The 144179-nt window shown below is 40.9% G+C and overlaps 3 protein-coding genes and 1 long non-coding RNA gene across 12 annotated transcripts; 1 reads left to right on the top strand and 3 right to left on the bottom strand.

Moving 5' to 3' along the window:
• Positions 1–30037: 30037 nt before the first annotated feature.
• LOC127351939 (retinoblastoma-like protein 2) lies at positions 30038–42566 on the bottom strand. 2 transcript variants are annotated; one of them, XM_051379954.1, is made up of 15 exons: positions 42365–42566; positions 37823–37944; positions 37279–37385; positions 36792–36895; positions 36438–36575; positions 35929–36093; positions 35629–35698; positions 35395–35519; positions 34814–34990; positions 34314–34385; positions 34020–34080; positions 33284–33444; positions 32945–33109; positions 30504–32741; positions 30038–30221 (listed from the first exon to the last, which is right to left on the bottom strand). In XM_051379954.1, the coding sequence occupies exons 2-14, from the start codon at positions 37897–37899 to the stop codon at positions 32526–32528; spliced, it is 1638 nt and encodes a 545-aa protein (XP_051235914.1). In that variant the 5' UTR covers positions 37900–37944; positions 42365–42566; the 3' UTR covers positions 30038–30221; positions 30504–32525. The 2 variants fall into 2 exon arrangements, with proteins under 2 accessions (XP_051235914.1, XP_051235915.1); XM_051379955.1 differs by having other exon boundaries at positions 35395–35504; positions 42365–42565.
• Positions 42567–43309: 743 nt separating this feature from the next.
• On the bottom strand, positions 43310–113085 carry chd9 (chromodomain helicase DNA binding protein 9). Of its 5 annotated transcripts, none has more exons than XM_051380601.1 (39): positions 112935–113085; positions 106774–108461; positions 88187–88596; positions 76655–76760; positions 74262–74408; positions 73350–73418; positions 73089–73144; positions 72257–72374; positions 71816–71902; positions 71406–71543; positions 70469–70590; positions 68688–68931; positions 66426–66602; positions 65998–66141; positions 64742–64997; positions 64029–64239; positions 61813–62008; positions 61349–61531; positions 60075–60260; positions 59798–59908; positions 59435–59634; positions 59001–59200; positions 58700–58859; positions 55642–55731; positions 54587–54690; positions 54073–54190; positions 53887–53944; positions 53746–53794; positions 53330–53576; positions 53027–53232; positions 51681–52556; positions 51308–51474; positions 50766–50996; positions 49655–49829; positions 49191–49339; positions 48773–49003; positions 48346–48495; positions 47954–48058; positions 43310–47387 (listed from the first exon to the last, which is right to left on the bottom strand). In XM_051380601.1, the coding sequence occupies exons 2-39, from the start codon at positions 108352–108354 to the stop codon at positions 46401–46403; spliced, it is 9045 nt and encodes a 3014-aa protein (XP_051236561.1). In that variant the 5' UTR covers positions 108355–108461; positions 112935–113085; the 3' UTR covers positions 43310–46400. The 5 variants fall into 5 exon arrangements, with proteins under 5 accessions (XP_051236561.1, XP_051236563.1, XP_051236562.1 ...); XM_051380603.1 differs by having other exon boundaries at positions 50817–50996; XM_051380602.1 differs by lacking the exon at positions 112935–113085 and adding an exon at positions 112151–112337.
• On the top strand, positions 91676–92812 carry LOC127352313 (uncharacterized). The gene is made up of 2 exons (XR_007881069.1): positions 91676–91793; positions 91917–92812. It is a non-coding gene; the product is annotated as an uncharacterized LOC127352313 (long non-coding RNA).
• Positions 113086–113955: 870 nt separating the features above from the next.
• aktip (akt interacting protein) lies at positions 113956–121023 on the bottom strand. 4 transcript variants are annotated; one of them, XM_051380607.1, is made up of 10 exons: positions 120856–121023; positions 119977–120103; positions 118616–118827; positions 118328–118392; positions 117994–118094; positions 117565–117653; positions 116717–116815; positions 115841–115948; positions 115689–115749; positions 113956–115493 (listed from the first exon to the last, which is right to left on the bottom strand). In XM_051380607.1, the coding sequence occupies exons 2-10, from the start codon at positions 120022–120024 to the stop codon at positions 115386–115388; spliced, it is 891 nt and encodes a 296-aa protein (XP_051236567.1). In that variant the 5' UTR covers positions 120025–120103; positions 120856–121023; the 3' UTR covers positions 113956–115385. The 4 variants fall into 4 exon arrangements, with proteins under 4 accessions (XP_051236567.1, XP_051236569.1, XP_051236568.1 ...); XM_051380609.1 differs by having other exon boundaries at positions 118616–118824; XM_051380608.1 differs by having other exon boundaries at positions 119977–120100; positions 120856–121006.
• Between the last annotated feature and the right edge of the window lie 23156 nt (positions 121024–144179).

Below are 144179 nucleotides of genomic sequence, written 5' to 3'. Positions count from 1 at the left end.
AATATATGTCATTACACTATGTGTAGTCCTTCAGTGTCTCATCCTCTGAACCCCACTTGATGGAGACTGTAACACACAAGTCCCTTTACTGCCAAATAATTGAATTATTAAAATTATAATCATAATTTTTTTTCTTTAGCTAGTGACCGTGGTATAAGTAGGATAATGCCCATCGAGGTGTCCATAATCAGGATTTAATGTACTTGGCACACATCAGACGGTTCTGGCCTCCACGTCATCCATTAATTCCTGATAATGGACACCTTGTCGGGCATTATCCCTTTCTTAAATAATCTGTGTCGTAAGCACAGTCACCAAAATATATCCAGATTTTCTAAAAGTAGCATATCAGTTTAAAGTGACTTGCACTTAGATTTGATGTCCCCCAAGCATCCAAACATTGTTGTATTTCCAGCTGCAAGAGGACACTGATCGCCACAGTTTCTCTAGTGATGAGCAGAGCTCAATACTTGCCCGACTTAGTTATTTTACGGCACCACGCAATACTACAGCCCTGTCAGCCTGTTGTACTTCAAGGCATTAAAGACAATGTCTAGTTTATATACAGTAGTTGTATTTAGAAATGTTTCCACAGGTGACCTAGAAATTACAGGCTGTGGAACAAAGCAAACAAAAAGGAAGGTAAAGAAACATCAGTTAAGTCTTGATGAGAGATTGATAAGATTTCAAGACCACCAACAGTTACTCCTATATACCTGCAAATTTGAACATTTTGGCTTCCTGCAGCTTTAAAACAGCATGCATGGAAGCTTAACAAAGCAGTTTGCACTAGCTAAATGACGTAATGTTTTAAATATACAGAGCCATAAAGCCAATTAAGCGAGTCAAATTAATTACAAGTAGTGTAGCTGCTTGTTAAAGCAGGCGTTGGGGTGTGAGGGAAAGGGGGTGCAGGGGGACTTAAAATGTGAAGGGCTAAAAGATGAACCCCCAACCATGGATCAAGTACTAGAGCCCCACACAGATATGACAGTGTGCTGATAAATGAATTACATGGATATGTGTGTATGGGCATTTGTTTATATCTATATATAAGTGGTCACACAAGATATGTGATATATGCAATTCTGTGACTGAAGGTGACGAACACTACAGCTGCATGTTACAAGACCCAGTGGTGTCATCTAGCGCCCATTTGCTACAGTTTCTATTTGCCATAAAAATGTTTGCAACGTATGCCATATTTGTTCATATTTTGTCACTTTGAAATACAAACTTTACGGTTTAAAACCATAGCTGGAAATGAAGTGCTCTCTCACTTTTACAAAAACAGTCTAAATAAGAAAACATGAATGTGACAAGTTTGCAAGGTGACATGCTGAAAGTATTATTATTGTTATTGTTTGAGGTATTATTTTCTGGCAGAGACTTCCGTTTCTTCCCAAGGGTGTCAGGTGATTGACAGTAAGCATAGCATAAAATAATGTGCCCACTGAGATGAAAACACAAACTCAGCCACAAAGAAAAGACAGCAAAATAGACATTTAAGCAAATTAAGGCATCATATTTACCATGATAAATGATCTTGCCCGGGCTAAGGTGTCCACGTCAGTGGAAGTATCTTTTCATACTGTACAAAAAAAATGAATGGCATTAAATAAGAAAATAAAAGAGACAAAGCTTGACATAATTTGAAGGGCAGGAGAGCAGTCCAGACAATCTGCATTAAATTACAAAAACACTAGTATTACCTTTTAAAGGGGTATTTTTCACATTCTCAGAGTGAATCACTGTTTGGCTATGGAGAGAGGACTTTAACAGTAATGACTAGTATGCAGGCAAGAAGACAGACATGGTTTCCACAGGGATCATCTGAATCCGAAAAAGAAGAAGAGGCAGGAACATTACTTGTCAGTCATGTGACAGAAGCTCATTACACTCACACATCACCAAACCAGAGACTCTCTCAAGTGTTTATTACACGGGGGCTTCAGGGAGAAATCGATCTAAAATGACAGCTGTTAGGTCCATTCCTGTGGAGAGGGAAGTTGACCTGTACATCGTGACGCCTTAGTGACAGGTCTACCTGAAGTCACTGTGTTCAGCTATCCAAGGGTGTGATCCTATCATAGACTATTTTATCTGGTGACATTATGGCTTCTGTTGGTTGCAATTTAAAAAGATAAAGGGCAGGCCGAGGAGAAAAGGAAGGTTTAAAACATGAACATTCACAGAGTTACAGAAAAAAAGGTAAAAAGACATATTGTGCATATATCAAGTTTATTTATGTATAGTTGTGTCTTTCTCACTTCTTCTGTGTGCATACCTGACAGAGAGAGCGAGAGGAAATAGATGTACCTCTAAGAGAACGCTAAAAGGTAAAGAGACAGTAACAGAGACTGAGACGGAATGATTCTAGTTACTGACAGGAAATGAAGAACTCAATTCAAAAAATACTATACAACCACTAGAAAAAAACAATCACAGGGATTATTGTGACTACTCTATGAGAAAATATCTTTAAAAGTGGGTAATAATTTCAGTAGCTACTTGATAGTCTTGACACAAAAGATACAGCGATACACCTTGAAACTGCAATTGCCGTCCCTCCTTTTCATTCAGAATAGTGAATACTACATTTTCAAAGTCTTTAAATACACTGTAGCTCCCAAATGAACAACTGCACAAAGCAACACTTCCTAGTATGTTGTACTGTTGTGGGTCTGTGGGGAACCCAGGGCATAGCACAGCTGTTAAGTACTTTTAGCAGAGCTATTGTTCAGTGAAACAAAACAGCCCATTCAGCTTGGCTGGTTTCCAGAGCACTCCTATAGCGGCCAAATGTTTATCATTGTTTTGACACTGCATAGGATAGGACAGCATGGGGTATGCCTATAGATAGCAGTGTCGAGTTTGTGTGCCTGCGTGTGGAGAGAGAGAGGTTGTACAATGTATTAATGCTCTAGAAACAAATTAGTGCTCAATTCTAACAGACTATTTACCACCCTCTCTTTGACACTTCCTTGTAACATGCGTCCTTATTTTTTTCTGTGTAATTCCGCTTGAGGGGTGGAGTACAAATGCAGTGGTAACTGAGTGAGCATGTTGTAAGTATGACAAAAACACATGTTTTTATTTCTACAAAGCGATCTCTCTGCTGTCTCTAATGACTGGCGTTCCCTCTGCCCTTCTTCCAGAATTGAGTCAGTCTTTGGCGTAACAGTATAGGACAGAAATGAAAGGTGCTACATTATCTGTTCTGACTGCAGTCCGATAGCTGCTGCTACACTGATTGTGCTTCCCCTCTCTCCTTACCCATTTAATCTCTTCATTCTGGCAGTGTGCACAGCTAGGACAGTTCTGCTTTATTCTAATTGCATACTTTCGATTAAAAAAGCTTGTTTTCCTTGATTACTTTGATGTTGAAATGGGAGCAGGGGAGCAATTCACATTCATTCGGCGGTATGTTTTTCTCCCCCCGCTCTTTTGTGCTAACAGCAGAATTCCTATTTATATATTGGCAGTGGAACTAAATTACTGCAAACATCTCTGTGGGCCAGCCAGGCATAACAGATTGGCAGGGTCCTGTATTATGTCAGTGCCCCCTACTGGCCACCAGCAGAAATACACTATTGTTCATTCCAGGCACGTATGGCATCAGGGGCTGTTAGAAACACAGTGGAATGGGCTCGTAGATTCTTTGCTGGGCTGCTGGAATATTTGCTAAATGAATCCCTCATGACTGGGATTCCTCTGTCAGTGTACTGCTATGTGCACATACCAGGAAAGAATCCAATTTACCTCCACATCATCAGCATTTAGCTTACACAGTTTTCTAGAGAATTTACAGCGAGTCAGCAGGCTTCATCTCCAAAATCACTACCGTTACATGCATTTGCAAGCATGAAGTGCTTTTTTTTTTTTGCTAATCCAAAGGTCTTTTATAGTATTGCTTTGACAATGCAAAGATTATAAGGAAAGGCCTAAAAAAATCAAACCAATAGAATAGAATAGAAATTGCAGAAATGGGAGGGGTTGCTGATGTCCTTAAAGAGCTTAGTATTTAAAAGATAGATTCCCATAGGAATTATAATCCTGGGAAGGTGGAATGGGGATGAAGATAAAGAGGTGAGGATTCTTTATTTGTGTCTTGTTGCTGAATGCTACATGCTACATTGTACACTTTAGTACAGCAGGGTTTAGGGCTCAACTGTCCATACTGCAGAAAGCCTGATCAGCCATGTGTCATTCATGCCATTCATTGATGTTAACCCACCAGAGTACAGGGGCAGGTTTGCGACTAAAGGCGTGGGTTTACTTCCCCGCTGGGATGTGAGCGTCTCTCCCCAGAGTCCCATCACACACTGCTACAACACTAGCAAACATCAAGAGGCTTTTGCTCTTTTTGTATTTGATTCCCTCTCCGTTTCTTCTCTCACAACAGTTAAAAAGTGAGTTGCAGAAGGATGCAAAAAAATGCAACAAACACCTGCCTTATTGGTCTATTAGCACTCAACTACAGGTCAATTAGGAGTGTTTAACTGCTGAGAGCTCAGCTGGAGCAAAAGCTGGGAGATTAAAGGCAAAGATTTAGAGAAAAATATTAATTTTTTTCTACATACCTCTGCAAAGACAAATAGATACTGACAGAGACAAACCCCATACAGGAGAAAGCTCAGCAAGCACAGAGATGTGTTTGCTGAAGACATAAATAGGATCAGATGCAGCCAACATAACAGTGTGACAAACAGGTTATGCCCTGAAATAAAATATGGCTCTCGTATTGACTATGAATTAGCATTTTTTATTATAAGCGGTTTCATTTTAACACTTATGAATACATAGAAATACTATAAAAAAAACTTCTGAAGAAATTGCATCGTTATCAGTAAAAGTACACGATAATTTAAAGCTTTTCTGTGGAAAGTAAATGCCAACCACTGAAATGTCACAAAAAGTTCATGATAGCCTGAGAGCTGAATAATGTTTTCAAGTGCTGCCCTCCCATCACATTCATAATACAAAAAGGCATCTTTGAGACTGCTTGTTCACTTCAAACTCTGTTATTGCCTGAGTATATGACAGGATTTGGAATAAGTTTGGAGCATTTGCCATTATTATTATTAGTGTATCGTTTTTTTTGGCATAAACAACATAACTTGTTTTAATATAATAGGTCTATTGACAAGCACCTTCCGTCTCCCATCATGTCAAATCCTGTGCCAGCTGCACCTTGGAATGAGGTTGTTTGTCTTCATTAGCATCCAGTGTTTCTTCAGTGTTTTCATTAGCAAGGTCCCCTCCTGTATTTGTCAGCTGCAGTGAAAGGCCAGAGACACAACAGAATCTGGGTCACGCTTTAATCGTTTTCATGCTATCTCTACCGCTCTCCGAGGTGTTTGTCTTCCATTAGCCGAGGAGACACTTTCCCACACTGGGGGTTTCTCGAAGCAGCTGGTACAGCCCGACCCTGCCAGTCTTGAGAACGGAGGGGAATGAATCTGCAGGTTTTTGTTCCCAAGCATTCCTCATTTCCCACCTGCATATGCCCACAGCATGATGGCTTTTTTGAAAACTGGCAACAACGAGGTCCAGATGAGGTGAGGTGCAGTTTGCTCAGCCTAGAGAAAGTCAGGTGTCTTTGCACAAACACGCACTCAGTGTCAGTAGACACACATATACAAGCAGCATTCAATAATGATAATAAATATGTCAACGTTATATATTCTAAGGACCAATTTTATGAATACCATTAAACCACTTGGACCAGTGGAGATACTTTGTTTTAATCTCTTATGACTTGCTTTCATTGTAGCTACAAAGGTCATTTTGTCTTACTGTAAACATGTCATATCAAATCCAAATTAGTTTTTGCCTCGAAACCAGAGGTCAGGGGAATACAAAAGCACACGTGGGTATTCATGGCCAGCAGAGAAATGATTTCCTGTATATGAACTTCTATAATAGCTAAATACATTATATTCTGATAGGAGATCTGCCTAATCGTGCTAATGTACCATCGTCTATCTCCAATGCACTCACCCTGCTCAACACTACAGTGCTGATGCATAATCATAGCACATCCTGACCTCTAATTAAACTATGAAGAGTAACTTTGAGGGGGAACCGTCTCCCTCACTTCATTTGCGTGTGTCACCAGTTATAGAGAGAGAATTAAGGTACTGTCAGCAGTTTAATGAGCCTCTCACCTATTGTTTCCAGCACTTTTCTGTGGAACCGCAATTCCTCGCTCTCAACAAAAATGACTGTAGATACTGCTTTCAGTGTGTAAGTTGCTGTGATTAGCAGCTGTGATTTAAGCTCTTTCTTAATTAACCTTGTTCTTTAATTCCCTCCCTCACTAATTTCCAGGAGAGACAATAGAGACACTGCACTAACTGCTCACAGGACTGAGCCTATTCTGACAACAGGGTGATAGAGATATGGTGTATCTCACTGTGTGCACATTAACCAAGTCAATATAAAATAGATGGAATCTTAAATCATTAATCTCTTTGAATGTTAGTGCATCTTTTGGTTCTTTGAAGCCCTGACGGTCAGATGTCGGCCAATATTGGGCTGTTGGTGAGCAACTGTAGCGCTAGTTTTTGCGGTGTTTTCTGGACCGTTGGCAGAAAAAATCCTCTGCTATTGGCCCTCGTCTGTGGCTTTTCCAGCCAACTGAACATGTTGAATCGGTGGCTATCATGGAGAAAAATCACTCTGAGCTCAAGTGAATCAGTGGATGACAAGAAACGTATTGACTTTGTCAAGGGCATGCACGAAAGGGTTGTCTCATTTTTCAACCTCACCATTCATCATTCAAATAAACTGATATTTCTTGAAAAAAGCAGCTTTTTTACGAAACCATCTGAGCAAGAATGGGCAAACCTTCATTTGTAGGGCTGCTTTTGTTTATATGCGCAGTCCTAGGTCCGGTGTTATTTTTTGAATGATGAATGCTGACTACTGCCACCTGCTGGTATAGAATTATTACCTTTTGCGCAGGCGCAGAACGTACATCCTAGTTGGCTGTTCGCTGTAGTCACTGCAATGTGTTCTAGTGTCACTTTTTGACCAAGACACAGGTGACATGAGGTGACGCAACAGTCGGCTTTTGTCGGCACTAGTTCTTTGATGTTGGTTTGGTGTGTCAGAGTCTTTAAAGTTCAATGGGTAGACCCTGGTACTGGGTTCCTTTTTATGGGGGCTTCTTTCCTCTATGTAGGACATTAAGCACCATATACCATTGTCAATAGCTACGTTTATGTTCGCTACTTCTATTTCAATATATTGGGACTAACTGAAAATCACAGCATTTGTTGTTTTTCAAAAATGTCACATGATTGTTAGAGCTCACTTTTCACAAAAAAGGACAATGTTGCATTCAAGCAATGTCTGCAGAATGGGAAGAACAGGAAACAGGAGACACTTGGGAGTTTTCCCGCATTACCCATGGTTCACACCGCCTGTTCCCTCATCCAAGGGTTCCTAGTTGTCGAAACCTAGTCATGCCACAATAGAGGTGGCAGACTAAGAAAACACTGGTTTGGTAAATATAACATATGGTTTGGTTTGGTTTGGTAGACACTGACAGATGACCTATTTTGTAGTTTAGGTGTGAGTACCTAGAGCGTATGTTTAAATATATTATATTACTCCATAAAGTGAAAGTGGCTGTGGATTGTTTCAACTGTCCATTTAAACCTACAGCTACATATAGAGTGCTTATATTTACAGTCTGGAGCACAGAAAGAGTTTGGTGATGACTGGGGGTCGTGGCTTACTTTTCTTACTGCCTTAGCATTTTGTGTGTTTGTCTGCCAGAGTTACACTTTCAGTAGTTCATTGAATTGGACAGGAAGTATTAATAAAACTTCAGCAGTTGGAATCCAGCTCATATCTTTGTTGGAGGTCATCTTCTCTCTTTTCACTGTCACTCTCCAATCTTCAACTGAATAAAACATTGTGTGCAATTGAAATAATATTCAAAAGAAAATGTTCACATCAGGGTAGCAGTCACCTTAGGTTAGTCGGAGCAATACCATGGAGCCTAAGGGATATCACCATATGGGTCTATTTGTTTTAGAGGCTGACTCACCATTCTTTTTCTCTTAGGCAAAGTCAATTGGGGCTATTGATTTTTACTGAAGTGGTATAGTAATCTCTGCTTGCTTAATATACACCAACTTGCAGTCTCTCATTCCAAAAACATTTATCTTTGCTGCGGCAGTTGGTTGAATGGAAGAAAAATGGAGGGGGTTGGCCAGCTAAATACCAAGACCATGTAGTGGCTGTCGGTTCATGAGAGGAGCTCTGTGCTCAACGATTCTGGACTGAATAGCTGGAGGCAGGGCATCAGAATCAGGTCAGTCTGTTTACTGATCAGCCCTGAGACTCCAGAGAGCCACTGGGCTAACAGTGCTGTGCAGCAGTGTGGGGAGTGTTTTCAGAACCCATGTAGGTACCCACTGCCCTGGGCCAAACTCAGCAGCATAATTTCTAAATGCAATCACCATAAGTCAGGAAAGTTGAAATTCATGGATAAAACCGTAAATGTTGTAAGTATTCATGATGTGCATTAGTATGAGTAGTGCTCAAAGCTTTAGTGTGTCCATGCTTTAGGCTATTACCCATCCATCTATCCATCCATTTTCTAAACCTCTTGTCCACTAGCAAATAAATTAGTAGTACATTAATCTGTACAAAATGGGGAAAAAGTTATGTGCTGTGGCTGCACAGCCTGTTTAGCATCATGATTGACTGTAGATATAGATAAGTATAATCGAGTGCAGCATTTGAAACATTCTTGTGCTTAGTCCCCCTGGGCCCTCTTGTGACACACTGCACGTTAGAGTTCTACTAAGTCTCTTTTCTAATTAACTTAAATCATTACTTCCTGTATTGTGAAAAATGATATGAAAGACACTTATAGTATATGAGATCAAGCCAATTGTACTCTACAAAGTGCCAGGTAATGAAAGTGAAGCATCTGGAAATCAGCAGGAATTGAATATTGGGTTGGATAGTAAGTGAAGAGGATTTGAATGGGCTGCCCATGCTGCTTTGTTTCTGCCTGAGGTGTAGGTAGCTCAGTTTGATAATACGTTTTGGTAATCAAAGGGCTGTAACTTTGGAAGATACCCACTAACTCTGATTGTCCACCATCTCATCACTGAAATTCCATTAGAAAGAACACTTTCAAAGCCGCTATGCAAAAGGAAAAACTATTACAACAACCAATAACTTTTTCTGTGTATATTTAGTTGTCATGGTTTGGGGTTTTCTTTGGTTATTTCCTGTTTGATTTTGTAATTCTCCTCTCTTTTCATTCTGTCCTGTTTAAATTCGCTTCACGTCTTTGTCTGTTTTCCCTCCAGTTTTGACTATCTGTGTCTCGTTATTCTTCCTCTCACCTGTGTATTTAGACTTTCTGTTTTCTTGGTTCCATGTCAGTTCATCTTGGTTTTGTCCCTGGCTGCTCCCGGTTGTTTTGTCCTTATGTTTCCTCGTTGGTTTTTCCTTTTCCTTGTCTTATACCTGTTTATCTGGCTGCCTACCTGTTCCTGCCACTGCCTATAAATATAAATCATCCACAATAAATCATTGAAGCCATCCTGAGTTTTTCCAAAGTCCTAACAATGGTATCTAACTAGCATTCTAAGACAAGAAAATTGTGGAGTCAATGGGTTTTTGGTTTTCGGGTGCCTGAAATAAGGTCTGTGGTTAACACATGCTTAAGAGATTTTTCTACGACATAAAATACATCTACTACATATCTACTGTTGTCCACCTTTACAGCCTTGTTGTGTTAATACTTGCACTCTTGCAAACTATTCTAACTCAAGCTTCCCAACTTGGAGAATTTAATTAAAATATTTACGTTGAAGTCATGTGACTGTTGTGTAGTTGGTTTATGGCTTAATGTTAGCTATTTACTTCTGGTGATCACATTTATGTTTTAAAAATCATGCTGTTAAGTGGTGTTCATTTTCAGTTTTTGTTCTTGAACATGTAAGTACCATATGCTTTTGTTTGTCGTAGAGGTTATTAATAATGCAAAATCCAATGGAAAAATCCCTTTTTGACAAAGGAAACAGGGCAATACTAACTTCCGGGTTGGCTTACAAAAATATCCCTGCAGTACTCTATTGTGAGTGTTTTGTAACTCAAATAAAAAACACTAATATTGCAGTACATTTGCTTACTTATAGGCGTGTGGGTTTACTATGAAATATCTGTGACCACAATTATTACATAAAAGCAGAAAAACAGCTATCTTAAAACACCTGCTGTGTCATATCAAGAATATGTTACTAATTACTCTTTTAGGTAAGAAGAGCTGTGACTCATTTTCAGGATAAAGATTTAACATCATACATTTTTCTTTAAGCTTCAGGGATTAATTCATACTATAACAACCCTACCAGGTTAAACAGTTTGCATCAGCTAATCGTCTAAAGGTATGGATGTGTGTGTGTGTGTGTGTGTGTGTGTGTGTGTGTGTGTGTGTGTGTGTGTGTGTGTGTGTGTGTCTGCTCTGCAAGAAGGTGCTGATTATTCCTATTAGAATCGTGTTGTGTTTCAGGCACAGTAACAGCAGTGTCATCTGCCAATGTTATTTCATGCTCGGTTGGGTGTGAATCAATTTCATTCCGGGGAACAATTACTGAAGATTGCAGATTTTTTTTTCCCATCCTTCCAATCATAACATTTGAATCAAATCATTGTGTGCTGCTCAACATACAGTGCCAGAATCAAAACACATCAGCTGCTCAGTGCTTTGATCATGTGATGTCTATGACAGGCCGTTTCAAGAGAAAAGCAAACCACTATGTTTGTTTCAGTTTCCTTCCATTTAAAACATACAGCAAAAAATATTCCTCATAGTTTTTCTCCTCTTTTCTCTGGGTCATTAAATACCACACATGACCTCGGTGAACTCTGACTCTGAGCGTTTACATTGTTGGGGCAGGGTAGTCAAACAATGCATGGATGGGAGATAAAGTCTCACACATTTCTCCCATTACTCACATGGAGAATGTCGCCCCCCTCTGCGATGGACAGAGTCTGGATTCCAGGAGCCTATTTGGGCCAACACTGACCGTTATTTCTGGCATCAGAATTGGAATGAGGCAGGCTGGAAGCGGTGGAAGGCTGCAAGAGGAGCCATGCTTCAACAGTTAAAGAGGCTGATCAGCTTGAGGTTGTGCACCTTTCACTAACGTGGAGGTGTCATTCAAGCCCAGCTACCTCTAACTGGAGGAAAGGGTCCATCCATGGATCACTAAACAACACAGACAGACAGGCTCCTTCCAATTAGAACTGACTGCAATGTATCCAAGCCATCTTCCACTGGCTTTTAGTTAGACACGGATGGCTATACTGTTAAGGTTTAAGATCAAGGTGAATATAATTAAACTAGTAAAGCTTTAAGGACACAGAAGCATTTAAAGTTAATATGTTCTAAAATAAGATCCACCTGCCCTGCCTCATTCCAGGCTGAAATTCCAGTAACAATGGTCCTTTTTAGGGAACACTGGGTAACTTACTTTGAGTTAAATGCTTGGTAAGACTTTTACAGAATGGATTATTACAACTGAAAGATAAAGATATTTTCTGAAATCAAGCGAGGAGCCAATAATTGTCACACTCCCTGTTTTAGCATCATGTCTGTCCTTTGTCACAGAGGAACACCTCTGAGAGGGTGTGTGCACATGGCATACACAGATTTCCTTCTTTCATGCCTAGTGAACTACTCATCCCTTTCCTGTCCATATCACGCAGATACCCGACGGCTTTCAACAAGGCTGCAATCATCAAGCCCTCATTTTTGACTCAGGGCTCCACAATATCAAATTGACAAAAGAAGAAGAAGCTATTTCGGAAAGAGGCACAAGAGCATAAAAAGCACACAAATAGTAGAACAAGAATCGATAGAGATTCTCTTTTTGCAACATTGGGGATGTGCGATGTGGTGTATTGTACGGTACATCAACCTTCCGCCCACACTTTGCAGATCTAAACAGACACTGTGCTTGTTGTTCGTCGTGTTGCCACAGCAATATTTCTATTTATCCTGTGAGACAGCTATACAAATAGATGAAGTGCAACAACATGACATTTTCTGTACTTCAATTACTTTGCGGGGCTGGGCCACGTGGGTTAAAAGCCAACAAACCATAACTTTCCCTGACATTTCCTCCCCCCACAGTGACCGTTGATGGATTCTCCCTGACAAAGCATTCATTATCGCGGAGAACAGAGAGTGCACTAAAATCTCTTCTCTTTTCTTCTCCTCTCCATCCTCTGCCTCCCTGTCCAAATCGAGATGAACTCAGCTGCAGGAGCAGAATGGGCTCCACGCTCACCGTCAGAAGGGAAAAGCGTTGAATCGCTGCAGGATATTCACTGGCAATCAAAAAGTATATCCTTATTGCAGGGCTGCCATTATGGTGCAGTGGGCAGAGGGGCATATCAAATGGAAACAACTGTTCTGTGCCAGCTCAGATTTGATCCTGCTACAATGAGAGAGGCTGCTATGGAAATGAGCTATGATGGCATGCCATTGAAGATTAGCTCCCTTTTATCATTTATCTCGGAGTTCAATGCACTGAGGCTCAGTGGTCCAAGATGCATCAAGTCACCTTATGTGGCAGGCAGTGCCCCTACCCCAACCCCAACCACCCAAGCCCCCTCTGGAAGGATGTAGCTAAAATGTAATATTCAGACAGCTCAATCAGTGAAACATTTTGAACAGATAAGATGGAATATCAGCTGTGGGTCAAAAATTCAACCTTTTTTTGTATCTGTTATACAAGTATTTAACAGGTAAAAACACATAAGGGAACAATCTACATGCCTGAGTTGGTGTCTTAATCACATCTCTGTTACATGGATGCAAACACACACACACACATACATAGACAAACACACACAAGTCTTATCCACCCACAGGCAGGGGACTGATTGTCTGGTAGCATTAGCATTCCTGTCCAACCCTGATAGAAGCAACACAGGAATCAGGCTCACTTCAAGGGGTTCACATCACAGACAGAAACACATCCATTCACTGTGGACAGTCTAATAAATAAAAGAGTAACCCTGTGGCAGTAACAAGCCTATAAAGTATAGCTATGTTTTACAAGTGAATGAGACGGACGGCCAAGAAAGATGGTTACCTTGCTAGAGCCGGGCACTCTGTACTTTACAAGGCTGAGAGGAGTGTGTGACTCTATCCAATACTGCACTCTGCTGCAGATTGACTCTCTTCATCATGATATGAAAATCTCAGAGTGTCACAGCATGAGTTATCATGTTTACACTGTAGAGATGATATACGTCTCTTAAGGTGATGTGCATTTTCCCAAAATATGAATAGTAGAGTATGAGCAGAAAAAAATGTGGTTTGAAAAATACATTCAAACACGTTAATAAATCACGTGACCACACATTTACATTTTATATGAAGGGTGCATAAATTGGTTAAAAGATAAAGATTGGATTTCAGTTCAGGCCTCAATCAGGACATAAAACCACTAATACAATGAAAGATGACTTGATGAACTTATCTGTGGCTACGGAAGAGAAAGTACTGATGATATGCTGATTATTGTCTCAGTGGTTTTATTCTATTCATTTAAAATGTGAAAAATCTCCATCAGAATTTCCAAGATTCCAAGTTGACATTTAAATTGCTTGTTTATCGGACCACCAGTCCACAGATTTTTTAGCTTACTATCATAGAAGACTAAAGCCACACAGGCAGATGTACAGATTTCTGCCCTATCAGTTAAACAATCATTGTTCGGGCTCTCAGAAAATCGGATAGATTTCAGGCAGGTCGGAAGTTTTGGTCAGTTTCTCGGTCAGTTTGAGGAGATTTCCCACATGACTTCTGTCAAAAGATACGTTACAAACTGTAGTAAGCTTTTTTTAATTTTACTGGAGTAGCATTTTACATGGCACTGTAGTCTTGAAACTGCTTTGATATAAAACTAAACTGCAGTATGTAACATATTTTCTTCATTTTCCAGCCATCTGGAGCTTCATATTATTGTTTTGGGTTCTTACTTTCCTTTCTAAATGAATTACACAAAGTGACACTGCCTTTCTCTCTTTTTAGTCAACATTGTTCAGGACGCAGCCATCTTGTTTGAATAAACTTAAATGGGACAAAACAGACCGGGGGCTCAGATCTGTACAGCATTAAAGCATCAGGTTCTGGCCGTGCAGAAAAGCCAAATAAAACACATAGTGAGAGTTAACACAACATAAAAGATCAATAAAAATGCACAGTGTCTGCCCAGCTCAAGAAAACCAACACATTTTGACATTTAAGAAGCTGGAAGCAATAATTTTTTAGCATCTTTGCTTTGAAAATGACTTAAATGATTAATGAGTTATTAGTTAGGAATTCATTTTCTGTCAAATGACTTATTAATTAAACCTAGGTTAAGTAATGTTGGAGAAACTAACAAGAGACAGCTACATGTTGAAAGTATCCAACCAAAAAAATCTCGCCCCTCCCTTCAGCTCTCCCTCCAAAGCCCAACACACATGAACATGCAGTGCCTGAGAGGAACACAGCGAATCGTTGTCATCGCTAATCGTATCAGACTACCTTATGTCTCATTTATACATACTACATAGTTCAGGAAAATAACAAATTACCCCTAAAACAAAACACATTAAAACCAATTACCCATACCTCAGTTCTCACCGTCGTTGCAAAGCCAAGCTAATGTTGATTCAATTTGACCTGTTGCTTTATCCAAACTTTTTGTTCATAGCCTTTTCCATTTCTCTGTTTCTTTTCTTGCTTTTTTTAGCAGTGCAAACTGTGGCAGGTTAAGGTGGAATTATGAATTTTCAGTCATGTGCACGGTCTGAATGAAATAATTGGCTAAGCTCTGTCTGCTACAGATAGCCGATTTAAAAAAACAAACATTTGATTTGATTTATTGATCGCTGTCAGGATTTAAAGAGAATTTCAACCAATAATATGCTTCTGAAATACGCTACCTATCCTAGCTTTAATCAGCTAATTGTTTCAGCTCTACTGATAATAAATTAGACTATAGATCAATCTATCGCAGAGAAACTAATAATTATCTCCTATATCAAACTGAAATTTGGGTGTAATTCAGTAATCATTAATATTCCAATTTTCTATTTTGTTATTAAATACTACTGTACATAGTGTAGCACAAATACAAACACTTTATTGCTGCACTAGACACAAGCATACCCAGAACATAACCAAACCAGAAGTGAATAAAGGATAGCAGAGATTGCCGCAAGGCTCCAGTCTGGCTGTCATGCCACATCCACGCATGGTGGACACAGCACTGCTGAATATAATGACTCCATGGCGGCTGCGACATATGCACATCAAGTACTGGATCAAAAGCGCGCCTGGTGGACACAGGCCTTTATATTTACACAGCATCTGTTTTACAAGAAGAACCAAATGCCAACCAATCAGAGCAAGCTAATTCAGCGGCCTCAATTACAGGGAACGTCTGAGCAGCCAAAACACTGGCCTCACCATGTCAGCGTTAGCCCTACTCCAGTCCACAGAGACTGCAATCAGCAGCACACAACACAAATATAAACACATTAGCTTTAATTAGATTGAGGCCAGCGCTTTGACTCCATCAAATCTAATACATATTATGCTGGATGCAATCCAGCTTGTTGCTATGGTATTGTTACCTCTGCAGTGGAGGGGGCTGGGAGAATATGTGCTGCTGGGAGAACTGTGATTTGTTTAACTGGAAATCTGGTCTATGTGAGTGTGAATGTGTGTGCATGTTGGTAACAGTGCATTTAATGTTGGTGTTTTTTCCAGGTGGTTTAGAGAGTATGTGTATGTTTGTGCATGCAGTTAGGGAGGTAGGGGGTTGCTGTTTGTATAAATGGCCACGTACATGTGTGTCGGTGCAACCATGTGTCACATCCAACATATGCTCCCCAGCAGCTCTCCCTTTAGAGAGAGGCGGAACTGTGGCACACAGCAGGACTGTTCCTGACATGATCCAGGGGGACAACATGGAGCATGGTCTCGGGGGCCCCAGGGCTCAGCCTGGGGCCTTAAGAGGGCTACAGATCTGTTTGTGTCCTCACTGTCACCGTCTGTGTGCCTGTGTGAGCAGAGAGGTGGACTGGGCCACACATATGGACACATGCAATCATAAAACATTCCTACATATTGAATTGTAGATACACATGCACATGTTAATATGGCCACATATTAATGATCTTAGCTTTCATAATGTTACTTATATAATGGAGGTTTTTAAGGGCTGCTCTGTGTACAGTATGAAATATTTGGTAGTCAACTTTAGGAGTGCATTTGATCATACAAAGTGTGTATCCTCAGCAGGTACATCACTAAAAATCCATGGAAACATAACTGTTTATAAATGCATATTAATACATGCTTAAAGCCACATATACACAAACATGCACATGCATGTGTATTGCACATACACATATATAGACATATATTCACCCTTATACATTGATGAATTGCTAGTCATTAGTACTAGGGCTGCAACTAATGACAATTTTCATTATTGATTAAGCTCAAAATTATTTTCTTGATGAATCCAAGTATTATTTTGACTCTAAACAGAAGAAAAGAGCCCAACTGACGTATTAAGATATTTATTTTGTTTGTCCGACCTATAGCTCGAAACCCAAAGACATTCTGTATCCAATCATAGGTGACAACATCAAATCCTCACACTTGAGAAGGTGAAACCAACGGATGTCATTTTAATGATGACTAAAATGAATGTTTGTTTTGTTTCCTAAAAAAAATACGTTGCATCTGATTTTCTAAATTATTCATTGGGTTTGGGTTGGCTCTGAAAGTATTATATGTGAATCATCCTCTTCATAGCTCCATGCATTTAAAAAAAATCCCTCATAGCACTGGATAAATAACTAGGTAGAGACATTAAACAGTAACAATTAAGCTCATTGGTGACAGCACTCATACCTTGCATCTGCCATTGTTAACTTTCCATGACACTGGGCAGTCACACAGTCACACAGGTCCAGAGCTACCACTGCTGACACAGACCAGCCTCTCTCCAGTCCCCATTAGAACAGAAGAGCCCTACAGACATCTCAGTCCCCTCAGTCTACAATTTATTAAGACACCTCAGGCTGACGTCCACAGCTCCAGCCATCCTTCTTATCCATTAGGACCTCAGGGAAAAACTTGTGTCAGGTTTAAAGCTCCCAGCCTGCATTTTGATGCCCTCAGTGTTGCCACAGCTCTGATTTTGCTTACTTGGTGATTTAATGGGATGAAGATTTAGTTATTTTTCCACTTTGACATTTTCTATGATTTCTGTCTCTGTTACATATGGAGTTGAGTCTTTCTGCTAGTGTCAAAGAACTGATAGTATGACAAATAAACACAAATCTGACGCCTACTGTAAAGATTCTGAATGTTGCATTTTTACCCATTTGGTGCCCAGCAAAATAGTTAGAGTGAGCAAAATAAAGGAGGTAATATAGAGAGAATGGGTTGAACAGAGAAACAAGTCAAACATGAGCAGTGATGCCCAGACATATTGAGTGTGAGTGGTTATGTTCAGATTGAAGGTAGGGTATCGAATCTGGAGAAATCCAACATCATGACAGATACCATATGTAGAGCAAACAATGACACAGCAAGTAATGTCACTAATCTTAGCTATGTTGTGAGTTAAGAAACTCACGCAGAGAGGATAAGACGGTTTCCCAGAACCAGCACACCAGCTCCAGACAGCGATACTCACAACTCTCCTGCTACTATAGCTAACATCAACAACAACAGCATATCTCGGAAAAACTAGAAACTAAGCTGAATGTCCATGGGAAAATCTTTAAATGATATCTGACACACAAATCATGGCTGGAATGGCTGGGATATTGTTGTGTGCCGTGCTCCGAGTTGATTTGTTTGTTTCCCTTTTACAGAGCCAGGCCTGTGTACAAACACCACGTTTTTTTAGTGCACTGTGAGGAAATATTCTGAATTTGACAAATGCTGTCGAATTAGAATCGCCTACGCCAACTTTAAGTTGAAGTGTGTGTGTGTTTGTGTTTGAGAAGTATTTTGAGAAATATGAAACTACTGTTTCTTGTCTGTCCTCAGATGTATTGTTATGATTTACATAATCCTTGATTAAAAATGAAATCGAATTGATTACATTTGTACCACGATGCAGGTTTCTTTGTTTCTACTTACGATCATTTAACTTGACAAAATTCTTGGAAACAATGAAGTTGCACTGAAAGCAGTTTTAAGGTTTTAAAGACTTAAAGATGATCTTTTCACAGCGTGGAATGAACCCACACAGAGACAACCCTCAAATGTCACAGCCGCAGCCTCAGCAGATCTCTGGCCAATGGACACAATGAGTGACGTACAGGGCTTTTGCTGCTGTGATGTGCAAACATCACTGTTTGAGCTGTTCTGGCTTCAGCCTCCACTAGTCTCTCTGCCTCTCCAAACTTGGAGAGCAGCACCCAAAGCTGTGTGCAGTTACACGTCTCTAATCCTGTAATTACTGGCCCATCAGCGCCTAGTAAAACCATAATTGGAACCAGCTGTCTATTTGTTTTGTCTCTCCTCTCCCAATCTGCACCATGACCAATTTGACATTTGCAAACGCATCTCTGGACCTCCAATAGAGCCTATTTTTTAACAAGTGGGGACAATTTGGTCCAGATTACATTTGTCCAGAACCACGAGCCAGAGAAGTATGGCAAACTTGTCTCAAATATCCCATGATTCCGCAGGGCACCATGTTTGGCTGAGTATGAGTCATGAGGTCCAGCTGTACAACCAGCAAAACAACAGACCTGGCTGAAAAAAACATGAAATTAATGATCAGGCAAGCAGACAAACTCATGGACATGCTCAAAGGGAGATGTAAAGGTTACTAAAAAACAAACTGTAAGTAAAAGAGAGGTCTGGCAGAGAAAGATTGGAGTTTTATTCATGTAAACATTTCCCAGAGGCAGCTGCTCTCTAGGCAAAAAGAAGCACATTGGTAATTTACTTTGTATTTGTTTTATCAATGAGTGCATGCCTGCGTACTGTCAACTATTTAATTCCTTTCTTCTTTAGTAACCCAATTTGTCATATTTTTCACAAAAAACTGACCTTTCCGTACTTGTACTCACTGGTTCTAAGCAGGAGTTGGCTCTCGTCTCTGGTGTGTCTTTGGCACGGCTTCTGTATGTGTTTTTTATACTTCAACCATTGCCTTATACATATATACAAATGCATTATTGCCATAATTAAACTGCTTCAGAGGAAGCAATATCGTTTTTAATTATTATTTAACGTCACTTAAACCTGCAATTGCATTTTTTAGCCACTTGGGAGTAGCCTAAACAAGCTGTGAACACAAGACTGACTTTATTATTTACTTTTAATGTTTAAATTCACATTGTGAACTACTCAGCATATCCAACAGGTACACAGTAAAATTAGAATTAATATAGAGAGTTACACATCCAAATTTAAAGAAAACATTGATTGGGACTCATGCCAGTCAAAATATACTGATATTTTGGAGCCATGGCATATGCCTATTTGGCTGAAAATGTAATAGCCATGTGCAAAGTGGGGCCGTGTCGTCACCATTTTCACAGTAATTGCGTATTGCCAGTTTACACAGTGATGGTAAGGGTGGCATCCAAAAGATTGCATTCTGGAACTGTGTCTGAAAAGTTGGCATTTTCAGGCCCCTAAAACATGTTGTTGTTTTGATGAAAGGCCAAACCACAACAAAAGTTTACCATTTTATGCTAAAACTATTGTAAACAGGGACTAAGGGATCAGAATTGCCTCAAATACTGCACCGTGGTCAGTGGCCCTTAAAAATATATGACACTGTACATGCTCCACTATCAAGTTAACAAGAATAAATATGCAAAAACAAAGAAGAACAGTTCTTCATTTTATTTAGACAACACTAGTCACTGGGCTAGCATGTGTTCTAGATGGAGATAAGAGGGGACAAACAATAATAATAATTTCATGGCGCAGTATAGTAGTAGAAAAAGTACGACCACTTGATATTTTAGTACTCATTCCCTGTTCAAATATAAGTGTTTACTACTCGGGAGAAGATGTTCCACATTGCCATGCTGACCTTCATTTTCAGTCTGTTTTTCTTGTGAAGGTCATTGTTTGCTTTCCTCTCTCTGTATACATTACATTTCACAGTCTGTTGCTTCATTCTCATCTAATGACTTGCAGGCTCCTCTGTCTGATTTGCCAGAAATGAAAACAGACATGACAGACTAAATGACTTCAATTCTACTCGGAGTAGAACTACATACCCTCAGTGAAAAACACACAGCAGATAAATAACAAATAGAGAAGCAGGCAGAACTATCAGGAAATACAATCATGATGCAATAAGGCTGCACCAGAACAGAAAAGACATGATTAAAGTTGTTTATGGAATCAAAATGGAAGCAGTTATTATCTTATTTTTGCTTTTATAAAATTGGCTCCTAGACTGCATTTTGTCAAGGACTGCACATGATTATGAAAAACTGTCTCCCCTACAAATTATGTTCAAATGCAAGTGTTTTGCATTGGCAAATTACATTTAGGAGGGAACATAATGCCACACAGATTATGTTTGTTATTCTTTTCTTCACCGTATCAGACAGAACCTTCATATTGAACACATAGAGTGACCTTTAATATCTGCAAGGGTCAACTAACTAACTCAGTAATTAAAGCCGTTTTATTAACTTTTTGAGATATATCATGATTAAATTAAAACAAATGTGAAGCAGACAGAATGAGGAACTGTGTCTAATAAAGTTTGCCTTTCTCAAAGTGTAATTATGTGTGTTGGAAATATAAAATATATCATAGCTTTTCCAGAATCAATGTATTAGTATTTAAGAAACAACCATCTTATATCACTGAAACAGGGCTCTCAAGATAAATGCCTTTCCTTTCTCTTTGCAAATACAATTATTGTGATTCCTATTTATCTTTAACAAGGGTAAATTTAGCAACCAATTGTTATATAATATTTAAAAATGTTGAAGCTCCCACAAAGATGGATTGCTGCTTTAATGCTCTATAAAACATTAATGTGAGATTAAAGTATTATAGTACTTTATCTCAAATTCAATAATAACATCATGCCATAGAGTTTGCAGGCTTTCTTTATGGTGTTTGATACCTTTAGCCAGCGTTGCCTCTGGGCTCATATTTGAAATGCTACAAATGCTGTAGCAACACAGGACACTTTAATAGGTTTCTGACTACCAATCCCCAGGAGCCAACATGAGACAGGGAAAAAAGGCAGCTATTCTAATGTGTGCTTGGCTCTCTTCCTTGACTCGGCTGCAACTAGCACTGATAGGAATGATGGTTTTTATATGTATTGCTTTCTGAGTGGCGGCAGATGTTCCGCATTTTCCAGCAGCGCTCCGTTCCGGGGGGAAATCAGGGAAAACTACACACTATAAAATTAAACCACTGACACTTCACCGGCCCTGAAACCAAATAGGGCCCGCAGCATCAGCAAGCTGGAGCGAATCCATCATTTCTCATTTTTAGAGGGTTCCATCTGTGCTAACTTTTATTAACACTAGCTGTATCTGCAGTGAACTGCCATATAATAGATAAACACTGCACTACTTATTCACCAGGGCCCATTGTGTTTGATATCACATGAAAACACACAGTGTAATGTAGGAAACCCCCATATGGGTAAAAAACCAACATTGTCTGATTTCATTATGTACAAAACAGCAATAATTATTTACATTAGTGTTTCCACAGTTGGTTAGACTCTGTGCTGCCAAATAAATAATTGTGTTCAGAATGTGTGTTTCACTTTAAATTAGATAGTTCTGGCTCTAAATGATACACATGGTTAAAATGATTTACTGGATGAGTCATTTAAGTTTTATAATAAGCCCACATTCCAAAAATGATTTGTTGCTCTTTATAACAGGATACACACAAAAAGCTCTTGTTCTGTTGTTTGGTCTTTGTTTTGCAGGATTTGTTTAGTTTATAGAAATGTGGTATAATTTCAGTCTGAAATAGGTTGTGATGTCAGTTAACATATTGTATGAACAAAGGACTCGCAGTTACAGACTCAAAGAGAATAGATTAAAACAGGATGCTTGTGATAGATTTGATTGATTGATTTTATTTCAGTATCTGTATTCAGATTTTTTATTTTTTATTTTTTGGGGTATTTTGAGTCATTGCAATCTCCACCTCTACCAGTGGCCAGTCACACCCAGTTGAACCTGGATAAGGGGATTAGACCTCGGGCATTATGAAAATAGTGAAGATCAAAAGAGGACCAGCAACGGTCAGACTGTTCAGGCAGGTAGACTGGTGGAACAAAGCCTTTTTAATTACCCTTTTAATTGCCCCTTTAACAGTATGAATTAGCATTTTAATGATGGGTATGTAATTAGGGTGGAAAAGGCTATGAGAGCTGCAGGCTGCTAATAATGCCTCTCAGCTCAGAGATCACAGCAACAGGAGACAAGAGCAGCTGCACCTGAGCGCCGACACACACTGCACCACTCAACCAACAATGAACAGATGCTACATATACACACGCATTCAGAGAAGGACTTTGTGCGCACAGGCACACACACAGACACATCTAGGGGTGCATACAAACAAAGATTCAGCAGTCACCGGGATGAACAATTGGTGGACATCCAGAAAGGGAGAAAACACAGTGACAAAAATAATTTGCATGCACAAATCCACACACATGGCCAAGTCTGTCCAAACGCCTGATTAAATCATTAAGCTGGTCATTAAAAACATTAAAAGTGATTACATCCTCAGACACCAGCGTGTATTGGAACACAAACCTATCTTTGTTAACAGCAACATGCAAGCGCTATACGTACAGATATGCACATGGACACAGATGCACATGCAAACGGACAGCTTCACACACACACACACACACACACACACACACACACTGTTCCAAGCACACAGCCTATCAGTGTAGCAGCCTTACAGAGAAAAGCTTTGAGGACCTTGGCAATTACACCATTTACAACAGGCTCCCCTAACAACTCAAATGTAGAGATTGAAGGATGGTAAAGGATGAGAGCAGTTTGGCTAAAGGCTTTCCAGCTAATTAAAAGACTAACGTAGCCTCCAAATGACCATTAGTATTCATTTGGCTTGGATGCAAAAAAGGCAGAGATGTATATCTCATCATGAAATGGCAACGAGATGAAAGCAGGCGACATCAAATGTGCCATTCATGTGTTCCAATCATTTGTCGTCACAGAAACCTTTACCTATGTTTGCATGCTAAGCAAATTGTTAAACTGCACACAAGCAACATCAAAGATCAAAAACTGCCTGTTGTCAGTTCATTTTTTCATATGAATATGTTATAATTTAAATAGGCCTAAAGGAGACACAATGCAGGCAGTAATCGTGTGACATAATGGCACCATATTAAAAGCATCAGCGGCACGTATCCTCATTATTATCCGGTAATGATATTAGCAGTGTAATAATGGAAATCTTTTCTAATGTAACCATCTAAAAGCTCATATATTGTGAATTCAAAGCATTCTTTTGTTGTGCACATGATCAAACACAAATGTTCTCCCTCTGTGTGACCCTGGTTTTATGCTTTATAACAGTCGTTCAGCAGCTTGTAGTATTTATTTATGACTGGACACTAATAGCATGCAGCAACAATGAGACACATTTTTATGAGCTGAAAACAGATCAAACCTGACATGTAGCCTTTATTTCTGTGAAACCTGTAATCAGCCTATGCATTCAGTCTTAAAACTGCCCTTCTGGCTAATCTTACTCTAATTGCAGCTGCTCTTTTTCAAGCCACAAACTTGGTTCTGTTTAGCACCCGCATTAAGATTATTTAGCCAGCCTAGACAAAGATATCAAGGCGGGGGTAGAATCAAGAACAGAGGACTGTCTTTGTGCAGTGTTGCTTCTGGGAGAGACAAGGGGGTTTCTCAGTATGCTCCGGACGGCCGTCCTAATTATTTTTCCCAGAGATGAGGTCACATTCCTCATGGCCCAATCATGGAGAGAGGAGAGCTTGTTATTAACAATCTGCAGACAAACAAACATGCTGGCTAAAAGGCATCCATTCAGCATAAGCCCTTAGAGTTTTTTTTGCTCTAGTCATAATGATCAAATTCAAACAAACAAATGCAGAGACACGGTAAAGGTAAACAAATAAAAAATAATCCTAATATTTTGCCCATGAGAGTTTTAACTTGGAACAATAGAACAGATTTTTCTCTTTTCCCTCGAGGCATGCAGGACTATGGCATGATGACACAGCGGGCAATAACGCCATTAGCAGAATATTACTGTTATTTGATGTGCGTTAAGCAACCCTTCTACAGATGGTTTAGTAATGTTCAGGGGTATTAGGCCTGTTGTCATGGTGAAGGCTCCAGCAAACTGTCCTGGAAAATTATTGTGATAATTAGCCTTTTTTATTCTAATGGATTTGTTTCTAGTGATGCAAAATGTTGAACACACCAAGACAAAAAACATGTGACAAACCAATCAGACAATGCATTTAGATACACATTTTCTTCACGTTCCCTTTGATATCTGACTTATGTATCCTTCTTTATGTATTATAATAGAACAACAGTTGGTGGGTTGCCCGGGTAGCTTACCTGGTTAACCATTTACCAAGGCTGACTCCTTGCTGCATCGGCCAATGGTTCAACTCCGACCTATGGGCCTTTGCGCGCCATCCCCCTCTCCTCTCTTTCCTGTCACTACTCAGCTGTAACTATCAATTACAGGCAATAAAATAAGTTTAAAAGAGAACAGTTGGTAGGATTCATGTCCTGCTATAGCTAATTAAGGCTACTTTCATGACTTGGCTCGAAATTCTATCTCCAGTTTAATGTTGATGGGTACATACATGATGTAATACTACAAGACTGAGGTTATGGTTACGTGTCCCAAACAAAAAGTCAACATCCTCACCAGTTGATTCATGTAAAAGACATAGACAAAGGAGCAGTATTGTTCTTGTATCGCAGGTGTTGGTTAGCTCTGTATTATGAATGACAGTGTAAATAAAATGCTAATCGTTTTAACATTACCCTGTTTGAAAGCTTACTGTAGGAAAACATACTTGGTCCTGCAACACAGATGTGAGATCTATGCTTTATTATTTATTATATTATTTCCAAACAGAATATTTCACTTTTACAAGAGGAATGGATTTAATGATCAGGACTGAATGATGACATTGGGAATCGTAATGCTATCTCAAGTAATGGGTTCAGCCAAGGTTGCTCGGTAAACATCCGAACACCAAACATCCTTATTGTTACCCATCGCTCCCACGGTGCATGTATAACCCCACAAACTAATGTAATTCACGAAAAAAAAATTTGCAACTTGGCTTTGGAAGTAACATTAGGCTTCTACTGTAAGTAGACATGATATTGACATGACGTATTGCTCTTACTACACATGCACTTGACAGGCCCACAGTGCTGTGATACAGTTGGTCAGCTATGATTGGACAATTACCTTACCCTGTAATTTGCTTGTGATCTCTATTGTAGTTTAAACATGCCATCCCATCAAAATAAAAATAAAAATATATTGTATGTAGTGATTATCACTGTATTCGCAAAGATTATCTAATGAACAAAACCAAAGCAACAACACGTAATACACAATGGTATCCCTTCCATGCATGTAGATAACACAGTCACATCTGAACCCATACTGACCATACATTGGCTACCAATCACACGTTTGCTTTCACACTGACTTTTTTTCTTATCAAATTTGATATTTTACAGAGCCCACTCGTCCACGTTCACAATAGGAAGAGCTGATTCTGCTGAAGGTCACCCCGACATCCGAGCTGAATGAATGACATTTAGAGTACAATTTCCTATTTTTCACCATTTCCTTTGAAAGGCGTTACTCTACATGTACACACCATGCACGCAAGGCACACACATCCACACACGTCCACATTTGTGCACGCGACCATACATCAGGCTTTCAGCAGCCACTAAGCTCTTGTACTTTATTTCAGGGAGTTATACAAACAGTAATGACTCTGCGGGTCCCACAGTCACTCTCCTCTCACTTTGGAACACGTTAGATAAACATTGCAAACTGGACTGACTCCTCAAACATTTATCTATAATTTAAAGATGATTATCCAGCTAATCACACTTAGACCCTAACATAATGAATAGTTTCAGTTGATGTTATTTTAAAAATAATATTGAACAAGTACAAATCATAATTTCTGGTGTAATTATAAATTACAGAAACATTTGTTTTAAGTTGGTTAATGCGTGTGGAATACAGCATCATGATTCTTACATCATTTAGTAATTTTTTTTTTAAGTAATTCAACATTTATAGCTGGCACTTTTGCTCCTGTTATTAGAAGATGGTACTTCTTCTAACCCTGTTGCAAAAGGACATGTCTCTTTGTGCTCCCATCCAGGATAATCAAGTCATCCTTGTCCACATGCCTCCCTGTATCTCTCCTCCAGCGCCCTGACCTTTATCTTCAGCTAAATCTTATTTGCCTTCAGGACTTTATAGGGTTTTCCACTCGTTCATAATCTATTTGCAGTGTCCTACAGACTTTTCATTGCTATGACATTTGACAAAAAACTTAATGGTAAGATATTTCAGTCCCTGTATTCATTTGCGGCCGACTTTGAGTGAATCCTTTTGGAAGCACTGGGTAGACGGATTGTGAGCAGCTTTGCTCCAGGGACGTTTTCCCCATAGTTCAAGGAGATTACCTTTTTGGATCTGTGCTCCATTAAGCAGCTCCTCAAATCATAAAAATACTTCCACGAAAAAAACTTTGTGGAGTTGCTATTGTTTACTGTCCACTTAAAGGGGAAGTCTAATGGAACACACAACAGACGATGAATCACCAGTGTTTCCTTTTTCTCTTCAAATGATATGATGACTTTTTCTTCCTCAGCTGAGAGGCACCAACATAGACACAAACACAAACACAAAGTACAAACAAATGGTTTGAGTTGAACATATACAAAGGGAAACCTGCCATCAGCAGTTCATATGTTATCACACTGGATATGAGGTCCTTGTACGGTACATTATGCGCCCCAGACATTTGTTTTCCAGTTTTGTCTTTTAACTTCCGGTTGCTATCACAGGCTTTAGTAAATGCAAATCAAGTGTGTTGTAGTTTGATGTTTCTATGGTGTCAGTATTAACTTTTAACCAGGTTATTAAGTTATTAGTGTTATATCTAAACTGGTTTATAAACATAACTTTTCAAATTTTGAAAGTGAATCTTTTCTTCAAATATAATTTGCTCTCAATAATGTAGACAGTGCAGCACCGCCTTTTAACAGTGACCTCAGTAATAAGCATATAATTGAATTCACACATTTGTAACAATGTCACCAAAACTGAAAAATATGAAAACGCTAAAAATGTTATGGCAGGGTGCTGTGCTGGTTTACATTAGATTGTACAGGTGTACCTAATAAGTTGGCCACATTAGAAAACCACAAATACCAAAACATTCTGTCCAGCATCATTATTGTACTCAGTAACTGCATTGATTATTGACTCTATGTCTTAAAGTATTACTTACATATTTTTTCTGTTTCATGGCTGAAGTGGTTAATGAATCCTGCAGAGAAACTAAAGATCAAACAAGTGAACACGTAACTCCTGAAAGAATTGTTCTGTTCCAGACATAAAGAAAACCAAAACTATATCTAAAGTGACCAGTCTGCAATAGGGAGAAGATGTCTGTGCACAAATTGCCCTGACATTGAAACACTTTGTCTTCCAGAGAGGTCAAAAAAACAAATTTAAAAGGGGAGTAGTTCAGTGAGAGCGCCGTTGCTATTTGTGTTCAATAAACTGTTTATGAACCAACACTCCAAAAGCCTTAGTGACACTTTTTGTGAATACCTTTTTCTATAAAACCCAAAAATAAAGAAACCCATCATACCACTCTAAACAGTTGCATTGCTGCGCCGCAGTGTGAGGATGGCCTGTAGCCTGCAGTGGGGGTGGGGGGTGGGGGTGGGGGGTGGGGAGGAGGAGGGGTGGTTGGAATCAGTGACATTCTTCAAGGCCAGTGTAAGATTAAAGACCGGGCTGTCGTGCCTCTGATCATATATTCACAAAAGATACCCTGTGAAGAACACATCTTTAAAGAGAGGCTGGCTGAAAATAAGACCACTACTTGTGAATATTTGTGGCAACCCATTATACATATCATATAAATGGTCCATTACTGAATAAGGAGATTACACCCCAGAGAGTTTTTTTTAGTTACCCTTCTCATTTTCTGTTTGCCCTCATATTTTTTTTGGCACAGGCCTGTGAGCAGCTGCCTCCAGTGGCACGAGTTTGTCCTCTATGATGTTTTATGTGTGGAAACGTCCTGGATCCAAGGTTTGGATTTAGCCGGAAGACGTTTTTTTTTTTCTTGATCATACAGAATCACTCCAACATTATAGCATTGTGGCATTGAGCTCAAAGAGCACTGATAAAAAAAAAAACTAACAGCCTTGGGCATAATGTGCAACCAGGAGCATTTATGCAGAAATGAAAAATGTCAATAGTGCTTCCTTCCATAATATTGCCTATTTTACTGGCACATAACACTGGCCTGTGACTCATGAACATAAATTCAGTCCATACAGTACAGTAAACCGAATAATGATTAATATAAATTTCATCTTGGGTTTGCTTCACTTGGTGTGGCCTTGGGTCCTTTAATAGTCGTGGCGCAGTGGAAACATTTAATAGCTTGCTATTCTGCATGTCCTTCAAATAAAATGTTTCCATAATGGATTCTCATTGGTAGATATATGTGTGTATATATAGTTCATCACCACTTTCCAGGGGGCTAGATCACAGGATTACAGACCCTGGAAAGGGACAGCAAACGACTAAGCTACTGAGAAGTATTAATATAATAATCAAGTGTTTCAGGTTGCTCTTAATTCAATTGTCTCTCTTAACATTTCCCAGCTATGTCAATCAATGTGCCTGCCTTGTCTTTAAAGCAACAGAGAGTTATCCATTCTGGCACCATTAAAACATCAATGTCTCATTTCTGCTAAATGGCAGAGGAAAGATAATTGGCATGTGTGCATGCATATTAATTAACTGATAATGAGACGATAAGGTCCCCTCACTATCTGCAGATGTGGAACCACTAATCAATTGGCAGTGAAATGGGGTAAAAATGCGCTTCTTTTATCCCACTACTGAAATTAAAAACCTATTTAGTACCACGTTTTCCAACAAAGTGCTTTTCATTTATCTTCTCCAGCACATTATTCAATCACACTTTCCATTTGTATAATGGTAATATTTTCATGTAATTTCCCACTGCCTCTGAGATGGGTATTTTTGATATGGCTTTGTGAAATGGCTATTCCATTCCAGCTCCATTCACTAGCTGGTAATAAACTTACAACCTATATTTCAGATTAAATGTCTTCAGCAAATGGAGCCAGCCTCAGATGTCTCACAGCAATGTGGAAAGATCACTTGTGCTCCCTGGTGGCGGCAGAGAGAACTACTTCAGTGTTTGTCTATGCCCCCTGGTGGCAAAGACTGGGAACAGCTTGAACATTTTTGTAACCCAACTCCTGGCAACATTTCATTATTGCTGTATAAAGCACTGACTGTCTCTGACTGTTCAGATGAACAGCAGTAACAGTCTTCTGACATGCAGAGCATGCTATCTAGTTGGAAAGCTTAAAGGTATCCACAGCTGAAACATAAGCTGACTGTCTTAAAGGGTTGCTGCTTTAGCCTGCAGCAGAATTGGAAGCGTTTGAAAGAGTCTGTTGTAACTATCAGCCCTGACCAGAGGTGTGTGAGCGCTACAAAGGAGGAGGAGAGGAAAATGAACATATAGGGGCTGTGAAAACAGACAAAGGCGATGTAAAGTACCCCGCAGGGGACTGTACAAAGATCTAAATGAAGGCTGAAAAGGAATATATAAGGGCAACACAGGTACACAACAACACAACGCAGTGTTTGAATCAGTATTTATCACAAAATAGTTTCTGAAATATGAATACACGAGCTGGATTTTTTTTCTGAAGTGTGTGCATTTCTGTGTGTGGCTGGCCCAGAAGACACAGAGGTTGATGGACAGTAGTGCAGCGTCGCCTCCTCCTGCTGACAGGCCCTCCTTCACCCCGGACAGGCCAATCTGTACACACAGCGACACAGACACACAGAGCCCATCTCAGTCACCACACAGCCCATTTGTCATGTCAAATAGCCTCAGAGAGACATGGCGGTCAAGTTATAAAGGTGATTGTATCAAAGTGACCCCAATGTGATGGTCATAAATTGCTTGCTTTATCGCGAGGCACTGTTCCATTGATAGAATTGAAAACAATAAAAAGGACAAATTCAATTGATAAGTAAAAATGGGCAAACATTTTTCATGTAGATTGTGAATATTTGTAATATATATCATATTTCTTACTTTGAGAAGAGTTTAGGACGAGGTGTAAAGATGGCACTCAGCTGGAACTGGAACTAGTTTTTTCTTCCTTGTTTTTCTCTGTTGTTCCATTGCTTTCCTCTGTAGACGCCTCCTTGGTGGAAGTGGCTGTCTTCGGCCTCTCCTCAGGCTTTTCAGAAGGGTCCACCACTGTGGCGCCCCGGCTTGTGTTGCAACCCATGATTTGGCGAGAGTCTATAGTGCACTGTTGAGCTGATGGGAGTCCAGAGGCTTATTGAGTGTTAAAACACCGGTCATAACCTTAAAACCTGTATAAGTGTTGTGGGCTCAGGTGCCTTTGTTCTCTATGGCAACCTTGAGACTTCCTGTTGAGTTTGGGCACCTGACTGTGTGTTGGTTTCTTTTTATGAGCCTTTGTCTGCTGGCCGTGCTGCCTTTTGGTAATTACCTCCTAAGCAACATTGGTTGAGAATTAACTCGGTCGCGTGCCAAAACATGGTAACTAATAAACACTGAGGGGGATTGTGTGTCAATCACAGGGCAGCCATGGTTACCAACTGGATGGGAGTGTCTGCTTTCGTTTAGTCAGAGGAATGTATAAATTGTATATATCACCATTCAGCTAATGTCAGAGCACATTCTTATTTATAGGCCCACTGACTCTTATGGTACAGTAAAAGGGGAACAAAACTGTTGATGATTAGTTTGGTAGGTACATAGTTTTATATGAAGGTGGAGAGTGAAACTGAAAAATGAAAAGAACAGTATATACCATAGATGATGTCAGTGAGTCCCTTGCTGCTTGGTCACTTGGTACAATAGTGCTGCTCTGCCAAGTAAAAACAGGTTTCCTTGTTGCTTCTCATTAGCTTTCTATAAAAGGGAGCAAATTAGAGTGAGGCCAGAATGCTGAGTGTAAACCAGCTCCCTTTGAACAGAGAACTACAAACAGTATAAAGTGGAAATTCAGTCCAGAGTCCAAACTGTCTTTGGGGGTAAAGTCTGTGATAATTTCACCACAGAACAAAGAGAATGATTTAATCAGAATGTTTTTAGGACACCAATACGAGATCATTGTTATATACAGTATGCTTGTATGTATCAGAGTTTATTGTTTACTTGAACAAATACATGATTTTGATTTAACAACATTTTTGTTTTTAATTAAAGATTATCCATACATGTTTTAAGATTTTTTTAAAATTCTTTAATTTTTTTTTTACAAAAATGTAAAATTATCTATTTAGGAAGTGAGTTGGGAAAACCCCGGAATCAGTCAATAAAACTATGCAGCCCCCCATGTGAAACTATTATTATTCAGACAGCTTAGTTTCTACATACTTCAAGTACCATTGAATAAACTTTAATAATGCTATGGTAACTTCTTCACTTTCCCTTCATTCCTGCGAAGAAGTAAAGAATCAAGTTTCACTGTTTTCAACTGTTTCAACTTGAATATTGGAACATTTTAAAAGATAGGAAAGCATCATTAGAGGATAAAAACAGGAAAACACATTAAAAATTGCTTTAGAGTGGCTTGCAATGAACACTTAGTATCACCCCTCACTTAATCAGAATCTAGTCAATTACAATCAAGTATTCATGAAGGCCATAGACATGGTGAAGCTCGTCCCCATGAACCCTGTGAGGGGCAGACAAGCTTGTCCCTCTGTTTTAACTGCAGTTCAGCTGGTACTGTATTATCCTCTCTCAGTCTATCCTTTATTTATCCAAGGAAAGTCAACTGAGCACTTTCCAGCTATGCCCTACATCAAATTCATACATTTCCACCAGAAAGCTGCCCAGGACAATGACAATCTCCTACCACTGGCCACTGAGCTTAGGGCTAAGTGCCTTATTCAAGGACAGTAAGTGTCAGACATAATGCAGAACAAAAAAGGAATAATTTTAGCTTAGACTGGAAGGCAAAGACAATACTGCTCTGTGCTGCTCTTTTAACACTGTTGTTACAGTCTCAGAAACAGGAGCAGAGTGAGACTCCTCTCTGCTCTAGTGCAGGTTCGGCTTTGTAACTGGAGAGGGTTATTCCTGGTCCCTTCTTGCCCCTCGATCATTCACCACATTCCTTAGTCGCCTCTGCCAGGCTGACTCATCCAAACGAAGCCTCTTTACTGAAGGACCACCTTCTTCCTCCATCCCTACTTCTTCCTCCTCCTCTTCTCTATCCAAAGATACCCCATAGCTTCGCCTGTTGGGTGACCTGCCCGTCCTGACCATGTTATTGATCTCACGCAGACGCTGTTGGAAACAGAAGGGATATTTGTAGCAAAACTAACTGTGACTTAATCACCTAAAAATAATGAAATCAATAATTCAGCTCTACTAAAAGTGTACATACTAAACATGCATATCCAGTATCTTCAAGCTACACAAATTAAATAATATAATTTCAAGATGACAGTTTGATCACTAAGAAGGTTTTCAATGTTCTGTCCACAGACCTCTGGGGGGCTTGAGTTGAAGTAGTAACAGAGTCCGGATGTACGGGGTAAAGTGGTTTCTGGGTTGTATGGTGAAATGAAGATGGGGTAGCTGGGGGACAGCCTGCGCCTGCGAGGAGATACTTTCCACTGTCTGGGGTATGGAGACAAAGGAGGGGTGTCTCCCTACACAAGAGTGACACAGGATATGTTAGAAAACCCCATTCTGAAGTTATGAAGATTTTACACATCCTTGAATTTGTGTTTTGTGTTGTGTGTCCGAGATTTGTGTGATCTCGGTTTGTTACTGTCTCCTATTGTTCATACAGCAAAATTTGAGACGTGAAAGGGTTCACTTACTCCAGGGGTCGGGGCAAACTGCTTGGCAAAGTGCTCCATGTTTGTTGTGTAGACCTGGTTGTAAAAGTAAATAAGGTTGCCCCTCTCCTCCTGACAAAGTCCCGGATAATGTGTTGATGGTGTGTTGGGGGTCAGGATACCGTCGCTTTGGTCACCATTATCTGTAATCAAAAGTGTAATAAATGGCCACTTCTCATGGTGGAAGTACAGTAAATTGTCTCCACTTACATTACTGATATAATGCAGGTAATAGATTGTGAGTTATTGTGGTACCTTGATATAGGTTTCTATAATGCCTCTTTCCAGCTACACAGAGTGATACTTGACTTATGGCTGACCCTAGATATGCTGCCTGAAGGGCTTCAGTTAAATTGGTGCTGGAGCCAGATGGTAACTAAAGAAAAAAAATCTGGCCTGCATGCCAAGAAATTTTCTAACATGCTGGTGATACTCTCATGTTGGTGAGTCCAGCTGGAGATGTATAGAATTTGTGCTTTAAAAATTTTGTTTATTTAATCACCTAATTTTCCTGTGAATGAGTTTTATTTGAGCTAACAGGATGTATCTATGTCACTGCAACAGCAAAGCCAAAGGCAGTTTATATTCTGTATATAAAATATGTTCAGATGTATCTTTGTAAATCAGCTATTATTAGACCATACTGTGTCATAATGTCCCATATCAACTGTACACACTGATTCATGTCTGGGTAATCAGAGGATGTGCATGCTCTTACTGTTGTTTCCAGTGAGATCATTTTCTGTGTCTCTTCCGGAAATCAGCACATTTTTGCAGACCTGAGAACAGAAAATGTCCGTGTTTGTAACTTTTTAACTAATATAGCCACAACACACACACAGACAAACCTATGTATCAATATCAATATGTGAATCACACTTCATCTGTCAATTAAATGGCACAGTGTTAATGTTCAGTCATCTTAAATCACATCTTCTATTTGATTTATCCAAAATTGGAAGCAAATCAGCTCAAATGATGGCCGGAATAATCTTTGAAAAAACAAACTTACACTTTTGTTGGCAAGTGGCTTAGACTTGTAGCACTTCATTATGTGTTTGAAGGGTATCTCCACCTTGGTAATCTGTAAAAGCAATGCAAGTTCCATAAGCGATGATTTCCAAGCAAAAGTCATATTTGGATCATTTATTTTTTTAGCAGGGCTCCTGTCAGTGAGTGCTGAGAGTCTCTAAGATGCTTTTGCTGTTTAATACTTACTAATATAAATCTAAAGTTGGCTGTCCCCTTTGTAAGGGGTAATAGTGTAATAGTAGAATGAATAAAAATGAATGTATTGCATCATCAATTAAAAACATATGCAGTGGGTATGTGAGAGTGTTAATTTACTGAATTACAAAAGAAGTGTGTTTTAGTGACATGCTTCAAACTAATTAAAGCCCTTAGTAATCACACACAGACAAAGGACATCCTTGCAAACATGCAGCATGTCTACCAAATAAACCAATGACCATTAAAAGTGCTGAGACTCTCGAAGATATATCAAAAGCACACCTTTGCAATGATGTAGATGGCACACATGAGCAGTTGGTCCAGGTGACGATCTACCATGAGGTCAGTGCAGTAGACCAAAGAGTACTCAAAACAGGTCCAGATCTTCAACCGCAGATCATCAGAAATGTCCAGTGTGGAACACAGCTCCCTGAGACGCCGGCCCATCAGGCTGTAAACCTGAGACAAAGAGAAAACATGACCACACTAAACATCTCCAAATATTCCCAAATAATTTCCGTAAGAAATGGTTACATTCCCAGACTTGTGCCAATAAATACCTAACAATACCATGAATTACTTGACCAAGGGGGGAAGTGAGACAAAATCCAATTCAATACATGTTCAAGACACAACAACAGAGCTATAATACAGACAGTACATTTGTATTTATCATTTGAGCCAGGATCACTTCATGTCAACAACATAAACACACAATACAACAGTGTTTGGTGACTTGACTGTTTTGGAGTCTCCGTCTAAGTAAAATGGTGATTGCGATGATAACTGTTATTTGGAGCCACAGAATAGAATATCATTCCACACACACTAGGTAAATGTTATGGTGCGGAAAATTGACTAACCTTACGAGCAAACATGTGGAGAGAGTTGCATCTCCGAGGCCTGTTCACAGCTGACGGGGAATGCTGTTGGTCGGTGCCGGCAGACAGGTCAGCTCCCGAACCGAGACCGGCTGACAACAAGATAACTGACCAGTCAGTCCATGGTAAGAATACTGTAGTCAGTTTGTAATTGAGGAGTATATGAAGTGCAACAGAATTAAATCAAAAAGGAGTTTTAATACACTGCATTTATACCTGCTGGCAGGTTTTCGTCAGGTTGCAAGTCTGTAGTTTTTGGATCTTCAACCTGTGTAGGAGGCATCACCTGTATATGACACAAAGCCCTCGTTAAAGCCCCATATGTGTGAAGAAACGCTGAAGTGATGTTTTGATAAAGATCCATCATTCAGTCAGTGGAAGAAATGTTTTAATCACATTTCTAATTTCCTCTTACTCAGACATTGTCGCCAGCATTAACCTTGGAAGAAACTGAATATTAACTCTTAGATAACTCCTGGCGCTAGATGAAGTGTTTTTGTGTGTGTTATTGCCAACCTGTTGGCAGGTCGGCAGATGGCCCTCGTTGGGTCTGATTTCTTCCCACAGCGGTGAGTCGCAGGTCCAGGCCAAGCTTTCAAGCACTTTCTCTTCCACTTGGGCGAGGTGTGTGAACACAGCACGAGGCAGGCCCACTTCAGCCCGCAACACCAGCTCAATCACCTGCCAGACCACAGGAAAACAAAACAGAGGGGTGAGAAATGTTGCCCCTCTCCACTCTCTCAGGAACCACTGTTAGGGTTCCCTTAAGGAAGGAATGTAAACATACTTTCTGCTCTGGAGCTCGTCCCATATAATTGTTCTTACAAGTGTCTGTTCTACCCTTCTCTGTCCTGTGTACTCTCCATAAAGACAATAAAAACTGACTGCCCCAGGGGACTTCAGAGTGTTGAAACATGATGTATTTTTGTGGCAATTATTATTTGGAGTTGAGAACTGTTGATTGACTTCTAAAAACTTCTAAAAGGTTGACACCAATTTTATTGCTAACACACTTGGGAACACACCTTCCAGAGGTGGTATGGAGCCAGTTTCAGGATCTGAAGAAGCAGAGGGAAGTCACAAGGCAGACGGTTTGAGGATATGGTCATCTCCAGACAACAGGCCACCAGACAGCAGTGGAAAAGATCATTCTCCAAGATGGCCTGCGACAGACACATCAAAAGCACAAGTGCTTTATTTTGAAAGACAAATTTAGAAAAAATGAAAAGAGATCAAAGCTTTAATTTTTAAAAAGGCTCAGGATGAACATAAACATGTAGTGTAGCAAATTCATACAGTGCCCCTAGTGTGTGGAAAAGGTGTTAGGGGTTAGTCAGACAGTAGTTCCAGTTGTGGCCACAGGAGGGCAGTGCACTCACTGAGATGTCACTGATGCCCAGTCTTTTCCTCTCTTGGCTGGCGTGGTTCTCCAGGATCCTGTAATACCAGATCCCCGCTTCCCAGCAGCACTTTGCTGCCAACTCTGTGAACAGTATCACATGAATAAAGTGAAATGTATCAATAACAAGGGATTTGATACCTGTCATTAAAAACCAGCCAGCTCTCTAATAGTGTTGGGATTTAAAACACTGTAGGTGAGCAGACAGGGGTTCCCTGCTGTGCTCAAACAGGCATTGTTACTTCTGATAGAACCAGTTAGTATTAAAAATGGTGTGTCTCTAAAGACTGATAAAATTCTGGGCTATTAAAAGTAACACGGTGAAGGCCATAATCATCCTCAAGAAATATTGAACATAAGGTAACAGTGTTTAAATTCAGCTTTGGCCATGCATCCATCCCCAACATTTAAGTAACTGTTAGACACCTCGTCCCATTGTCTGATGATCATTGACTGAGTTAGCATACCGTTGGTCGTCTCATTTCCTGCATTGTCCCGGTGGTGTTGCAGAAATGTGTGCAGCATACGTCTCAGTCTGGCTTTAATGGCCTCGGTTGGATCTCTGGAGCAGGCCCTGAATCAGAGGAATCATAGTAAAGCAGTTAAATGAGCGGGAAAACCTTCAAGAAATAAATAAAAGGCCACACAAGGTTTTTAAAAGCCCTCACTGCAGCTGTAAAAGCTCTCTTAAAAAATTTAAAGAGTATACAGAAACCTCCCCAGCTGCACATAATGTTTACTCATAGTGAAACAGTATTTTGTCTCAATGCTAACCTTTTTCCGTTTGCCTTTTACCACTACATCCGACGTTAACTGTCAAAAACACGCATGTCAGACTGTGTAGTGATATTGCAGTAACACTGTGGCTTATTGCAACTATCAGTGTCAGTAGCTTTGTTAAAACTACCTGCTGTACACTAAAATAACCTACACAGATAATGTTGTAATTCTTCGATCTCATACAACAACATGGCTACCGCATGAGTAACACTGCAAGACTGTAGCACCGACCTGAACATAGCGATCAGGCTGTCACTGGGGCCAAACCTCAGCTTTCCCAGGTTACCCTGAGGCTCGGTGGTTGCCATGGTGACCACCACACTCCCACCGGATGAGAGCCTCAGAATGGGCACCTAAACAAGGGAAAGAACATTAGAAACACAGAGAGACAACTGAGACACAATACAACCTTGCAGTGCAGTACAATCAGTGACCAGTCATATTTTCATAGTTTGATATCAGTAAAGAGACACGTTCACTCTACAAACTGTTTCTTGCACCACAACAACAGACATGGATGTGATGTCTGTGATGTCACCCATTACGTTTCTAAAGGGATTTACAGGAAGAGTTTGACATTAACAGAAAATACACTCATTTTTCTTTCTTTCTGAGAATTTTATGAGAACATTGATATCAGTCTTGTGACAGACCTTCCTAGAAAGTGAATGGATGGCAGTTTGGCTTTCAATTATACAGGAAGCCTAAAATGTAACTGATGGTGTTAGCTGTGTTGGTAGCCTGTCATCCACAACTCCTTAGTGTCTCTATGCTGCTCATTTAGTTTACATTATTTAGTCTCTATTTCCTGGTCTAAGCAGGAGTCACATGTGTTACTGTACATCTCAGATAAGTCAGCTTTGCAAATATTGGCAACACCCTGGCAGGATGGTGACTGCTGACTGTCATGTTGAGTTTAACAAGAGTTTAGACACCTTAGATGCCCAGAAGACTTGTGTCTGTCAGTAGAAACTGTAATAATTAAACCTTAATCAAAGCACACCATGACAGTGCAATTTTCAATAATAAGAGGGCTTCACAAACAAGATAATACTAGGCGTAACAGACAGTATCTTCTTTGTCAGCTTCTATTTCAGGAGTTTTAGTCCCAGCCTGTACAATGTGAAAATATTATTTCAGCTGATCTGGCCATGGAGGCCATGCATCATCTCCAACAGTACCTATTGGTACTTTTACATTGAATACCCTTCCTCCATTCTACCTCACTCAAACATTTCAATTGGGCCATTCTGCCAAATCAGGGCCTTTTCTGTAACTTGGACATTATATGCATACATTTGCATAAAAAGGTATTGGTATAATACATTATATCCACGATCAGCCATGACCTCACAACATACAGGATTTAAAGGATCTGCTGCTAACGTGTTGGTGCCAGATACCACAGCACACCTTCAGAGGTCTAGTGGAGTCCATGCCTCGACGGGTCAGGGCTGTTTTGGCGGCAAAAGGGGGACCTACACAATATTTAAGTTTCCTGCTCTCTGTTTTCTGTATTTTTGATCATATTCTTAGTATGACCAAGAATCTCAATCTCAACGTACAGTTTTTTTTAAAGATAGTTTTGGCAAACCACTTGAAGGTAAGTGTTCTTATGCTACTCATATTGTTCCCATGTGGCTACATTTCATGCATTTGCTTAAAACTGAGAAAATGCTAGTTTTCCAATTAGAAACTTGTAAAAAAAATTGACACCTACACATGTTAAATAGTGAAGCATGAGTTGAATCAGTTACAGTGCTTATAAAAGATAAAGAATTAAGTTTCTTTTTAAAAAGTTACAACATGCAGATGGCACCGATTTGGTAGAATGCCCGTTTATCTGTGAATGTTAGTTCCCTTCCTCTGAATGAAGGCTCTGTTTCTCTAATCATTCCCACATATGCTGTTTATCTGGGTTACTGTCCTCAGTGAGTCAGGCAGACCTCAGTCTATAGTGATACGTGTGTGTGTGTGTGGGAGAGAGAGCGAGTGAGATACACAGAAGAACCACAAGCTGACTGTAAGGAAGCTGAGAGAGGTTGCACGATACAGAATGCGAATAAGGACTGAACTGTGATTTTGTTCCTTCATCAGCTGAGTAAGTCTCGTATAGTAAGTCTATACGGACTGAGCACCATTATGTGAAAAAAATCTAATATAGCTTCAACAACTTTTAATGGGGCCATTTCCCTCCTATGTCCTCTTCATGTAGCCATTTTGAGCACCACATGACCACATTTTGTTCAAAAAGATGTTTCCAAATGTAATCATCTGCCTGCCAGTTATTTTCTGTCAGTCTAGCTTTCTTTTGCTCCCTAAACAACAACACACTTTCTGAATTATCCCGTTTTGTCTGTTCCACTGTTGACACACAGCTACGCTCCTTTGCATTCAAAGCTCTCTGTAGCATAAATTCAGGGATCGATACTATTCGACTCTGACCTTTGTTAAGATAAACAAACGAGGCTTGAGTGAACAGCTGTCTTGAACATTAATACACCTTTCCAAGATAAGGCTCCTTTTATCTAGTGATGATCTAAATGAAGTTGTTAATGGCAGTAGTTCTTGATCATTATTGCAGCTCATTTATCTGCCTCGGGCAGAGTTCAAGTTTGCGCAGAATGAATTATAAGAGTGGCGTAAGATCCACACATGCAGTCTTATTTGTTGTGTAGATGTCTTTCTATTACATTTTATTTTAGCATTTGAATCATTTGAGGTCAAATAAGGTGAATGTTTTTTTGCTGTTGGTCCAATGCCAGGTGCCAACTGAGACACTACAGTAAGAATCAGTACAGGGCACAGAGAGAAGAAACACTGGCACATCTACACCGAGCAGCCATAACATTATGAGCACTGACTGGTCAAGTGAATAACAATGGTTATCTGGTTATCATGGCACCTGTCAGTGGGTGGGATTTATTAGGCAGCAAGTGAACATTTTGTCCTCAAAGTTGATGTGTCAGAAGCATGGAAAATGGGCAGCGTGAGGATGTGACCGACTTTGATAAGAGCCACATTGTGATGACTAGACGACTGGGTCAAAGCATCTCCAGAACTGCTGCTCTTCTGGAGTGTTCCCTGTCTGCAGTGGTCAGTACCCATCAAAAGTGCTCCAAGGAGAGCAGCGAACTGATGCAAGATGGGAGCGAAGGCTGGCCCGTGTGGTCCAATCCAACAGACGAGCTCCTGTAGCCCAAATTGCTAAAAAAGGTCATGCTGGTTCTGATAGAAAGGTGTAAGAACACACAGTGCATCATAGTCTGTGCATATGGGGCTGCGTAGCCGCAGACCAATCAAAAGCGCCTATGATGGGCACGTGAGCATCAGAAATGGACCATGGAGCAATAGAAGAAGGTGGCCTGGCCGGATTAATCACGTTTTCTTTAACATCATGTGGATGGCCGGATGTGTGTGCATTGCCTACCTGGAAAACACATGGCACCAGCATGCACTATGGGAAGAAGGCAAGCCAGAGGAGGCAGTGTGATGCTTTGAATAATGTTCTACTGGGAAACCCTGGGTCTTGCCATTCATGCGGATGCTACTTTGACATGTACCACCTACCTAAGCATTGTTACAGACCATCTACACTCATTCATGGATACGGTATTCCCTGATGGCAGTGGCCTCTTTTAGCAGGATAATGCGCCGTGCCACAAAGCAAGAATGGTTTGAGGAACACAACAACGAGTTTTAGGTGTTTACTTGGCCTCCATATTCCCTAGATCTCAATCTAATCAAGCATCTGTGGGATGAGCTGGACAAACAAGTCCAACCCATGGAGGCCCCATCTCACAACATACAGGACTTAAAAGATCTGCTGCTAACGTGTTGGTGCCAGATACCACAGCACACCTTTAGAGGTCTAGTGGAGTCCATGCCTCGACGGGTCAGGGCCAAGTTATCGCTTTTCTGACTCACTTCCACAGCTGCAGTAGTTACATTTCACTGCAAAACATCACCTATGACTAATACAGATCAACTTGGAAGCAACAGCATGCATATAGCTCAGACAATTCATACAATCCCAGCCTGGGCCAAAAATGCCCTGATTTGTCACACAAACTTTAACCCATCTCCCAAGGAAGATAATGTGTCATTTTACTGCCATGAGCGCCAGAAAAAACAAAAGAAGGTCAGTCCACAGCATTCTGCTGAAAGAAAAGTGATAAACTAGATTGAAACAAACACAAAAATAACTTAAGGTTACGTCATTAACCCAGATGGGAGTCAAAGCTGTTGTCATGCTTCATTATCTCCCACTTCTGTCTTTTGTCTTTAACATAATACGTAAAACCACACGTCTATGAATTACACTGGAAGAAACCACTTCCCATTTAATGTCATCCAACACTACATGTTTGTTTGGTGTCAGTAATACTCAGTAATAAACCGAAAAACAATTTACATTCTGAGTATTGCATAATCTGGTACCAATTCATATGGGTTACACCCATTTCCTGTTTCTTCCACACTGACCTTCACTGACAGAAGCTGCTTGAAAGCTTACTTTCAATTTGAGACACGTGCTTAACATTTAAATGGCACTTCAGTTAACTATGGATTCAAGTTTTTGACCATTAATCAAATATAATAATAGAGCTATGTAAAATAACAGCATGTACTAATGCAGATGTGGATGATGGCAGTGGTACATTTAGTTCAAACTGTCAGCTTTTTGTGCAATTTGTTAGTCATGTCATCTAAGTTGAGCCTTGGACTTGTCACGAGAAAACTGAAGCAATAAACAGTTTCAAAGCCACTTACCAGTCACTCTTGTGAGTGGTTTCGTTGAGCTCAAGAGCCAGATGCAGGCTCTTCTGATCTAAGATTCCTCCTGAGTGTCTCTTATGTCGGCTGGTAGCAGTGGAGAGTTGCAGCATGGGTTCAGAGCAGCCAACCTGCTGCTCTGCAGACTGAGGAAGTTTAGATCATTGGCCTCTCTCAGCTGTAGACAAGCCCCAACTTGTCATCTGTGTGGTTGCTATGATAAGCACTGAGCAGAACTGTACAAGTGACTACACAGGCCCCTGAGCGCCGCCAAGAGGAGGAATGAAGGACTTAGAGTAGAGAGGAAAACTTTTTTAACCCTTCGCTTTGACAAAATGTTCAACAATGGGACTGTTTATTTCTACTGATGTCTGGCTGGAAAACTTTAAAGGGCCTTTCTTCAAACAGCGGTATATTATGAATTATATTTCCACATAAATTACATTTAGTGGATCACCAACACATGGTTTACTAAACTATTATACAGTACTTATCTTCTGAGTGTTGCATAATGATAGCTATAATTAGACAGAGTAGCACATAGAGCTCATTTTTGCTACCTGTACTCTGAATACTGATGTTGATAACCACTGTTTGATATTTATTATTTATAACTCTAGCACTTGGATAAGAAAATGAACTATTTCAACTTTAAAAAGTAGGGAGGAAGGGACAAAAATGCTACAATTTAAGGAGCAGTTACCAATGTTTAAGCAAATACAGTATATTTTCTGCCACTGTTGAGTTTTAAGCTAAGAGAAGCTTAAGAAATGCTTTCATCCAAGCTCACAAGAAAAGACTTTTTCCACTGTATCTGCTTTCTAGAGTGTCAGTTCCTGAAAGGAACTGTGGTGGAGCAGTAAGAAAGTGCATACATGTGAGGAAGTTGATGAATTCTTGAATAAGGCCTCCAGACAAAGCAACAGGCAAAGGCACACTTAATTGATAGTCAGAAGAATATGTTTAATAAAAATAATTAAACCTCAATTTCCTCTATAGAACTTCATAGAAAGTAATCCAATAAATTACAAATGACTTTTAAGACGCATTTTCCTGCACTACATAAAGAATTATTTTGATTACACAGACCACAACTTGCAAATATTACAACTGTCCAAAAAAAAAAGACAAAAACTGACCAGGGTGACATTTAGGATATTATCAAGCTTGAAATAAAAATACAAAACCAGTGATGCTAGTTTTGCTATCTCAGTGATAACATGTATGAAAACTGAAAGAAAACCTCCCTGTACAGCAGTAGTGTGTTTTGTCATTCCTCTTGCATATTGGTCATGGTTTACTTGTGTCTGTGTTAAATGCAGATTCAACACTGCTTCCCTAACACTAGCAGTGCTTTGGGAGTCCTTGTACAGTACAACCTAGAGAACAAAAAAATACATTTGAAAGAAAAGCAAAATGAAAGCAGAAAGGTCAATCTTATGTCTACCATTTTTTTTCCCATTTGTGTCCTAAAGAGGCTCAGCACAGTCATCAATCCATCAACCCATCGCTGTGGGGCAACAAAACGTAGCAAAAAGTCATTAGATCAATCACCTACAGCAGAAGTAGCAATGGCTGGGTGTTTGCATAAGGGCACTACAAGTTTAAAGAAAGCAGAGGTGCAGATATACAAAATGACAGTGGCATGTTTAAGTTCATTGCTCAGACATAGAAAAATACTGTACTGTTAGTAATAATATAAAAAAAAATGCAATTGCATTGCAAGCAAAACCCATGACAAGGTCTATATATGTATATGTATATATATATATATATATATATATATATATATATATGTATATGTATATGTATATATACATATATATATAAAAACAGGCATACAAGAAAACCACTTTAAAGCAATATTAGAAATCAGACATGTCTTCAGCCGCTGGGGCTGTTCATGGTTTCACCCACGAGAGAACGATGCTACAGCAATACTTAAGAACTAAACAGACTGAGTTAATTCAGTGGGTTTTTCCAACACAGGAGGGGGCGCTCTGTCATCCCCGGTCCAAACAGAAACCTCACCTTGGAAATTGTTTTTGAAACATGTATCTAACAGTCCACTGTGTAACAGCAGTCCTAGAGCGAGCACTGTTGTGCCAAGAGAAAATTACTAAAGGTACTTCGGCTTGAATGAATCCAGTGTTTATGTGTATCCTGGTTACAGCTGAACATGGTGCAGAGACGATGAACAGAAATGCACAAGCATGGACACTGAGCACGGGTCTGAGAAGTCAGTTTGTCGGACAGAGGTTGAACGAGAAAGTGAGGTACAGGATAAGGGCACTTCTACATCTAGCTGAAGCTCCATTTGTCAACAAAACAGACTTGAGGACACACAACCAAGCTGCAAACTCCCAGCAACGCAAGCTGCTATTATTTAGCCTTTCCTGAAGCTAGCCCGACTGGCACTGTGTCAAATTTAATACTCAAAGACAATGACGATTACTACAATCTTATCCAGGATTTGAACTATATTGTGCTTGTGCCAAGTGTGTTCTCTAAGACTTTGGTAGACAGGTGTTCATGCAACACATAATGCAAGAGGACTGTCATTTCTAATGAGATGTGATTGAAGGTCAAAAGTCGTAGCTTTGCAAGGCGCCCTGCTCCTTAAGACACAACATTCAGACTGAAAAGATATGGAAGCAGTAGGTACACCAGGTGAGAGGAGCAGTCCAGCCAAACAAGACAACACAGTGGAAGCTCTCAGTTACAAAAAACACAGCCTCTGACACACATTCCAGCAGAGACAAGGACATGAATTACATGGACAGCAAGAAAACACACCCATGCACATCTACATCTGCACAGTGAAGCCAATCCATTTAGCACAGTTGAGGTAAGATGCAATCAAATATGCCGGGGTTGTAATAATATCCATGTCATTAGGAATCCTGAATTCTTCCTTTACACAGAGACCACAAAACTCTGTCAGGACCTCCGTGGGTCAAAGGGCAGTTTTTTGGCACACAGTAAAAGGTTGTTTTCTGTCCCCACAGGAGGAGTTTATCTGACTCCTGACACTGCAGTCAAAATCAACAGATGTGCAAGTGAACATGTATGCCTACTGTGAGTAGCTAAAGTGCGCCTTGGACATGTTGTGACATGTTTGTAAGGTGACATGAAAAGGAGGAGTTTCTAAAATTAGATAACCATGTGAAAAAATAAAACCTCCCCCATACCAAAACAAAAAAAAAAGTAATCACAGCAGACAAATTCAATTATGATCCATTTTGAAGAATTGAATCGCATTTGTAATATAAATACATCTACAGATTTCTCCCCAAATTGAAGCCATGTTAAAGAGGGAGCTCCAGGTAATTCTGATTCCATATGGGATGTGAATGAATGCAGAAATTAACTCTTCAACGAGATATGAAGGTGAATGACAGGTTTAAGTGAGGCTGCGTGAGTTGTGCACTGGGGTGGAACATGGCAGACAGAGAATCTACAGCTTCAGTGACATTCATTAGCTGCCCAAGTTATTGCTGACATATCCAACGTATGATCTGCAAAGCATAAGTGTCAACGAACCTGTAAAAGTACTGACTATTTACAAGAGAAACCAAAGTGTTTGTCAAGTGTCATTCTCCCAACCCCCAACAATCAAAATATATTAATAGTACAGCTCAACGAGCATGTTGATGTAGTTTCACTTTTTTAATAAAATTAAATCCTGACATAATTACAATAATGCCTTTTTTGTTGCAATTGTACATAATTGTGTGGTACAAGTTCACAGAGTTCAGAAATCTACTAAAGTCTGACATGCAAAATGTCTCAAAACAAGACTGTACCTTGTGAACAAAAACTGAATTTTTATTTCAGTTCCTTTTAAGTCAGTTTTTCCTGTTTTTTTTTTTTTAAGGTTTTTGTAGTCTTTATTACACAACATTTGAGTTAGTTCTTATATTTACATGTAAAGAAATCGCAACATAAGTGCTGGAAAATCCATATATATGTGAATATATGTATACATTTCTAGGCAATACATAAATAAATTTAGAATTATATATTCATAGGATCAGTCCTCATCACTGGAGTCTGAATCATCTGATGAGGAAGAAGAGCTCCCAGACTCTGATGAAGATGACTCTGCTTTCCCCGAACCTTCAGGACCACTGTTTTCTTTTTGTTCTGCTGACTCCTCCTCCTCCTCTTCTTCTTCTTCATCCAAAGCCTCTTCTAACTCTTCTTCATCCTCCTCCCCGTCCTTCTCTGCCACTAGCCGCTCTGTCTCCCGTGCCGATGACTTGGAGAGTGCAAGCGGAGGAGGAGCAAGGGTGGGGTCACTGTTTGAGCTCTGCGGCTGTGAGGCAGACACAGGAAGGTTAAGGCCTGGAGTGAGAAGCATCCCTGGGTAGAGCATACTGGAGAGTAACAAGGGGTTAAGAGACAGTGGGTGACCGGAGGCTGCAGAGGCAGCTGAAGCACTTTGTGGGGCGGTGGCAGAGGAAGTGGAGCTGGAAGTGGAGGAAGGAGTCATGTTTGAGCCCTCTGTCCTTTCTCCTTTGGTGTCTGAGGTGTGTGGGGGTGCTTTAGAGGCAGACGGCTCTCCTGCTTCACCGCTGGCGGCTCCCTTTGTCTTCTCCTCAGAGCCTCCTGTGTCCTCCTGAGCAGGCTTCCCAAGCAAACTGCTCATGCCAAGCAGGTTTGGCAACCCAGCCATACCAGACAGCATCATGGGAAACATTGCAGCTAAGTTACTTGCAGCCAGGTTGCTGGCGTCGGACGGCAGCCCCATCAGTCCTGCGGTGAGCTGCAGGGACTGTAAGCTCTGGAGGTTTTGCTGGAAGGCCTGCAGGCTGGTCAGGTCCATTCCAGAGAGGAGACCGTTGGCCAGCAGGGGGTTCAGACCCAGTGTGGAGGCTGCTGGGTTGGGCGTTGCTGCTGCTGCTGCCGCGGCCGCCTTGGCCAGAGGGTTCTTAGGTCGACGTCCACGCCGGCTCACCTCCTCAGGTACGATGGGTCCCGTGAGGATCCTGTCAAACATGCTCTCTGGGAGGTAACCCTGGAAGGTATATGCAGGGTGAGCAGTTTTACACACACACACACACACACACACACACACACACACACACACACACACACACACACACACACACACACACACACACACACACACACACACACACACACACACACACACACACACACACACACACACACACACACACACACACACACCTTAAGATCATTACAAATACCACAGTACATTCAACATTAACAGTGGGATAAACACTGCATATTCATGGCTATTTTATTCGCTGAACCTAGCTAAAACTAATACAGTCTAATACATCAGCCCTGCAACTAATCCTACATTCATGATGTTATAATGTTTTGCTTGTTTTTGACCATTTAGTCCTCCCGTACTGATATAAATGAGGTGGACAAAAGCATTTCTCTAGCTAACAGGTTATGACCTTCATGAAAGCATTTGTTGCAGGGCAGTGGTATTAGATTGTATTAGCTAATAAACTGGCAATGTCTATACACTGTTCAAAATGGCCTTTCTTGATGACACAGTTCCAGCGTTGCTGCAAGTTTTGATCTGGTTGTGTCGCTTTGACTCACCGACTGTTTGACAACATCCGCCCATTCAGGTGGGACTCCGTACTCGGGGTTCTCCTGAAGGAACCGGCACAGATCTTTCAGAGGAGGAGCGAAGGCTCCACCAACCTACAGATTACAGGCAACATGAACCCAAGTGCACAGCAGGCAAGATAAATATTTGACAACTTATCACTTCCTTTATGACCTTGTTTAAAAGGCAGAAGTAGTAGCAGTAGTAGTATCTGATTTTCATGATAGTGGAAAGCTTCAAAACAATTATTAACAGAGCTACAACAATTTTTTAAAAGGTGAAATTGGCCATTAGTGGCATCCTTTGTGGAGATGATAATGATACATATAGCTATTTTTGAGGACATAGTCAAACTCTCAAACAATATCACACAAAAACACACCTTGCGTGCATTTCTCCTGTTGATGATCTGGACCCTCTCCTCTCCTGTCAAGCTGTTCACGTCAATCTTGTTTGGGTTCCTGCAGCGGTGCCTCTTCTGCTTGGGTCGACCGTCCTGGAAGTGGAACTGCATTTGCATCTTATTTACCCCCTGGACATGAAATGGAAAAATAGTTTTAAAAAAATTTAATGTTAAAAGAAAACTGCAGTGATTTTTCTTTTTTAATCCATTGCATCAACAAACTGCTCGTGGGTGAATTCATTTGACAGCAGTGATGTGTTCTGTACCTGCATTAATAACAGGCACTAAATGTACAGCATATTTATTTCATGAATATTGTTATTTCATTTTCTTCCTGTGTCACTTTTAATGCAAATCTAAAGAAAAAGATGATTGGGAGGATAGGACAAAAAAATATTGGACTCACAGGGATAAAGGCTCCTGTGTCTGCCACAAAGCCAGGGTGTTCTTGTAGCCACTGTTCTAAATCTTTCCTCCTGGGAGCGTCGTCCCCAGCAAGCCGGGTGCCATCTTTCAGGTTGATGACAGGGACCCTGCTCTCGGTGTCCGAGGGGACCTGACTGGAGCTCTGGCTATAGCCCAGCGCAGGGGCCACAGCCATGCCCACCTGGCCAATACCACCCCACCCTGGAGGCACCTGGATGTACATGAGCACAAAATGGTGTTTTATGTTAGTACAGTAATGCCATCAATGATCTTATTATTTATACATTCTAATATGTACAAAACAACCATAAACCTTAAACCAGTTGTGACCATAAAACTATATTATGGCACATGAGCTCCTGCTTTTGAGCAACAAGGAACAAAAGACAACTGCTCACCGGATCAGGCACAGCAGGGACTCTGCTCTTGTTCATGAAGAGCAGGTCCATCCCCTCCACGTTCTTCCTCCTTCCCCTCCGCTTCTTAACCACTGGCTGGCCGTCCACTACTCCGTTTAGCCTCATCTGACCAGTAAGATCCGGAGGAACTGCAGAAAAAACAGCCTGTTAGCTGTGAACTGCAGTGTCATTTTTGCCCTATTTAAAATTAAATGATTAAATTAAATTTTAGGCACATTCATTTTCAGACTTCAGTGAACTTTTTAGGATTTGTACCTTGATTTTCATTCCCATAAATATCTGTAAACAACTCCAGTAGGGCTACAGAAGATGACTAATGTCTCTCCAATCTTTAAGTCATCAAAAACTAAACTTTGCTGCCATCTAGTGGTAGTCGAGGAAAACAGGACAGTGTTATGCATGCACAGTTCTTCAGACATTTGCTCTATTTTAAATAAACACACCAGTCTGGAAGCCGCACTGAGGCTTGGTGATATCAGCCAGTCCGGTGTCCGAGGCGCTCTGCAGCTCATGAAGCCGGGCCAGGTACTGCTGCTGGGCCTGGGGGCCCTCCTCCGACTCCAGGGGCCTCTTGAGAGGTAGACCTTGTTTCTGGAAGGTCAACTTCAACCCTCCCTCCTGCCAGACAAACAAAGGTGTTAGATAAGTCTAGGGAGGCGTATAGTCACAGGGAAAACACAGAGTTATAAACAAGGAGAAACTTTTAAGCTTCACTTTTTTAATTCCTTCTCAGACTATTTATTAAATATGGGAGCTTTCTCTGCCTCACATCTGTCTATCCAGTGATTTAAGGATCATAATATAAATTAGTGTTATTTTTATATCTATAATGGTATATACTGTTAGGTACGCTGAGTTTCTATTTATGTAATAAAGTAACATCTTATTTGTACAAGTATCTTCCAATAGGATAAAATATTTATCGGTTATTCTCTTGTTAGTAGCACTGGCACACATGGACACACAGTGGGTGGTGGCTAATAGGGCAGTGGGTAAAGTTTATTAAGCCATGCCAAAGAGATAGCTGCTTTCAGCACATAAAGACTTTAAAGGTAACAAGCAGCAGGTATTTGTGGGTTGTAATTGTAAAAAACATACAATTTGGGAAAAGATCCTTCTCAAGAAGCAACACGAAAGCAAGAAATAAATGGATGCAAGTTTGAAGCCACATTGCTTAGAAGCATATTAGAGAACACCCACAGCTGAGGTCTCCATTTCAATCAGATTATAAGCAAGACCCCTTCAGTGTAGAGAGGCTTCAAACTGAACCTTATTATATTCTCATGACTGAGTGATTTGTGCTCATGTAATCACAGCCTCAGAGCCCAATTCAAATTGAGTGTGTGGGAAAAGAGAGGAAGGCTGCTATTAAATTAATCTCTCCTCCTGCCAGGCAGTCAAAACCACTAATCATACCCAAAGGAAAAGAAGGAGGAGAACCAGAGAAACATGCTGAACACAGCAGCTAACACCATTCATGGCAGCAGAAGTGGTAGGGTCCTACGATTAGGGCGAAGCGGAGGGAGGAGGGGAAGAAGGGAGAAATCAACATACATCGTTGAGTTTTACTGAGAACTCCTTGTTTTCTGCAACATGCTTGGTCACCTTTGACCCCTGTGGCGAGGCAGAGGGGTCCTCACACAGGCTGTTGGCGTTGTCCAGCAGCTTGGTGGTGTAGAAGGAGGCCACTACCCCTCCAGGCTCGTAGACCCGACGTGTTCCAGGCCACTTGCCCTTTAGCACTGCCTGGCAAATGCTGTCCAGGCGGTTGATGATCACACGATCCTAAATAAACAACAGCACCGATGATCAGCACACTCAATATCTATCAGTTTAATTTCGCTTCTCCCTACAACTAAGCTTAAGATTCCATATTGACTTCCATAATGAAAACTAATCATCAGAGACAAATACTTGTTATATTTAGTGATCAAATATTCCCATTTTAGCTGAATAGTCAATTTGAATACATACAGGGACAATGCTATTGACCAGACTTATTTAGGGATGTTTAAAATGGCTTCAGACGCTTTGTAAGCCACTGCGGTGTTGTAACGCAGCAGTGACTGGATTTGCACACATGTACAGTAGTTCACCTTTGGCCAGTAGGATGCAGCCAGCATGTATCCTCCTCCCTGGAAAGGATGTGAGGAGTTGGCGATGCCGTTCTCAGCCACATGGGTGTCTTGTGTTTCATCCTGTGTAGTGCTCAGAGACGCCACACTGTCCTCATCAAAGCCCTTTACACTTGTTGCTGCAGGCACTGGGAATGTGACAAGAGATAGAAACAGAAATAAAGATGTATCCAAGATATGTGTACACTGAAAAGGGTCAGGTGTGTTTTTAATGTCAATTATTATTATTATACACTTCCCAGCACTACAGATGTTGCACTTCATTTAAACAATCTAGCTGGTGAGTAAGTCAGTTAAATTTGTGCTTTGAAAAAATATTTATAATATTTCTCACCTTTCTTCTTGCCTTCCTCTCCCTCACTTTCGCTGTCATCAGAAGAAGATGAGGAGGTGGACGACGATGATGAAGAGCCAGAGGAGCAAGACGATGAAGAGGAGGAGGAGCTGGACCCGGAATGTGACGAGGAAGAAGAGGATGATGAAGAAGAGGAAGAGGAGCGCGATGAAGAACTTGAGGAAGAGCCATCCGAGTCAGACTCGGAACCACGCCTAGCTTCCCTTCGTCCCCTCTTGCTGGCCTTCTTGGGTTTCCTCTCAGAGGAGTTGGGTGTGAGAGGTTTGGTTCGTGCTGCCACCATCTGCCTTTCACTGTCCATCGTCTCAGAAACAGGCTTCTCCTCCAGACCTGTGGGAGTAGCTGGTGCTCGAGAAGGGCTCCAATTCTCCCCCTGTTTCTCCCTGCCCTCCTCTCCCTCTGAGGCTGGTTCCACTTTAGGTACAACCCCACAGGGCTCTGTGTCTCTCTGGGCGGGTGGAGGCAGTGGAGAGCCTGTCAACACTGAGCTAGTGGCCTGGCACTGAGGGTGTAGAAGCGGGGTGGATGTGCGCGACTGCTGCTGTGCAGCTTTTGATTGGCTGTAGTTGCGTTGGGCAGCCATGAAGCTGAGCTCAGGGTCTCTCAGGATGTGGTAATCTGTGCGGCTGACGCCGTGCTTGGCAGCACCAATTAGCAGGTCACGGTCATGGGTACCAGCTTCCCACCAGATGGGTAAGTCAGAGCTCATCTGGCACAGCGGCAGGCGCTCATAGAGTGATGAATGGCGAAGGACTTGTTCTCTCACCTGGCGAAGTAACTCTACTCTGTAAAGGGTACGAGACGCTCTCTCCTCTGTGATGGGCTGAATGTTAAGAGACGGGTCAACTGCAGAGTCTGGAACAAAGACAAAGAAGCAGGTGTAAGAGAAAGAGCGTAAGAGGAAATGAAGACTGCTATACAGGCACAACCCAAAGACCTGTTTGTGCCTGGAGTTTAAACATCACACTGTTTGTCTTTCCACAAATTATTAACCTTATCAGCCCCTCTGCCTCAGTACTGCTGAGCCAACTTGTTTATTAAGGTGCTACTGACCTCTCTCCAGAATAAAACCATTCATAGCCAGAAATTAGTGCAGTACATAGAACAGTACCTGAAGCAATGTTAATTACATCTTCTTGAGAAAGGTGTGTATGTGACATCAAGGCATGATACAGAGTGTAAAACATTGTGATATATCCTAATATGACCCATTTCACAGACCAGCTGAGTGTCCAGACAGCCTACTTAAGATGTGTACAAATGAAGACAGACAGTTTTGTCTGTGTGTGTGTGTTCTTGTGTGAATAAGCAAGTAGACTTCTGACCTCCCTCTTTGGGTGGCAGGCGACACACTCTTCGGCACATGGCGGTAAAAGCACACAGGTATTTCTGCAGGCTCTCGTCGGTCTTCTTGTGTAGCCGAGCCATGGCCCTGAACTTGGTCCAGTCGAACCGCCCGAGGTTTGGGTCAAAAACGACACCAAAAGTGGAGACCACACGGTAGAAGTCAGCCTCTTCTCGCCTTGTCCATCTGAGGAAAGTGAAAAATGTACACTGTAGTAACAATCTTTGTTACAATAATATAAAGGTATATTTTATTTTGCAACCAAACATTGATCTGCTCTGACCTTTGTTGGCGTTCAATCTTAGCAGCCATCTTGGGGTTGAGGGTGTCATTGAGTGTGGAGGGCAGCGGGCACAGTGGAGCAGATAGCATCATGGTCTGCTGGGATTGAGACTGAGTCTGGTGGATTTGGAGTATCTGCCGGCTCTTGGTGAAGCGCTGAGAGGCTGTGATCAGACGCCTCAGCCTGGCTGTCAGCACAGAGGGTGAGGGCCAGTAGATAGTTTCACCTCCTGTCACTGGAACAGCATCTGGATCATAAACAGCATAAAGACAATTCAAATTCCAAAAATCCATTCCTTTCCCCCCCCATGATTCGTGCTTTTTCAACTTTCCCAGATTTCTCCCACCTGTGGGAGGCCTGTATTTCTAATCACAGTAATGATAATCGGCTGCGGATTACAAGCATCTAATACTCACCTCCAGCGTTGTCAGTGACAACCAAGTCTCCAGGGGAAGAGGCATCATCCTGCATGAGGAGGCAGTTTGTGTTTATAGCAGGACCAAACATAATATTCTTTATCAGAAGATCAACGTGCACCTTGGTTCGTGTAACCTTACCTCCATATCGTCCTTCAGCAGGGCTGGAGCAGGCTTGTACTCAGGATCATCCACATCCCTAAACACACACACACACACACACACACACACACACATTTAAACAGTATATCTTAACTTTAGCCAAGCACAGTAAAACAAAATGCCACATAATGGTTTGCAGGCTCAGGACTAGTGTGATGCACCCACCCATCCATAAAATCATTGCCTCTCTGTTCGGCAGCGATGGCCTTCTCATCTGGTCGTCCCACACGCTCTATGAAGCACAGTGTAGGGTCGGCACGAATAGTGTTGTACTTCTCATAACCTTAGAGTTCACAAGAGGGCAAGCAAATACCAAAGTTAGCAAAGGATAATGCATGGAAACACTTAGATAGAGACCAGGCAATATACACAAGCTGGATGATTTCCCACAATCGCCTGGTCTCAATGGAAAGCACACAACCACTAACAATAGTGAAGCCAAAAGTATCAGTTAAAAATATGTTTAAAAAATTATTTGTTTTAGAAGAACTGGGGCTGTAACTTGTAGTTTCATGTCAGGTACCAACTATTTCCCCTTCTGTAAAGTGACCAAAGGCACTCTACACTCTACAGTCTCTACTGTACTGAAAGTAAGTAGCTAAGTTTAATTTCAACTATCTTCACTTTTGGATTACCCTATTAAATAAAACAAGTCATAGAAACAACTCAGGTTTCTTACCGTGCTTAAAGACACCCAGCAGCAGACACTTGTCAGAGATAGCATCCCACCACAATGCTGGCAGCTCAGAATGGTCAGGGTCTGGCACCCAGATCTTTATCTCACTATAAAAAGGAGAAGGCGGAGGTATAGACAGATATTATGTCGGGGAATCTTTATTTATTTACTTAATTTACTGACATCTGAAACTCTGACAGCAGTTTGGGTGTAGACACAGTTCCTCTATTGCAATGAGGCAGGAGAGGCAAGTGGATCTATGCAAATGAGCTGTGGCGAGAAGCCCTGCAGGTTCCTTTTCTTTTATTCTAGACATGAAAATATTGTAGACCTGCAGTTCAAGTAACATCCTGTTTTTTTTCAATATATTGTACATTATATGATAATTTAACACAGAAGCCTCCTTGTTTTTTTAATCTGTTCCCATTTGCTGTATTAATTTGTTGAAAACACTTCGCTCTCCATGAAGGGCTTTTTTTGTGAAATAACAAAATGAGAATTGTGAAACAATGAAAGCCTCCCTTAACTTACGATGGTGATTTCCTTGTTAACAGTGCTTCTGAATAACAATTTTCAACAGCGCTCTATGGTAGAAAACAGGAGGAAAAAATGCCCATCTTTCACCAGCAGGTGGAGCTCCACAACCTTCTAATTAATTTGGCTGATCAGTTCTTCTTTCCCTCAACAGGTTGATACCATATGCTACTGACCACACTCGCCACTCAAGTAGAAAAATGTATGAGGCAGCTATTTCACCTTGATATGGAAAATGTGCAGTTGCCAATAATGTTGTATTAAAGCTGCTAAATCCATCTGAACCTATGTGTATGTCATGAATCCAGCTATTCTATTATCTGAGCAGGTAATAAATTGTACTACACTAGGCAGAGTGTTAAGAACCAGCCACTGTGTCATGGGAAATGTATTATATTTGTTGAATAAAGTGATTGCGTTTCAAGAGTGTGAAGGAGTAGAAGAAAAAAAATCGTACAATTATAAAGCACAGGGCAGTGTATGTAAGGTAAGGTTGTGTCTGAGTAGGTCAAAGTTGAGCTCACCTGGAATCCACGCCGTCTAGCACCTTCTGGGCCTGGCTTCCTATCACCTCTTGTTTCAGGTAGTAGAGCATTCTGACCCTGAGCAGCACCCTGCACAGAGAAAACCCACTGGTCACAACAAAGCCCTGACCACGTACAAACGCTGAGTGAGCAGAACCAACACACACATACACACAAACGCACCAACCTGTTGAACACAATGCAAATGAGGGAAATGTTTGACAATTCAGTTGTACCCCTTAAAGTTCACCATTGTACACCTTAGGAACAGCGTACACTCTAATTCATTTATGTATAATACATGCGACTAAAGTCTAGGATTTGTATGTGTTCAACTATAAATCATTAGCTGTAAAAGCAAAGCATAGAGTCAGGCAGACATACTGCAAGACTCACCATGACAGACCAGCATACACACTAAGCCTGATCATTTAACTTGGTGAATGTTTGTTACATTGAAGTCAACGTTTCTGTATAGACCTCGCAGGGAGCTGCGAGCAGCTCAACAGCTACAGCTCTGAGGACTGAACCAACAGTCTCTCTCCAGTCGTCATGTGGTCGTGCTCTGGCAGTAGATGAAGGCTGGGAAGCCAAGGCTGACAAGGTAGAGAGAGGCTGACTCACAGGGGAGACATTAGCTCTGTGATGCATGATCACACATCACAGCCAGCAGGCTTTGAGCGACAGTGAAGTGGTGGGAACTGTGGTGCCAGGCTGTAACGTCTGGTATGCCTTGAGATTTTGCTTAATGTAGAAAGCTGTTCTGTGTAATCATTTTGTCTGAACACAAAATGATTTTAAAATTCCATCATCTAATGTCTGCTGCTGGAAAAATGCGGTATAGAGGGTTTTAAGGATTTCTGGCATGGCAGGAAAATTCTCTATGGAGGATTGTTATGGATACAATTATACAATTACTATTTACAGAAGTAGACGAAGAGGTCAAATCTCAGAATCTTAAATGAGCAGGGAAAATATAGGAAACATTTTCAGACACAATTACAACATAGCTTTTAAAAAAACAGATGAATGTGAATTAGACAATAAATATTTTCCTGTAAATATTTAAGCACAATTGTCTTGCACCTGTTGGCAGACAACTGTCTCCACACTGCCAACTTATGTATGAAAGTTTCATACATAAGAATAAGAACCAGGGAACTGCAAATACAGATCCACAGGTTACGTGGAGAGGTTCTTTTTCAGCCAGTTTTAGAACAGATTATCACCAATACTACTATGTTAATCCATCACTTCATGTAGACATGTGGCCTCTTCTCCTGCCAAAGCTCCTCTACATTGCTGCTCTTATTTCAGGAGCACTGAAAGAACTGTGGACTGCTGCTCTGAAAAATAGCATACCAGGCATTCCATCTTTCTTATGCTGTAATTCAGCTAAATATTGTTATAAATGAGCCCAAAATCCTTCCCTGATACTCTGACAGGAACAGGAAAAACGGCAGGGCTGTCTGTCTGTCGGAGTGATGGATGTCTGTGGTGACCAGTCTGGACTTGTAACTCTGGTAAATCAAAGCCTCGAACTTCCTCCCTCTCCCTCCTCCACCCTCCATCCTCCTTTGTGACTGGACCCACCCAGGAGCAGCTGCTGCTTCCTCTGCCTGTCAGCACAACCCTTCATCACTCTCTTTCCAAGCTTTTGTTAGTCCGTGTGTATGTGTGATGTGGTTCACTCAGAGAGGCTGCAGAGGATCTCAGCACAGTCAGACACTCTTTCAGAAGCAACTAAGTCAAGTATGCATGACACGAGCAATGGCATGCAAAGAATTCCTCACGGTCTGCTCACAGAAAACAATCCATCAAAAACCAGCGTAACAGGGATACAGAGTCACTGATTTCTGAATTCTTATTCAAAACACACAAACAACATGAAATTTTGATATGCTTTCTCAAAACTGTATCCTACATGCCAAAGATGATTTAGTGATCACCGCTCCATCTACTACATACTACAGTATGCAGTGAAAAGGCAAAGTGCTTGAGGAACAAGAAATTCACAACACGGTGATCAGATTTCCTGACCTGTTGGTTTTTCAGACTTTTCTAGACTTCTGTAAACTGTCATTTCCAACTACTTCCTATAGATTCCATTTCTGTTTAGGAGCTCTGTCCTACATTTACGATCCTGTTAAGGAAGCCAGTAAACGCCCCCACCCCCCAACAGCAGTCACATTCCAGGTCCTCGTAGTGAAAATGCAAGAGTCAGCAAACCCTGCTGACTGCGTGTCCCCATTTGCCCGGCGTGTCACACACCAGACAATCCCTGGATTCAGCACAACTGGACCAGGAAACAATGGAGAACTTTCTATGGAAGCTTCAGTGCTCTGCGTCCAAAGCCCTATGCACACAAACCCCCCTTTTAAAAGAAGCAGCCATCTATTTGGCTTTATATCTCAGCGGCCCATGTTTTAATAATGGCCATCTTTTTCCCTCTGCCTGTAAATAAGAGAGATCTATAACGGCCATTAGCTGGGCTGAAGTCTCATTAAGGATCATATCAGTCAGCTGGTCTCGATGTGATACACGTCCGTTAATTAATCAGTTGACTGTCGGCTTCAATAGATGTTTTAATGCCTCCTAATTACCGTGGTTAGCAGGTGCCACAGTCAAAATTTCAGCCACATGAAAACTGTATTTTTATACACTTTAGTCCAACGCTTCATTCTATTAAAAATAAACTGATGCAATCTGTGCTAGGAGAGAATAATGACCACCTGCCAGTTGCTGTAATAGCACAAAAGGTTTAAACACAAACACTTAACCCACAAAAGATAAAACAACCCAACCATAGACTATTAGTCACCATGTGCACTGAATGCAAGTTAAAATGAAAAGTACAGAAATTCTATCATCTAATGTTACTATTTTAGATAGTCAAGAACATTTTCCTTTAAATTGTGATTACTACTACTACTGCATTTGTAGAAACAGCTGACATTAGAAATCGCCGGTTTTTTATAGTGTACTGTTCTTGATACTTACTGAACACTGAAGTGTCATCTACATGGGTGTCAGCTAAGTGGGATAAGGAAACACCTACTTGTTGCAGTGGTGTTTGAGGTGTTTCTTGTAGCCGTCGTCCTGAAGCATGTGCTCTGGGTTGTGTTTCCTGAGCCATTCAGCTTTGTGGATGTCAAAGGAGCTGGACTGGGTCTTCATCTTCTTACCTTTTCGGCCCCGAGGGACTGGCGCGGACAAACCTGGTGAAACAAGAGGAGTTGAGAGTTATAGGTGCAGTAAAGGAAAATGCTCATTTTCTAAATCTCACTTAGTCTAACCCACGTGCCTCTATCTGTAGTAATAAGGCCAGTTAAATGTAGGCTGGAAGTCCTGAGACTCACCCAGGTGATTCTGCAGCTCCTTGGTGCGTCCGTCCTCAGAAGGGGCGATCAGGTCCCACATGAAGCTTTTGATTTTGTCATCTCCACGGTAATGGACCAGGCAGTAAGACAGCAGGGCTCTGCAGATGGATTCCACATCCCACTCCGTCAGCTGCTTCTTAAAACGCCCATGGTTGAGAATATCCTTCCAACGGCCCCACCTGGACAACAAAAGGGACAAATGTAAGTAAAGAGAGATCAGACAATTACAGTGATGACAGCCTTTGTCCATTTGGAATAGTTACTGTATATAACTAACTGTGATAGATTATGTTTCCTGTATCCTATCAGTTAAGTTTCTGTTCAAAAACACGGGTTTAGTCCTATCTATGGACAAGATCCTATTTCTGGACAGTTGCTATGGTTTAATGGATTAACTATTTGAATCATCTCACCCATAAACAAGCAGGTTCTTTTCTACTCTAAAGCATTCTGTGCGTCCATAGCTGTTGAGGCGGTCGTGGTTTCGCCTGAGCTTAGGTTTGGTCTCATCATTCTCGCTTTCGCCCTCCGAAAGCTCTGCCAACTCATCCTTGGTGGCACTAAATGGCCTTGTTTGCTTTCTGACACGAGGAGTGTCGATCACCAAGCTGTTCTGTAGAGAAGGAATGGATGGAAACAAAATTTCAGCAAAGGTTGAAAATATAAAGGATAAGGGTGGCAACCGTACTGGATGTCTAGGTATTATATATTTGTGAGATCAAACAAATCTTTGTGAGCTTGTGTGTATATTGTATCATATGTGGAGCAGTACATACTCTTCCGTTGACCATATCCATATCAATGTCAGCCTTTTTGGCCCATTTGTCCCAGAAGTTGGGGTCATCCAGAGAGATGTCTGTGCGGTTTCCGGATGCCACAAAACTAGCCTGAAAGAAGACATCGTAATCGGATTAAACCATAATCATATTTGCCATTCATCATGAGCTGCTCCAGGCCCAAAGTCAAAACAGCCAGTGACCGAAAAATGTAGCAGTGATAGTTTCCATTTACATCACTTGTGTAAGAGAAGTCATATTTATCCATTTCATTTACCTTAGCAAAAGTGGATCCTCGTCCCTCAGATTCAATGGTGATGGTCTTTGTCCTGCGCTGGAGGATCTGGTCGATGTCCTCCTCACAGAATTTGGCCCCTTCATCCTCCTCATCCATGATGGCCCCATATGCACCGCGTCGCAACAAATCCTCAATCTCCTTCTTAGACAGCTGCTGCTGCACAGCCTGGGAGGAGAAGGGGACACAGAGTTAATGATCAAAAAACAATATACAACAAAAATAAATTTTAGAATAGATTATGAAATGGACTTGAGGTGCAAATAATACATAATGCACAACACACCTTAAAAGTTTCCAAAAGAAAAGAAAACACACATAGACACAAGTTGGATTATTAAAATCATAACATCAGCACCCCTTTATCTAACCCCAGCAGCTGTTTATCATGCAAATTTGTTCAGTCAGACCAGATGTCGAAACCTGCTAATACCTCAACCTCCTTATTCTTCATATAATTCTCAGAGGACACCAACCCCAGATATCATCCACCTACACACTTCACATGCTGTTGACACACTCCTTCACAAAGAGATTAGACTCTAATAGGATCGGTTACACTTCAAGTGGAAATTGTAAGAGTGAGCTCCAAGTTTTCGGGTTTGTGAACAGTTCTTTTTCTTTGCTTGGCATCTTCTTGTTGTTTGCCATCTGTTACAGTTTTCCTCTGATGCCATTCAGGACTGGTTATTATTGGAAACTGTTGTCTTTTATTATTGTTGCAAAGACAATTGGACAAAATCTTTTGTATTTTATTTTTAAAACTTCACTCACATGATGACAGGGAAGGAAATTTTAGTTCTAAAGTGTAAGAAACAGGTTCATTTGCTTTTCTGATTCTCACAGTAATTGTGTCATGACTGTTAATTGAGTACGTTCCTTAAACTAGAGTCAACTTTCACATCTAGCTGGATTATAAGATTTTAGTCTACTCAATGTGGTGGTGCGTGTATAATTAAATAAACTAAACAAAGATAAATCAGTTTAATGTGAAATGTGTAAACACTAATAATACTTGTGCCACACCAGGTTTTTGTTGTTTCCTGCTCATTTGTATCCTGATCTGATGATGAGATAGTTGAACTGAATGATTTTATGTCGAGCCAAGGTTAGCTTGTGAAATGGATGGTATTCATCACAAGCACTGTCTGAAATCAAACACCCCTTACTGAAAATTAACTGATCATAATTTACATGACAACATTATTTAATTCCAAATTTCTATTCCAGACCATTTGGACAATTCTCAAACTCACCCCTCCCCCGGCGCCTCCTCCCAGGCTGTTATCTCGACCACTCATGCTCTGCAACACTGCTTTGTCCAGGCCCAGCTTGAGGCTGGCGCGATCAAACATTTCTCGCTCATACGAGTTCCTGGTGATCAGACGATACACCTTCACTGCCTTGTTCTGACCGATCCGATGGCAGCGAGCCTGGGCCTGTGAAGGACAGAGAAAAAAAGGGACTAAGTGCACTAGAAGAAATAGGAGTCTTTGTGTTCATATCTTTTTTTGACGGTAGCCGTAATCATTGAGTGAAATTTGCACATGTTCTTGATTGGAAACAGTATAAAGCACTTAAAGCAGGTGTCAACATGAGCAGCTGTCACACAAGAGATAGCCATCAGAGTGTCAAAACTATTTAATGCCTAAACATTAATAGTACAAATCTACAGCATTATGTTGCATCTGCTTCTAAGTGAGTCTGTGTGTGTTTGTACCTGCAGGTCGTTCTGTGGGTTCCAGTCAGAGTCAAAGATGATGCAGGTGTCTGCTGCTGTGAGGTTGATTCCCAGGCCACCAGCTCTCGTACACAGAAGGAAAACGAAGCGTTCTGACTCGGGCTTACTGAATCGGTCGATAGCTGCCTGCCGCAGGTTCCCACGGACACGTCCATCTATCCTCTCATACAAGTACCTGCAACACAAAAAAATTAAGCATGATGCATGTATATCACAATAACTCATTGAATACATGGACTTATTCTGTAAGATGTTTACCCTGAGCTTTAGGTAGAAGTTTAATTTAAACACTAAACATCAAACTTTTGGTCAGGTTTGTGTTTTCTGAGGAGATTTAGTGAATTAAGCTTTTAATAAGTTATTTTAACCATTAGTCATAACTCACCTACAATACTCATAAACTGGTGATTTAAACTCACCCAAAACCCTACTTTTATTTTTCTTCCCTTCCAACCAGGGAACAGTATCCTCAGAGAAAAAAATGTTTCTACAAGGAGTGGCTATGCTCTTTAATCCTAGTGTCCATTCTCATCCCCTCCCACAATCCGACCCCCTGCCCTCCCCAGGGTAATCCACTTCCAGTCAGTAGAAGAGCACAGAAACTCCCGCTTGTCTAATGTGGTGGAGCCCTGAAGGCTTCCTATAACCTGCTGCTGAACCCTGTCTGAGGTCCGTGCTGCGCAGCATCTCACATGTTTACAATAGTTCAGGGTTTGCTGCAGCTTCTGGGGGAAGCCAGAAGAGAGAGAGAGAGAGAGAGAGAGAGAGAGATGAAAGAGCAACAAAAGGATGTAGGGAGAAAAACACCTAAAAAGGATTGAGAGCTTGGAGACTTGAGAATAAAAAATAAAAGGCAAAGATGAGAACCAGAAACCCAAACTCTTATCTGTAATTATTAAATTCTTAAATGCCATTAAATTATAAACCTAATGGCTATTTGAAAAGATTTCCCCATGAGCATCCTGGTAAATGTTCCTAACCACTTACTCAATTCCAGCTTTTTATGGGACTCAAGACACTGCTGACAAACTGAACAAGACACGCACGGAGGGAAGCAAGATGAGAGCTTACATTTTGATTCTCAATGCAATATTGTACTTTGGCAGAGCCTTAGATTGTCTATAGTAAATTTATTGACATAATACAATCATCTTTATCAGCTGCTCCTGTGCTCTTTTCATTCACTCATTATGGGTCTAAAAATCAACAACAGGAAAAAAATGAACAAATAAATAAATACTTAAAATCCTGTGACTTTGTTTTTGGAGAGTGAAATGCTCTATTTATTACCCCCAAACTTTAAAACAGAAACCACATGGCTTAGTTGAGATTTTATAGACTTAGAAGGCTGACGGAAAGATTAAAATAGCATGTTTATCTTCTGTAAAAAGATCTGAAAGGATTTTCATTTTGGCAAAATGGTGTGATTTTGTGAGATCTGTTTGGCCATACAATGGTAGCGAAAGAAGAGAAAAGATTATACTACTTCCAATGTACTCAAAGGTATAACTGCTGAAGAAAATTTCCTCAAACAGTCCAAAGATATGCAGGTATGTCTGCGAGTATTAATGTGTCTCCATACCTAATGCTGTTGGTGCCTGGTAATGCTGCTGCCAACTACCCTCACTGACAACTGGCTGCCATGTATTGGATACACCACTACAGAAACAGAGACATACTCTCCCGAACCATAATGTTTTTTCTTTCTCTACAACATGTGAAGCAGCTACTGAGTGTTCCCAGTATACTGTACAACTAAAGCCTGCATGCCATGTGCACAAGATTTGTTACTTCCTTCAACCACATAAAATCTAATAAAGCCAGACAATAGGAGTGACTTTACATTTTTGAGCAGCGGCCCTAAGTTAACAATGAAAAAAGAAAAAACCTTTATAACAAGTCTTACACAAATCAGTTTTTCCTTTCTACAAGAACTATGGATATAGCAGAAACTCCACCCATTTAGTGAACAGTGTAACTACATATTACCCTGGATTTAATATGTATGATGTTTAATGTGATGTATGCTGATGCTGACTGAATACCTTCATACAAAAGGCTTTTCTTTACTGCAATGCTTGACATTTTTTGAGATACATGACGTCTTCAAGAGAGTACGATCATAAAAACTCCTTTTCAGACTAGGAGTTCTTAAGTCTGGGCTATAAATGTGACATATAATCTACCACCCTTACCTTCTCTGAATGAGGTAGTCTTCCAAGATGTCCAGGCAGCGCACCATTTGGGAGAAGATGAGCACTTTGTGCCCTCCGGCCTTCATCTTAGGCAGCAGCTTGTCAATAAGGACCAGCTTCCCGGCAGACTGCACCATAGCCTGTAGGTGAAAGTCGATGGCAGTGGGGCTATACACCTCCCTGAAGTCCTCTAGGATCTTCTCTTCTGCCCCTGACATATCAAAGACATGGACGCATCAGCAACACAGTGTCTTTTTTGCTCATGTTTAATTCCACAAGATTTTATTTTACTTAATGTCCATTCATGAAGATCAGGGCTTTCTCCTTTTTTGACAATACAAGTGCATAAGAAAATTTCCCCCAAAAAATTGGACCCTGAAGATTTGCAACTACTGTGACGCTGGGGTATAACTGAAAATGGAACAAAAACAAAACACTAGACAGATTAAGTGCATATGCATTATCTACTAAATTTGCTTTCTTAAGCCAACATTACCAGTATGCAGAGCCTCATGTAACAATCACTTGAGGTATCAAATTATAGTGAGTGCCTAAGTCTTTGAAAATGAGCACACAACACCTCCTGAAGACTAAACAGGAAATTGTGGAATTGCAGACCTTCTGATGCTTTGCCAGCCAAGATCACAACAATAGATTTGAACTATATTTAAGTAAATTAACCTATATTTAAGCTTAAACATATACTATCCTACCTTTGATGAGGTAGGGGTGGTTGCAGCACTTTCTCAGCTCCATCATGGTGTTGACCAGGTTGGGCATATTTGCCTGGCCAGCTCCTTTAGCCAGGAAAGAGAAGTTCTTCTCTAGGATGGCACGGTAGTATTTCTTTTGAATGTTGGTGAGCTCAACCTCGATGATGGTTTCCTCTTTTGGAGCCAACTTTTTCTCCACGTCCTCCTTCAACCGACGCAGCATCATGGGTTTCAGTATACCCTGAAGCTTCTGTACCTGTGATGCCCAAACATGAAAACAGAGTCATCACATCACAGTAACAGCTGTAGGATATTGTATACTGCAAAAGTACCCATGCTGTGTTTGTGCTGGTTCTGACTAAAACGGAAAGAGCAGTGTCATACAACAGTGAGTGCGCCAGTGAGTTTTCCATTCCCAAGGTGAAAATTGTTTTATTGTATTACTGATGTAAAACCACACTTCTCAAATAATGCTTTTGTGTCAACAGCATCACAGTTCAGTCACTACTTAATCTCCTGGAGTGGACCAGCTTTCCCCAACCAGTGTTCAGGCCCTCATCTAACGTCAGTTGTTATGTGTTGGAAAAGTACCTCTTAACAGCACCAGCAACTTTTACTATGAAAAGAATTTCACATTCCCACTGACACAAGGAGCTTCTAGATTTAGTACCACATGTTGAGTTCTAGCGGTTCCAAATATTTTAACCTTAAGCATGAGTACCCCACTTCAAACATGTTTCAATGTTCTTTCATTGAGCATGTTTGAAGTGGTTATGTTTTAAAATGAAATGCCAAACAGCAATATTTAGAAGCAAAAGGTAAAAAGCCTTGTTCTTGTGAGCCATTTCGTCAGTGCATAGTCCAACAATGAGTAGCATAATACCCCATTATCTGTTATCATTAACCACCATATGCTGGGTGTGTGTGTGTGTGTTGTACAAAATGTCACTGTGGCCTAGTTAGAAAAAGCCCCACTTCAAGGGTTCCATCTGTACCAATTGGATCTTATATGTGAGCGATATAACAACGATGTTATGGAGCTGTCAGAAACAATGATTTGACTGCCCTTTCATTTAATTCAACACTAAACATGAGGTTTCCTTTTAACAATAAACTCAAACCACGCTGTCTGACATGTGGACTTCTGACTTTATAAGGTATGTTCACTCCGACATGTGTTACGTATTTTCAATTCAGCTCACTTACAAAACATAAAAAAGTCAGCATTTATTCTCTATATGTATCTGCAGGCTCACCTGCTCCTCAGTCTTGAGGTCTCCAAACTCCTGCATAAAAGTGTTTTCTGAGGGGAAGCGTGCCGGCTCTAGGAAGTGGAGAAGGCTGAAGAGCTCCTCCACTGTGTTCTGGAGAGGAGTACCCGTCAGCAGGACCTTGTGCTCCTAAAAGAGAACCAAAATGAAAAGAGTCTCATTTGTCAAAAGCACTCCTGCATCAAATGGTTTAAAATTAATGCTTTGTGCTGTGTAAGATTTTATTTCATGGCACACCGACATAGAGACGAAATGCTATAGAGAATGACAGGAACTACACACAATGTTGTGTGCTTTGCATTTTAGTCAAAATAGATTAAATTATTTTTTAAACCAGAAGTGCAGCTTTAGCAATGTACACATTTGAAATTAGTTTTTATTTTTGCATCTCTCTAACTTGGTTCGATATGTACCAGGTTCATGAGCTTGAAGCCTTCTAGCAGCTTGCAGTTCTTGTTCTTGAGGCGGTGGGCCTCATCGATGATAACACAGCGCCACTCTATGGCGTTGAGTTCGGGACAGCCTCCCAGGATCATCTCAAACGTGGTGATAACAGCCTGGAACCTGTAGGCACCTCGAATCGCACGGCCCTTAAGACAAAAAGTGGGACAAATGTTATCATATTGGTTTCTAAAGCATTTATAAAACAAATACAATTTCATGACATTTGTGTTTTTATGCAAAAGAAACAGTCAGTGTAGGTGTGAAAACACATTTAATTTGCTTAGTTGTTTGCTTAGATCTAGTTTTATGAACTTGAAGGTTCATAAAACACACCTCTCGGTTGGGAAGCTGTCTATAGTATAACCAGGACATGAGTGCACACCCGCTGGTGAGTCTTTATGCTGTTTGTTTATTTGTTTGTTTGTTTGTCTGTCTGTCTGGGGAGGCTTTGCTTCAGCCCGCCTCTCCATTTGTATCTATTGCCTTGACAACAGTCCTCGAGGGATACTCAGTTATCCAGTAACCCCCTCCCACAGCCAGCCCAGCCAACTGACTGCTGTAGAGGAGCCTCTCTCTCTGATATGCCTGAGCAGCGCTGACAGAGAGCTCCCCTTGGGGGCTGCTATGACATCACAGGCAGCCTGGGAGACAGCCTGGTGGCGGCTCCGCTCTGTTCTCGCTCGCTTTAATTCCTCCTACGGTTCGTCTGAATACTAAGAGCTTCTAACTGCCTGTTGTGACACATCACATGGCCTGCCAACCACAGAAAGCCTCTGCCCAAGGCTCACTAACTACCTAGCAGCCCACTTACTGTTGGGCACGGGCCCTTCTTTGAATCTCGTTATATGCTATGTTAGTACTATGGATCACTTATTCATAAAAATGCTCTTATGCCCAACATGGTAGCCGATCAAAGACATCAAAACAATTCTCGATATCAAAATATGATTTTTCTATGTAACAGGACCTAAATCTCCAGCACTATTTAAGTGTATATATGTTGAAGAGATTCTGATGATTAACAATAACTTGAAATGACTGAATGACTGCAAAGTCACAAATGTCTTACACACATAGCATTAACAGAGACCTTTTCTGTGGGAGCTAGCCTGAGATACTCTCTATCCTTTTTTCTTTTTACAGGTGATTTTTGCTTCTGAAACATTGTGGTAAGTGAGTTTGTTGCATTACTTCCAGTGTATTCAAGTTTTGTGTTACACACAGTAATCACATTCTGCCTGGCTTTTCAATATCCGACTCCTATTGTATGCAGGCCTCCTGTTTTCAAACATATCATTAGATTACTCACAGGACTTCATCTTGCTGCTGTTTTCTAAGAAAGCACTGTGATTATTTTAATCGAAGTGAATCACTGCTTTCCAGTCTGAAGGTAAGCACAGCTATGTTGCTTTTGCTTGCCTGTCTTTAAAAGGGGAAGATTAGGTATATGAGGATGAACTAAAAGGCCTCTCAATCTCTGATTTCCACAAGGAAATGGATTTTCTCAGGTCAAAACAACTACAATGGTGACACACAGACAACGCAGAGGAAGGAAAGCAGTTATTTCTCAACACATACAACTGCAACAGCTGCACTGCTATAACTGAGTAAGTAAACCTATAGGAGATGTTGGCATCTGACAAGAAATATAAAATGTATAATGAATAGTGCATTCTCTAGGGGCCACTAGCTGGGTTTTAGACTTTCGATTGTATGTACCTTTGCATACTTTCTTGAAATGTATATAATAAGCTCTTAAAAGTCCTTTATGTAACATTTAGGAGAACCTGTTGGCAGAAATGGAGTATAATATTCATAGGCATGTTTTCATTAGCATATAATCATTTAAAAATAAGACTCATTGTGTTTTTGTTACCTTAGAATGAGCTGTTTGTCTACAGAGGAAACTGGAGTTTCTCCTACGTGGTTGGAAGGCTGAGCTATATTCAAATGGTTGCAATCTGCAACTAGCTATCTGCTAGATGCCACTAAATCCTACACACCAGTGTTTTAATTAATTAAACAAAGGATTCAAATATTCCTTTTGGTGTCCGATATATATACTGATATATTCACACTGATATATATTATCCTTTGTAATATGTTGGAGGTTGTGTAACCTCAGGTCAAGAATTTATGCTACGAATGTATCATCATCATCTTTAATTAATACTCATGCAATAAGCGGTGCTCTGTTCTCTGATTACAAAAAGAAAAGCTAGAAAGAATACCTGTGCATCCCTGAAATACATCTCATATTGTTGGAGCATCTGCCTGCTGACCATGCTTCCATGGTAGACGATGACATTGAGATGGGTCCAAGTACGAAACTCACGCTCCCAGTTGGCAATGGTGGAGAGAGGGGCAATGATGAGGAATGGCCCTTTAATGCCCACACGATAGATCTCTTCTAGGAATGTGATGGACTGTATGGTCTTTCCCAGGCCCATCTCGTCTGCCAGGATGCAGTTTCGTCTGACAGTTGAAGATAACAAGGGTTAAAAGAGAAAAAAATGGTGGAATAATTGAGGTAGAAAGTGAAAAAACAGCAGAAGAAAGTGAAGGCAAGAGTGTAACAAAAGACGACCAATGTGAAAATGTAAAGATTATATCCCTGTCGTGTACAGCATACAGTATGTGTTGAGATGTGGTCCGACAATGTTACTGCATGAGGTATTGTGTCTCCATATCACCTGACAAAGTGGTGTATATCCACCATGAGCATTTATGTTGTGTGTAACAATTCTTGCACTGGTTCAAAGTACACAAAGAATGTGTGGTGGGTTAAAAAATGAAGGTGAGGATGCGAAACAAGGAAAATCCCATGATACTAAAAGAATAAACTGTGAACAATGGAGGAGAAAACGACATCATCAGCAGTAATAACAGACCAAAGAGATGAGATACAACATAATGGCAAATGCAACTGCCTCTGCTGCGTGGTGTACTCCGGCAAACCATTTATTCAGCTGTCCAGTGGGTGGGGGTATTATGTCTTGATGCTAATTGCAACGTGCAGATATTCCCACTGGCCTCTTAAGCAGCTCTCTAGTTTTTGATGAATCTCTCTGCGTAGGCACACACAAAATCCTGCATGCTCACACATAAAGCCAATTCCCAGGGTTAATGCAAGCACACTGACACTATGTACTCCGGATGTAGTGTGCAGTGCTTCTTTTGTGATCGTGGGCGAAGAGAAGCAATTGTTGCACCTTGACAGGAAATTTGACTCTCCTTGCAGGCCCAACCAAACAACGTGCATACAGCCAAATCCTAGTGTGGTCCACACTCCCGACAGGAAAAGTGATTCATTATTCATTATCTGCAGTACCAATGCACCCGGAGGACTCCTCTTGAAATTCAAAATGCCTACGTAAAAATCACTGAATCAATAAATATACTGTAGTATTCTATTGGCATGGGATTACTAAAGCGTTACAAGCAAATACAGTATGTAAAAGAGATACAATATTGCTTGATGTGTAAGATATATGCTTAATCTATCTGTCTCTCCATTTCAGATGTGTGCTGAAGCTATTGAGGAAAGGTTGTATATATAGTGGCAGCATCCCTTGTCCCAAGACATTTGCTTGAAAGGCATGATAATCTATGACATTGATTCAAATATCTATTATATTATTTACCCTTATTGTATTATATTGTTATATTGCAGTGATTCTGTCTGAATTGGATAGCAATTTAGTAGGTTCCATATATGCTAAATCATTGTTCAATAATGGAAGGTTACATTTACAGGATACTGGTATCAACTTTGTCCATGTAGTCCATATTTATGATGCTCTATACTGTATATTGCGTAATGTGTTACAATTTGTTGAATCTATTAAAGTTACTTGCAAAAGCAAAACATTTTTAAACTTCATTACACCCACAAAAAACCCTGGTCAAGATCAGGGTTGCAGATATTGCTCACATAACCCACAATGATCAATTAACACCAGTGGTATGTGAGCGGCCTGTAGGTGTGTGCATGTATGTATTTAAAACTGACCTGTTGTACCAGTTGAAGAGGAGCCAGTTGACCCCCTCTAGCTGGTAGTCCCTGAGGCTGTTGCCATTCCTGTATTCCCTCGACTGATCCCTCTTCTTCCACAGATTGGCCGGGGGTCGATCCTAAGAGACAAATTTTATATGGAGAATAAAAAGAAACATTTTTTAAATTAAATTCATATTTTAGATGAAAACATTTTATACATAATGATGGCAATGGTACACAAGCAAGGCAGCAGGTGATAATGGTTTTAAAAGTAAGGCACAGAAAACAGCGGTGTGGTGGTGTATTCTGAAAATGTGTCTCACACTCTGGAACCCATCCCGTCAAACAGTAGTTACTAGTAGGCACGATTTTATCACCAGCATACACCCTCGGACACACCCAACCACTTACTTCCAGGTTCGCGCCACAATCATTCACTCAGTTTCAAGAGCTAGTATAGTTTTTTGTTCTAATCAACATACTCAATATCTTGTGGATAACAAAAAGTAAGGTTGTTCTTCAAATCAATTAATTTAGCTTTTTTTCTCTATTTGCAAACTGAATTGTCTATAAACAGAAAATCTGGATTTCTTTTACTTTTCGAAAAGAACACAAAAGAAAACCCATGGTGTAATTTTGAGTTGGATTTTTTGTGATCTTTGGGACTGTGGGATTTCAGTTTTATTTTGTCGAAACATATTGACACAGATTTATTGTATTGATGAAGATGCCTATTCATTTCATGTCACAACAATCTCACCAACAATCCCACCACAACACATCTGCATCAATATACAAAACAAACAAATCATTTTTAAAAAGGGTGAACTCCCTTGTTAGCACTTCAAAGTACCAGCAACAAGTGAAAACAAATATATATTAACAGTATGAGAATGATAGAGGAAAATGGAAATACACTGATAAGTCAGTAATGTAGGTGTGCATGACTTACCACCCTGCGCGAGTCTGGCTTGACTGCCTGCAGCTGCTCAAACTCTTCAATCTTGCTCTGATCTACGTCGTCCTTTAGCTCCCAGGTGCTGTCTTCATAAGGCAAAGAGCACCACTTCACCAGGTAGTACACCACCTCCTGTAGCAGGCAGAGAATAATTACCACTGCAAAAGAGGAGAGCAAGGCCAAACTCTGCTTTCATAATATTAACAAAGGCTGCGAGTGAGCCTATTAGGATGGCCTTGGGCACTCCGGAGATACAAAGACATCACTACAGTGGAGAATATACTGAAAGGAACAAAAACCACAAAAAACTGAAAAAGAGTAAAACATGTTCAGGCACGTAGATACAGATAAACACACACACAACTCACAGATATGATTAACAAATGAAAGAGGATTCACTTTACCTCTCCGGTGTCTTTGTCCTCACAATATGACACCTCCAGTACTCTGTCTACCTCTACATAGTCAGGGTTAAAGGGCTCCTCTTCCATCTGAGAGAGACAGGAACAACGACAAGAGGGAAAGAAAGAGAGAGAAGAGGAGAGAATAAACCTAAGTGCCCACTCACCATCTGGAATCTGAGATAAGCATCACTATTGTATCGACTAAATGAATAAAGAGATTCAAATATATGCACACAGATGTGCCTGCCCACACAAACAAAGCACAAAAAGTAAATTAAACATCAACACACAATATCTATATGCATGTATACTTAACACACAAATGTTCAAAGAAACATCAATTGTGAAAACGCAAACCTGCTCATACCAAATGCCTAAATAAGTGTGTAAAGACAGTATACAGTGTCCACGGACACAAAAAACACAAGCATACAGCCTTACATCTGCAAAGAAGAGCGCCCTCTGTGCTTGTTTCATCTTGAAACGTTTGATCTTCTGCTGAATCCTCTTGTCCTTCTCCAGCTGCTGCTCTGTGGCCCACTCACAGTGTAGGTAGGAACTGACACCCGCACACACACACACACACACACACACACAAATAAACAAACACAAACACACATTCAGACTAAGGTGAGAAACCCTGAAAACACCTTCTATATACAGCATCTGGGGAAACCACTGAAGCCACCAGGTGTGATCACAGCGCGCAGGTGTGGTCACAGAGTCTTTTACTGACAAGCTGTTAACAAAGTCAATGATCTCCTCAGTCATACTTGGTTCATAACATTTCAAGTGCAACATCCATTTTTCCATCCTGTTCGTTGTTAGGTTGGAAAACATAATGAATGCGATCTGCTGATGACGGATCATCTGTCAAGTGAAAAGAAATTGTTTCTCTGGTAGAAGTCCTATGGTTCACTAGAATTTTTAATAATGCACAGAGTTCATAGAAGAATAATTAAATCATTGTTGCGAAATTGGATGGTAACATACATGGCAATACTGAAAGCTGTCTCAAGGCTACCGGAGATATTTGTAGGCTTGTGTAATCACATAGTTCTTTTTCAGAATCTTTTCCGAAAAGCCTCCAGTACATTTGTCTTCTATTTTTATCTAATAAATTATTTTTTTTGTTATAATTTAGGAGTAACAGTAATGTCTGGAATGGTATCTGTAAACAGACTGGGATGATTACAGGCATAATACAAGCACTAATACAATACCAGTAACTTAAACTAACCATAAAGATTCTACAAATAAACAATGAACTTACTAATTTTTGTATTTCACAAAAAACTCCTCTCCTTCGATCACCACTCCTGGAGAGACCTGTGGACAAAACAATGTATAATTATAGACAAACTTCAAATTGATTTCTTCTTTCACTTGACTACAAGCTAAAATATACACGTTTGAAGAGAAATAAGGTTGTGCGACATTATTTGTGGTGATACATAATTCATATCTCACTATTGTGCTACTGCTGTATCTTTCACCATCACTAAAAAGCAAGGAAAAAGAAGCAATTCATTACCTCCTTCTTGACGACACGAGAGGACATGATTTTGTCAACTACAGCAGCATCCTCTTCACTGGGATTCTCCTGCGGATGCAGTGGACATGAAACATTTAATGTCAAGTGTTACTTCAAAGTCTGCCACAGCAAAAATTTCCATAAGCCTCGGGACACTTGGGACAGACTTACAGTCTGCACACAACTGTTGTCTTTCAGAGGTTTCTATTTTTTCCCTTGTTAAAAAGGGTATTTTGTGGACTTTTCCATGATCCGAATAAAGGACCTATGGTTAGAGGCTGTTGTATGCTGTTCAGATTGTAAAGCCCTCTGACAAACATTTGTATTTATTACATAAATAAAACTGACTTGAGGATATATAGTTTACTCCAGCACTGCCTCCACCTGTGAAAAACAACTGAAAAAAATATGACTGATTTACACACTGGAAACCAGGGTGGAACTTTTGAACAATATATTTGTAGAAACAGGTTTCGGAGCAGAGCTGTCGTCATTTTTCTCCCTTCTTAATTTCTCTGTTGTTGCATCTAAATGATAAAAAATGGGCACTGAATATGTATCTTCCCTCTTTGTACAGGCATACTGCAGGGGTCCTGGCTTGTACGTCACCATGTGGTGGTGAAAAGAACAGACTGTGCTGCACTTCACTGAACATGTAGTGTTGTTGTTCCTCTACTAAATGTTCTTTTGTTTTTCAATATATAGATAAGTTCTTCACAACAATATTTACGTGCATCATTTACACAAAAAACAACGCTTTGAATGGACTTTTGTTTGTAAGCCAACACATACTTTAAATAACTGTAATGTCGTATAATGAAAATAATGTGGCTCTACTCTGCCATGGTTTTCAAAAGAAGGAAACCATTTAAACTTCTTAACTTCGAAAGAGTTGCAGGCAGCACTACTTACTACAAAAAGTTGCACAGCAGGCTGCTTGGGTGCTACTGTGTTGGTTTTCTTGGCTTTGACAATAACCTTGACTTCATCATCCGATAACCTGGCCTCCAGCTCTTCAGCGTATTTCTTTCTCTTCACCTGGCGATTGGATCGCCTCTTCTAGAAAAGCAAGACAAGGTGAAAGAAGCACATCTTTTAAAATATTCAACTGATACCACACTTTACATCAGTGTATCACTCAAGTTATCAGAACTCAGCAGTAAACCACAATGAAAATCAGAGTAAACAAATTAAAGTTGCTTCCTGCTTAGCTAAACACATTTTCAGTTCATGTAAATCAAAGTAAAAGCAATCCCCACAAATTGTGGTTATTACCATTAATACGTTTACTATAATTCTCATTCTCATTTATATCTATAATTTTTATACACCATTCTAGCTATTTATAAGTTTAGGAAATTACATTAGGGTACTATCCTGTCTACAAATGTACTGTATTTTCTACAATATCAACAGGCCTTTTATTTTCATAATATATTTCTTGGTGATGGATGAAAAGAATCACAAAACTATTGAACATTCACACTAACCCATATTAAAAAGGATAATATAGGTTCTCCATCCTCCCGATGGGCGTGAAAAAACATAACCCATACATGACCTAAATTTTAATAAACTGAGGAAGAAATTCAGAAAAAAACCCCAGAAAAAACGAGTGCTTAAAAATCCAGCTTCTTTCTATTCCTTCCTGTCAAGCCTTTTATGATTATCATATGCGTGGGCTGCTGTATCCTGCATCAATACAAGAGCCCCTCCTAATGATAATATGTAGTTAATTAGGAATAAATGCCACTGAGCTAAAGTTAATTAGGTGTGGAGTACAATATCCCCATGGAGATATACCCTCACATCCCCAAGCCCAAGCTGACCAGAAGCTAGGAAGTCAAACCTGCCACATGCCATGACAATAGGGCTGAACCCCTGAGGTAGCCACGCTCCTGTTCTAGCTGTCGGCCATGCTACCTTGACTTCTTCCACAGGAACATCCTAAATGAGTCATCAACAGACTGTTTTAATTAAGGCCAGGGGCGCCATTTAACGAGCGTAATTATATCACAGGCAATAGTCCGGATAGGACGCAAAAAGGAGAGAGAGAGAGAGAGAGAGAGAGAGAGAGAGAGAGAGAGAGAGAGAGAGAGAGAGAGAGAGAGAGAGAGGTGGTGGGGCGAAGGGGGAGACAGAGACACTTGGTAGGTTGTCGATCAATACCAGACAGCAATTATCCATGTTCCAATATATATGAATGTGAGGTTTTTTGGTTGATTTGGATCATTTTTTAGGTTGGAATTATGTCGGTGTATATCCAAGTCTAGCTTTACAGCCCAACAATGTCAAGACATGAGACCTTCAAATGGTTGTATGTGACTATCTACAACAAAGTACTCCCACATTCAATGATAAATTAATAGCTTAATTACTCATAATTGAGCTTTAAAAATCATAGAGCATTTTAGGTGAGAGTCCGTTGAATAGTTAAGATTTTGCATAGTATTTTATTTAACAGAAATTATATTTACTTTATCCCAATATCTCAATAAACGTGTTAAATATTACCAAGTATATTTTTTTCAGCTCCTTATCCACTGTCGTGTACATCTTACAGAATTTCATCAGGATGTACTGGATCCCACCCTCCCCCCTGTTATTTCTTGTACGTCAGAAAATCTCAACTTCGGGTGAGCAATCATTAATTTTCATTGTATTGAGGGGAAAATAAAAAGTGGCTATAATTTTTCTGGATTAAAAAAAAGACGTGATAATTTAATTTTGCTAAGTGTTATGTTATCAAACTAAAATAAAAACCTGGAGGATATTAATTTCACTGGCTGCTCTGGCAACAACATTCCCTTTTAAATGAGAAACTGTTAAATTTCAGCGTGTGCACGCAAAGGTGCTATTGTTGTGTGTGATAAGAGTGTGTACTTGAGATAGCCACCCACTGCACGACCTCCACGTGAACCACAGAGTCAATCCTGCCAGGCTCAAACTAAAGCTGGGAAGCCTTCCCCCTAGGCTCAGCAGCAGTGTGAACAGTGAGACCATGGACACTACTTTACTCAATACCTTGTAACGGAATGGCAACGGAACACTTTCTCTTAGCAGAGGTGTGACACCACAGATGACAAACATCAACACCACATCTGATTAAAGGAGGGGGATTAAAAAACTGTCAAGTGAAGAGAAAGTCCCACCTTAAAGTGTTTCCTTAATTGATAAAGTAAGATGAAATACACTCCAGGCACTCCCAAGCATTACAGCCCCAGTCGCAGTAATAGTGACTTGTACTGTAGGTTTATATGTCTGTCTGTGTTTATTTGTGAGTGTGTGTATGTGCTGGCTCTTACAGAGTCGACATCTTTAGAAGTGTGTCGAGGGGGAGGGTCATCATCAGACTCTTCTGAAGACTCTGGCTTTCGTTTTTTCTTCTTCCCAATCTTGATGACAATTTTCCTGTGGGAGGGAAAAACACACCATGATTACAATGAGGTGAAGGCCAAAGTAATGAAAACCTGTTCCAAGAGAATATTATAATGTTTATTGGATTTTTTATAAAGTATTCTGTTGACAAGCGCTTTAAAAGATACAACCCAGAGAGAGAGACAGTCTTTAAGCATTTGACAGGTATAAAAATGAAATCAGTTCATGTGTAAAATCGGAATCTAGGTATACTTAACCCTGGTTGTTTATGAATGTCACAAATTGTATCATTTTCATTTCAAAAGGTCTAAAATAAATGATACAAATATCTTCAATCAGGTGAACTTGTGCATGTAGGCCTACAAAATACTAATACAGAATTATGTTCACTACTGCATGGACTAATTCATTTTTTGTTTTAGCAATTCTACTGTTGCTGAAGCTTTCTCATAGTTTCAGCTAATCTTCAGATTAAATTCTTTAACAAAATCACTGCATTTTACACACAATCAAACCTACATCACTTACACTGAAATCACTTTAGAAAGAGATCTCTTTGCCAGCCCTGTCCTTACTAGGCACCAATACAGCTACCAATAAACCTTCTCATGTACATATAGACATGTGAGTATTGCTTTAAGATAGACTTATTAAGATTGTGAACCTTGACTCAAAGGACAAGAGACCACAAATCTTTTAAATGTTAGCATAATCTTTTAATGCCAATTCAACTCTTTCACAGCTCTTCACAGCAAAATCCTACATAGAAGAGAATCGATATTTATTTCAAAATAAAGCGTTAAAAATATTCAGTTAATTGTGCACTAAATCTAAATTCATACATTTTAACTGCTTTTTTAGTGGGTGGATAAGGAACTGTGAGGGACTATCTTAAATGGATTATAGGAAAAGGATGAGCCTGTGTTTTCATACGGATGTTAAAAAGAGGCTTACATTGAGAGACCATGGCAGACAAACACAACGTCAAGGTTGGAAATGTCTGGCTTAAAAAAAAAAAAAAAAATAGACATCCAAAACCCATTTACTAGCCCCCTGCAGGTTTCCACCAGTATGCAAGATGGAGTGAAACAAGAGATCGTAGATTTGCATCTGCTGCACTGCAGTCCATAAACCATACATGCATTTGCAGCAGTAGCCTATATTATATAAGGATCTCTCCCTGCACAGCTGTCAGCCTGCAATGTTCGAGCCCAACATACATACAACAGCAGCTTGGGGACCAGCTGAAGTATGGTAGGAAATGCTTACACGTATTAACATACTCACAAAGGGAGCTGCCTGAGTTTATGGAGAAAGGAATTCAGTGCTTTGCTAAAGCTCCAAACTAGTCTGCAGGTTCAGAGCAACAACATTTGATCATAATTTGGCAAATATTTTTCTCTTTAAGCTACCATTGCTAGTTTGTGAGTGTTGAAATTCTCACCAGGAGCCCAAATAGCAGCAGATTGCACAATGAATAGACGCAAGCTTTTACTTTTCGCCCGCGCTTCATCCTCTAACTCTCCTCACACGCAATCACATATTATTTCTGTGACCTTTCCTCATATATTCTCTCACCACATATGCAGACACTTCCTATTTTGCGCCTCTCCCCATGTATTACCTCTTGGAAGCCACAGGCGCCAAATCTCTGGCTTGGTGTGATGTTAATGGGAAAAATAAAATAAAAACACTGCTATCATACTGAAACAAGACGGCATCTTCTCTCTCTCACTCTCCAATGTACACACACGCACACACACATGCACACACACACACGCACACGCACACACACACACACACACACACACACACACACACCCTGCTGCATGAGCAGGTATGTCTCTAGTGAGAAAGATGTCCCTGCGGGGCTTATTCATATGAGATTAAATTAGAGACTCATATCAAGTGTGAACAAAGATTCCCACACTAGTCAGTATCTTCTCCTGTTGGCCAATAAGTCATTCTGTTTTACGGCAAGTCAGCTCTTTAGACACCCAGTAGAACCACTAGACAGCAGGTCAGCCTGCAAATCAACATGTAAATCCTGTAGGGAATAACAGTATATTAGCTTGTTTAACAAGTGGAACCATTTAAGAGAAACGCTGCCCATTAAAAAAAAAAAAAAAATCAATTACATGTATTAGATCTTGGGGCGGCATGTCAATAAGCTTCCTAATATTGTTTCTATTAGTGCTCCAACCTGTGATATCCTGATTTATTTCCATCATAAACTGTCAGAATCTATTGACATCTGAGTATGTTAAAGAGACACATCTGAATGAGATATAATATTTATAAATCCAGCTTTACTGCAGGTTGAACACAGGCCCACAGACTTTATAGACCTGTACATTGTTATTGCTTAACCCTAACCCTAACCCTCATAGACTAACTTCCGAAAGTCAAACTAACTTGATGAGTTGCCATATAAGCACCTGGTCAACAGGGGTTTTAACACATCACTCACACCAATGTAGCTTCCACAACAAAAATGCAAAAAAACATTGCAAGCTGATACGGAAGTGTTTATATGTATCAATGACATTTCAGAAACACAAACGCTATCTATTGTAATATCTGAAAGTAGAAAACAGCAGACTCTTCCAGCAGCACTGTTCTAAAGAGATGTCCCTTCTTTCTGGTGTCCCTGCCCCCCTCTAGATGATATTACATTTCACAAATCCTCTTGACTATGACACTTTACGGTTGCCATGCAACGTGCCCTTGGGAGTGTATTTAGCAATGTGGGCGGCAATGTTCATGGTGACATCACTTCCTGTGGAAAAACAACACTAGTACGTGTCCACTGACACTATGAATGGCTGAGCAATGTGCCAAGTCAGAGTGACACAATGAAAGAAAAACTAACCAGCTGTGATATCCAGAAGAAAAAACAAAAAACAAACATAAAGCAGCTGAATGGGACAAAACACAATATTCTTCCTTTACCAAATAAAAGCTGGCTGGGATACGGGCCTTGCAGAATAACAGTGTCACATTACCAGACAGCAGCTCAGCAGCTAACAGCATATAACAGGGCTAAAGTATCTCTCTGATCCCCATATGGGAAAACCTGAACTGTGAAACAAGATACTTGAAATGCTGTGAAATCATCGGGTGAGCCAGTCATACAGACACCATTGATGGCGAGATGGCTCCTTGGTACTGCCATATACTATATGTAAAGATGGCGATTACAAGAGCAACATGGCATAGTTAGATGAAAAGTATATGTTCTACATACACAGGTGGAAACACACAAAGTGCAAGCCACATCTTAGAGATGGTTACAGCCTGTTCCACCCTGCTGTGGCTGATACACAGGACCACCCAGGGGTTTACGAACACCAGCGCTAAAGCACACGCTCCCTTCGACTGAATAACCTCGCCATAAGCGGAAAGATATTAACTCAAATGACAAGGAGGAAACACAGACTCTCAAAATCAACCTCTTACTGAGGAAAAGAGGTCTGAAAGCAGTCAGATACACAGTTCAGGGTCACAGTCAAGTCTCTGTGATGTGAAAAAAAGTGAAACGCAAAACAGCGTTAGAAAAATAACCATATATGCCCACTTTGAATTATTAGAGAAGGATACATACAAGGTCGCTAACACCACAACAAGCTCAATAAAGAAAACTGACCAAATATTTTGGGCCTCACACATCTTGAAATATACGTCAACAATGAAATATGCGTGCTAAGTGTAATGTTACACGCTCAAGAGGCTGGATATTCTATGCAAGTGGGTATTATGGGTACACTGAGGCACATAAGTAATGGCAAAGCATTTGGCAAGGAGCTTTGTAACAACTGTCATGTATTTTTTTGTTGAATCAAAGGAAATTCAAAAAGAATAGAAATGTAATCAGTCAGGCAATGCAGAGACACTGTTAAAATATGGCATATGGATCTTCATTTATAAAAAGTTAAATATACAGTTTAGGTTAAGCAACTGATTGATAATCCTGTGGTGTGCTGGTGATCAAATTAGTGAACTATTCCACTTGTAATAGAGGAAGAGGGGTCCTACTTTTAAATCCTAACCGTTCCACTGATGTGTTAGATATAATTTAGGCTGAGTAGGACTTCTTGTTGACTCATACTTGGATAACAAACTGTATATCTAAAAAAAACACCAGATATTAAATGATTATCTGACATCTTTATTGCTGAGGACAGTCATAGTTGTTTTGTGATAATTACTTACTCTGGAACTCTTTAGGAAGCAGAGAAATGCTTGCTTTTCTATAATTAAAACAGTAAATGACACAGGGAGATGGGAGTTAGGTATGGAAGGTGTGCTAAATTTATATTTCATTATTTTGATACCAGAAATAAAACCAACTGTTTTTTGAAAACTTGTTTGCAGTTTCAAAATATTCCATATTTAAAATATTTTACATGCCATTCTTTCAATTAATTACTAATATTTGCAAAACTGTCACGATGCAGACACAAAATTAATATCTTATAACATTAATGTAATTTCCATTGTAACAGATACCACAATAATGATCATATTTCACTTCCCCCGTGAGCCCATGAGAAGCCTTTCTTCTTTAATTTCACAACTGCATATTCTTCTACACCACCTTGCTTCAGATCTGTACATTTAGAAACATTTGGATGGTGCTGGCTGCCTTGAATGTTTGCCACCGATGGAGGGAGGAAAGTGATTTATTTGCTTCTTCACCAGGATTAAAGGAGGCCAACCTCCAGACATAATCTTGCATCTCTAATTAGACTACAGCTGCCCCCGATCTGACATTTCAGAGTGATCCCTGATGATAGGCTACCACTAGCTTTTTCCTGAGAGCGATAGCCTAGTTGCTTCTTCGAGGCTTGCTTGGCTCCCATCCTCCTATTGTGCCAAATAACCTCCATCCTTTGTCCCCCCAGTGTTGTCCTGCCCTACTTGGCATGCTGCCACTGGGAGTGTGTGTGTGTGAGGGTTTGATTTTAATAGAATCAAGATATGATAGTGCTTTGGAGGCCAAGACTGCAATGTGGTGCTTCAGCATCTCAGAGAGACCGTCATCGCCTTTAAGTGCATCTACCTCAGAAATTCTGATTGTGTGTGACTGAGTCATCTTCAAAACTGTTCTCTATCTCTCTCTGTGTGTGTGTGTGTGTGTGTGTGTGTGTGTGTGTGTGTGTGTGTGTGTGTGTGTCATCCTGAGGGGCTTATTGAGACAGTAGTGCTGGTTCTTGTCAGGAAATCCCCCTTCTTATGAATGGGAGGCTATAATCTCAGTGCCACACAGTACACAACTGGAAGCAGCACCATCAAGCCCCCTCTCGAAGACAAATAGTGTATCAGCACAGTGCACATGGCCACACAGGGGATTTCAGCTTTATTCAGCAAACATTTTAAAAACGGGCAATGCTCTCGCAAACACAAACACACACACGCGAATTTTGCATGACTTTCAACACAAAGACATGCAACACAGACCCACAACATGTTTATATATCTCACAAACACACACACACACACACACACACAACACACATGAACATGCACACATACGCACCCTGCAAGGGATTAACTAGGAAAAACACTCAATTAAAAAACAGCTTTAGCTCTTCCTAATGAAAATGTGAGGGAAAAGAGATTAGACGGCTAGCAGGAGAGCACTGAAATATGAACAGCTATATGCTGCTGCATATACGCTAGACTTAAACCTCCATTTTCTATCATGTAATTGATCTCACAAGCACCATTTTGTTTGATATGTTCCTGCTACCCTGCTGCTTTGTAGTATCAGCATATTTAGAACATGCCTGCTATCATGAAACACTGGATGCACGGCTGTGAGCGTACTAGAATAACCAAATTCATATTAGGAGAAAAAAAATGTAAAGGAGGAGGGGGAGGGGAAAACAAAAAAGGGTATGAGCGGCATGGTGCTTTCATCTGACGATTATATGAGGTTTTTTTCAGCAGGTAGGCAGCCTAGAAAAAGCAAATTCCTGCCTGCAGAGAGCTGTGATCAGTCAAGCCTGACCTGTTAAATAACCCCTGCCTAATCCAAGGGTAGATTTTGCTGGTAAAGTTGATACACAATATCTATAATAGATACATAGTATCTATAGAGCAGGTTTCTGATCAAACCTAAAACTACCAATGCCTTTATTTCATGCAATATCTATGTCTGAAAACTCTTTTCTCTTCTCCACACTGTATATGCTTCATATTTTGCCATATAAGGCATAAAGCTGAGGTGACATTTGTAATACCACTTTATGATACATGCTTAATATGATGAATTTCATTCTCTCTTTCAATGAAAAGAGGCCTTTACATTTAAAATAGGTGTGACATGACATATTTCTTAAGCTTGACTAGAACAAAGCCACCATTCATTTTATTAGTTACACCTGTGCTTTTCTTACACTGTCAAGTCAAAATGTCTGCTGTGACCGCAGACTGCAATACAATAATCGACTATATAATAGAAACTGTAATTGGTAATGTATAAGGGGATTTATTATGTTACAAAATCAAAACACAGTAAATGAGTGAACTGCAGGAGAGACACCCACATTTTTTTTAAAACAGATGTTGTTGGTGAGCGAATCCCTAGGGTCATTTCCCCTTCCGGCAGCAATGCGCAGGAGCTTCTTTGTTGATGTTTCGGTTTGTGTGAAGGTTATTGGATCTTACAGTCTATGCTTAAGCTTTGATAAAAGGTTCAGCACAGATTAAAGTCAACTTAATGATAAAGAATGTTGTCAACCATAATTCACATTTAAAGCATTTTCCACAATTTCACAGTAGCCTTTAATAGATTGATAGATAGATACTTTATTCATCCCGAGGGAAATTCAAGTGTAATGTACTACATTTATTCTAACTAAAACATCAGTGGGGACTTAGGAGACTGAAATGATGTGGTTGTATTCTCCTCAAAGGCCCCCAGAGCCCCCTACTAGATATCAAAGCACTTTAATAGCCAAGAAAAAGATCATTGATGAATACTTAACATCTTTTCTTGGACATGTGTCTAATGCTTGTCCACCTGTCATGGCGGCTGGTGCATCCATATTTTAATCAGCTGCTTTCATTTATGTTTCTCATCAGTCAGACAGATTTTCCATATAATGATATGACCCCTAACTTGCTTGGCAAGTGGCTGGCACAGTAAACTAGCAAAGTAATCCAGAAGGCACTTACTAGCAATTAAATGGAACTGATGATTCTAATAGAAACCCAGGTAGTAATAACAACGCCTTGGTCTAAGAGAAAGAGACCCTTCAGTACACACACAATTAGGATAATAGTCCTATCTCAGGTTCCATTCCCTGCTTAAAGAAGGGTCAGAAGCAATGGAAGAGCGAGCATACACTGAACACACAGAATCACACACACCCTCAACAGAGCGGAGGCTGAAGTAATGACTTTAGCGGAAGGTTAGTACCTCTGCAGCCGAGATGCATTAATATTTTATGGGGAGATCCTGGGTGGTGCATGCATATGAACGGGACTCTCCTAAAGTATGAATCTCTCCTCTGAGCTTCTTGTCATCGTGTACACAGGCCTCCATAACTCCACATTAGCAACAGAACAACTATCCCACACTGTGGCTGTACAGACACACACCAGTTCTCACTGTATTTGGTGGTTCAAGCTAAATAAAGTAAAGAGAACATGGAGGTTTAATCCAAGGTAGAGTTGAAACACTCACAGCATTGATACGTTCAGGCTCACAATTGTCTTATAATTGTCATTATAAAAGCACAACAGTAGATGTTCCTATTTGACGTTACTTGTTATACGTTGCAACTAAGTCAGTGTTATATTACAGCTTGACTGTTCCACTAGGCTAGCAAGCTTCCTCCAGTCTGTCTTGTATTCACCAGCACTCACTACCAGAATAAAATGCCACAATAATGCATGATGTGTCTGCCCCCACAAGCATCTAATAATCTCAATTTCTCCTCTAGGAGTTATGTGCTTTTAATGCATTAGCTGCATTCTTATTTAGAAAAGTGACAATGCATTTTAATGATATTTAAAAACGTAAAAACGTAGTCTGCCTAGTTTGTTTTATTAAATGTTTCCTTAGTGGGACAAATCATTTCAAAAGCAAGTGTTGAAAAAGAGGCCGTATAATCAGGTCAACCGTTGTTCAGGCCAATACGATAGTATTTAGGTTTTAGCTCTTATGTTTACATTACAGTGCCATGAGCCTGTGACTCATCATGCTCAGACTAGTAATTCTAGGCCTAGACCTGCCTGCCTCAGTGAAGCAGTCCTTTATGGAACACAGTACAAATAGGTTTATGATCGTCATCTTTTTGTAATTATATTGCTTTTATTATTATGATGATATTATAATAAAAGGGAAATGTATGTTCCAATCCTGTAATTATATTTTTTCCACATCAACATGGTCACCAAGAGTCAAATTTATGTTGGTTACTGAGGCCACAAGCTTCCTCATCAAATACAGATCTTGAGAAAACTCTGCTCCAAATTGACTGTTCTTTATTGTGCCATTTCTAATTAGTAGAAAAGTAGAAGCTCTATTAGCATGAGCATTTGCCAGCTATGAATATTCACACCTCAGATGAAAATATTCACACACTCCCACATGCCTCTTCACATATATAGACAGAGCTATACATCATTGCCACATTTGCACCAAGGGCCTGTACATCTGAACTTATTTTCTCAATTAAAACAAATGGGAGAGGGGCACAGAGTAGGTGCTACAACTGTAAACTGGGGATCACTGCGGTCACATTCTAAAAGACTGAAAAGATTCTCCATCACAAATATGTAACTACTGAAGAGTAATTCACAGCATCACAGCACTCAGACTTCATTAGACAGGACAAACTACAGGGTCACAGACTCAATCAATTCAATCACTGATTCCTTTTTCTCAAATTCAGGCGTATTTGATTGTCTCAATTCTGACTAGTCTGAGGCTCAGTCAAGATAATGTGCAGACTGTGTGAACGGTAGGGGTAATAATTGAGTTTTAAAAGCCTTGTAAAGTGGTCCAGTTTCACTGCAAGGTCTACCGTTCTAAATGTACATCATTTTAAAGAGGAGTATCTGCAACTGTGTATTTAAAACAGCAATACACTTAAAGTACAGCATAAATCCCACAATGTGTTAGAAGTTCAAATGCATCCTTTAGAGTTTACTATTCCTGAAAGAGGTTAATAAAACGTAATATAGTAGCACTAACCCAGACTCCACAGATTGAGAGCATTTGGCTGCATTGACAAACTCAAAATTGGTTTAGGAAATAAACAAACAGAAACAAAGCTATCAAACAAGTACAAAAGGTCATGGCCTATATAAATCTTCTGTAAGATTGTGCCACTCATCTGATCAGACTGAATGAGTTTGACGTTTCAAAATGGCTACAATGCATGATGCAGTGAAAGCTCTAGGTTGACTGATACGATACTAGGTTCCATAAGCAGGCTGTGATGCACGCAGCCTTATCTGATGCTTTTTATGCATGTATGCCAAGTATGGTTACAAAGAATCAAAATGGGTTACATAACCCATTTACTTGTAATAACAGGGATTGGAATCAGTGACACATTTGGATGACAGAATGCAGACCAATTGTTAGCTGCCCTTCAAGACTAACAAGTCTAACAAATGCAATCTGTGTCTTCAGAACTGCAAGGTGGTTACGGAGGGAAAAGATGTGTGTCTGAACTGACTACCCAAGGTAGAGTTAAGCTTCCTGATCTCAAAAGTGTTTGGACTCAAAGTTAAATTACATGATCAAACTGAGCTTTTATATGATGATCAAAACAGAGCATGCCACCAGATCAACAATCCTTTGGTTACCAAACAGCTAAGAGACCTGAGTTCCTGTCAGCATCACCAGGCAAGTACATCCAACTAAAGCTGGGAAGCTGGTGGGACTGTGTCACAATGACTGATTTCCTCCATCATCTCACTATTCTCCCAAACATCAGCACTGCCGCAACTTTCTCATTATCACACACACAAACTACAAGCAAAATCCATTTTCTGCTACAGCTTTTCTCCCTCTGCCTAGCTCATCTAGTTATTAATCAACACAGCTGCCTGCCAGATATTATTGTTGACCATTGTCAGTCACTCTCACGCTACAGTCTAAAGAACACAGGCCTTCTCAATCATGGTTAAAACTAATCATGCTTGTTTTTGTTTTTTTGTCAGCAGCACAATCTGACATTACCGTGTCTAAACATTCCCCCTTTTCCTTCAGCTCCCTGCCTCAGCTCTCGCATCTGCACCAGCTGAAAATTTCAATAGCTTATGTTGGGTGTGGCTTATAGCTACACACTGCTTATAGCAGTTAAACAGGGGGATGGGAGGCGGACCGTGGTATCTATACATCAGCACTAGCCTGAATATACTCGGCAGCACTGTCTCACATGTAAATGCAGCCTTTGTTTGCTCCTCCCATGTCTATGCTGATGACTGAGCCTGGTTTATTGTTATGGCGTGCAGTAAATTCTGTTGAACTTTGAGCTTCCATCTTGGCAACGACAGGCAGAAAATGTCCGCTGGAAAAACAATGTACTAGCAAAATGAACCAGTACACAAGCAGTTTCAAATCAGTAAAATAGGCAAAGGCAGTACAGGCATCAGGTGTTAGGGATCAATATAAACATGGAAAAATGAGCATCCTCCTAACAATATAGTTTTAATTACGAAGCGATTGAGCTTTGACTCTCAGCTCCAACTTCTTAACAAGATATTTTTCTTGTCTGGAGAGTTCAGATATTTTTTATAGTGCTATCAATAGATCATGTGGCCATAGATGATGTGCGAGATGCAATTAGGCAGCTTGTCAGATATACATGAAGATAAACATTTTATCATAAGATAAACATTTAAAATGCCAACAACATATCATCTTAAAATGAAAAAAAATATTTCTTTCCCTCCAAATCCCTTAGACTTAAGGGGGTCAGGATTTATTAGTGTTTTCCCCCTAAATCAGACTAAGTAAAAGAAGCCACTGTGTTAACATTGCACATCTGCATTTCTGGCCAGTACTTTGTGAAATGTATCAGTTTGCTCTATGGATGCAGAGGAAGTGAATTTTCTTTGTCTTTCTGTGTCCACATTCTATGGTCTGCATTTGCCATTACTATTGCCATATTATTGAACAAAATAAGAAAACATTAACATAAGTAAATGATCAATTGATTTGCTAATTGTTTATTGCAGCCCTATCTCTGGGTTGAATATGCCTAAATCTTAATCAGTATGGTAGTACAATGACAGGGTTTTAATACTGCAGTAGCATATGTCACTTGTTCATCCGGCTCATTAAATTCTGCAGTGGTTTAGGCACGTGTTAAAAAAATACTACATTGCTTTGAGTAGGGTAAGACCTGAAAGCTCCATTTACTGGTTTATTTTAACAAAAGACATGCATTTCAGTGGTTTACAAAACCGTATTAAGGGCTGTGACTACATACCCGATCTTGGCCTTCTGCTTGGGCTTGGAGGAGGGTACAATGCAGGCCTTCCTACAGGCCTTCTCTTTGAGCCGTGCCTTGCCGTTTCCTTTGTGCTCGCGGTCACGGTGGGTCTTGTACTGTGAGGAAGAGCTGGGGAAGCTCTCAGGGCTCATAACTCTGGGGATGTTCTTCTCTCCGCGCTGCCGGGCCTTAGCAATAGCCTCCGATATTATCCTATTGGCCTTCTCCTGCTTGTCCTGTATAATTGCCTCCATCTGATGATGCGTCCTCCGCGGTGTCCTCTTCTCCGATGATGAGCTGGATGAGGATGAAGACGATGAGGAAGAGGAGGAGGACGATGAGCTGCTCTTCATTGGGGGACTGAGGACTCGTACTTGGCTGCCAGGACCATTTGCATTCTTTCGAGGCTAAGGAAAGAGGGACAAAATAAAGAGAATGATTAATAATGACATTTCAAATTATTGATCCTCTTTGAGGCAAATATTTTGAAAATATTACAGACATGATGTCATCTAGATGACACAAACCCAAGCTGCTGTGCTATGTGTATAGAAAGACCCAGTCAGATACAGACACTTGACCTTTAAAACAGAGCTGAGTGACTGAAGCTGATGCTGTACAAAGAAAATCTTTAGCAGATTCTCTCAGAGACAAAAATATCAGACCGAACTCAGTTTATCTGAGAACATTATAGATTATATACATACAACAAATAATGATATTAGAATAAAATGCCATTCATAACTGCTTGCTATGAACAAGGCTATTAAAGCTTATCTAATAGGTGAGCAAACCTTGATTTCCTTTACAGAAAATGGTGCCAACACATTGAGACGTCATTTCACTGTACAATAAGCAGAGGGTGAATGTGATCATCAGAATTAATTGGAGGCTTAGAAGAAAAAAAATACACTGCCAACCACTGCAACCCCTTTATGAAACTACAATATACAATATGCTGCGATGTGATCACTCATTCAGAAAACACAACCTTCTGGAGGCTGTGTGAACCTCAGACAGCAGCGCTCGTTTCTGTTCCCATCTCAGATGCTGGGAAAGGGGGGTGGACCTGTCTCACGATGCTCACATCAACTTTCAGCCTCCTGTGTGACTCTACTAGCAGGCCTTCAGCATTAGAAAAACCGGTGTTTCCCCCATGAATTCATTTAGATCAGGTGCAGAGGACTCTGAAACCACGTGACATGAAACTCTAAGGCCAACTCAATGAAATTCTTCTAGGTGGAGTAAGCTATGCAAAGGTAGGTTAAATGCTGGCTCAATGTAGCAGGTTAGGGTGAGCCTTGCAGGCATAAATAATCCATCCTGGCTGATACATGATAATACGTGAATAATAGATGGTGTGACTGCGGTTATGCCTACACAAGCGCCCTGTGGTGGGCCTTGAGCCCAGTGGAGAGGGAACCCATAAATGGATGACCTAATCTAAAAATGTGTTGCGTATGCCTATATGGTCCAGGCGCGGCCGGCTGCTTTTTTTTTTTTCCTCAGAATGCTAGCTAAATAAAGAGAATTAGCTTAAACCTCGCCAACAAAGTGGGGGGAGGGAGGTGAATAACTAGCGATTCATTTGGAAGGAAGGGGGAAAAAAGCACACACACACACACACGAGCTGCATTATGATTTTCACGTGTGCAACGCTGCTGAGGCTATTAGGAAGAAATTTACTGGATCATGCTGGAATGTTCACATTCAAGTTAATGGTAAAAAAAAAAGAGGGGGAGGGGTTGAAAGTAATTCTTAAGAGCGGAAGAACATGAAAGAAGCAGCAAGAGGAAGGAAAAAAAACTGAATACAGGTTTCTATCAGAGAGAGGGACAGAGAGGGGGAGAAAAGATAAAATGCACCAAAACTGAGAGCACTGCAGCTGTGTAATACATCTATAAATAACTGAAATTACAGCCTGCCAGCACTGCAGTGATTTCAATCTCCCTAACAGCACGTAGTCCCACGGAAAACGGTGAGGACTATTACAGCCCATGAAAAGGTAGAGTAAGCTCCATGTGGGCCGGCCAGCTTTCCCTCACTCTCACCCCCTCATTTCCACATGTAGTGAGCTCTCTGGTGACTGACAGGTTCAACACATGGAGGACGCGAGCGAACACACACACACACACACACACACAGACACACACACAACGTGCACTGTACATAAACTACAGAGAAGGGCAGCCTGAAGAGAGGATTCAAAAGGAGGGCGGTAAAGTGATGTATGGAATAAATAGACAGTGGGGGTGGGGAAAAGAAACACTGTAAAACCAGTGTGCCTTGATAAGATCTAGCACAGCAAAGCAAATGAGTATGGAGGGGAGGAAAATAAAGCAGCAATGAGTTCAAGATGGCGGCAGTGCAGCATGAGCCAGTAGCAGAGGAGGTTGTTCAGTTCCTGCCGGCCCCTCCTCCCCCTCGTCCCTCCTCCCTCCCAGCTCTCAGAGCAGCTCACTTACCCTTCCTCTTGGCCTCTTCACTGTAGACATGGTGTTTTTTTTTTTCTTCCTCTTTCCTCCCCCTCTCCAACCGGCTAACAAAAGCCTTGCCCTTTCGCCGGGTTTTTTCTCTCTCCGTTGCTCACTCACGCTTTCTCTTATAAACACACTCACTCTTTCAACAGTCGTTTTCTCTCACTCTTCCTAAAGCCGTGTGTCCCCCCCTCCCCTCCCTCTCTCCTCGTTTGCCTCCCCTCCTCCTCCCCGGTCAGCTCGTCTCCTCAGGCAGTGCAAGAGCGCTGTAGCCGTTCGTCTCCTCCTCCCCCAGCGGGCAGGGCTCAAGAGGAGCGCATGGGAGCTCTCTCTCTCTCTCTCTCTCTCACCCTCGTTTGTCTCTTCACAGGGTGATGAGGGAGCAGCGCTGTGGGCGGTAGAGGAGGTGCGTGGCAGTCCAGGAAGCTCTCATTCTGCTACTGCGTGCTGCTTTGCCGTCGTCCGGCTTCACCAAAGTCTCCCTCACTCTCTCTCTGTATATGTGTGTCAGAGTTGCCTTCCCCTGCCTCCTCTCTCCTCCCCTCTCATTGATTCCTCTTTCCGCCTGGCTTTCGTGTGCGCTCTCTGTACCTCTCTGAGCTTTTTCCCCACTTATTTCTCGTTCTTTCTTGCTCTTTCCGCTTTGCCGTTCCCCCTTTAGCGCCTCTCCTCGTCTTCAGCCAGGATAAGGTAGGTTACTCCTTTTATTACCACACAAAAAGGCTTTTGTGTTAGCTTGCTTGCTTGTTTGGCCAGTTGTTTTTTCCTCTTTTTCCCCACTTGTCGTTCTCTCGTTCTCCCTTGCTGCCCTCCCCTCTCCCTGGCTGGGGCGTGTATGGCGAGCTCGAGACTCTGGCAGGCAGAGCGGCGGAAAATGAAAGCACAAAGCAGCAAAATGCATCAGCATGAATATTAGAGATGTCGTTAAAACCCAGACTCGTTTTTCTCTCTCTCTCCCTCGCTCTCTCTCTCACTCACTCGCACTCTCACTCTCTCTCTCTTTGTAAGGAAGTAGGCCAGCAGATGGTGCTAGCAGTTATTACATTAACTTTCACAACTTAACCCTCAACGTACTGGATTTCACCCACACCACAGACTGTCAACATTGTAGCTTTTTATGTCCCCATGTAAGTTACTGCCAATGAAGTGCTGATTTATTTATGGAACAGCAATGCACAGCGAGGCTAGATGAACAAATAGATAATCAATTTCCCAAAGGCTAAAAATAGATTTCTGATTCAACTTTGCAGACATTCAGAAATAGAAAATAAGACTTTCTACTCCCTCAACACAACACAACACAACACAACACAACAGAGGGGTGAATTCAAGCACTTCTGAGGTCAAGGCCTGGTCACCCAGCTATTCCAAGAGGGGAAACTGGGATTTATCCAAGACATGCAGCTCTTCCTGTGTGCCAGAAGAGATCTCCGAGTAAGCAAGCCAGCCTTTTGCGGGACTGACAGCATGATGCAGGGGCCATGTGCACCGGCTGGCACATGGTATCAGGAATAACGGCTGGCCTGAAGCCATGTACAGTGCACAGCACTATTGGGCCAGGCCTGAGTTACTGACAGATACCCAATCAGCTTTGAAATCTTTATTTACTGCGCAAAATCAGCTGAACAGGCTTCTTTCCCTGCCAACACCCTGTTCACTTTTCATACAGCTGCACACACTGGCATATGCAAGCTAATTCAGGACCAGTGATGGACACATCTGATTCAAAACATTATACAAACACAATGTGTCAACACACATCACAAGGCAGGTGAGTTACAGGCTGTTGACTTCACCCAGGATCTTCCACACTATCTTAAAAAGCAAATAAAAATCTTCAAAAGCATATATCTTATTTAGTTGACTTATTTCGGTAAATATTAAATGTTCTCCTGAGCCGGACCTCTAGGAAGGAAATTGAAATGTGATTTTTCAAGGTTTTGGGCCTGTTATGTTATGTTTGTTTAACTTATCATATTGTTCCATTCTGATCCTTCTCAGCCCAAAGCAAACTTACGAACACTACTTGTGAGATTATTCAAGTATGGTGTGAAATATGTGGGTGAGCGTGTGCGGGCTACAACACAATATGGCTTTACATTGCATGTTGAACAGATAACCCAAATAAAGTTTTTAGTAATTCCAACTGGAATGGTGTGGACAGCCTTATTCAAAATGTGTATATGTGAGTGCATGTGTGTGTATAGTAAATAGAGGAGGGGAAGGTTATAAAGATACTTTGGATGACCACTGCCGGCACACAGGTATTACAGTGCCACTGGACAGTCTCTCACCACATCTATGTGGTTTGTGTAGCTTTACATGTTATAGCTTTATATCTCATACAGAGATGACTGCCATGTGTGCATAATAATGGCAGATCCACCTGTCAGGCCAGGCCTTGGAGTTTGGACTTTAAAGCAGAGCACATGCTTACCAAGAGCTGAGCAACAGTGTCCTCCCCAAGCTAAACAAATCCACTGTCAGATAATGCCCACAAGGGTACAGAGCCTTGGGGTGACCTTAGACCACCCACACCCACACCTACACACACCCACACACACACACACCCACACCCACACACACACACTAAACGGTGCAATGGGTGTTAAAACTCATAAGCTCCTTTGCACATTTCAAATGAGCAAAAAATAGTCTCTACATAGTCTCTTCTAAAACATCACAGTCAAAATGAAAACAAAAATGTGTCCTTTGTGACTGCATTGGCCATGTGTGTACAGAATTATGCAACCTCTTACGCTTGCAACAACACAGAATGGCCTCTGTACTGTAAAGGTTGTAATATGACCTATGCTCATCATCATCATCATCATCATTATCACCATGATGTCTGACATCTACAATCCCAAAAAAATCCCAACAGCTAAAATACTATTTGATGGGTAAAACAGGCAAGAGGTGACAGAGGCAGTACAATATTTATATTTACTTATTTTAAACACAGAAAGACTTTGTTACCATGAGTGACGATAAAAAAAATAATTCTTCACCGGAATGAAAAAAAAGAGCAAGATAAAGAAAGTGGAAAGGAGAATAACAGCTTAGTCAACAGCATACACATGCTTTAACGGTCACATGGCATGAAGCCATAGCTCCTTGGCAACTAAACGGTTAATATGCAAACAAGCCTGGCTGCTCTGTATTAAGGGGAGTGGCTTCCTTTAAGGACAGACGAGGGAGAGGAAGAGGAGGGGAGGGGAGCAGAGCAGAGGAAGGGGAGGAGAGTAGCAGAGCTGGAGGAAGCAAGTGTGTGTGTGGTGGGTAGAGAGAGAGAGAGAGAGAGAGAGAGAGAGAGAGAGAGAGAGAGAGAGAGAGAGAGAGAGAGAGAGAGAGAGAGAGAGAGACACACACACACACACACACACACACAGGTGTCTGTCTCTGAACACTCCATTTCTTCCTCATCAGAGGGACTGTATTAGTGCGCCACTGCTCTCATTTCTTGCCTGTATCACCGTGAGAGTCTCCACTAACTCACCATTAGGGAAATGAAAGCTGAGAGCTAGCACTGACTAAAAATGACAACATGGCTAGCACCCACTGCTGCTTCAAAGTCTACAGCTAGCTGCTACTGTTATACACAGAGATTATATCCATGACTGGAATAAAATGTGGCAACATTTTTCACGATGCACTGAATGACATAAAAAAAAAAATTATATTTAAGTTTTAATCCACACAAGACCAGCTGACCCTCAGCTCCTGCTGTGCGCTATTATTGACTTTTATCTTACAATTTTTTTTTATAATTTTGTTTTTTAGCTACACCATTTGGTATCTGCAAAACATCAAAATATCTGAAAAATGCAACCAATGTCTTCAGTTTGCTAATTTTCTCTGATCAATGGCCAATAATCCTCAACATTTTTTTGAACAACATCATAACAAGCTGCCCGCTCCTAAAATCACATGACAAAATTGATGACATAAAAAAACGGCCTGATAAAGTATCATCACCTTCCCCTTGAAGCTTTCCCTTTCTTTTCACACTTCCTTGAAAACATTTCTTGGTGTTTACTAAGAAAAGGCTTGGCCTTTAGCATTTCTCACAGAAAACAAAAACATCACAGATCACCATCACCAGATCTCATACCTTGCTTTGTTAATCAAAACATATATCACAGTGTTAAGTCCAGGTGCAATAGAAAAAAAAAAGATTAGGCCCTACTAATTAGGCCAGTTTGCAGCCACACTGGAGTGTGAGGCAGCCGTAGGGTTGATAAATGAAAGGAGACATGATGCAGAGCAATGCCTCCTCAACCAATTAAATACAGCACCACACATTAATGATCCTTTATTCAGGGTCAAGAGTAACAGTAGCTGGGCCGAGCATGGTGCCCTCTAGAGAAGCTGCTGAAAGTCTAACAGAGCATTATTACTACAGTCGGATCTGCTCCACTGTGACCAAACAGCATTACCGAGCCTGATAGAAGAAGTGTTCAAGGAGAAACAGAATAGCACAAGCTCGCAATAAAAAAAAGAGTTGCGTTAAACTGAATTGGCACTGTAATAAAATAATGTTCTTATAATTTATACTTAACATGTGTTATATAAGGATGTGTGTCGTTTGTGAGCAATGTCTGGCCTTATACCCATACAGGAACAAACCTTTGCACCTGGGTGCTCCCCAACATCCACTATCGTTGGCCGATGACAGGCAGCTGGGGGTTACCTACCCTACTGCCATGCTCAAAGGCGCCTCAGCAGTTTTTCAAGAACGTGAGCAGGTACCTCGTTCACTTTCCAACAGGTACTTTCCAGCTGATCAATAAACACATACCAGTGATGCTGTTGTTATGTCTTAGCTACAATAACCAATTCAAAATCAATTATTTTTAATCATTATTATTTCCAAACTAGATGTGTATAATTTAAACTTCCAATTTCAGTTTTGTGTAGGCTTATTGTGGGAAAAAGGACAATTTAAGCTACCCAGCATCCTTTGGAGTGATAAAGAGGCAGCTTTTTGTCTTTCATTTTCTAACAATAATGTGGCTGTGAGTAGGGATTGTTGTTCATATGGACATTGTCCGCCTATTTCAATTTACTATAAACTCAAAACATACAGTATGACACAGACATTGATATTGCAGCAGCCACAACCCCCAGGGTTAACCATGCAATAAGTGTAAAAAGAAGAAGTAAGCAAAGTTCAAGTCTGGCAACTGTATTGACCTTACAATACACAACCCTGCTAGCAGTGTGTGTGTGTGTGTGTGTGTGAATAATTGTGTGTGTGTGTGTGTGTGTGTGTGTGTGTGTGCGCGCGCGTATGTGTCTGTCTGAGATATTTATAGCAAACACACACATAAAGCTCAAAGGACCGTGATCACAGAGACAGACAACAGAAAACAACATGTACACATGCAAACGCATTGTTTCCTTCCCTCCTTCCTTTCGTACACACAGAGAACAGTGTAGACAATTAACTAAACTAACTGGTCCAGCAATAGCGGGGACATGTCTCAGCACTACAGCCCTGCTGCAATCCCAAGCAACTCCAATCCTTCAGGCATTAACAAAGATAGCCTGTTATCTTGTTATTATGCAGTCAGCTAATTTACTTAATAATGATTTATTTAATAAAGTTCAGCACAAGTATTCCTATTACTAATAAAAAGGTTTATGAGCGCAGACAGATCCATCCAAAGTGTTTCAGATACAGTGTGTTGTACCTAGTCATCTGGTTAGGACAGAATTGAACACTAGGGGGTGACTGTGAGGAGAGAGCAGGAACGCATGGTTTTGAGAGAAGACGTCTGCCATCACCTTGTGAGGTGGCGGTCTGAATCACTCCAGTGAAAATACCAGAATGATTTTCTGCATTTGCCTGACATCATAAAAATATAAAAAGGAAGTTAGAAAAGTAAGAAATAATCCACAATCTACATGACAAGATGATATTAATATCAATCAAGCCTAATATCTGTTTTGTGTGCTGGTTTAGTGGCTTCTTCATGATGCTCATTTTCTCACTAACCCCTGTTAAAAAACAGCTGTGACTTGGGTTTGACGGTTGTGCAGAATACAGAGTATAGCCAAAGTCTGGCTCTGCGTCAATCAGGCCCAATGACTGAGAAGAGCCGACAGTGATTCTAACTAGGGCATCTGCCCCTCTTGCATCTTTAAGTGTCAGCTCAGAGGGCAGTCGCTGAGCAAGATTTAAGATTATATTTTAAGGGCTTGTGCTGTGTGCAAGCACTAGTGAGCATGAGACAAAGTAAAAGCAAGAGGCCATCCATCCGCAGAGGGACACCCTTCATAATAAGTAGCCAACTCCCTAATTTTACATGCCATGCCTTTTTGAAATCTTTCCTATTCAAACAGTTCACCACTCTAAATGCAGGTCTCTCTTGTTAAATAAAATATTGGCCAAACCGATGGAAATTAGATCCATGTTGTAATAAACCGGAATTTAAACTACATACGGGGTCACCCCATTCAAAAATCTAATCAAAAGATAACTTATTTATAACAGTATGTGATTATTCCCTAGAAATTAGACTCTTCTGCCACTAACATGGAAAACAGCACAGATGGCCTCCAAAGAAGTCACAATTTCACAGGTGCTTTATGATTCATCTACCCCAGAGGAATTAAATGTGTTTTGCATATTGATAGGTTCTTGTGTACAGTACGTTACAAACAAAATTGTGAACCTTCTTCTTTAAGGCTGTTTTTTTTTAAAGACTGCGGTTGTTCTGAGTAATGACACGGTGCTCTCTGAATCAGAGATGGCACAGCAGGACAGACACCAGGCAGTAAAGTAAAGCTGAACTGTGCAAAACATGGAAGCCGGATGCTGCCATTCATTAATGGGAACTTTGGTTCAAACTGAAGAGTGGAGCTGAGGGGAGGTCCCTTAGGATGCAAAAGAGAGAGGGCCAGACAGAGACCAAAAGCGAGGGGAGGAAAGGGGGAGGGATGAGGTGGAGGGGAATTTAGCAAGGGCTTACTGCCAGACCTTTACAAACTCCTTCATTATTGAAGCAGTGCAAAGTGAGAGCAGGGCTAAAGCCTGCGTCAAAAGGAACACACACAGAGGCAACTACGTACATCTGCACACAAGCAAGACAGAGCCGGTGCGTAATCGACCTGCAGCCTTCAGGATATGATGAAGTAAGGATTTTTTCACCCCCTGCTCTGATTTCCACCTCCTGCTCAGTGTGAGGCAGGTGTCTGTGCAGTGAGTCTCCACTGGAATGGTAGAGGCAAGGCACACAGACCTTCACTACCCACTTTACATTACTAATTACTCTATTTCCCAAAAAAGGCACAGTGTCGTCGGTTGTTTGGACCTGGTTTGGTTTTGTGGCGTCTGACAGCGAACAAACCATGACCCACTGCAAAGTTTGTTTGAAAGCTGTTGCAACCAAAAAGGTAGCAGTAAGACGAATTTATTCCAGCACCTCAAGCAGAGGCATGCAGCCGAGTGGAAGAAATGTTGCTAAAAATCAATTCAAATCGTTAATCGGGTTTGGTGTGAAAAAATCTGAGATTTTATTTTTAAGTCATATCGCCCAGCCCTAATAATAGGGGCACCTGGGTAGCCCACCTGGTAGAGCTGACGCTCCATGTATCAAGGCTGAGTCTTTGCTGCAGCGGCCATGGGTTGAACTCTGACCCCTTGCCCGTTGCTGTGTGTCATCTAGGGCTGGGGGTAAACGATTATTTATTAAACGATTAATATGGCGATTATTTTATTGATTAGTCGACTAATCTAACGACTAATTGGACGATTACCGTGAGTTAGCTAAAGTTAGACAGATAACGTTAAAAGCTACTGCTGTCTTCTTGCTACCGTTAGATAGATCTAGCAGCTGTGCACTTTGGTGGTGTTGGGCTAACCAACGCATCTTAGCTCTCTCTCTGAAACGGAGGCACCTCTTTGCCACTCGCGAAGGAGACAACAACAACAACAACAACAACAACAACAACAAGCACCAACGCTGGCCAAATCAATCTCATGCCCGTGCAGCGCGCCCCGGTGGCGCCAGCCAACCACCCCAGCCCCCCACGCAGCCCGCCTGCAGCAGGCCTGCAGCCAAAGCCCACTCCAGCCAACGTTAGCTACTATAGATAGCTGTGTTCTGCAGCCGTAAGACAGCTACCATTCAAGCCAACATTAGATGATAACTTAAGTTAGCTAAACACAGCTGTCTAGGCTCCAGTAGCTAGCCAACGTTGACGTTAGTCACCAGCCCAGCACGAACAAACCGCAAGGAGAGCCAAGACAGCCAGTCAGCACCACCGAAGTGCGCATAGCCCGAGCCACACAACACATCACACAAACATGAAACCAACCCAGCCAACGCCAGCACCCACTTGCCACCGTCTCCGCCGCCCCAGATGCTCCCACATCTCCAAATGGAGTTGGCAAACCACACCAGCACAACAGCACAGAGCGCAAATAACCACACCTTTACGTTTGGGACTAAATTTGAAGTATTCCCATACCTTCGATGATTTAGGGCGGGGTGTTTTCTTTTTAGGACTTTTTCTTTTATTGGGGCTTTTATTGGGAATTCTGTGAGGATGTTTCTGTTTCATCCTCCATTCTGCAATGTTTTGGTCTCCCACGTGTGTGTGTGTGTGTGTGTGTAGAGCTGTGGCGAAGCGGCGACGCAAAAAATTTGACGTTGACGTATTTTTGACGTCGACTTGTCGCTACAGGCCTAGTGTCATCCTCCCCCTTTCCTATCACTCTTCAGCTGTCACTATTCATTAAAGGCAATACAAGCCCCAATATATATATTTTTTTTAAAGAAATGGAATATGGAATAACATTCAGGTATGTTTTCATTAGTGTATAATCACCTGAAAATAAGAATGGTGTTTTCATTACCTTAGAATGAGCTTTTAACAAAACACCTCTTGTGCTGTGAGTCAGATTATTTTGATTATCAGTTTGATTATTTGGTGGACATGAGCAGATACAGACACAGTGGTCTTTATCTGGGAGGACAGTCAGAGGTGAACTGGATTGTGTCAGTATCGTTCAGTTGCTGCATGTTATCCAGTTGTGGTAGTAAATAATTAGAATTAAACTCAGTTCAGAACAATAATCGTCATGACAATCAGAGTGACTGCCAGGCTGTGAGACAGAGCAGCAAGTGGTGACAAAGAACCAACTTGACCAATAAAGAAAGGTTAATGCTGTGTACTGTACTTAAAAAACATGAAGAAGAAAGAACTACCGATAGTGCTACCATTACCAGTTTTCCTACAAATATAAACATTTTCAATACAAAACATTGGCTAAACTAAAACCATTTGATGACAAATGCATACTGCAATGGCTTATCAATCACAATGTCAGTTATTTCATGTCAAGTTTATATACTTTCCTTCTGACTGCACCTGCAAGTTTATCTGGTAGATAAAAAATGTATCTCAACAGTTTTGCTTCAGTAGACCACATTATGGTTTTAGAGGTGTGCATCTATTCCTTTTTGATGATACAATACAATTTAACACAAAAACAAACACTTTTCTTCCTTGTCCTTTTTTATAAAATCAGACCCAGACGTCAATTCAAAGCTAATTTGATTCAGTTAAGATTACATTTTAATTAAACTCAGACTGAATACAGTGAATTGTCATATTTTGAGTTGTACATTAATTAGCATGTCATTTTTCACTGGCAGTTCCTCATTTAATTTCAGACTAACCAAACAGATAATACCCTCCCTTAAACTTATGTCTGCTAGGCTGACAAATGGGTACTGATACACAGGGTTTGGATCTGTTGTTGTATTGTATCAGTTTCCTGATATGCATCGATTAATATCTATACACACACACTTGTAAGTTCTACTTGTTAATTTGGTAAAAATTTGGTTAAACATTGGACAAAAACATTAAAGATCTGAAGGCTTAGGAGTACATTCTCACAGAAGGTGCCAACATAAAATAAAATAAATTTGCTATTCAAAATCTTCTTCTTCTGAGGTAACAGAACTACTACTGGTTCTGGTAGAAGTGGTGGCATGTGGTAACGTAAGCAATGATAGGTATAAGAGTCTAGCTCAGATTATCATTTTTGTATCACAATTTTTATTTTCACTGAAAATAAAAATAATCCTGAATTTAAAAATCAGGATGACGTGACATTTGTTGGGGTCTGTACCAAACAGAAAAGATATGCTGGCCAGGGCATCTCTACAGTACTACAGTATTCCATTATAAATATGCTTTGTCAAACATTTACCTGTATCAAAATACTGCCAATTCTGCAATTTAGATATTGCAGTTGGTCATATTGTGATTTTGATAAAATGTCTATTAATTGTGCACCCCTAATGAAATGGGCATAACGTACCCTTAAAGGCTATCCAAGAAAATCTGCCACAAAGACAAGGTTTTATTGATCAGGCGTTTTAAACATCTACAACCAATATTATTCCTTCGTCTTTATTTATTCTAAATTAGAGATCTGTGAGCTTGTATGACGGTACTGTAGCTTAACTCCTTACACAGTGAGTGATGATAGATTAATGACATACCCGTTTCGACAGTGATCTTTCTTCTTTAAAAGTTAACAGAGGCTTGAGTTTTTGAATTGCACTGTCAACAGAAATTGAGTGTTGTAAAATACCAGCCTGAACACTCAATAAACAAAGTCTCGACTTACAACACAGGCGTCCATGGCAACTACCTAATGACTTCCTACTGACACAAACCTGTTTGCTGAACTTACAAATCAGTAACCAGTGAGCCAACCGCCGTCTCTTTGGACAATGTGACTGACATTAAGGTCTGTCAAAGTCAAACTGTGGTAAAGAAAACCGTGCTTCAAGTTGGACAGAACAACAGACATATTGCAGCCCCACTGACTTTCACTAGCTACATTCAAGCTTTACTTCATATTAATATGTTTTATTCCTAGATTTTCTCAGACTATCCTTCCCTCCTACCACAAGACGACAATCATTATGTCAGCTGTAAACACAAGGGCAAAAGGGTCATTTCCCCTTCATGCCTTTTCTAATTTCCTCCGCTGCACACAAAACTGAGGCTAATTTACAAGGGGTTTTCATGCTGTCTTCCTCAAGAGTCTAGATCTCTCTGTACCCAGAGACACTGTGATAAAATCACCCAGCTTTCTTTCCTGTCTCCTCCAGTCAGAGGTTAACACAAGTTCAAGGAGGTTGTCTCACGTCACAACCTAAAATTGCATTCCATTCACATACATACACACGCACAGAAAACCCTCCACATTTGAATGCTGAGCAAATATTCACCCACCCATCACCCCTGAAAAATATTAAAAGCCATTTAATCCCTGGAGAAAGAGGCAGGAGAGAGACGCGAGGAAAGAAAAGCTGAATAAAAGAGCAGACTTTACATTCAGACCTACTGTGCACTTTAGGCTGGCAGGGTTCCCACATGCTTCTGACACACTCAATCCAAGTACAATTCCCTCCTCCCTCTTCTCTCCTAGCTCCTCCCCAGAGCCCTCCCCTTCCGCCAAAGGCAAGGACCGCCTGACTTCCTGTTTACCTCTGACCCTTAGCTATCCCCCGCCCCCACCCTTATCTGGCAGGCCTCCAAACAGACAGCCTGATGAGGCCGGATGCAAACAGTCAGAAACGCTTGACAGAGCGAGCGAGCGAGAGAGCGAGAGAGAGAGAGAGAGAGAGAGCGAGCAAGAGCAAGAGCAAGAGAGAGAGACCACTGTAGAGTAGGGTTGCCATAAACAGAGCTGGCTTCCAGAGGAGGAGAGGCTCTGCTCCCAGTGTGACAGAGGACAGGTAGAGACTTCCTCACTTCATGCTCCAAATGCCAGGCTTTGAGAAATGAACATTTTCCTTCTATTGAGAAAATACACCCAGAATTTGAAAACAGAACAGACATACAGAAACTGCCATATATACTGGGGGAAATGCCCAAATGTTAAGTTATTGCTGCAAAATGTATCCATTCCTGTAATGACCTAAAGACAACCAGGGGAACCTGAGAAACACACTATTGACTTCTTTTTAATTGTTAATTTTAAATGTTAATTAATAATTTTTTTCTGTTAGTGCTGTTATTTTTTTTTATATAGTTGGTAAATCTGTAAGAATTGAGTGATTATATTTTGCTAGTATAAAGCACACATATCAACTGAATCACACACACATATACATCAACTTTAACACACACACACACACACACACACACACACACACACACACACACACACACACACACAGCAAAGATTTTCTTTTTCCTCTATAACCCATGCCAGAGAGAGATATGTATATGGATGTAGGGGGGAGGTGATCAGAGAAAGTATGTGAATGAGTCCTATCATGTGGCCACTGAAGCAGCAGGTTTCCCAGGGGTGTGTGTAATTGCGTGCGTGTGTGGCACATGTGGGTGGTGGGGTAAGGGCTAGGGTGATGCATGGTGTCATGTTTCAGGGCTGATTAGGGCATTGCCTGCCCAGTCTGGTCAGCCGGTTGGCCAGGAGTTATATAAACCGCAGAGAGGCCAGGAAGCAACTAGCATATCACACATGCCAACCTTACTTGCAAGCGCACACACGTACTGCTTCCTCGCAGTGCAGCTCAGAGGCCAAGGCAGGGTTGAGAGGATTGAGCACCCATACCCAGTCAGATAATAAATCTAAACCAGCAACGCAGGCAGGCAGGGAGGAGGCACCTGCTCAATGTCACTGCCGAGGGGGGGCTATAGTGGCTACAGCAGCCCAGACCATCACTATCCATCAGTCTTCACTTCCATCTCGGTTTCTATTCCATTTAGCTAGGGAGCCATTTGCACTCTTTTATTTAAAGCCTCGGGTTTGATGAAAATTACAAACAGCATAGTGTAGAAGCAGGGCAAAACCAATCATTAAGAATACATATGTGAAAAATGGGGCACAAATCAACCAGAAGATTAAAATGCAGTGAGGCTGATATGATGTCACAAAGGAAACACCTGAAGAAAACACTTGAAGAGAAAGTGAGGCTAATTTTGTCAGCTCTAGTCTCCGTTTATTTTTTTTAGCATTTATTTGCACCATAAAATCACCAATACACCGTCACTTTGCCAATCTACTGTCAAAAGGTACGATGTAGTAAAGAAATGTATCTGTAGGCCAGCTGCGTGTCACACAGATTTTATAGTAGGTCATTGTAATTCATTTAAACACATTCTCTCAATTTATTGCTCTAACTTGATTTCTCCCACTAACCTGGTTTCTTGTGCCCACATATACATCGTGGCCCATGTCAGTTTTGAACTGAAATGATGGCTCCTTAGGTACCACAGGGCAGAACTGATACCAGGGTGGCAGTTTGAGTACACCAGTAAGCAATATTTTAAATGTGTTGCTGTTGCCCCACAAAACTCCAAAACCAGTTTTCATTTTGCCTTTGGGGCTTAGTTTAATTTGTACCCATATATAGCGCTATCAAATCCAAATTAAGACAATTAGAATTGTGATCAGGAATACAAAATAAGGAAGACACAAATCTCCCACTGAAAATTAACTGGATGTCGCAGTTGAAATCTCTGGAAGAAAAGGTCAAATTAGAATTAAATAGTAGTTTACCATGACTGAAATCACACAACAAATTCAGATAATTATCAATGGGGGTGCACAGTAGGATTTTTTTTTCTTTCCAGCAGATACGATAATGACCTGCTTCTCATGGCTGATACCAATAAGGTAATAAAAGAAGTTGCAATATAGCACTCCAATTTAGAAATCATTTACAACACAGATGAAATGACCAAGTTAAAAATCAGATTTTTGGCAAATTCACATCAAAGTAACTATCCATGTGATCAAAATACCTGATCAAATACTTAAAATGTGAATACCCTGTAACCCCAGTACTGTCACAAGCACTTTAACTTGCACAGACATTTTGAAAGACACACACACACACACACACACACACACACAGATTTTCTGATGACTCACATGAGTACATGTAAGCATTTACAATCCAGCTCAAAACGGTCTCACTGGAGGGTTTGATGTCTTTAAGCTTGAGCTACCAACTCTGAGAAAGCCTGCTAGTCCATAAAGGCTGCTGAAGTCATTCATGGGACAGGATTTCTACACACAACATCTGTTCAATTGAATTTTGATCCATGACAAATGGGCCTGAGACAATATTTTTACTCAGTTTAACCTTTGAATATATGGCATCCTGCGACAACAATTCAATCTTATACCCCGGGTGCTCATTATAGCTGCAGCTGACCATTACAACCATTGGAAATCCTAATTAGCCACATTCACTGTGGGGGAGTGAAGAGTGGACAGCTATCCCCTGATGCCTTGCCTGTTCAGCAAACACACTATCAGCAGGCTCTTCACACATCAGTGCACATGAATAGCACAGTCAGCCTGTAAGCATCAACACAGGGCTGGATGTTGACACAGACAGGGAGAGGCTGGTTCGCATGGCTGTGGTTCGTGGCCCCATTTCAATCAAGGACCTTTGCAGATGGCCAAATGGCCTGTGTGGATGAGCTCTGGTTAGGCAGACCACCAGTTTTGTTGTCACCTGCTGCCCGTTGGGGGATAGTCGAGCCAGTACTCAACACAGGTTGTGTTTTGGCTCATGAGCATAGTTTGCTTTCAGAAGTGGTGGGGCATAATGGGTCTACTGCCAGTAAGAGGACATTGTTTAGAGAGATTTAAATGAGTCACTCAAACGGTTACTGTAACATTGTAATCATTAAAGTGTGTGCTACACTAGTGTAAGTGCTGATACTGAAAATGTGGGGTTGGTAAGATAATGTCAAACAACACTACTGGGTTGTCAGTGGCAATCAGAAAGACTGCCAGCCTTGTCAATAGCGAGCGAGCCATGGAAAACACAAGTGCTCTTATGAAAATCTGTTTCTGCTGCCCTCAACAAAATATGTTGAATTGTTGGTACGGAATATGTTGTTTTTGTAATAACATTGCTGGGGGAAAAAAAACACAACAAAAAGGAACACATGGATGTGTTGAAATCCACATGTTCTTTTTCACGTGTGCAGACCATGATGAAATGTTTTTCCTGCCGGTCATGTGTCACTTGTGAGCCAGGAGGCTGTGTGGATGCTGCTAAGTTACTAGCCAACTGAGGTCCAGGAACCGCCTGAAGCCTGTTACAGCCAGCTAATGCATTCTCCCAACCTCCCCCTCCGCTTCTCTTCTCCCTCTCATGCTCTTCCTTTCTGTCTCTTTCCCTCCCTTTCTTTCCTAAGCTCTCCTTCTTTTTCCATGAGCTACTGCTCTCTCCATCTCCCAAACCCCCTCCCCCTCCCTCAAGTGCTAACCACTCTCCTCCACCACACTCTTTTCTTCCCGCCCGCTCTCTCACATGTGCACTTCCACTCACTCTCACACACACACACACACACACACACACACACACACACACACACACACACACACACACACACACACACACACACACACACACACACACACACACATAAACTGAGGGCAGCTACCACAACAGTGTGCAACCTCCCCCACACTCCAGCAAGGCAGTGTGCAAGTGCCTCTGGCTTGCCCTGACCCACATCTTGATATAGCCCTAAGTATGCTTACAGCTAAGTCCTGAAGACACTCCTGCCACTCTTAGCCTAATCAGGCCTGACCTGCTGTCGGCGCACTGGGCAGATAGACAGGCCAGGCTGGACAGAACATTATCATTTTCACAAGGCTTTCAGATGGCCCTAGGTACTGCCTCTCCACCTTCCCCCACTCCACTGATTGTAGGTTTCCTACTAGACAAGCACATGTTCTATCTGGGATATTGGTTAAACATTACATGAGTGGCCAGATTCTGTGCCATGCTGCAGTGGGAAGAACACATCAATTCACTTAAGGTCTGCAGAGAAACTTTCTGCAGAGTAATGCAGATATATATGCAAATATAACATCTAATTTCTTCAACTCATCAACCTTCACCCACCTCCAATTCCACTTATTATTCTATACAGAAAAGAAATGGGGGCTGTGTGGGTTTAAATTAGACTTGAGTGAATATTATATTTAGAGGGTTGTTCTGCTTAATTATGGCTAAAATGTCCTGCCATACTGGACTATTAAGAATATAAAGGAAGTTTGTAACATTGTATTACCTTCTCTTCCTTGTATTCAACAGGTAGTGGTTTCCTGTGCTCATGTCCCCTCTCTTGGCTGGAATCGGCCCAGGAACAGTTGGATTCATCCTGTTGGCTAAGAGCAGCCTCCAGCTGGGGCAGAAGATCAGGCAGGAGGTCCGGAGGCTCCAGGCCCTCCAAGTCACCATCTTGAGCCTCTGATGGCAGGAGATTGTCTCCCAATGCTTGGTATCCATTAGTGTTGATGGCCTCGCAGCTCTGGGGCTGCTCAGAGGGCAGTTGACTGGTCATGATAGGGTAACAGCTCATAGATTCACCAAACATCTCAGATGACTTACAGTTTCCCTGGGTTTCTCCAGAGCAACGTAGGGCCCGGAAAGGACATTCCTCGGCCTGACTAACTGAGGCCCTAGTGTGCTGCTGACTCATGACTGCTGCGGATGGAAACTGACATACTGTCCCTGAGAGTTCAGGCCCTGTAGAAGTGAGGGGTGCAGGGGTGGTGGTGGGTCTTGACACCAAGGCTGAAGACAAAGACTGCTGACTGAGACTGGGTATTTCTGGCTCTCCAGGGTAGGCAGGGTACACAGGCGGTTGGTAAGCAGTGGCAGAACTGACTGAGCATGTGGGCAGGGGGTGAACCATAGATGATGAATGCATTGGGAAGGGCAGGTTAGGGTCTTCTGACCCTGGTCCAGAGAAAGCTTGACCTCCCCTGGTCAACTGGTAGCTACCCTGCTGTGCCTGTAAGCAAGTCCCACTTAGAGAAGCATTTTGATCCAAATAAGACTTACTTGGCAGAGCCCTTGAATGGAACCTTGGCCGTCCTACAGGTAGGTGAACCTGCTGTTGAGTATGGTGAACTTGCTGCTGGTTCTGAGATTGACCTCCCTGGTGAAAGGAGAAATTATGATGCTGCTGTTGTTGCAGGGACATAGTCTGTGTGTTAATTTGTCGGTGCTGGCGCTGGTTTAACAGCTGCTGCTGATGACTTGGCTGTTGTTGCAGCTGCTGCTGCTGCATTCTGTGCTGCTGCTCCTGTTGTTGATGACATGGGTGGTGTTGTTGCTGCTGTGTTTGTTGTTGTCTGACATGAAGTTGCTGGTTGTGCAGTTGCTGCTGCTGCTGCTGATGACAAAGCTGTTGTTGATGTTGCTGCTGTTGAGATAAGGGGTGGAACATATTGCCATTCTGGTCTTGGTTGCCCCACATTGGACTGCCACTGTTACAGAACAGCCCGTTGGATTGAGGTACTTGGCTCATGGCAGCATTGTGGTACTGGCCATGTTGGTCTGCAATCAAGCCACTGCGTCCTCCAGCAGTGCCCCCCAGACCAGAAAATGCCTGCACAACAGGATTCTGTGCCTTAATGCCAATGTAGTGACCCATCTGCTCACTGTAAGTGGGTATGGCCTGTTGGGTAGAAACAGGTGGAATCAGGTCTTGGTGCTTCCCTGGACCTAGAGGCTCCACTTGGAGAGGCTCGAAGTCAGCACTGAGGTTTAGCTCATCCACAAGTGATGGTGCTGAGGGGAAGCCATCCTCATCCAGCCCTTCCAAACCTCCAACGAAGAGGTTGGGGTCATTAAAGAAGTCCATGGCAGAGCCTGGAGGGTAAGCGGCACCTTTGGAACTCCACTGGATCCAAGCTGGTCCCAATGAGCCTTGCTGTCTACAAACTACAGCATGTTCATTATATTGTGTCCCTGTCGAAAAAAACAAAAGGGAAAGAAATATTAAAATACTGTAATATTACAAGGATACACGGTTATTTAAATGTCATTTACAACGCAGGGTTGTATAATAAAATTCAGGTCTAGATGAACATCAGATCAGTTTACAAACAAGCTACAAATTACTCATTAAAATAATGAAGCAGAAACACAAACACGTAAATGATTAATATTCCATCTGATATGACAACTTAACAAGTATTTTTTTCCACCATATCTATTTTTATGATGCCTTTTCTCAACAGCAATACATGCTTGTAGGCTAGTAAAATTAAATGAATGCCCATGGAGTGACAAAAAAAAGCTTTCAAACGGCAGGTAAAGGCTACAGCAAACGGATCTGGGAGAAATTCAGTACCGTCAATTATCTATCAGCACTGCCTTTCATGTGTGCAGCAAAGCAGCTGGTGCAAACCAACCGCCAGCCATCAGCAGGTGCCTCTTCCTGTACCCCCTCCCCTTTCACACACAAATGCACCTCAACCCCCCACCCACCCAACCAATGAAGCTGCCTACCCTGCTACTGCAGAATGTGTGGGAGGTGCAGACAGCTGATAGAATTTCAACAGCTAGGGACAGAGGCAGATGAGGTCCTTAGAGAGAGAGAGAGAGAGAGAGAGAGAGAGAGAGAGAGAGAGAGAGAGAGAGAGAGAGAGAGAGAGAGAGAGAGAGAGAGAGAGAGAGAGAGATGCGTGTATGTGTTCTGCAACCACAGACCAGCGGAAGATGACAGAAGCTTACCCAGGTCAGTCATTATATGCTGACTTGCAATGCACACAGGCAAATAAAAGCACAGACATTTCTTTAGTATCTCAGTCTAGCTTGTTGAGATGCATATTGTTTTCATTAGTAATATAAATATATGTATTTCAAATGACAGGCTGATCAGTGGAAATTTTGTATTTTCGGTATACCATTCTCTTAAATACACTGGTTGTTGGTCATAAATCACTCAAAATGACTTTGAAAGCTAGTAATATGACTACATAAACAACACTGGACATAACGATGGACATAAGGCCCAGTGCAGACGTACAGTTTGAGGTCAATGCTGTGTTTTATTCATGGCTTAATATCCCTAAATCCTAATACACATCACCAGACTCAACATGAATGTATTTGTACAACATAGAGCTGTTACACTAAAATGTGATTCAAACTTTTCAACATTCAAATATACCTAGGTGGCCTGATTGGTCCATATTAAACTAAAAGACATCTGTATCACAATTGGTTCTTGGACCAGGAACCTTTTTCCAGCTGACACAGAGGACATTGAGCTGTGCAATATGACCATGTATATATTGTGTGATGATATAAAAAAAAATGTCTATTGTTTCACATTCTGCTCTATTGTTTATTTTGTTGTGTCACAAATCTGATTTTAAGGCGATATTAATTGTCATTTGGACAACACTTTGCGTCCTTAGGCACCACACGAATAACAGTTAAGGTTGCAGAAAGGTTTTAAATAAAACAAGAACAATCAAATGTGAGTGCCTTTTATTTGTCACGTATATTCAAATGCAATAAGAAATATGCCTTTTCTAATTGTGCTAACTGTATATCTACTATTTATTCATTTAATTATTATAGGTATCATTATCTGAATATGAAATTATCTATATCAGGATATGATATTTTGGTCATTTCGCACAGCCCTAGCTGGACAGGCTGCCAACAACCATTCGTGCTCACATTTACGCCTGAATGCAATTCTCGAGTCACCAATAAACCTACATGTAACCTGAATGTGTTTGGATTGTGAGCGGAAACTAACGCACCTAGAGAAAGCCCATTCAGGCCCAGGTACAACATTCAAACTGCACAGAGAGCCAGCCGGCCAGCAGATCAGAACCTTCTGCTGAGCACTGCATCACTGTGCCGTCCTGTTTTCATACCGGTGTTCTGTGGCTGATTGGCAGCTTTTGAGTAGGTTAATGAAGTCTGTTAAATAAATTATGATTTTTAGTCAATAATGGAACACTAATCATAATTTGTCACACCTGTGATTGTTCAAGTGTTCACACTTATCTGATAATCACATACATTTTGTACTCAAGCTGAGCTGTTATTAGACTTCTGAAAATATGTTTTTTATTTTGACCCAATCATTTACATTGTAACTAATTTTCTGCGTTATACAGGCAGAATATTAAACCAGAATAGATTATATATCTGTAATATTCTGTTGAGGACCCAGGCCAGGCTATAGAACACTGCTGAATAAATCTGAGTGCTAAGTACACTTACTAATTAGCAGTACTGTTTTATTTCCAGCAGTCCATTCAGAATGTGGTTAAATAGTTCAAATTATAATTATAAACATAAAGCCTAAACCGGTTAGAAAAGTACTAAAAGTTGTTTTTTATATCACTACATACAGTTCCTTCTATGGAACCAGGCATGTCACATAGACAGTATCGCCCCCCCCAACGACTACCATCCACTGTTCACACAGGCATGAAGCCATTCCTGTTTTCAGTTTTGGGTTGTGCTTTTAACTCCATGTTCACTCCAGTGCTTTGTTTACTATCCTGTTTATTGGGGGAAATCATGGCCAACCAGGAGGCATGTGAAATCACTTCCTAAGAAGAGAGAAGACAATACTGCTAGAAGAAGAATGGAGAGGAAAATGTGCCACGGCTCAGCAATTTCAGTACAGTAGTCATACTCAAGTGATAATTACACCATCTAACCCTAGTGGAGGGGGTTTTAGACTATCTGAAGAGTTTTGTACTCTGGTTTCTAATGATATTGATACTAACTTAAGACGTGCAGTACTCATTCTGGATGACATTATTGGGTTTGTGTTTGTGTAAAAGACAATGTATGAGTTGCGTTCACTTAGTGGACACACACACACACACACACACACACACACACACACACAAAAGGTATGTGATGAAAACGTAAAATTATCTCCAGCACTTTGGCAGATATTACCTTGTTGTTGACACTCAAAGTGAGTCTGACAAGAACATCCCGGGTGAAGGCTGAGGTGAACTAAGCTGTCCATTCAAGCTGGATTTACAACAGTAAAACAGTATACACACCATATGAAAACGGACGTATACTCTCTTAAGACTATAAAAGAAAAATAATACACGTTTATACCATCTTTCCCATGTGCCATGAATCCATGCGGCATATTCCTGAAGCTGCTAGCCAAGCCACTGCTAAGCACCCCCTCCAATCTGGCCCTGAGGCACAGACCAGTCCCCCAAAGCCTGGGTCGCCATCCAGCTGTTTCCTTCATAATTATGACGTTATGAGCACCATACAGCACGTGCAACTCACGCCTAATATCAACAAGAACTGTGTACATAACTGTCCCGAGGTCGCCATTGAATCCTGGGACTGGTGGCATACAAATGGCCACTTCTACGCACCTCCGACAAACAGCCGAAAAACCAACAAGTTGTAGCAAAGACAACATTAAGATTGCGGTAACAATAAGAGGAAGACTGAACCGCGTAAAGTTACTGGGATAAAAAAAAAGAAGAAGAAAAGTATGGCTGTAAGTGAAGGCGCATTTCATTTAGTACTTTTAAATTGTTTAGCTAGTTGTTCCAATGTTATCATGTAACACTCGGCAACGAGTTCGTCGTGTTCTCAAAGCTTTGGTAAGGAGCTTCCATTAAACAGACGCCGGGGTTCACCTCTGAAGTCAGCAGCATCCTCTTCATCTTCGACCCAGCAATGGCTTCAGCTCCTGTGAGCGCGGTGTTTGATAAGCCAGCAATGTGTTGCGCTACTTTAAGCACAACTGCTCGCCAAGTGGAAACTAAATTAATGCACGTGGGACATCTGATTTTGTAACCCGGGGTTGTTGAGACGGGTCACACGTGCTCCTGGCCAAACCCCCACTTTGGAAGCCACGGGATTCAAGAGGTGTCGTGACGCTTCCTTAGTGAGGAAGAGGAGGGGGAGGAGGAGGAGGGGGAGGAGGCCGAAAATGGATGGAGAGGTCAACAGTGATGGTTACCATGATAATACAACCAGATAGTTATCCTCGACCGAGTTTCGTTTTCATTTCTATTAAGGCTGCCAACGACCTGGGAATGCACTCACGGCGGCCACATATAAGTACGGTGCTGACTGAGCCCGGCTAGTCGCTGTCAGTTCAGGACCACCATGACCACGAACCACGGAGGATTACTTTGGAGCTACACGCATTTTCATTTACCCGACAAACTGTCGTAAAGTACGATGGCATTTGCTGTGGGAACTTACGGGAAACTAGTGCGGGCAAGTTTGGCAAGTCAACGGTCTTATTTCTGCCGGGAAGATACACACTCAGCAAGGCAGTGTGTCATCAGACAGCTGAGGCGAGCCCCACTGACTCACTGTCAGAAATTTGACAGCTCTTTGCCTGAATGAAATGGAACCCCTCGAGTCCGAAACATCTATCAAAAAATCTAAAAAAGAAGTGTTAATTCTTACCCGAAACGAACCCAAAAGTGCAACTCCAGACGTCAATGTAGGGACAGTGTTATCGGCGAAGTTGTGACTGTGTTGTTAGTTCTACTCCTGCTGGCGACCACGGCACAGCGGCTCTACCGCTGCTGCTGACGTGACTGTGATAACACCTAATTTGCATATCAGTGACCTCCTCTCTGATTGGCACCGACCGTTTGCCACAATTTTGCCTTTCCAGGTAAAATTACAATTCGGTTTCCCCAGTGACAGTGCTTTCGGTGCGGCGCCGCCCCCAACTAGCCCCAGAGAGAGGCTGATCAAATCATGGATTCGTGTCTAAAGTCCTTATATTGACAGAGTGCATAAGATGGCCGCGTACGAGCCAGAGCCAATCCGGAGAGGTTTTACTTTCGCACATGCACCCGAGTCTCTACTCAATGCAAACATGACAGGAGTGGGAGAGCTGCTCTCCATACATGGGTAAATATCGGCCTCTGGTGGCTGACTGTGCGACATACTGCTCTAAATTAAGTTATTCCAATTTGGACTATCTGTCGTCAATAGTGTGATCATATTGAGTTTATATAATTTATGGATTATTTTCTCCTAGGGTGCAATTATAATAAAATTATACTTAAATGGGCTGATTTTGCCAGAGACCCCGGGAATTCTGCAAGGACAACTCCTCAATAGATTTTTCAATTTAATATCCCTGTTATACAAAATTTAACAATAGAGGTTTAACATATTTGTGTAGTATCCTTATAAAATGTATTATGTATTCTGTGCACAGAACATGTACAGCTGTCTTTAGAATAGGTAAATGTGGAGTATGGGTAAACATGACTATGTGAAAATAGTTACAACTACAGGTATACAAATGTTTGAGTGAGATTGAAACCTTCCACCTATGTAGACAAGTCATGGATCTGAAAAAACATCCAAAAAGGTAGAGGTGAAAATTAAGTCACTTTGACTCCACAAAGGTTTGTATGTAACGTTGTGTATAGTCGTGTAAATGCAAGTGTGAAAACAGAAATTCAAATCATTTTTTAACCTTTTTATTGATTTCAGAGAAAAGCATTTAAATCTCAGGTCATCTGCGCAGTAATGGGTTTCACAAACTGGAGCAGGAACGGGTCCATATAGAACACATTAAAACTCACGTTTGAAGATACCGCCAGCCCAAATGGCAGTGTGTGAAGTACACTGAGATTTGGTTACACCCTTGCGATCACAGCAGCTATAAATAGATTTAATAATAGGTTTCAGCACTATATCTGTTGTTCTACTATAGTCATTTCCTTATGGGGTTTCCATACATTCAAATACAAATCCATCCTTTTTTCACATCCTTTGTTTGACAACATTTGCATATTGAAAGCTGCTAGGCAGTAGTACTATCAATTATGCCAGAGCCTTCTACAGATGAAGACGTCACATAAAGTGACATCTGTCTGGCCACAGAAAACCTGTATGCTTGTAGCTGGATGAAACTCCACTTTGTGCTTCTCCGAAACTAACTAATAACTAAACCTTATCAAAATACATTTCTTATTTTCCTTCAGACCTCCTACACCCAATCCCTATGACTTCACTTGACACGTGAAGAAAAGATCTGTATGGAGCTTCAGTAACATTTGCAAAGAAAGCTAAGAAAACCAAAACAATCCAAGAACTGATGTAGACACCTCTCTCCTAAAGTCAAAGCTTACCACAGCATCCATTATTTACACATCAAACCTTTAATAACCAATGGTACATAAAACATTCAAAATGATTTAAAATCAGACAAAATAAAATACATGAGCTTACTTATTTAAAATCTCATTTAAAACCCATACTTTACTGCTCTGCTTCATATATATATATATTTTAGGAACTATGTAAGACAATAGTTTACACAGTGGAATTAAAAAGAAATCATTGTCCAATAAGAAACAATATAAAACATGTCAATTTAATTATGTCACGGGAGGGATGAAGATTAGGAGGTTTCATTCACACAACTGTGACTGACAACATTCCAAGTCTGACAAATGAACAGTCCTGAGCCAATTTCAACAAGTGGTATAGATCAAGTAGTCCACTATGGTTACTGTATGAATGCAAACTGCTTTGCTCATACTTTTCAGCTCCTTTTGGGACAGTTTGTTAGATCACCTAGCCCAACGTGTGCATGGATCCGAAAATGTAAATGAGAAAGCTCTTTGATTGCAACACAGCCTAAATGACGCTGCTGAGACATCCATTTGTCTTCGTCAATTTACATATGATACAAACTTTCCTTATTCTAAAGCTGTTTGAGGAGATGCCTACAAAGCTTTTAAAGCTGAGCAATAATATGGAGATTTTATATAAAGTTCTCGCAACTGTTTCCGGGTCCAGTCGATACGAACAACTGAGGTAAGCCAGTGGCGTGGCATCCAATGCGTGTGCCTCCGTCTAGTGGCTGCTACGGTGGACAATGCAGGTTCAGCTCTGGGGAGAACCGTCATCTTTACTGAAGGGCTGCGTCGATCCAGGCTTCACCCAAGACAACCCCGACACCTGCGTTCCCTTGTGGTGATCCTCAGGCCGTCTCTAAAGCAACAAAGGCAAATTAGCAGTTGCATAAAAGGAAGCGCTCGACCAATCAAAACGCTCATAGCTTACACTTGGCTTAAGCAAAACGTTTAGGTTTTAATTATGGGAGAAAAACTGCAGTAGAGTACACTCTCCTGCCCCCAATCGAAAAGAGAAAGAGATTGTCAACTGGGGACTTTTGTTTATACTTACTTTGTATGTGAACATCCGCTCTTTTGCTTCTTCATGAACAGCTGGGTTCCATGGAGAAAAACTATCAAATGGATAAGAGTGGCAATGTTAGTGTGAGAGATAAAATCAACATTTCTCCCCCTTCATAGTTTAAACGGACACAGTTCACCAACCTTATTGCGTAGGGATCATCTATCTTGGGCTGGTCAAAAAGATGACTGTTGCATAGTTTTACACTATCCACCACTTTGCTTTTGAACAAATGCACATCCTTTTCATATCTGAAAGGGGGAAAAAAAGTTTGCTTTATGACATGTGAGACGTGGATTATGAGTTGTAAAGGGGGTTAAAAGGACGTGTATATGGCTGTGCAATATGAATTGCCATAGAAAAATAGAGCAGCAGGCAGCTGGGAGGAAAAATGATCCTGGTCCTGGTACTTATTTAGAATTTTGTGTGCAAAGGTCTGTACACAAGATTCATCACATTTCTGGTTTATTTCACCTCCTTTAATGACAAATAAATTGTGATGCATGTTTTTTACCCCAGACCTTTTCATTTATCTGTTGTGCCTCTTTCAGAGGAGACATTTTACTCGTCATAGCAAGAAAAGCACATGCATAATTAATCATAAATAATGGTTTGAGCATGCTGGCATACTAAGACACTCGATCCAACTGAATAATCATTAGTGTTATTAGTTACCCCTGTGCTGTTTCAACTGTATGGTCATTTTGGAGGCCGCAGTTTGTTGAGCTGTTGAATTGCACTATTGTGTTCATTCCACTTCATCAGGGTTGGCTAAATAACAAACACTTCACTGGGTCTACATTCGCATTTTAAAAATCAGCCTTACTGGTCTACTACAACCCTGTGGCAATAATTAAAGGCTTTTTATCTGATGTGATTTTTTTTTCCCAAATGAATGCCAAAAATGCCAATTCATATTGTCAAACAAACAAACTGGCAATATCACATAAGTGTCTCTGTTTTACAGTTCATCTCTTACTTTAGGATAAAAACAACTGAAAGGAGGTTCAGACACTCACAGCACAGCAGCCTCCGGATTGAGTGGTTCCGTGGTATTGATCTTGTAGAAAATTGTGCGTGCGTACATCAGGACTTGCCAGATGTGGTTGTGATTCCGTCTACAAGACAACATAATGAGTTGACAACATCTTTAAATCTGAACTGTACGTTAGAATAAGACATTTGGTATTATATTGCAATATCTTTTCAATCTGAAGACTACAGTGACTTTGTATTCAAAATGTTGTTCTTAAAAAAAAAAATAAAAAAAACAGCTTCATTTCAGACTCATTCTGTTTGGTCCAAAGAATGACTTTGGAGACAATGTCCAGCTGAGTAATTCCCAGTTCACACTGTGATTTTAGCCCCGATTTTCCACTCGACTATTTTGGGAGATTGCTGGCAAATGACCCCAGATTGGAGGCATATCAGCACAAGCTCCCACATGGAGGATCGCATTGTGTGAACTGTTCATCAACGTGACCCGCAGACTCAACAAGAGCTTGCTGATGCCTTGCCAACAGCAGAAAAATCTAGCAGGCCAAATATCTGGTCATGTCAGAGACAACTGGGGGACCCATGCAATGAGCTGCAGCTAGTGAGAGAAATGGGTAGCCTCTCTCTCCAGCACGAGACAGGAAGCAGTGAACTGGTAGTTACAGACACACACATAATGGAGGGTGAATAAACAGTGTTGTGAGTTGGTGTTCAATTCAGCATGTATCTGATCCACCAAACAGCACTTGTTTTAGTGGGAATGAGGAATGTGTGTGGGGTGTTGTGGCATTTAGTACTCAAAATACATACATTTAAATATTCATAGAGAGAAAAAGAGTAAACTGGATAAGCATAAATACAGACTGCTTACCTCCATTTAGTGAAAGCCCTTCTGACATCAAGCTCTCCAGACACAGGGTCAACAAGAGGATGGAAGACTGGGATGTCAAATACTAATTTCTGAAACGAAGCATAAGGATGAGATTGGTAACAGTTTGTCCCCATGTTTTACTCAACTACATTTTATGATGTTTTGGAACACAAAGCAGTTTCCAAGATCATTGGTCATCCATTACTTGTTATACTTGTTAAGATGAGCACTTGCAGACCTGGACAAATCATACATCTTAATGCGTTTTGATTTTGACCATGACTTTACAAACCCAGACCATAGGTAGAAATACTTTGATTGGATCCACACTAAATGTTTTTCCTGCTACAAAATACACTGCAAACTTTGCTTTTTGTAAAAGTAAAAAAATAAAAAATATAACTTGTTAAACAAGTAAACTATACTTACAGGACACTCTCCATCTGGATAATTGTCTGGAATATACACAGTGAATTTGAAGACTCCATCCTGGTACAGGCCATGTCTGATGAATATGACCCCAAACCACACTAAACAATGGGAGAGACATGGTATTTCAGAATCTTTACTTCTATCAACACATGTATGAACCAAGCTGTGAGTGCACAGAAAGTATATCAGTGACTGTACAGACACTGTATAACAAAATTATATTTTCTCTTTTTTGCAAAGTAGATGGGCATTCAAGAAAGAGTTCATAAGTAGCCACATTTTATTTGTGTAAATATGAAAAATGTATAGACTTCAAAAAGAGGGCCCTTACTTAGTGCTGATTTGTAGGATGGCTGGACATAAATTCCAGGGAGTTTCTGCTTAATCACTAGTGTGCTGCAGGTCACATGGTGAGAAGTTAGATCAATACAGAAGAGTCAAAAACATGCATGGAACTTATTTTCTTAAGCAGCAAATAAAAAGGGACACTCTGAAGTAGTAATAGTAGTAGTATGTGTTTTAAAAGCTAATGCTGACAGCATATTTTAAAAAGGAATATTAAAAGAAGAACACAACAAATAAACTGAGCTTTTAATTTTTATAGTGGACAAATACTTACAATTCAGCCAGCAGAGAGTACTCTAAGTAAAAGGGACCATAGGAGGCATGTGTGCCATTGGCCGACTGGGTTGGGGTTCCCGTTGATGCAGGCTTGGTAATGGGGGCTGCATTCTTCGGAATAGGTGGAAGCTGCTTTTTGCCAAAGGAAAGCCGGGCTGGGCTGGATCTCTGCTCCCCGTGCCCGCCCTGTTCCTCGTTGTCAGATCTCTGCTGATTAGTATGAGAAACATAACAGGAATCTCAAAAATATATTTTTTAAATAGCTCTGTGAAAAAAGCAGGCCGACGGTGACTCTTGAGAGCCAGATAAGAGAAGGCTACAGTTTATGGGCCATTATGCACACTCAAGCTTAGACCCACGGCCCAGGGTAGTGACCATGTGCTGTGTCCAACTCAAGTTACACTGCCCATCTGTTTTGCAGCTTATCAGGAAGCAGTGTCGAGACAAAAGCAAGCACATTGAAGCACACTTATCATTGCATCTTACTGATGCTGTTCATAATGATAATAGCTACAGTACAGTGTCACTGTACATGTCGAGCACACAGCAGCAACAGGATGCAGCAAAAACCCTGCTGATGACTAGTACAACTATGCCTGGAATGTCTGCAGTGAATGGTGCCCTAATGCAACAGATCTAGCCTGCACAGTCAGTCAGACTTGAGTGCAGAATGTTTTTGAAATGTTCCTCTGACTAGGCAGGAAAAGATTAACTCACACCCATGCTCAAGGTACACTGTTTGTCTCCTACTTACCTCACCAAGGCTGCAGCAGCATGCTACAATTTACCTCCCCTCCCCTTTGTTGGTGGAAATTCAGTCAAGCACTGGCCAATCATACCAAACTACTGACACAAGTAATGTTTACTAGTACCCTACACTGAGAAAGACTGGTGGAAGAATCAAATTCAGTCATACATTTATACTTATTATTACTTTTCCAAAAATTAGTATGAGACCACACCCTGTACAAGAGTACTAAAAATTCCAGTTTAACAAGATTCCTAATACAAGTGGGAACAGGTGTAGGATTTAAGACCTGACCAAAAAAAAGACTGGAGGTAAAAAAACAGAGCAAACTATTGAACTGAAAAATAAGCCTAGCTTTCTCAATTTTTTAATGATTGTTGTGTAAAACACACATAATAATAATAATAATAATAATAATAATAATAATAATAATAATAATAATAATACTACACATACAACCTTCATGTTTACAGTGTTGGTGACACATATAGGTCAATGAGGTTATTTTCCCCCAGTAATCCCCTTACAGCCATGTTTTATGCTGTTTCCCACTCAAAGTGTTTAATGTGTGTTGTGTTAGGCACATTACAATTCAGGGTGTTTAACTTTACCTTACGACTTGTATTGGCAGACATGCTCCAGAAGGGGTTTAGGTTCATTACTCATTCAGAGGTTCAGACAGGTGTCCCTCTCTCTCTATGTAGGTCCCACGACAAGTGCTGTCGGGGCCATCCGCTGCTGTGATGGACCAAAAATATTAAAAATAAAACACATTAAACAACTGCTGCCTCAGTCAAGATTAACCACACACACACACACACACACACACACACAATCGACTGTCTAATGCTGATCTAATACCATCCAGCTAATAATACAGCTAACTTATATGTCGTTGCAACTTTAACATTAAAACGTCGTTAAGTGCTGACAGAGTACAAAGTGAGAAACATTAACAGCTAACAGTTAGCTAACGTACTCATCTACATTGAGGGATTGTTTGGGATAGCTTCGGGCTAACTCGGCTGTTTCATGAAGTATGCTAACCGTTGTACTGTGGTCGACAGCTGTGTAACTAATGAAGGGGTCGTAAAGTGCCCGTGTTTTAAACCTTGATAGTTATATCGTGGCAGTTCTGACAGGATATCGAGTTAGCTACTGTTATTCGCCACAGCCCGAGGTTACAGTGCTAAGGTGGCGTTAGCAAACGTTATGGAAGTACGTTAGGTTAGGTAGTAAGAAACTCATGTAATAATATCAGCTGACAGCTGGGAAGGTGACTGAATAATCTTTCGATGCGTAAGACTAGTTAATGTTAAATGTCCACAGGCTGACGTTGTAACGTTATCACCTTATTTCATTGCCTCACGTACAGTATCGTTGTCTGTCTGTAACATTAGCTTACAATGCTACATTTGGCGTTGCTAACAACTTGACTATTTCTTTCATTTTAGCCCTTGCACGTAGGAAAGATTAGTGATGTAACTCACCGTATTTACTAAAGAGCTGTAAAAATCCCGTTAACGGAGATGTTAATGTGTGTCCCGGTTTAATTTTCACAGAAAGCTCAACTGCTCCTCATTCCTGTGGGTCATCCCAGCTAACTATAGCTAACGCTGGCTAGGTGGCTAAATAATTTGACAGACACAGCAACCAGAGTTCAATCTAACTTAATTAGGGGCGTTTCGGTGTAAGAGTGTGGATTCTCATTGGTCTACGTGACAAACATACTCGCAGTTGATTTGCTGGCGCTTCTGTCACGTGAAAAGGAAAGCATACTTGACTGAGATAAAGTGGCTGAGGGCTTGCGGTCAATCGCACAGTCACTAACCTCCAGTGGTCCCGTTACTGTTTAGTAAACAAAAAGAAGAATATAGGTTTACTGATTTACAGGGTCATATCTTATAAAGGCTAACTTAACAAGAACTCTTTCTACCCACCTTTTATCATCTGTATGGGCTCTGTTAACTGTTGTTGAATGGATATTGTAAATAGAGCCACAGATTAAAACACATCATGTTAAACTTTCTTGTATAAAAAGGCTCCTAGGAGACTGGTTATCTTTAACATTTTTCTTTCAAACAGATTTGTCTTAAAGATCCAGTGTGTGACATTTAGGAGGATCTATTGGCTGAAATTGATCACAATTTTTTTCATAGGTATGAATAAGGAGGGTGAGCCAAGAGTGTTGCAATCAACAACTACACCACTAGGTGCCACTAAATCTGACACACTGGTCCTTTAAATACCTATACTTTCTTGTAGACATTAATGTTAGTATCATTGTAAAATAATATGAATAATATAGCATTTTTCTTCCAGATCATGTGCCCTCCAAAGGTTAAAAGGAGCTTTCTGCAAAGTCAGTCTACTGTATCCGTTCAATGTATTTTTTGTGTCTTTTCAACCTATACATTATCTGTTCCGTTTTGACAGAAGTTAACAAAGACTCCCCCAAAAGTACTTCAGGGCACCTTGCTAAACATAATATACACTTTTCTATTGCCTTAATTTTAATGTTTCGGTGTACTGCACAGCAAAAGTCCCTTGAGGGTAAGACACATCCAAGCCATCTGTGTCACACGTTTCTTTAGTTTTGACCACGCTTCATTGGCAGTTCATTCTGCTGATTGATTGATTTCCTAACAATTACCCCTAATTATTTTTCTGGGGGAGAAAAAAAAACTAATTTAATGCATGGGTGATTGCATTAATTGGGAGAAATGACATTGTCCAAGTTTCAGAGTAAATACAAATTATTGACTCCATTATTGTTATCTGATTGTATATTGTCCCAAGTACACTTCACTGACAAAGGTAATTAGTGTCCTGCTTCTTTATTGGGGAAGCCAACAATACAAGGTCACCACAACTCTTTTGACACGTACAAATCAAAGACCACCTCAAAACAAATAAGTTTATGCCTGCTTTGCCTTCATCGACATTGAGATAAACTGTCAGACACAAACAAGGATGCAAATATCCACACCATTGCTTTTGTAATGAGTTTTTTGTCTTTGCCATTGATTCTTTATCTAATCAACTATTGTGACCTTGTTTGGTCAAACAAATATACTAATGAATGTAATTAAAGAGAGGAGATTGGATTAACTAATTGAATATGTGACCCATTGGAGCTGGATTTTTTTATATTAGAAATTTGATTGCAACTGCATGTTAAAAAAATTAAAAGTTTTATACTCTTACTTACTCTTTAATTTTTATTTAAATGTAAGTAAAGATGCAAATAATTCCCACTGTGCTGACAAGTGCTGAGGCCATTGACAGTATGGCTGAGGCGTATTTCACAGCAAATCTAGTGCATGCATTTGAATAGGAAGCATCATATCAGCATCAGCTTCTTTTTTGTATTTCTCATGTATATCAATGATGTAATGGAATATTTTATCGTCTGATTGTTTCTGTCTGAAAGGTTTATATTTTGTGGTTTCAGCAGCATTTTCCCGCTATACACTTTCAGCTGGCATCAGAATTCAAATTTAAGATGAAATATGTTCCCTTCTGTCAGTCCATTTCTTCAGAGAATTTTAGCCCCACTGATTCAGATCTGCAATTTGGTTTAAATGACAGTAAAGAATTACAATTGGCAGTCCCTGGTGAAACCTGTCTTGACAGCACAGACATAAAAAAGTGAAAAAAGATGACTCCATGTCCAGATAATATGTAATAACAATGTTAGTTTGAATAAAGAAAGCCAAATCTAGATTCAAATGTAATATTCATTTTAGAAATATGAACAACTGGGGAGTAAAGGTTAAAAAACACCAGCCAGATCCTTCATATAGCAATAGTATTTTCTTATCCCTGAGGCTATGGCCTGGCTAAAACCTCAATGCAGCAATTATTTGCTGTAATGACTGCAGTTCAAATAAGCCTGGAGATTTTATTAAACCAAATGAGAGAATCATCTGTGTATTATCACCTTGTGATTGACAGTGACAAGTGTTGGGCAGACTCGGATGTGAGCATGATGAAGAAGCTTCGGCAAAGCTCTCGATAATGTTACCCCTGATAAAGTTGCCTGGAAAACCTCAGCCAACAAATGGAGAGGGAAAGCTCCACGCATATTAATTCCAATTGTCAGATCCCTCTGGTGGGGGTTGAAAGGAGGAAGGAGGGGAGTGGGATCTGGCAGGCAGCCCCGGCTGCCCCTCCATTCACTGAGTGGCATTTTACACAACTAATGAAAAAGAAATCCATTGTGCTGATCATATGCATAGATTTCACTCTATAATAACGATGAAATAGAAATATTCATAATAAAAGTAAAGGTCACTCGCTCCTGCAGCTAAGCTTCCTAAGCTGCAATCTTTGCAAGAGCAGTTGTCAGGTTACAGCGATAAAATAGGAAAAAGGGAGAGGCGTGAAGTTTTAACCCTGCAGAGGCCAAGAGGTGAGACACTGCAACCGAGCTACTGCCACGTACTGTTGCTCTTTGGTCATTTATTTGTCTCTCTCTCACACCAAACAGTACAGATGTCCATTCAAAGCTGGATCCAACAGGTCAGTCTCCTCCACTGTGCAATGGAGAGGTTAAAGGTCAGTCACTAGTTGTGATTTACATACTGTAGTCCTCACTCTGACGTACAGTATCAAAGCTAGTGTCTACATTCTTTGGGGATTTGTCTAGTCTAGTTAATAAAATACATGGAAATATGAACAGCCGCCTCCATCCTGCATATCTCTGTATGTAGGTCACCTGGGCTTCTTCAAACATATGAGCGGTGTACAGGGGTGGAGAGAGGCATGTCTCACCTCTGAAGGACACTCACAGCATTATTATTGCCCGCCGTGACTTCCACTCTGAGCCCCGTCTTCATATGCATCATACATTGGCATTTATTAGTGCCATGCACTAAGTACAGGCCATGTTATTGAATTTGAATATCAGCTCCTAGCCACATTCGCAGGCCCTGGAAATATATTATAATAAGATGAAGCAATCTCATTTAATAACACCCAAACTAATAAAAGGAGAGCAGATTGGAAATTAAATTTATGAATATTGCTTGGCAGCAGGAGTGATCCAAAAAAGCCCAGCCTGGTCTGTCACATCCAGATATTTCTCTAGCTGTAAGCTCAGGTGTTGGAGACATTTCCGACTGTCTCCCCCATAAGTATCATGTCTAGAAAGCCGTAGGTATGTTTCGGTCCTTTTGTGTTTGTCATCATTCAAAAGTAGAAATCCCTGCTGTGGGCTACTTCAGTCCAGCTGGACAGACAGACCTTTGTTTAGCATTAATCATAATGATGTTCAGTTTTAGTAATAATCATTTTTTGCCCTTGTTAAACTGAAGTTGTACATCCTGTGGATACATAAATAAAGCCCCAGTACCACAAAAGTTTTGTCCGTGACAAATATAAAAAATTTACCTGGCCAGCAATTTGAAAAATCCCTTTTCCCTTTTTTTCCCCAGAAACAGTGGCTTTCTGAAGTGGCATTCATCCAACAGCAGTCATATCAGTCTGTGCCAGAGCTTAGCAGCTCAAATTATGGAATGCCACTTCTTCACTTTACTGACTCCGCTTCACATGAGCCCGTAATTTTCCCTTTTGTGTCATTGATGGACAACATTCTGTTGGTCAGTGTTTCACTGTGTGTGTGTGTGTGTGTGTGTGTGTGTGTGTGTGTGTGTCTACAGCAGCCTTTTGCCAAGACATCCGACGGGCCCGGTCCATCTGTGTGTAAATGTTGACTCCCGGTGGAGCTGTGACTGTCACTCATTGGCCAGCCAGTGTAGTGCCAGGCATTGATCGCTACATATATCTTGCTCTGTACTTCGCAAACCTTCATCAACAGATGCGGCTGCAGAATTGATTAGCAGCAAGTCAATGACCAAATCTCTTTGGAAACATTTTTATTTATGTGTGTGTTTATGTGGATAGCTTAGAGGGCCATTAGCGGGATTACCTTTGAGGCTTGGCTGAACAACAGATGTTCAAGGACGACTCAATCAATTTGACTTACAAGAGGCTGCAGTTGCCGGAAACAAGTGATAAGTCTGAGAGGGAGGGAATTAGGGGTTAAATAAAAACAGTTCACTGTGGTGTTACACAGGTACAGCGGAAGAACAGCAGAATTAGACTTACAGTAGGTCCATTATTTAGAGTGAGATCACTGACGGGTTCTCTAAGACCGGAACAGTTAATGATGTGAAATCCCCTTGACGTTTACAAAATGATCAAAAGATTTGGTGGTGCGGTTTGAACTATTGGCAGCGTTAAATCCATTGACATTATTACTTAAGCCAAGCCTGCATTTGTTACATACACATACAGGTAATAGTTTTTGTTAAAGTAAACAAATTCTAAAGTACTGTGTATTGCATTTATGTGCTTGGGTCTAAGCTGAAAATGCTCAATCATTTAGCTGAGTCATACACTAACAAAAAACAAAGTTAGTTTGTCCATTTAATATATAATAAATACATATAGCACAAAACATGTTTATTAAATGGATTTCAGCCCGAGCAAAACTGCATGCGTATAAGTGAAACGTTTACAATATAAGCAGCACCAGCCTCCACAAAGGCCCATTTTAATTTGTGCAAAGTAGTGCATTCAATTATACAAGCATCTATATTGAATTCAAATTAATGTTTGATATGGATATTTTTATTATATTTAAATAATCTCGATTCAGCACAAAATGTATTATTTCTCTGAGAAGATCATGTTCTTTCATTCTTTTCAATTTTCCCCTTTCCTCTCATGAATCAAATAGTGAATAAATGTGTTGCAGAGACTCACGATCTGCCTTTCAAGTCCATGCTTAGGCTTCCTTATCTGCAAACTTATTAAAATTAAGTCAGAACACAAAATGGTATTTAAAAAGTTTAAGTGAAACAATTTGCATTGGGAGTGTGTGAAAATGCTAATGCATTCTTTCACTAAGCCTCACAATCACTGTCATCCATTTCGAGCTCTGATTGTTTTCCACATGGATGCTTTCATTCATTATTGCAAAATTATAAACATAAAGAAGATCTCTGTATTAATATTTCTGCTTTTTGTACAAGCTCAATCAACCATAATGTTCTAATTTTTTCTCTGTGAACCTCATTTTATATTATCTCACTACTCAAGGAATGGATGTCCCAAAAGGGATTTATTTCATTTATCAGGATTATTGAATTAAATTAAACTAGACACTTACCGCTAACCGAACAGAGGTACCTTATCCACTTTAAAGGTAGGCCTGCTCTTCACTGCTATTTAGGCAAACACATTAGGCAGCAAATGCCTTTTGTTGGCTGAGTCTAGGTTACTGCATAATTCATTTGTTCATTAAGGAAAAGCGTTGAAAGTGCTTGAGGTAAGTGGAAAAGGTCATGTATTGAATGGATCTTTAATTAAGCTACTTTACAACCACAGTTACACGACTGATGACATATGCATCATGTTTGTTTACATGCAGAGTCAGTGTGTGGAAAGACAATAAGTAAGGGAGAAATGATGGAAAAGAGGTAGGTGAAGTTGATTTGACCTAATTATTTGAAATTAAATATATTATCATCAAAACAAAATTTTAACTATAAAAGATTTTACTGTGTGTACATAATCTACATTTGAGTTTAGAATCATTTTCATTTTAGGATTTTAGAAATAACTTTCACATGCAGAAATTGCATTGCAATGTCTTTCATAAGATATTTGTTTCAGAAGAACAAACCTTTGAAAAACACAAAAGTCTGGGGAGATTTTCTGATATTCTTATGTTCAGCAGCAGATGGCAGGCTGTTTCCACTGATGAACCATCTCCCAACACAAGCACATGCTGAACTTCTGTACCCCGCCGCTGTGATGTTGGCTTCCCAGACTTCGCTGCTCTTGCCTGTGAAATGCATTCCCATTAAAAAGGCATTTTTAAAGCCAACACCAGTGCTATAACAATCATCTCCCTGAAGCCAAGCCTCCACACCCGGGAGCTCGGCACTGCCACACAGGCAGACATGTGGCGGCTGCCACAAACAAAGGCCCCGTACTCTCCTCCCCATTCCTCTTCCCTAAGTCTCCACATGGTTACGGGCTGGCCTGTCAGGGGCAATTACACCCACAGCCCAGTGTGTGAGGTCTCACAGAGACCCCAATCACCACTAACAAGATCAAGGCTAACTCCCTATCACATGCACAGTATACAAACACATATACTACACCTGCATATGTGCATGCAAACAGTCTGTCCCCTCTCCCTTCATCCAACCTCTCTCTCTCTCTCTCTCTCTCTCTCTCTCTCTCTCTTTCTCTTTGGCACGCTTTGAAATCATAACACATTTTGAGTGGCTGTGGAAAGTATATAGCTTTTTTAAGAGCAACAAAAATAACAGGGTGACAATCATGCTGTCAGACGTGGCTGTCTCATTTCACTGTATGTCACCAAGTTCATGACTTTGTCTTGGTGACACTGCTGCAGAAATACATCAACATGTTTCATTGTTATACATGAAACATATATTTAGGTAACAGTCACATGACTAGCTGAAACCAAAAAAGACATGATCACCCATGCAAATTAGGGCTCAGTTTGAGCAACACTTGCTCATGAAGAAGTATTTAAAAATGCACATTATTCCCCCTCCTTCAATTAGAGGGATCTGAATTCCAAAAAGGCTGACTATCAAGTACTTGTGCTTCTCCCTGCCCTCTAATAAGTCCTAATTTTGTTTACACCCTGTGCAATCAGTTGTTCTGAAGGAGTTGGTGTCACTTTTTCAAACATGGCAGGTATCTGATTTTGGAAGGCCACTCTGAATTTGTTGCGTCTGAATCATTCACTGTGGTAACAATGGCGTACATTTCACCCGCCTTATCAGGACTGGCCGATGCGTACATACTGGAGAAACAGTACCCGCGTACCCTGATACAGCCATCAATACCCATGAGGCCATGTGTCATGCGGCCAGCACCCTGAGCGGAGGTTCACATGCCTCCTATGATACCTCAGTGAGAGCCCATGCTTCATGTCCTCACACTAAGCGCTGATGTGGCAGCTCGCTAAATAATTTGTGCTTCTTTACTGGGGTCATTGGATAGAGAATCTGGTCGTTGAATTATTAATCGAGACACAATCTAAGCAGCCGACTTCTGTTTCCTCCTCGTTTCAGCCAGATTGTCTGCCGCTGTCCCCCGCATTCATACCAACTTGCCGTCTAATTCATCTGGATTGGAACCTCCATCACAATATTGCTGTAGGCAGACTGGCATTAGGAAGAGCGTGTCCTGAGCATGACCCACAGGATCCCAAAAAAGAAAACCACACACAGCCGCAGAATCTATTTTCATTTTGTGGATAAAAATAAAACAAAAGCCTATTACCGCCGTGCCTTTGTTTAGCTACATAATTGCTTTTCATTATTCAGTGCACAGTTGATACCCACAGTGTAGGTTGAAAGAGGCGCAGTTGTTCAAGTGCGGCTGGAAATGAGATCTTTTATTGATACTGCTGTGTCTCAGATCTGATTCTTACAAATGCTGAGTGATAAAACTGGAGCCTGATTGTCTGTCTGTCTCTGTGAATACTAATGCCACGCTTCGACTGTTACATGGGCTCATGGTGGCCTAGAGGTTGGACAAGCAGACTTGTTACGGAAAGATTTCCCATTCAGCACGCCAAACTGGCTGCAAAATCTGGGGCAGGCAAAATGAACAAGTTGCAAATCATAACTCTCCCTTTAAGGAATTGTTCAACATTTTGGGAAATAAGCTTATTCGCTTTCAGGGAGAGAGTTAGAGGAGAAGATCAGTAACACAGCTAGCCTGGCTCTTTCTCACTATCATAATTAAGACATTATTTTTTTTTTGGTTTATCTGTACAAAAACTGTGTAGTGTAAAGTGTAAAACAGATAATTCGCTAAATTTTATGTGACTGTTTCTTGGCCGCGAGCAGTTCAGCTCAAGGAAGTTACTTCTGTTCCTAGTTTTTACTTTGGCGTAAGTACGGATTAAACAAACGACAACTGGACAGAGCCAGGTTTCCCCCTGATTTCCAGTCTTTTTGCTAAGCTTCATGTTCACTGGACAAATATGAGAGTGGGTTCTATCTTTCCATCTAAGTCTGTGACTAATGCTTTACTATTGCTTAACTAGCTCTGAAGGTCCCTTAACACTAGGAGTGCCAGCATTAGCACCCCCTACAGGCACCGCAACCTAGAGCGTCATATTTCATCGTTCATGTTCACAGGCTTGAAGGGGAAAAAAGTAACCAGTATGGTCAGAGGTAAATGCTCAGAAACCTTGTCTGTTTTATTTTAGTACCTTTTAAGCCCAGAAAACATCAAAAACCCATATGTGGAAAAGTCGTGGGCTGAAAAGCTTGTAGTTTTTATTAAAACAGAGTCTGTCAGACCGTCTTGGCGGTGCTAGTGTTAAAGCAAGGCAAGACAAAGAATCCTGATGGCAATCCTTCCCAAGATAAATATACAATATGTCTAAAAAATACATCAAAATTAGGCACCTTTTTTCAAAATGCCACTCAGTATCTTGACTGCTCAAGCGTTGAGCATGACTGGCCCCAGAGGGAATCACACTTCTAAATCTGGCAGTTTTAGTGGCATAGTGGTATCGTCATTGGGAAATCAGACACCAATAGCCAAACCAATGTCAACTAGGCTTAGCTACATTATTTTGGCCCCTGGAACCAAGACTCTGATTATTGTGAGTGCATTGCTCAAATACTTTCCCATCACTGCAAATTCCACTCATACTTAGCTGTCCCTGTGCTCATCACAGATAGCTTTCCACATGTATGCAAATCCTCAGATTGATTTACTCTCATATTTTCTAAATTTTCAGTTGTTTTTGGGAGAAGTGGTGTACGACCAGGGCCGGTACCTCGGGATAATACCCCAACATGGTTGTCAGGGTCTGTGTCCCTTCAGAGCAGGCATGAGGGATTGTGCTATAAGTCTGAGGCACATGGTAAAAAGGACAGTAAGAGAAAGAGCTCTTTAAAAAAAATACACCAGGACAGGAAGAATGACACTTAGCCCTTAATCATCTCTGTGTCTGCAGGGATCCCCTGTACTTTCGTGTCTATTGCCGATAATGGTCTTTCCTTACTTGACAGCATGTCTTTGCCGAGCCAGAGCTCTGTAACCAATGCTTAAGTGTATCAGGGTGACAAAGCGTTGCTAGATTCGGTGGTGTCACGGCTCATCATGTAGTGACATTGCTGACAGCTGTGGTGTTAAGACAGGGAGGCTGTTGAATGGAGTCAGAATAGATTCTAGTGCAGTAGACCCAACTTCCATAACAATGCCTTCCCAAAGGATCATGCTGCAATATGCAATCCAACAACACCAGCTGTAACCACTGGAAGACAGGGAGGGGAAGTAATGGAAATCTTGGAGCGCAAACCAAAATGCTGCTTCAGTTATTGGAACGCATGGATGCTTGTGTTTCAGGAGAAAAACCAGAGGCAAAGGGAGTACAAGAATGACAGTGTTTTTTTGTGGGCTAGATCTCTCACGCGCTGTCCTGGCTAGCAGGCTGTCCAAGTGTACTGGCTCCTTCCTCAGAAAAGTGGGAGGAAAAAGTCTCAGCCATCAGATATAACCACACCATCTTGAATCTGTCCAATCCCATCAGTCCTCCTCTTTGAGCCTGTCGGAGGAGACACGTCCTTGCCAGGTCCTGTACTGGTTTTAAGGGACTTCCTGTTTGTTGAAAACAGTACCGACAAATTGTATAATGACAAATGGTGGCCCAAACATCGTGGGAGCGTGCCGTCTTGGGACCTCAAACTCAGTTGCAACTAATTTTGCCTCAACCCCAAAACAAGCAGAACAACATGACAATGACCAGGCTTTGTCTGTTTCCACGCAAAAATGGTCTCTGAGGTTTGGCTGGATGTGAAGAGAGCTATACTTGTAGTTATCCACTTTCTGCTCAGCTGTGAACAGTTTTTTTTTTTTAGAATAATCGCATTAAACATGACTGAGAAATGCGCATTTTATTCTACCTTTTCGCATTTAGGTCATTTGTACAAACTGAAGTTGAGGGCAGAGCACTCTGTTTGGCGCCATAGTTTGAGAGACCTCACTACTAACTGGATTCCAGTGTTTATGCTTCTGATCAGAACCCTGGATTAGATTACTGTCATCCTCCATTAGAGGTTAAGATGGGAAGAAATACTAATGTTAAAGAGTGATGTTCTCAGCCATCTTTCCATCCAGCTGTATCAAATGATACAGTCTTGCCTGTGTACTCTGTCCTCTGCTATCCTAAAATGTATCCTGGTTTACAGTCTGTCGCTTTTCCATTGCCTTTCACCTACTTCTACAAGAGATCAATGGCAGAATGAAGAATGTCAGCCCAAAATGCTTTACATGTACCATAATATCAAGTTTATGTTACCAAATGATCAAAATTATACTGGTTTCTTAGAAAATGGTGCTTATGTCATCCATCATTTTCTGAAATGTAACAAACAATGGCCTGAAAGAAATAGCTATTTGCTTTCTTGCAGACTTAGATGAGAAGATTGGTACCACTCTTGTCTGTATGTTAATGCCTTGGTCACACTACACAACTTTCTGTCTTGTAATTGGGAGTCTGGAAGTTGTTTTTTGCACACTACGTGACACACACTACTGGATTGCTGCTTGTGAAAGATCTTGGAGTCTGTCTGGTGTCCAAACTACATTTCATCAGGAGTCACACCCAGTTCAGTTCTGCTAGCTCCCTCTCTCTCAGCAAATTTAAAAAATGCGAAGGAAAGTGACTTTAGGGCATCGACACCAACCGGAATGATTGACAGACTGACCACAGCAGCGTAGATTTTTTTAACCGACAAAATGCAGATTCTCACAAATTTGGTAATGTCAATTTCAACACCAGCGTTGATGTGTTTCATCACAGTATAGTCATATAATTCAGTTTACAGCTCAAGAAACACGTTTTAGGGTGGAGTACCTCTTTAATAACACCATTAACAACAAGCAAATCATGTTTGATTGAAGTAGTTTAAAACATGCACACAAAGTGCCTTCATTTACTACACAGGTAACAATTGGCTGATAATTAGCCTGATCAGCCAGTGTCTGTAATCAACGCATTACCATTAATCGAACTAATAACTAACACCAGTCGACATCAGACAATCTTATCTTACTTTAGCAGTTACCTCATGTTTCTGTTGTGGTGACAAAACATACAAAAAAACTATACATACTGAATCATACTGAATTAAACTAAAGCTCAAGCTGCCAAACTCCCTTTAAGACGAGACACGAGACATATTAAGGTTTAGTATTCTTAATTTCTATTCAAATTAAAGGGAGTCTTCTTGTCAATTCACCATCAATATTATCCATAAACTTAGTTTAACGTATAAACTTTAAATTTTGTCATCTAAATTTGCTCAGCCTCCGTTGGGGCTGCGCTCTTTCAGTGGTAAAAGCGCATGGAAATAAAAGGCACGCTGAATGTTAACATTTTTGGTTTTTGTTTTTTTCTAACTTATTGGATCGCATATACGCCGACCAACCACTCATAACACTGTTAATTTACCATCTATTATGTGTGTGTGTGTGTGTGTGTGCTGTGTTTTTTTCGGCTGTTACCAAACTGGGGCTGGAGAGAGAGGTAAGCCTATGTGCAATCTCATTGGCTGTAGCTCGTTGCATGGCTCCCTAACACAACCAGATATTTAGCCAACCAACCTAGCTTTTGTCAGTCTCTCTGGATGACAGTTAAAGCTTAAGTCCTGAAATTCAAAAGCTCTTCCTCATCTGAATGACTTGCACTAAACCCAACACTGGTTTGTGGTAGTCATTCAACAGTATAGCAGGATAAACCTCTCTTCAGCCCACCACACCAGGACCTCCATACCACAAATCGTCCGTCTTAAGAAACCTCATGTATGTTTAAACAGGCCTCTGTAATGATGGTGCTGACCGTGTGCTTATATTTGGCTGCTCAACTTTAACTGTAATGAATGTTGTGGTAATCTATTTCATCCCCAGACCATTACCAGGCTGTGAACACTCTCTAATACCAGTACGGGCCTCATTTTCCAGGCTTCTGATTGCACCAAGCAGTGGGCACCTAATTTGCTAATGAAATGGGGCTTGCGATTACTGAGGCAGAGATTTGATATATCACGGAAAATTAGGTCAATTTTAATAAATTAGCCATCCCACTGTATAGTCCACATGTGCTTACGGTGGAGGAGGAGCTGTTTTGCCAGCGGGAGGACTAGTTTTAATTCGTGTATAAGAGGATGGGGACAAGTTGTGGAGGAGGAGGTGGAGGGTGGGTTAGCTTGGGGGTGCCCCAGCCCGAATAAGGGATGGCAACACTTCCCAGTTGCTTGACTTAGGACTCCTTGTAAACAGGAGCAATTAAGGCTTTGGTTTTATCTTCAGTCATCTTAATGGGCTGTACAGCTAAATAATCTATATTCATAGTTTCCTGGACCTCCCAAAAAGCCAGTGGCCCTTCCGTTGGCACACAGCAACTTGTCACACAATGCATGAGTAAATAAAATATGAGTTAGTACATTTTCACTATGTAGCACAGGGTGTATTTTACTTTTACGGCAGCATATTTTGCTCATGATGGAGGGCGAGCGCAAGAGAAGTCGAAATACCTCTATAAATCATTCCTTGCGTTCTACCTCAAAAATAGTGCTCACATGATAAATGTGAGTTTACTGGAAGCATTTTAACTCTGAACAATGAGTCTGTGTGTATGTGTGTGTCTGTGTGTGACAAATCTGGAAGCATTTTATGGTCAGCCGCAGAGGCCTCTGTGATTGGACAAGCTATGTCACTCCTGGTCTTAAAAGGCTTTGCACAACAGCGAGGGCATCCGCGAGTCATCCCACCATTTGTGGGATGAGAAATTGCAAAGGATCCACCACACAGTTCGTTTCTATCCAAACTGCTTATTCTATCTTCAGGCTCTTGCAGACACATGATTCAGCTCAGTAATTTGTGATTGTTGTCCATAATCAGTACCCATGGCTTTCTGGAGCTTCACACTGACTAATCTGGAAATGGTTTTGTCAGTGTTAGAGGATGATAGCTGTGAATCACATCTCTAATGCTCTGATGTGTCTGTATTATTGTGAGTCAGGCACTAAGGGAACACAGCTTTTGGATTGTGAACTTCAACATTTTTCTATCTGAATGACTTGGACAGGGTACAGTATAGGTTTTTTTAGGTTTTCGCTAGCTTTACATCAGCGATAACCATTGACAGTGGACAGAGCTTCCTGGTCTGTGAAGTGAAACCAGAGCAGAAGTGGCATAAACCTGCACTTTTTCTATTGGCCAGCAGAAGGCAGCGTCATAGCCTGTGAAAAAATGTCCGATAGGACTGCGTGTAAAAAAAAAAAGGAGTGAAAATGGACGCTACTTCTGACTTGATTTACTACCTCAGTAAAGTTTTCAAATGAGTTGATTGTCTCAATTGCTAGTTTCAAGTTTTCCTTAATACAGTCAGTAACCCATTCTGAGTAAAATAGCGATTGTCTGAAATCTTTTCAGAAACATAGTTTAGTGTACTGTTTATTTGTAATATGACAACATGTGCGACCAGGCAAGCCACCAGCTATAGACAAGTCAAAACTAAGCCTAGCCCACCTTGCAGTACGTCACTGCTGCTGTAAATGTTAAACTGACATATACCTTAGAAAGTGGATGTGTTACATGTTTGCAGTGTGTTACATGTTTGCAGTGGTTAGCAAGTTACTTATTCACATATCTAGAATGCAAGGAGCAACATTAGCATTCATTTGGAGCTGTGTTTCTTGCCAGCTAACGAATCTAAGGCAGATATTACGTCTTTACTCTGGAGGGAAATATCTAGATCTTTAGCTACTCAATGCTTTACACATGTTCATTAAGTAGCTGCTAACTTTGTCAGCCATTAGGTGCAGGGCAGCTTGTGGATTCATCTAAGATTTCTTGCTGAAAACAGCAATCATCATCTCTTATTTGGAAACACAGTTGATGAGAATGGTGAAACTGAAATGAAACATTTAAGTGTAAAAACCAAAACAAAGCTGAAAGATGCTGCTACAAAGCTCAGTAGAAATGCAGGGAAATGCAGGGTCGGGTAGTATTCTCTGTGGGTTTGTCACTACAGGTAACGCTGTTCACATTGCACATTACATTTCATCATTGTTAAGATGAAAATCTTAATTAGAGAAGCTTTAAATAATTATGTTTTTTACAGGAATATCATTGGGGCACTATGGCTCAAACCATTACAATCTCTGCAAGTGTTTGCTTGTAATGTTGATTTTGAAATTACAATCAAGCTTATTTAACATATTCTGGAAATTGCACTGGGTTAGAGCATAAGCAAAATGCCAAACATGACACAGCGCTGAAAGTGGAAGCTATTGACTGATTATACACACTTGATTCAGAATTGTGGACGATTATTAATCGTTGTAAAATGCAATGCCTGTTAAATCAAGCATTAGATTATGGGGCGGTATGTGTTACAAAATAAATGATTGTACTGTAGACAGTATAATATTCAGCTTTTTTCCCCTCACCTTTTAACAATGTAAAAATGCTATATATTATAAAGAAATGCAAGGTAAATATATAATTATGTAAGATCCGGTAAGAGAGAAAAACAGATAAACCGGAGAAAGTAAATTAATTAAAAATTTTATTCATAATGTTTTTAAATAAAAACTCACATTAGTAATATGTTTACACATTCCCTATTGCTAGTGGATGTTTGAGGGTTTGTTATAAGCTCTGTGAAAGACACGAAGGGCTCCCAGAATTCTTAATATCACCACATTGCTCCTTCTGTATTTCATAAACCCATTCCAAACAACCCCCCTTCCCCATTCAAGATAAATATGAAACCAAAAGGAGAAATTCATGCTTGAAGCAAGGGAACTAATCTCCCTCCTGCCTGTTTCACTCCTCTGTGTTTAATTGATAGAAATTGCACGCATCAAAGAAAACGCACACTGAGATTTAATGGGCATAAAATGGACATTAGCATTTTAAAGAGGTGGATTAACACATTAATCCGGGCAATTTTCATCCAGCACTTCCAATGAGATCGTCACAGCGCACAGGCTCCTAATGGGGCTTAACTGGCTTTCTGCTTTAGCGCTGCTCTCAGGGATAACACCAAAACTTTTAGTTTTTGGAGAGGGGAAACGAAATGGCTTAATTTGTGTGATGGCTCTTTCAGAAGTGAGCTTTTACTTCCAAGCGAACAGACGCCAATATGACACATTACACAAGTTGCAACAGTGCCATTGGTGTACCCTGAGTTTGTGCGGAGCAGAGACACTGCATAGTCGTGGGTTTCAGGTGAAATTGCCCGCGCTTGAAAAGCAGTAATCAGAGGGCCCGTTGTTAAAGGAATATTAGGAAGTTAACTTTTCATCCATACTGAACATAATGGCGGTTTTGCTAGAAGAGGCACATTAGGTTATTGAGCACAATCACTGTACATACAAAAGAAGTACTTGATTTAACCATGATGTAGGCCACTGGGTCTTGTATTACGATCAAAGCCTTCAACATGTTCATCATCCAGCCAGATGAAACTCATTTGGACTGATTTTCTGCGTCCACAGATGCACATTAGTTTGAGACTTCTACGCCCAGCCCCAAAGGTATAAGAAGTTCTTCTGTGTATTGTTTTCACATATAACTTGTCACAGCCGAGGAAGGAAGCAACTGCCAGTTGGTCCCAGAGGAGCTTTAGCTGTGTTTCATGTGCGAGGGACGAACTGACAATGAGCACACACGTCCTGTATGTATATATTCACGTGCGTGCACATAAAGCATGTTCACACACTAGTTGCGGCAGTGCAAGCCATCATCAGTGACACAAACCCTCAGTGGCGGTGTTTAGACTACACTGAGCTCTCTTGATGCAATGTGTCCCCTACAATGGTACGCACTTTCATTTCCATCCCTATACAGCTGCTCCTCCCTTTTGTTCGAGTCATTTACACCGCAGTTTATGCACACACAACATGTAAGCCCGCTGTACCTCCATGCAAAGAGAATGTAATGTAGGTCATCAAACAGAGCCGACTGGGAGAGTGCTGTTGTTTGTGAGCGGCGAGGCAGCCTCCAGAGTGAAGGACTGATGTGAAAGGAGGAGTGTAAAAAAACAACAGAGGCAAAAAAAACACAATGGAACAAACAAAAGCTTCTTCGACAAACTGTTAAAACGTAGAGTGCGTCTGTTTTGGGTGTTGTCACTGGTGGGTAGAGGTACGGAAATACAGAAACACTGCTTTCTCTCACGTCCCTCTCCTCCTATCTCATGCACTCTGGTGAATAGTTTATGCTGCGTACCTTCTATTCACCTCCGCTGTACTTTCCGTCCCATTATCGCTCCAACATGAGATTGCACTCAAGACAATGTTGGAATTTTTGATAACACGGATTGTGAAACTGAAACACCGTTTTGAATTAATAAACAACATAGTCTGGAGCTTTTAGAGCAGAATCCACACTTTTCCTGCAGCTCGCTGTGTTATTAGTGATATTACTTTTCATCCTCAGCCCGTTGTCCGGTACCATCTGAGTAATATCAGAGAAAGCTCTCAGCTTCCTGGATGGGGATCGGAGATGGGTGTTTCCTAAAACATGCTCTGGCAGGGTGCTGTGATTTGAGTAACCCCTTGAATCTGTAACACAAATGACATCTGAAAAGACAGGCTACACTCAAAGCATGGTTTCTCCATTCTCACAGCTACCTTTGTCTGAAAGCATGCGACATCTCCATGTACAGGTGCTGTGCTGTAAGTGTCTTGAGTCGCACTCTGACCTATATTTGGAGCCGAATGGAAACACAGCATTTCTCATCCAGTAAGAAATCTTTCACTGCAGTGGACACGGACAGAACGTGCTCTTTTGCCAGCCATAAATTTATGGCAGTTTTATAAAGCTTTTGTCACACTGCCACAACCTCACACTTCCCCAACAAATACAGTAACTCAATCGGACTTTCATTTCCAACACATGTTTACCAGATTAAGAGAAAGAGACCCCCTCGACCTCCTCTGTGAAAGATAATGTTCACATTCCTACGGCAACCGCTCTGTCACGGTCAGTGGTTTCTTGCCAGACAATAAAACACACAAATGCTGTAGGCTGATCCAAGATGTACAAATCTAACCTCACTGATCATGATCCACTTTTGTCACCACCTTTTGCATGAACTTTTCACTAAGCACTCTTTTCGTACAAAGACAAAGAAATGTTTCAAATATGGGAAGGTATGGAGAAAAAAAGCATAATATATACAGAAAGATGTTCACCCAGGGGCTAACTATGGGCAGTATTTGAAACACTATCAAAGGTCTGGTCTTCTTTCTGTCCTTTGAGAATAATTACACTTAGTGTATCTGCTGCTCAGTCTGATTCGTGTTAGCAGCTTGAGAGACAGCCAAGGCACTTGGACGAAAAGGACAGAAATTTATAGTGCAACGCTTCTCATTTGCCTTGGCCTGGCTTTCGACAGCCTAAAAAAGCTGGTAAGCTCAGATACTTTAAACCGTATGATAAGGATCAGCTCAAGTCAGACAGACGCTATGCTAAGAAGAATCCAGTTTTATATAAAGGCTTTCGAAGAAGTGTGACATCCATAATTGAATATAGAGTACCCTGATAAAGTGATCAAAGCAAGGAGCTTGCAAAGTTAATGAAAATAAATAAAGTCCAAAAGTGCATTTCTCTTTAGTGACAGAAGGGTTTAAAAGGATGGTGTTTTATCCCGAGTGCTGAGACCTGTCTTTTAATAAGGATCATAATGAGGGGTTTCCTTTTCATAAAAAAATAAAATAAAATCACAAGCCTGCAAACAGGACAGAATTTGATTAGGAGAGCCAGCTCTATGGATGCGAGTGTGTGGAATAGATCCATCCATTCCTGATGTGGCTCCCAGCAGTCGACAGCTCTGCCAACCGTTGTCATTTTCTGGCAGCCAGATTACTCTTGGGGTGGCATTTTCACAGTTGTCAAGTGAGGATTTAATGGCCAATTATCCTCAGATAAATATATCTCTGCTGAGGAGAGGGAGCCATCGTAAGGAGTGGGAGACTATCGCTTCTAATTGTGGGCTAAAGAAAGAGGAAAACATGTCTGGTCAAAGCCTCCAGAGACTGTCCGACTTCCTATATCCCTGCGTTGCTACTTCATCATCACCCAAGAAGGCAGTTGGATCCCTTAAAATAAAATCCACTGTACTGTAAATCACGTGTTACACTTACAGCACAAAGTACACGCCGTCGTTAAACAGGGTGTCGCCATCCCCACTTTAACCAGAGACGTGCTGTCGATAGCCTTTTTTACCCCACTGGTGTTCATGACAGGCAAGGAGATCGCTCACTGAGGAGGATGTTTAGGCCAGTAGGATGAGTGACACACAGAAATGATGGGATTATGGAACGAAAACACTTAAAACCAAATTTAGCACCTTGCTGCTGGGCTGCAGAGGTGACATCAAGGAAAACACTTTGAGATGTAGACAGAGACAAGATTTTTAAAAAATGTTTATTGGTTAAATGACAAAATATGACAATTTTCCCCAAAAATGTAATAATTTTAAATATGTCAAAAAAAGTTAAACAACAATTTAAACTTCCTTAACTTAAGCTGTGATGCAGCTAAAGTCAGAGCACCATTAAAACACTATTAAAGCCATTTAGTGAAAACCAAAGCTTTTCATTACGCTAACTTATGCTTCTCTCCTTTGACCTGGAAATTGTTCCCCCTCCACCATCATGAAGGATCGTCCAATTTTTTAAATGCACCTGGAGGAGATGAGGAGAGAGAAGCCGAGAGTGAGGAAACACGATGTATCCTGAGCGGAAGTCTTTTATTAAGTGGCGGGGGTGGGATCTAAAAATGCCGCACCTCCACATGTGGTTCTATTTGTATGTTTGGCATGATTGAAAACCTAACCTAAACCAAAATGTGATCATTCCTTATTCTCACAACTCTTACTCTCTACACATAATTTAACAGAACACAGAAACGTTGTGTGTGATGAATAACAATTTACAGGATGAATATTGTGGCCTCACACAAAGATGTGTTTTTATTTTATACTACAATCGACATACACACATTCTTACGCAGCCATGCGGTGTATTATTATGCAGATAACAATAATACAAGTAAATAATATTAAGTAAATAATAAGTAATCATAACACTGATCTGTACATGAATTAGAAGATTCCAAAGAAATATTAAATGATTCAAATCAACAACAGTAATAAAGGGATATATTATACATTATACATATCTAAATGAATGCTTTAAGGTTTCGAAATTGTTCAGTGGACATTCGTACCAGGCCGTCTCACAGGTGATACAGCTGTGCTGCAGCAACTGGCGTCGCTTACTGATGCTGTGGAAGCGAGGTTTGGCTCTTCCTCGCATCTCTCTCTCACCTCCTCGCTAGGAGGAGCTAAGACGTGAGGAAAGCATAATAGCATAATGAAAATCACTCTATACATGCAACTTCCTCTTCCTCACTGAGATCATCAGCAGTAAGTCCTATGGGGTCTGACTTATACTAATGCTGAGTAAAGTTTTGGTTGAGAGGTAGCAGTGACAGAAACGGGCTGGTTTTTCAGGCTCGAGCATTATACCGACATACGTCTCTATTGCTGGCAGGTTAGCAGTGTGTCGATGTCAATGGGGATAGGGGCTAACAGGCTGAGCGGCCTGCACCACAGTCACCTTAGGTTAATGACAGTGACAGTCTCAATCGCTGGGGTGGTGGAGAGGATTTAATGCTTCCCCTTTGGCACCAGGAAGTGCTGATAATGATGCTGGGTGGCATGGAGCGTGTCCCTTCTGACATCAGCAATGATTTAAACTCCTGCAATGGTGAGCAAGTTCATATATACGCACACAAAGAGTCAGAGACAGGCGCACACACACACACACCCACACACACACACACACTCCAAATGACACCTCACATAACCTATTGTCTTCTTTACACATTAATCAACAGATCAGCCGAGTCAAGCAAATAAGCTGGTTTTCAACTGTAAACTACAATTGACTTTATCAAAATGTCACAAATCCACAAACTCCATGAAAAAAAAACATGCACAGAAACATTATTTCCGCCTTCAACCAGTGCATGCTACAATTGATCTAAACCAAACCAAAAGCCTTAACACAAATCAAAAAAACATTATGTGTAATATTGGCTGACTGCATCTAAAATAATGTAGAACTACGAAACCCATGGACACATGAAACATATGCAAATACATACTGTAGGTGTATTCCCTGTCACAGAGAGGCTTCAAAGTACTGGAAGGCGTGCTCAACAGATGATTTCCTTCCATATAATTATCCTCAAAGGATGTAGCAGTTGTCATAAACTTGTTATTATTGCTTGACTTATAATACACAAACCATAATATTGTCAAAAAGCCTATAATACAGAATTACAGCGTATTTCAACAACATTTCAAGCTATTTGTGAAATGGTTTTTACCAGCTGAATTTATCATACATACTTCTGCAGACTGTACTCACAGCGCTTTGCCCAGTGCTAGCAAGTTAGCTCTGACATACTGTAGCGTACCAACGGCGAGAATATTGAAGGTACGCATGCGATGGCTCAATAGGAGTAATTGGCTTTGTGACAGGAAGTCTTCAGTTTGGTGCAGCATTCCTGAGCTAACAAGCTACTTTGCTAACTAGCTATCAGATCTAACCATATGCAATGACCTGTGCAACACATGTCACAGTCTAAGCATGTCAAACCGGGAGCTAGACATATTTTATGCACATAGCTCATTATTTCAGATTGTAACATACAATTTGGTGGTTTTTAAAAAAAAAGGCCAATTACAGTTCAACATTAGGCTGTCACAGTGCACATCAATACACTGTGGATGTATTTGACTTATTAAGCAACTTTTCTGTCAATTTTTAAACCTTGGCTATACAGTCTTGTTGCTAATATCAGCTTAACGATACTATTGCAAAGGTAATATGTATATTTATTAAGGAGGATATGTTGAACTCTCAATGGCATGGGCCTAATGGCAACACCGGTACATGACTTATTTGCAAAGAGAATGAGAAGGCACACCAATGAGCTGCCAGCACCCAATGCTGACAGTTTTTTTTGACACGTTTGCTAAAACTTCTAACTTAAGTTACACCTAACCTAAAGTTACATGTGATCTCCGCCCCGGCACAGGTGTGATGTGTGTGCTCTTCCTACCACCTGATGAAAAATAACCTCCATGTAACTGATCAAAACCAAACCAAACATTTTTCTTCCTCATTGCTACCTATTGCCGTTGTTCATGCTCACGATCACTATTTCTGCACTCCAAGCTGAGGCTTTGCTCATCGTTCCATGCTACCCACCTCTTCCTCTTCTTTCCTGCCTCCACTCTTTATATTTACATTATCATCATTGACACTGTAATGATTGGTGTGATTATGCATGCGGACGGAGCTGTGAACGGGTGTGTTGACACGGTGTTGACAGGCTGGCGCGGTCACATCTCTCCCACTGTCTCAGGTGGGAGCTCTGGTTATGCACAGCCTTCATTTAGATTCGATTACAGTGATGCACGCCTTATGGGTGTCACTTCTCTTCCGCTTCACAATTTAGGGAGAGAGGATGGGCAGTAATTGTGCTACCTGGGTTCCGAAGCCCTGGTGGCAAATCAAGCAGCGGGAGCACGGTGGCATATCGTCTGGCTGCCTTTCCCCAGCTCATTTATTTGCCTCCAGTTGTCAACGCGGGAATATGACTGTGTGCAAATTAGCTAGCTGGGCCTTCAAGGAGCCACACTGTCTCTTCCCGCCCACCCCGCCCGAGTGACGCCTGTTATGTCCAATTACACACCCAGTAGCTGTGATTAGCATGTATAACTAGCAGCTCCACCATGAGCGCGCACACGCATACAGGCACAAACAAACACAAATATACACAACCTTATCCACATCTGCTTCATTACCTGCCTTCCCCCCTCACTGCGGATGCAGAGTCTCCTCTGGGTTCTCATCTCCTTCTTTAAGGTTCCTAAGGACATCGTGCATTGTTCTCCTCCATTTAGCTAAGAGAAGCTATCAGGTAATAAGTGACAAGACATATAATGTGTATATATTTCAAATCACATCTAAGGCTCATCATCTCTTCTTGAAGGCAATGCAGGTGAGCATAGATATCACACTTACAAACAATACTATTATGTGACACATACACTATATTCCCAAACACATATTCCCAAAGTAAAAGAATCTGCTGGGAACAGAAAGATCACAGTTTTCCTCTCTAGTCAACAGAGCAAATTCTCATCTTACCAGCTCCAAAGCCTTTGGGTATTGCATATTGCAAATAGCCTACAGCAGTGCAGTTATGTGGAACAGAATAGGAAAGCACGCTGGTTTTGGTTGGTTAAAAATGAAATGTTAGATCTGTAGCGTTTACTGTCGTACAGTTGTTGTTATTTCAGTCTGTGGATATTTGTGGCGCGTCTCTCGACATGGCCACGACCAAAGAAGCAGCATTACTCAGGCTCTGGCCACATGTGAGCCGCACATTACGATGAGCTGCGCTGGCCTCTGACCACCCCTGCTCTTAAACTGCAGCGAAAACAAAAGGAGACAAGGGTTCAAAGTGGTGTCTGTTTTGTGTGTAGTCATGGTGGCCTGCCTTTGGATGCTTTCATCATACCTCTCAGTGATGCCACAGTGCCCAGAGGGGGTGATGTCACAGCAAGGTCAATGTCAAATATGAAAGAGGGAGAAGTGGCTGCCAAGGACTTGTGGAAAGAGACAAATTTAATCAGAAG

This window comes from Dicentrarchus labrax, unplaced genomic scaffold (assembly GCF_905237075.1).
Source record: "Dicentrarchus labrax unplaced genomic scaffold, dlabrax2021, whole genome shotgun sequence".
Lineage (NCBI taxonomy): Eukaryota > Metazoa > Chordata > Actinopteri > Moronidae > Dicentrarchus > Dicentrarchus labrax.
This window is presented reverse-complemented; position numbering and strand designations above follow the sequence as displayed.

Bases quoted from the DNA above. Each gene is read 5' to 3' on its own strand.
- LOC127351939 (XM_051379954.1), bottom strand. From the start codon at position 37,899: ATGGCAACCACCGAGCCTCAGGGTAACCTGGGAAAGCTGAGGTTTGGC. The intron at 35,699-35,928 runs GTTGGCAATAAC...TGTCATATACAG, and splicing joins ATCTGCCGACCTGCCAACAG to GTGATGCCTCCTACACAGGT. The intron at 33,445-34,019 runs GTAAGAGCATGC...TTTTGATTACAG, and splicing joins TGATCTCACTGGAAACAACA to ATAATGGTGACCAAAGCGAC.
- chd9 (XM_051380601.1), bottom strand. From the start codon at position 108,354: ATGGACTTCTTTAATGACCCCAACCTCTTCGTTGGAGGTTTGGAAGGG. The intron at 72,375-73,088 runs GTAAGTTCATTG...TGCGGGTGTCAG, and splicing joins TTTGTGAAATACAAAAATTA to TTCCTACCTACACTGTGAGT. The intron at 62,009-64,028 runs GTAAGGGTGGTA...TTTGTGTTGCAG, and splicing joins GACTACCTCATTCAGAGAAG to GTACTTGTATGAGAGGATAG.
- aktip (XM_051380607.1), bottom strand. From the start codon at position 120,024: ATGAACCTAAACCCCTTCTGGAGCATGTCTGCCAATACAAGTCGTAAG. The intron at 115,949-116,716 runs GTGAGTGTCTGA...TCCCCCTTTCAG, and splicing joins AATCCGGAGGCTGCTGTGCT to ATATGAAAAGGATGTGCATT. The intron at 115,750-115,840 runs GTTGGTGAACTG...TCCATTTGATAG, and splicing joins GATGATCCCTACGCAATAAG to TTTTTCTCCATGGAACCCAG.